The 144,179-nt window shown below is 34.9% G+C and overlaps 3 protein-coding genes across 4 annotated transcripts; all 3 read right to left on the bottom strand.

Annotated features, from left to right (window-relative positions):
• Positions 1 to 4,101: 4,101 nt before the first annotated feature.
• On the bottom strand, positions 4,102 to 28,003 carry LOC149780866 (uncharacterized). Its single transcript, XM_089937966.1, has 6 exons — positions 27,294 to 28,003; positions 20,391 to 20,517; positions 19,288 to 19,432; positions 13,635 to 13,933; positions 9,422 to 9,553; positions 4,102 to 5,547 (listed from the first exon to the last, which is right to left on the bottom strand). Exons 1-6 carry the CDS (start codon positions 28,001 to 28,003, stop codon positions 5,494 to 5,496), a joined length of 1,467 nt encoding a protein of 488 aa, XP_089794092.1. The 3' UTR covers positions 4,102 to 5,493.
• Positions 28,004 to 28,115: 112 nt separating this feature from the next.
• Positions 28,116 to 44,056, bottom strand: LOC149780865 (uncharacterized). Of its 2 annotated transcripts, XM_089937967.1 has the most exons (7): positions 43,912 to 44,056; positions 40,668 to 40,778; positions 38,564 to 38,769; positions 37,822 to 37,914; positions 35,891 to 36,103; positions 28,745 to 28,889; positions 28,116 to 28,247 (listed from the first exon to the last, which is right to left on the bottom strand). In XM_089937967.1, exons 2-7 carry the CDS (start codon positions 40,741 to 40,743, stop codon positions 28,228 to 28,230), a joined length of 753 nt encoding a protein of 250 aa, XP_089794093.1. In that variant the 5' UTR covers positions 40,744 to 40,778; positions 43,912 to 44,056; the 3' UTR covers positions 28,116 to 28,227. The 2 variants fall into 2 exon arrangements, with proteins under 2 accessions (XP_089794093.1, XP_089794094.1); XM_089937968.1 differs by lacking the exons at positions 28,116 to 28,247; positions 28,745 to 28,889 and adding an exon at positions 32,353 to 32,950.
• Positions 44,057 to 52,537: 8,481 nt separating this feature from the next.
• Positions 52,538 to 120,042, bottom strand: LOC149780864 (poly [ADP-ribose] polymerase 2-like). The gene is made up of 18 exons (XM_089937963.1): positions 119,959 to 120,042; positions 113,904 to 114,076; positions 111,450 to 111,573; positions 108,861 to 109,070; positions 101,553 to 101,786; positions 99,920 to 100,035; positions 97,650 to 97,822; positions 90,228 to 90,324; positions 82,483 to 82,581; positions 79,197 to 79,281; positions 77,378 to 77,516; positions 75,513 to 75,576; positions 72,467 to 72,598; positions 70,123 to 70,247; positions 64,774 to 64,873; positions 64,280 to 64,378; positions 61,097 to 61,221; positions 52,538 to 55,188 (listed from the first exon to the last, which is right to left on the bottom strand). The coding sequence occupies exons 1-18, from the start codon at positions 119,975 to 119,977 to the stop codon at positions 55,035 to 55,037; spliced, it is 2,268 nt and encodes a 755-aa protein (XP_089794089.1). The 5' UTR covers positions 119,978 to 120,042; the 3' UTR covers positions 52,538 to 55,034.
• Positions 120,043 to 144,179: the final 24,137 nt, after the last annotated feature.

Genomic DNA, 144,179 nt, shown 5'->3' with positions numbered 1-144,179 from the left:
ATTTTTAACGTAGCTTTAACAATTTTTCAGTCATATCGCTACGATGTCTGCAGTGTGAGTTTATAGTGATGTCTAGCACTGGGGCATCATGCCGCAGACATTTAGCATGATGTTCCACCCAGTCACATTATCCTGACACCAGGCTGACCAGTCCTAACACTAACCTCTTAATGCTGAGCACCAAGCAAGGCAGCAGTTAGTACCATTTTTGTGTCTTTGGTATGACTTGGCCAGAGATCGAACCCACGACCTACGCATCCAAGGCGGATGCTCTAACCACTAGGCCACCAGAGTGGTTCACTCAGAAATACTGTGGTACAAAATTATTTGAGGTACCCAGTTCTACAAAGATCCAATGCAAAACTTTACGCTCTAAGTCAACAAAAATGTGTTTCAAATGTTTGAAATAAAAAACTATCAAGTCATTTTTTTTTTGAATTTCATATGGATGAATGCAAATTCAGGCACTTAAATCTCCACATGAGCTGGGAGACAAAATTTGTCAAACATGAATAGGAAATAAAACAACAGAATTTCGTCTATTTTGGAAGCAATTTTGCCTGTTCCCAAACTGAATTTTAATGCATTTAATAATTCTTACTAATAATATGGTAGAACAGTAAGACTGAAAATGTTATTTTTGCCCATGAGAGATAAGAAAGATCCTGGAATTGGGCAGTTTCCACCGCAAAGATAAAAATCTCATCCACATTACACTGTGTAATGCAATGAAAATCTCTAAGTACTGTTTAGCATAACCTAACTAGAAATAAACAGATTTACTAGATGGCCACCATATTGGCACACTGTATGACCAAGGGGCATTGTTTTCATTTAAACCCTGTGATGAATGTGTTGGAGTAAAGTTTTATTGCAATCCTTCCAGTTAACAGACAACAAGCTATCACAAAAGCTCTAATAGTTTTTTTATCAGATGAGCTAAAATAGCAAAACCTTTGCATGATAGCTAAACACCACCAAACCAATGGTGACCAAATTTACCAGTAAACATGGTGGCATAGAAGGCCGTCAATGTGTAAAAATGATGCTGATCTACCATCAAATATTGCATATGTCCATCATTGCAAATATTTAAAACCTTTAAACAACTTCTCAAAAAGTGTATTTCCCATAATTTTTCCCATTCTTCAAACATAGCAAGGTTATGTAAAGTTTGCTGCAGTCTGAGTTACAGCTGTATCATTTGCAAGTAGTGGTGTTTTTTTAATGATTCCACCTACTTACCGGATCGTCTGAGAAATTCTTCACTTCAGATGCTTCAAATTTGTCAAAAAGTGAAAAACTGGAAATTGCTAATTTAATTAAGAATTGTCTTTGCTTGTGCCATATAGTTTTTATGGAATCTCCAAGAAATGAAGATAAAATATCACTGAAGGCTGTTTTAGAAGTACCATATTTAAGAATTCTGGATGCTCGAATTTCTAGGAAAGCAGTAATTACATACCTGTATACATTTTAGTTGGAATCAAGATCTATTACAAGACTAAGTCTCCTCCTTGACCTACTGGTTAAATTCTGAACTAAGTATTACTTAGTATCCTGTTTGGATGATTCAAGTCTAATTTATATAACTTTCAAGGACAGTGAACATTTGCTTGGTGGTGTTTAATCCACTATGCTGCTAAGCCAGCCCAGGTTGGGCTGTGTTTTTGGACAAGGCCATAAGTTCCCTTTTCTCAGCACCATACTGCCAAAATAAAGCATTGAAAGGGGCTTTAAACACAAGCAAACATTATTCCAGTTAAGATTATCTGCCCTATAGTCATAACACTATAATCTGGATAAGTAAAAACTTACAAATAAGCACCAGTATAAGGCAGTCCCTTTCTTAAAGCAGGTATGGTTATACATTCCATTTCACCATTAGTTGTTGTTGTAGGGTTTAACGCCATTTTTCAGCACACAATAGGCTATACATGGCGGCCAATATTAATGGCGGAGGAAGAACCTGGGAAAGCCCCGGAAAGAACCACCGACCCACGAGAAGCTACTGGCGAACTTTCTCACATACCCACATTAGCCGAATCTGAGACTCGAACCCATGCAGACAGAGGTGAAATGGCAGTGATCTGTAATGGAGAGTGCTTTAGACCATTCGGCCACTCGAGGCCCCTTCACCATTAGTAATATGATGTATAAAATACCTCAATATAAGGTTACCTCACCTATATGGCACTCCTTCTGTATTGCTACCAATAACAGTAGTGTAGTGAGGGAGTATTATGTATAGAACAAAAGCATATGGCCTACAGGCAATTTGGTAGCAGTATAACACTTGTGTAAAAACAAAAGTATTTTAAAAAAATGCCAGCTCTACTCACTGGACAATTAATCTGTGTCTAAATTAAGTGATGAGAAGAGTTCAAATCTATTTTGTTTTAATTTTACCTTTTCTTCTTTCTTGTTACTTTTCCATTGTATAATAAACTATCAGCAGCATGAAGTTGAACATAAAGAAACCTTACATACAGTTGTGGCATGATATATTTTACTATCAGTCAGAACCAATAAAGACATATGACTACCACTACTTTTTTAATCTAATTATTAGGAATACTAACCATAAAATCAGATGAAAGAACAGGACTCCAGATATATTGCTATTCAGAGTCCTTTTTATTGCCATAAAAGTACAGCTCTAAATAACATTTTTTTCTTTTTTTTATACATTATTAGGGAATTTATTTTAATGTCTGACCCATTATTGGAGGAATCCTAGTAATGATTTCCTTTTAAAGGCATTTTCTGTCAGTGGAACAATATCCAAGTGAGATAACTACTATTAAACCTAATAATTCCAATATGTCAATCACCAGCTGGTATGTGGAAGCAGAATGTATTCATGTTTGATTTCTTACTGAGGAGATTATTTGTGAGACATCTTTCCATAGAAATGTCAATGATTGTAAAGGTCCTTAAGAGTCAGAAAACGAATATTATATTATCTTTGGTTGATAACCTAAGATATAAAATTCTTTCCTACAAATCTTTTCTTGCTCTTACATTAAAGTTTCCTATTTTGATGAAATTTTCCTATTTTGATGAAAGTAAAGAAGCATATAAAAAGTAACAATTACATTATTAGTGACTAGGATTATTATAATAAAGAAGCCTTTGTGTATACAAAATGATGACCATATTCATGGTCTACTCGTTTACCTCGAACAGTGACAAAAAAAGGGCTTCCAATTTTACAAGAGTGTTTGCATTTGATATTGCTGAGATTACCATACTTCAGCAAGCCTCCTGCTATTTTACTTAATGTTCAGTTTTTTGAACTAATGTCAAATGTGCTGATTTTGTCAGACCCTGATTGTCAGGCACACACTTAATGCTGGCTTAAATATTTATAATTCAATACAAAACCTGCTATACTAAACCACCATTTCTCTACTACTTTCGAACACTTTAAAGTACAAAATGACCAGAATTCAACCATTTTCATCATTTTTTTTGTCTACTGCATACCGTTGATTTATTTAAGAATTGTGACATATGCAATCTTTGGAAATCCCACTTAGGCAACCTCTGTTACTCTGATTGTAGGAAAATTAGGCTGTGTCCATACAACTCGGATGGACCTCATTCAAAATTTGATTTCATTCCATGTAGTCTTTCAAAACCTAATGAGTGGAAACTTAAAGGCAATATTGCTAAGTCAAACAGGGGCCATAACTCTGTTAAATGGGGGGGGTGAAAATCAATCTTGACCAAGAATTTCTTAACATAACGCCTAAGACTAAATTTCTTACAATCCATTAAGTCATTCTAAAGTGGAAACTAAAATGTGTGATTGAGGCTAAATGACACAACGAATGTGCATGGGTAACTATATATGCTACCTCATATGGTAGCAATGGCATAAAAATGTTGTCAAATGCATTTGTGATGGTTACTGGGCTAAAATAAATAAATACCATTAAACCTCAAATGTCACAACACCTACATCTGGCAACATTGCTGAAATGTGACCATAGTTTGTAGGTTCCCATGATTAGAAAAAATAAAACAGGACCTCAGCAGTACAAGATGACATATGAGAGAGAGTGCATTTAAAGTATATGCAAAAGACAGAATCAATTATGTATTTGTCTTCATGGTTAAAAGTATTTAATCAAACAGACTAGAACATAACATAAAAATGCATGTATGCATTCATGCAAACTGATAAAAATCTACTCTGTAAACATTGTGATATAACATAAAAGTAATGAGTTCATGTACATACACTTGTAATAGGATAATATATTTTTTTAAGGTGAAAACTGATAAACTGGATACTGAATAAAACACTGATAAAGCAAAATATTTAAATTTAAAATAAGAATAGACAAATGTGAGCCATAATCATGAAAGCATTGACCCATCATTATACCATATAAAATATTTGTGGTTATAAAATAACTGATCTTTTAAAAACAAGAGTCTCTAGAGATGACATTCCCCAAATCTCCAGCTTATGTAAAGACCGTACTAAAAGTATCCTCTTGTACTTCACTCTCAAGCCATATACCACTTATGCCAGTAAAGAACTCTCAATTTATACACTTTTATGACTACTTTATGGTACAGAACTCAATTTATTTACTACTTTTGATGGTTCTCTAAGGTACAGGACTCAAAATTCATATACTACTTATGATGTACCCTATGGTACTGGCGGTCATTACAGCAGGATTGTTAGCCTTTGTCATCAAATACCATTCACTGGCAGCCTGTACAATTAGACTGTTAGCTTCTGTCACCAAATGACACTCACTGGCAGTCCCTACAGTAGGATTGTTAGCTTCTGTCACCAAATGACACTCATTGGCAGCCCTTACAGTAGGATTCTTAGCTTCTGTCACCAAATGACACTCACTGGCAGCCCTTACAGTAGGATTCTTAGCTTCTGTCACCAAATGACACTCACTGGCAGCCCTTACAATAGGATTCTTAGCTTCTGTCACCAAATGCTATTCACTGGCAGTCCCTACAGAAATAACTTAACTTTTGACACCAAATGCCACTGTATAACTATCAGCCTAGGGCTAGCTAATGCTAGCATTACTGAACACAGTCCTGGTATCTGGAATGGGAATTTGTCTTTGATTAGTGCTAGCTCATGCTAGCGTTAATGAACACAGTCCTTTTATCTGGAATGAGAATCTGTCCTGAAATAGTGCTAGCTAATGCTAACATTACTGAACACAACTCTTGTAGCTGTAATGAGAATCTGCCCAGAAATAGTGCAAGCTAATGTTAGAATTAATGAACACAGTCCTTACATGTGGAATGAGAATCTGTCCTGAAATAGCACTAGCTAGTGATAGCATTAATGAACAAAATCCTGGTATCTGGAATGATATGCTCTCCTGAAATTCTGGTATTTAGAAAGAACATTATCTTGGGAATTCTGGAGTTCTCTTTCTGATGCCTGTCGAAGATCTCAAAATAGTTCTCTCTAGCATTTTCTAAAACTTAAAAAAGATGTCACACATATATGTCAAGCTGTTGGCCTGTAACTGAGTCAGTACACACCAGATCCTGAAAAGATAGAGTACAAGAGGTGTAATCAAGAACTACTTCACAGCCATCTGACTGGTCATTGAGATGCACAAATGGTGGACAGGAAGCACATGGAAATAATGAGTCTTAAAGGTGAAAATATTTACAAATGACATTAAACATGATATTGATCCAACAATTTACATGTATTGAATTTTTAGTTCATCATGTGTTTTTACCTGTTATTTAGGTGAAACTGTAAGTGACATGTTTAACATGTCAGTCATCACTAATACCATTTGTATATTGTATCAATTAGTGTTCAATTGAAAAAGATATTGAGCCAAAAAAAAGTTCTCACTGTAAACAAAACAAGAGAGGAATGCAGTTGTAGAAATGATAAATTTTGTTGACATTTCATAAAAAAAATTTCAATTATAATTCATACCCCTGGAATGGGGTGGAGGGGGAAATGATCTTCGGTTCATGGGTTCCATCCTATTAATAAGCAGTGAAATTATCAAGCATCATATTGATATAGAACTTTAATATGTTCTTAGTTTTATGAATTAAATGAATACTCTTAATTACCAAGCAAATTAAAAAAATATATTCAAAATGTACTGGAAAAGAACCACCATAAAATGAAGTGGGCAGGTGTCAGATGGAAAATAAGGAAAATAGGCAATCTGAGTTCTTATAATACATTCACTAAAATCAAGAAAATAAATTACATAAAATTAAGAATATGATGTATTGTGGTGTGGGCAAAGCCCTGGGCAGAAGAACCTGTATGCCTATTTTATATTACAGTATATATGCTGATACTTACAAATTATAAATATATTACAGCTTTCAATGAATTGTAACATGTAGACTCACAATCAATAAATGTTTAATATATATTACAACATTTGTGTTGTATTCAAGCTGTATGTTCTTCATGTCCTTTTATGTTGTATTTAGGTCAAATCATAACCAAAATTGTATGACATGTTGATTGTCACTGGCAATGTTCATATATTGTATTAACAACCATTCACTAGCCATTCTTATTATGTGCTTCATGAAGTTCCCTCCTACACATAATTTATACAGGTCTGTGATAATTTATTGCAGGCCACTTTCTGAATTTTTGTATACCCAAAAGTCTTGTGTGTGCCCTCCGCACTTCATTATTGATGACTACCACTCCTGACAGTGGTCAACTGGACTTGGCAGAGACTAAACATTTATGGATCTTTTTGATATACATATAACTGAGTGCTTTCAATGATTCTGAATCAGAACAAAAACACCTCCAGATTCTGACCAATCGGTATCAAATGGAAAATGCTAATTTTAACTGGATAAATTGTCTCTGACTTATTTCAACTATAAAGCAATTTTGCTTAACTTGGAATTGTAGACAGTGGTTCCTGTCTACAAATATATCATGAAAAATCTCTATCAGTTTCTATTAAAACCCCAGCAAATTTAATAGAGCATTATACAATGAAAATAAAATCACAAAAGTGCACTTGTCTTCATCTACCGGTATATACAATAACATGAACATCACACTTGATTTTACTGATATACGTAAGTATATTGTATATTGACTAAAACTAGCAAATTCAATGAATTTGCAACCTCAACCACCTTTAGTGAGATCACCAAAAGTATACAGTGATAAAGCCACAATCTGAGCTTTGTGACAAAGTTACAGCGATAGCATGCAGACATGGAAAGTATGCAGTGATGATGAAGCCACACTTTGAGCTTTGTGACAAAGTTACAGAGATAGCATGCAGACATGGAAAGTAACAAAGTTTCATGGCTCTAGCATGTATTGAAAAGTAACAATATACTTTATATGTGTAAATAAATTGACCAAATAGAAAGAAATTAAAAGGCTGCAAGTGCAAAAAAATTTTCATGGTTTTGTATCCAAAGGCATTAGAATAAAGATGCAGAAAAGGAGGAAAATTCATCAGTGTGACTCTGAAGATAAAACCTTGACTGAGATACATGCAATGTTAAATTAATAAACATTAGTTTTTTATGGTTCATTCCTCTACCTCAAACATCTTTTTAGATATAAAGCAGAACAAAAGAAATGCATCACATATTGGCATACGACCTTGACATTGAAGCTGGAACCCTCAATGTGTGGTATGTGACATACCTTATACTGATTATATATACCAAATAAAAGCCAAAAATACACACAAATAGCATTTACATTGTTATTTTCTTACCAACATTGCATAAAACAAATCAAGTACAACTGTACTTATTAAGTATATCAGTAAAATCGAGCGTAATGTTTATGTCCAGTATATTGTTCAAGGTATAGGCATGTAAATAAATTTAGGAAGCAAGAAAGCCATACATATTAAAGAAGTGTGTGATCCTTTAGTCCTTGTCCAGTCAGTGTATTTCTAGTTTGGTTGGGAATATAAGACCAAGTTTCATCCCAAAATCTCAAAAGGCTCTAAAATTGTAAAGTGGCAAGGAAAATGCAGGCAATGATAAACTCAGTGAAGATGATGATGAGGAGGATATTACCTTAGCTCGACAAGCTTGTGAATTACAACTGGACACCAGCCCTGAGCACCTATATAATTTTAACAATGATGTTCCTGTTGAGGACAATTCTGATGACTGTGAGAGTAAATGTGTGCTGTGGTTTCATAAAAACAAGCAGGCCAATGATGAAAGCAATAAATATGATGAGAATGTATGTTCAAAGCAACTTGACAATGATATGACAAACCCTTAAGTTTTTGATCTTATAAATAAACTAAAAAAACATTGTGATCGCTGAGGATGACTGACACAAGAAATGGGGTCATTAACACCAGCCACATTATTTAAGGAGCATGTAAGAAAAAAAAGACAAAGCTCCATGCCTTCTTCTAGCCAGACACCGGAAAAGTGAGTTTTATGAATTATAGTGAGTTTTTAAACATTATGGAATATTATTCATAATTCCAATAGATCTGTAGTAAAGTTATATATATAATTCCTCAGATGTTTCTGGTGATGAAGACTCTTTTTCTATGTGGAGCAGCTGTATTTATTCATGCGACAGGAGATAATTTTTGGCTGAACATATATTGTTCAACCATTTTTCATTAAATGTACATATTTAAAACAAAATTTTAAAAAAATAACAGCTTTCTTAATGTATGCACTCTTACACACACAGACACTAATGTTCTCATGACTGCATTCCCTCTCTCATCACATAAGCACTCAGAAAGACTTTTCTTCACATCTGTGTAAACCTCAAAAAACTTAAAACTTTTCAAAACTGAAAGAAAATTTGGATCCCAAGGGTTTTCAGTTTTGAGGGGTTTCATTGTTTATAATTGGGCAAAGTTTCATTAAAATATCTTCGAAAGTTCAAAATGTATCATCCAGACAAGGATTCAAATCTCACAATTACATTTTCTCCTGCCATGACCTTCACGCAGTGGGTATGGCCACAGTACAAGATATACCAGCTTGTCATGACAAATATTCAGGAAAAGTTTCTTTAAAATATCTTCAATAGTCTAATTACTATGCGCCTACAAGGATACTAATGGAAGAAATGCAATTTCTCTTGCTAGGACCTTGACCTTGACATCCTGGTTATGATGCACAACACACTGTTTAATGCTATCTGCATAGACAAGTTTCATGAAATTCTCTCCAATCATTACAAAATTATGGGCCAGACAAGCAAATCTTAACAGATGGAAAATAAGTCTGGCTTGAGAGGAGCATAGCAAAATTATCAGGCAGGCCCCTGGTATTTTAATTGGAGAAACCATGTATGCATCAAGAAGGAAAATAATGACATTTTATTTAGATGACCTGAATATTTTAACTTAAAAAATAATGCCATAACCAGAAACCTTCTATTACAATGATAAATACTGACCTGCTTTTTGTACAGTTTAACCAAACATAACTTCATTCTCTCATTCTTCAAATGCATCCTGAGCTCAGGCAAATTCTCCCCCTCAGGCCTTGTGTAATGTTCATTAAAAATTGGCTCACCTAAATCCCACAGCTGCAGGTAAATAAACATACAACTAAATTAAAAAAAAGATAAATCAACTAAAAAATTAACAAGGGTAAATTATGCCACTGACCCCTCCATGTCATATCGACAAGTGCAACATGAAGGTAACTAAAGATGCAGTTCATCATAGACTTCACTAATTCCTTAAATTGCCCCATAACGCTTAGAAGAAAACTTAAATGATAATGGAACACACTGCGATTCTGGCATTTTTCCTTTCCTGATGCAGGCACTTCAAAATGTTCCATATGGAATAAATACTAAATACACAAATGAGAGCACTGGAGGTATCCCCATCCAAATGAATACCGATCAACTGGCACTAGTTGACAAAATTGTGTGCATAAGCACAGATTTTATTTAGACAAGACTGCACTCATTAAAATTGATGACATCAGCTTGAGCCTAAAAGTGTATTAAAACATTGTGAGAGAGAATGAGTGAGACTTTTGTCATACCTTGTCTCATATTGCAGTTCATTTGTTTGCTGGCACCTTCCACCTGCCATGTGCTCACTAAAGTCCATGTTTTAGGTAACCATTTTTACTGACTGAACCATTTTATTCCCGCAATAATGACCATTAATGTCAATTCAATTGTCATATACATGCCCCTCTCTCTGTATGAGGCAGTTCTATCATCTACCTACTGTTGCAATTTCAATAAAACTAAACTTGCAATGTTGTAAAATTAGTCAACAACTACTGAAATGAAGAAGCCAGTGCAAAACTTCTTCAGCATGAATAGATCCTTGTCTTGCATGCTTGTGAATACTGCTTGGGTCAAGTTGTTTCAGCAGCACTGAAGACCCCAATGGAATATAACTACGACACCACTCCCTCAATAACTTGTGCACAACAGGGTCCAAAACCAATGATGCACTGTAAGTGAAGGGCAAGTTACCAAAGGACCTAAAAAAGCTAACAAAAAGACAGAAAAAAGAGAGAGACAAAAGTATGAATGGTGGTGGCAGGTTTCACTGCTGAATACTTGTTTTAAAATCATGTTGAAATTAACTGTGAATAAAGGTGATTTGTTTTTCTTCATAAATTTAATTTCAGGAAAAACTATGCTGAAGAAACTATTACAAACATTATTTAACATGGTTTCCATACACTTAACATGTGTACTGCTAAACACATTTTGTACCATTTCAGTTCTTTTTGTGCTGAATTGGATACATTCTAACTTTATTGCTTGTTCAAAATTAAATGAGATTTCTTATTTCTTTCGACAGAAAAGATTGATATTCATTTCAACAATGTCAAAAAGTATTTCTTTCATTAATTGATTCTTGTCACTAGATAAACAGATTGATATGTATATGTACATTATGTGTGTTAATTTTTGTGAATCTAGAATTAAAGGGTCATATAGGAAATAACATATTAGATACTAATATTCTTTAAAGTTGTAGTTTTGTACTGTAAGATTAATCATTCTTGTAAAGGCATTCACAGTTTCAAAGTTAGTGAGATTTGCTTTTATTGAAGTAAACATGACGAGTTCAGTACAGGTAATGGTATTCCCTTTAGGGAAATCCAACTGACCTAATTTCTGATTCACTTGCAACTAAAGTATTTGACCTTGTTTGCAATTAGAGTGATTTTGAAATGTTTAGTTAAGCCTCATTCTGCTTTCTGTATTGTCTCAGTTTTCGATCTGAAGAATGATTGACTTAAAAGATTTTTTTCATAGCATGAACATAAGTCTTAGAAGAAACAATTATTGTGATCATTTGAGTGGATATATTTATTTCAATTATTCATTGGAATTACAAAGTGCTCAAGTCTTTCAGATTTTGTAGCTGCAATGAATTACTGTGAATTCATTTAAAGACATTTTGGATTATATCATTGCTAGATCAAAACTATTGTGACATCAGCAAAATGGAGTGAACTTCATTTGGATTAACAGTGGAACACATCTGGAATACTCTAATTCTGAAGTTGTAATGGAACTTTTAGGAATATTTAGATTTCATTCACGATACTGTAAGTTATTTTAATTTTCCACTTTCTATTTTAGTTACAGCAGAAAGCACAAAAGTAAACTGACAAAAATTAATCATAGCCAAAAATGAATTCATTAAGTCTAAAAAACAATAATATATGCAGTTTATGATATACTTCACAAATATCACTTCACATTTCATTGCCTGATTTGCAGAGCACATCTCTCCCATGAACAATATATATTTTATTCCTTGTCAGTGCTGGAATATCCAAAGCCAGCCATCCATGCCTTGCCATGGAAACAGTCATTATAAATACTTCTGCCATTTTCTATGCCTGGCCATGAGATGGGAACACCTTGTTTACACTGCTTTGTGAACCTGTTGTACACAGAATAACTGAAGTCCTTACCATTTGCAGCCTGTGCCAATTTTCATTTTAATCCATCATTAGAAGCAACATCATGCATGTAGTCCCAAATTTCTGCTCATCCTTAAGCCAACCTCTGAGTGTGGACTTGGCAATTTCAAGTTAACTACAAATGTTTTCACTTAACCATTATGAACCCTATCTATGATACAAAGCTTTTCATTCACCAAGTATACCTTTCGCTAGATTCCTTTACTCTCCATCATCATAGTTAAAAATGTTTGATTGGTCAAATAAAATTTGTTGATTTTTAGACAGGACAGTGACCACAAGAGCTCAGGCAGGTAGCATTTGCATGCCTTTGAACTATTTTATTGTATCTCCTTTACTTGCTTTGATAAAATAGACATACTTAACATGACAAATCAACACAGATCTCTTTCAATTAAGTTCTGCAATGCAACAAGCACTTCCCCAAGTTGTAGATCAAAGCCAGCACTTAATAAGGTTCTCACTTAAGTGTTTGCAGGTATCTATATGACGGCCAATTTACTCTTTTCATGCTTTAACAGAAGAGAACATGCCAAGATTATAAAGTTTACAATGAAAAAGAATAAAAATGTTAAAACATGAACTTCACCTGTCAAGACATATTTAATTAGTGGTTACTTCTTTCACTGTTGCCACCATTACCAGAATTTTTCTTTGATCATCATTTCACCCATATATATTCCAATAAAATCTAACAAAATATGATTTCTCATTAAAACTTCTGAATTTCAAGATGTTGATTCTAACATTTCAGGCACTAACTGTCATTTTCGAGACATATAACAATGTTTCATTTACCAATTTTGATCCAGATTTTCTTCGCATTCAAAACATAATGGCAATTTTTATATTTTCTTTAAAAAAAGACAAAGATGGGATCCATGCCAGATACTGCAATAGCTGGTTTGTAAGTTACCAAGGGAGCGGTGTAATTTGTATGTGTGGACTGGACCTTGACCTGATTACAGCTATAATGAATGTGGTATTACTTCTTTCACTACTATCCTTAAGCTGAAATGATGTCACTATTATTCATGTATTAAATGTTCAATCAAGAAAAAATTTGTGGATCAAATATAAGAATGATGTGGGGAAAAAATGGAATAATTATGTTTAAACTGTTTGTTGCTCCACTTATTACAATGGACCTTGCACTAATTTCCAAGTCTATACATATTATATTTCTATACATGTAATCATTTCAGCAAGCTATTTACAATTTAATCCTCTTCTTTTTTTGTGCTGTCCTGTCAACGCAAATTTTATTAGCATAATAATATAACTGGGATTTCTATGTGCAGGAACTGACTTTTTCCTAAGTTTTATAAGTAAATGCCTTTTTTAAAAATGCATTTTTGTATATAGCATAATTTACCATTAAACTTATCAAATTTATCCAAATTTTCACTACTCGTTCCATCCATGATTGCAGTTGAACTTGTTATTGCAGAATGGATTTTAAAATATCATTGACAGAACTATGGTGAATCTTTTATTAAACTATGTATGACAGATTAATTTATTAAGCTTGTTTCAGTTTGCACTGTTTCTCATTCTAATCATTGAAAAGGATCAATTTTCATATCCAAATGAAAAAATTTCTAGTTAGTGGAAATAAATGTTGGAAAATATTTTCTTCAGTTTATACTTTGTGAAATTTTCAAAATAATTTTGACCACATATGGGAAAACTACCTCTACATCTTCTATATCTTCTAAAGTGGATGGTGGCACAACAGATGAGGAACCTGAGTAACCATTGTCATCATCATCATCACTGTCAATCTGATACACATGAAAGACACTGCACAAATTTCCCCTTGATGAATAAGTCTGGTTATCTTGCCTATCTTCTTCCAATTCTGACTGACTTTCTGATTTGTCAATATCTGAAAATGATCTGTCATTCAGTCCATCATAAAACCAAAGATCTGTATCCTCCTTGACCAGGGATGCATCTGTTTGGTATTTGTGGGTACTTGTCCCCACTGAATCTGAAAAAATGGGGGGCCAACACAGTGACAAGGGGGCCTCCCAGTATGGTGTAAAAAAAAGGCACAAAATAAAAACAATAGAAGCCCCAACTTCGACAGTTACTAGAAACACCAAAGTATGATTAAAAACTGAAATACACAATTACTTACATCTTTTGGGTGTATATACTGTTGTACATCCTCATATCATGATTTGTAATTGTTTTTATAATAATAATAATCATCATCAGAAGCAAACCGAACTTTGATGTAAGTGATTTTGATTCAAATTATTTACTTTTTACCAATTTTAGGCCCAATCCATGTAATGACATCACACGGTCATACTTTATTTTACTTGACTGGACAGGTATTATAAATAGCAAATTGGTCAGAACTTAAAAGATAAGAGTGAGATTGTGATTGATAGAATGTATATTTACATATTTTCAGTGGAAATATCACATACTTATGTGTTTTAGTGTAAATAAATAGGTAACTGACATACTAAATAAGGTAAACGTTGTCCAATCAAGTATGACCAAGTGACTTCATTACACAAATGGAGCTATAAATAGAAAAATGAAAATAATTCCTATAAAAATCACTACAATAAAATAATATTTTGCTTTTTATCATTATTCAAACACATACAAATCATAATACATTTATCCTCATGAGTATTATCGTACAAATTGTGTATTTGGGTGTTTCTAGTAATCCAACTTCAGCATATATAAAAAAGCAATAGCAAACTATGAAGTGTATTAAATGCATATCATGTATTCTGTATATCATAGTATAACACCAAATACATATCATCTGTTCTGTGTATTACAGTATAATGCTAAATACATATATGTTGTGTATAGTATATTAAAGTATAACACAAAATACATACCATGTGTTTTGTATATTACAGTATAACACTTGAGTTTTCTCATAGTACTGTCATTACCCACTTGCCATCAAAGAATCAAAACATGGCAGCAATTCATGTCCCTCTCCTGTCCATTCTTATATCTTAAATAAAGCATAATGTATTTCCTGCATGTCACAAGATAGCTGTCATGAATGAAGTTTAAAGATTTTCACTTAGTTATAAAATTCTGAACTGCCTGCTTGTTAGTTGGTAATTTCATATGTCTGTCAAGGGCTGATATCCTGAAATTAGTATTTCTAAGTGTGAAGGAATTTTCTTTGCCAGATTTAACACAGGAACTGATTAAATATCTCTTTTGTTTTCATTTGTTTCCAGCCATAGTTGATTTATTGCCATTCAGTGCACTGTCCTGCCAAGATAGCCTCAGCATCAAACACACTTTCCTGACCTTCCTCAGTAACCAATCAGAATCAAACAAATGACACACACAGGAAATATCACAGGCAATTAACAACTGCACAAGGACAACATATCTGCTGAGAGTGACAAGGATTTTTATACAAATATAAATGTGTGTGTCTGTATGTTTGTTTATATTGTGCCAAAGTGCAAAATACAGAGAATTATTTGCAAAATAAAATATTTTTTCATTCCTGTATTTTCAATTATGAGAACTATATCCTTATATTTTCACATGTGAATATACTAGATTTCTCATCATGCCATTTAACGGTTGATCTATGTGCCTACATGTTATACCTGCAGCAGGAAAAAGGAGCACTTTCTGAGATAGAACAAATAAATGAAAATCGCATTACCTTTCAGACAAGGAAATTATTTGTAGCAGAAGTTATTTCCCCTTACTACTTTGACAACAACCATAAACTAGCTTTGATGCAAATGCCAAATCAGGTTTGCTTTGTAGTCAGATTGAGTAAAAAAATAATAAGTTGTTATTATGGGTTTAACACCATTTTTCAGTACACAATAGACTATAACATGGCAGCCAGTAAAACAAATGGAGAAAAAAACCAGGGAAACCCTGGTAAGAACCACAATCCCTCAGGAAACTACTGACAAGCTTTTTCACATATCACATTGGCCAAGCCCAAGACCCAAACCAACATGGACAGAAGTGAGAGGTCAGTGATCCGTAAAGGTGAGAGCCTTAGACCACTCAGCCACCTAAATAAAATTTACTGCAAGAGGTTAGGTCATCCCAACCCTACCCCTCTCTTATAATATGATCAGCCAATGAAAGTGAGATAAATTTATGAAAGTGGAAGGGAGGTGTACTGAAGAGTTCATTTAATCATTTAAGCTTCAATCCAGGAGCAAGTTTTGTACATAATAAAAAGAAAATTTTCTTGCATATATACCAGAGAGATTTCATATTGTGGTACAAAAATAACCTCCCCATTTTAACTTTTACAGGAAAAGAACAACAGTAACTCTCTTAATAACCCCTGTGCATTAAGAGGGTTGGCCAGCAAATGTATTTTTCTGTATTCCAGCCAAAAAAAGATAGTATACATATGGAGCAATGAAATTCTGATGAGAACACCATCATTCAAAACTTCAGCCAACAGTTCAAATAGAATGGAAATATGCAATATTGTTCTTGATTTATTTTTTCTTCATTTACCATTTTATCCTGCTTTAGCTGGTAAAATCTTTATGGGATACTATGGTTACAACATAAAACTTGCCTTCTTACAGTAAGTTCATTCTTTTTCTGACTGATAATGTCTTTTGTTAAATACACGCAGAACAACATGCAGATAGCGTACTTCAGCAACAGCAACATCACACATAAAAGGATATGGTGCTTTAAATTGAGGGTCACCTTAAGAATTAATAATAATGACCCAACTAAAAGCTGAAATGGCACAGTAATCTTATATAACTCTTAAGTAAAGCTTCAATGACAGAAAACTGAAATCATGTGACTTTGCATGCTTGGACTATTCATACACAAATGTATTACCACTTTATAAAATGGATAGCATCAGGACCATGTAATGTACCAGAGTTTATGCAGTTATCCCTTCCCCATTTTATCTTGAAATTACTGACATCACATGCATTTTTGGTGTTCCTGGTTTTTCAGTGTTGAAAGAGACAACTGTCTACGCATATGCCTGAGAGTACATTTACGCATCTTTCAAAACATCTGTGACTGAGTTGACTGGACAAGGTACTAACTGAGACTTGCATAGAGTTAAGTGACCTATATGCAGCAAATGTACATCTTCTGAAATTCCAGCAATTTCAGTCAATAAATTAAACTCACAACAAGCTAAATTATGATATTCTGAAGTTTATAAAATTTCTTCTGCACTGATCTATCTAATATGGCTGATAAATTCCTGATATTTCTACCAACTTTGACCAATTGTTTGCAAAAGAAATACAGGCTTTTCCTAGCCAGGAACAAAGTTATTCTTATTTCCAACTTTGTCCTGTTTTCCCAGTAGTGTGGGAACCTTGACAGTTTAAGCACTTGAATGGTCTGAGGTAGTCAATTTCACATGGTTTATATTATGACAATGATTCATATTCTCCTCAGAAATACTTGCAAAATGTGTTAAATACTGGGTGGTAGCTTACACACCATACCATACAACAATTAAAGAAAAATACTTAATCAGTCCGAGTCTATTCCAGAACTGAAAATATTGGCTGGAAAGTCAAAGAAAGGAAGGAATATTCTAAACATAGGATGAATTTAACAAGAAAGATAGAGCCTGCAAACTTGATGCACAATTTCTGACCATTCTGTTGACTTTATGGAGCTTTTTCTAAACAGAAATCAACTTGAATCTGGCAATTATATATTGTAGAACATACCCCGATCAGTACACATGTGATCTGCAGAGATAAATTATTCAACATATTAGTATCATGCAGAGATGAAACAAAACAAAAAATAAGCATATAAAACTTCATTAGGGTGTAAAAACAGCATAGTGTTAGCAAAAGAAGTTCTGCACAACAGAATGATTAGAAATATTATATTAAAAATTAAGCAAAGCAAAACATTGAACAACTGCAACATAAATATGAACAAATTACAATGAATTAATTTTTGTAGGGGTATCAATTTTTATGACAGCTGTTTGAAACTATAGATCCTGGAAACAATGATCCCTTTATGTGCTGAGTACCAATGAAAATGGCTTTTATTTCTTTTTACAAAACCATTAATTTGATCCCAAAGAAAGAAAAAAATTCGAACTAGTTGCAAGCTTGACATTAAATTCATCAACAAACAAAAGATATATTAAGGCTGCAACATTTATTAAAAAAAAGTAGAAACTCAATTGTTTCCATTATCTACTCATCATGCTTACTGAAGAGCTGACTGCTATTAAAATGTGCATGCCACACCTGACTCAACCAGTCATTGTTTTATTGCCTGACAGTGATTACTGCTTACTGTGACGGGATTCAGTTTGAAAGTTATGTCTATGAATATGTCTAATAACTAAGGTAGAATAGTGATCATAATGATATTGTTTCCTTCTGCAACACACATCTACAGTATTAACAAATTTGATAATGCAGTTGGACTTACTGTGTAGGCATGGGCATAGGATTCTTTGTAGGATAACACCTTCAGACCACCTTTGCTATTTCTGCATGTTAAAAATGTCTCGAATGTATGCTGGTGAAATAATTTGCAGAACATTCATATGTTTTGGTTGCTGGAAGTTTTTTTACAATGAATGAACCCACAATCTGTTTGGATCACCTCCATTATTTCAATGATGGGATTGACACTATGACTGACTGAGAAGTTGAAAATGAAAAAAAAAAACAGTTGCACTGACAAGTACTTGATCAATCCTTGTTTCACAGATAGCCAAAATTTTCAAAATGGTGGCTACTTGCAAACATTCAAAATCTGATCCATAGGATAAACCCTGAAGTTGTGAATGGGATCAACAATGACCAAAGAACAACACTGATGGTGGCTTGAAAACTTGAAAGTGTTTCTTTAAATAAAATGGTACTAGCTGAAGATTCTGTTAACAAATTAAAATTTAAAAGGTAATTTAAACTTAAAATTTAAAAGGAATTTAATGTAGTTTAAGTAAAACTTTATCAGCTTTATCAGTAAATCAACCTGATGTGCAATATGCACTACAAATGATTCTTGTAAACATTGACTTCTTCCTTCAAATTCCACATTTGATATGAAAACCATTAATAATTTGCAACAAGAAATAATAGAAAAATCCCACTAAATAGTTGTCTTGAACACTGCAGCCTTAAGATATGAACTTGCTAGTTTAAATAACTATTCTAGACATTGACAATGGGAGTTGAAGGCAAGGTCTTCAAAGACTAACAAGGCAAAGCGATGCACACAAGCACAGGTGGGTTTAGAATAGACAAGTTTATACCTGATCGCATCTAAGTATATAAATCTAGGTGGACTGGGATACTCATAAGTTTTTTAATCATGCTGGTTCAGTTGTTTCTTCACCTGATTCTAAATCCCTTGGACCAACATTGGAAGTAGTTGCTTTATAATTGTACACATCTGGTGAAGGAGGGACAATGGAATCAGAAGAGTTGATTGTGTGAGTTCCGATGGGTGCCATGCAGTCTTCTTCCTGTTTTTCTTCATCCTGAAACCAAGAACGCAAAATTAGTCTTTTGTGAATTTACAAAGTTATAATGAATTATCACAAGAAAAAAATATTTAATAAAATTCCAGGAAACTGTTAACTTAATTTTTTTATATAAAAATCTGCACTATAAATAACTGAATTATCACATGTTTTCTGTTCTAATAATTCATTATATTACCAGTCCATCCTTACCCATCCTATTATTCTAACACTCACAATGGATAGATCCAATTCTAACTTTCCCTTATCACAGTAAAAGCTGGTAACTGGTGGAGGAAGGATTTTATGGTCTTAAGCCTCAAAAAGGGAGGAGCCTGGAGGAAGTTGTTGGTTGGTTTTGGCTTAAGAGTACCAGATGAGGAGGAAATGAAGCAAGTGATCATACAAATGTCCCAAAGGACTAAAGTCTCCATCTTGGACAGTCTATTAAGCAACAAGTCACCTCCCTTACAAAAGCCAGTTCTAATATCCAGCCAAATGAAATGTTTGTGAAGAAATCATTGTTCTTATTTCAATCATAGTGACTTTGAACCCCATATTGACAGGCTTCTTTCTTACCCCAAAGGCAAGCTATAAACAACATTTGCTCCAGTCTATGATGTTGAACGTTAAGCATTTCTCTTTCTTCAGTCAGTGATCCTGACCACTGTCCTCTTTACCTTGAAATCAATAGGCTTCTTTCTTGACTCAAGTACAAGTCATTCACAAGGTCTGGTAATTGTAAAATGAAGTCATCATGTAAAAAAGAAAAAGGTTAATGGACTGAAAGACAGAATCATTGGACAGTTTGCTCCACCAAATGGTGAACATGTAAAACTTAAGGGACTGAATGAATGTAACCCTTATCACCCAATGGAGGCTGGATGGACTATATTTGGAATCATTTCTGGGAACAAGATCAAATGTCTCAAACCAGCTGCTAGTTTATTTATCACTGCATATGTATCCACTTTACCTGCTGTTCATCAAGGAGAACTAGATGACTCAAACCACTGTCAGGATGTGAATCGCTGCTACTAGAAATTATATAAACTTGTTCCTGAGTGTTCTCTGAACTCTGTGGTCCCACAACCATTTCTCTCCTGTAATGCACAATAATAAAACATGCGTTAGATTCTTATTTTAAATTGAAAGGGCTCTTATCAAGCATTCATTTTTCTATAGATAATGTCAATGTTTTGAAAAAAATAAACTAGTCAAACCGGTCCTAATGGTCACCAGAGTTCAGCAGTCACCTGATCACAATGGTCATTCTAACCCCCACCCCCCTGGCATATTTCCTATATAAATGTCATGCAATCAGTGGTCACCTGTATTCCATGACTTTTGGGTGTGTGTTTCGTAATCAACCAGTGGTTTCACCCTGCCTTCAGCAGTCACTATAGCATATCAGTAGTGACTGCTCTAAGTATGCAAATTAATCTTCTTTTGTCTGATGAGCAAGGCATGGTGTGTATATAGGTATATTACATGAATCGATGTTTAAATATTTCACATTTCAATTGACAAAGCTATATTCATCATACAGAGAGCACATATCAATGCTTTAGTAATGTGATACAATAAAACCATCACTGACACATGCTCCATTCCTGATGAACTGGATTTTCAAGTTGCTGCGACAGGTTTTTGGTTGTTTTTCTCAAATTATGTTGAGAATTACGTGTCATTTCATTCTTTTACAAGCAGTTTGACTTTAATATTTCCAAATATTTTGTACAACAATATTGGAATGGATAGGAGTTTATTGTGATGTCAAATGAGTATTGGATTTCTCAAGGCACTGACATGTAAGTTGCGAGATTTGTGTAGTCATGTGATTAGAAATGCAAATGGTGAACACCAGGTCAATTTTATCAATGCTGTAGTTTTGTCTTGTCTGTCAGCAGATTAAACACATTCAAATTATAATACTTGCAACTTCTCAGAAAATAAATCATCTTCCTATTGCTTTTCATCTATGCTGTAGTTTGGTTTTGTGTGTCAGTGGATTAATGCACAACAATTATAATACTCACAATTTCTTAGAAAATAAATCATTTTCCTATCAATTTCATGCAGGTATGACTCAATGTAACATCATTTATATTTCCTAGGCCTGCTAGTAAGCAGCTACTCTATGCTGCACATTGATGGCAAAGTCCAACTTTTAATTAGGCAACTGACTCAGTCCCTACACTCCAATATAAATGTCGAAATGTCAAAAATGGAGTGGGAGGGGACAGAGGATACTCAGAATAACAGTGTAGGTGCTCCTAACAATAGCCCCAGCAAGTTTCTTTTCATTACCTAATCATCAAAGGTTGCAAACAAAAGCCAACTGTCTTTTGATCTCGGTGAGTGTGAGCAACTGCTTAATCCATCAAATGTTTAAATTGTGAACACCTGTTTTTGTGCTTAATTATATTATCTGCCTGACAAAAAGTCAGTCATGTATTTCACAATTATAGGAAAGCTGTCAATTAGTCATTTCATTTAAAATCTGATTCTACCGATAATGAGATAAAAGTGTTTGCTTTTGTATGAGAGAGAGAGAGAGGTATGAAAATGTTAATGTACACAGCTGTGGTTTTTCTTGATTTGATGATAATGTATTTAAATTATCAGATTTGTTTTATGAGACATTAAACGACAAGCAGAGTCAAGGACTGATAAACGCACAGTGATTTCTTTACAGAAAATGTAACACCTCTTGTCATTGGCAAGAACAAAAAATCCAAATGAGGATACAGTAGTGTTGTGCGGAACTTACTTTATTAAATTTTGTTATTTTCTTTTTGCTACATAGCTAAACTAATTGCATGCATCTTAGTATCATACTATTGCTGTTACTGTGGTAATACAAATTACACAAATGATCTTAAGCAGCAACACCATCATCTATACCAATCTCTATAGAAAGTTTATGATTCAAACATCTTAATCGAAAGAACTTTGCAGGCATAAATAGGAAATCCTATGTAAAGATACTTCTCAACATTTATTGTTTTATAATTTGATAATACCTACATTTTGATAACTTTCATTTTTCCAAGAGAAATGATCCACAAAAATGTTGGAGATTGCTTTGATCCTGTGGTAATATGGCTTATTTTAGCAAATCTAACATCTCTGTCTCAGATTGAAACTACTATATTCAGAAAAAGTTGATGAGACGAATGAGGAGGAACCTTATGCGGGTTGATGGTAATAATGAGGAGACCCTCATGCTGGTTGATGAGACTAATGAGGAACCTCATGCAGGTTGAAGAGAGTAATGAGGAGGAACCTCATGCTGGTTGATGAGAGTAATGAGGAGGAACCTCATGCATGTTGATGAGAGCAATGAGGAGGAACCTCATGCAGGTTGATGAGAGTAATGAGAAGGAACCTCATGCAGGTTGATGAGTAATGAGGAGGAACCTCATGCAGGTTGATGAGAGTAATGAGGAGGAACCTCATGTAGGTTGATACACTAAATGAATCTATATCTAAAGAGGAAGTTGCACACTGTGTACTTGGATTCAATCTGGAAAGACTCATGGTCCTGATGGGATAGGAATTATTGTTGCAGGTTTAATGCCATAAAACCACTGACCCACAGGAACCTACTGGCAAGCTTTCTCACATATACACACTGGCTGAGCCAGAGACTCAAACCAACATAGAGAGAGGTGATATGGTAGTGACTGGAAAAAGCAAGTATTAAGACAACTTGACTACCTGGGGCCCTGGGATAGGAACTGACTTTTTTAAGTGTACTATGCTGCTTATCAGAACACTGTTAACACCATTTTTAAACAAAGCTTTTAATACCTGTATTTTTCCTAATGCATGGAGAGATATAAAAAAAGCTCTTTATTATTTTATTTGTTTATTAATGATTTTATTCAGTTACTGAGAGAAAACTGCAGTAGAGGTATTTTTATTTTGGAAAATGTCCAGGTCTTTTAGCACTCTTATTTGTTGACTATGTAGCTAACTGCACCAATACACAATAGCATTACAACAACAGATACACATAGCATTACAACAACAGATACACATAGCAGAATGCTTTTTTTATTACCAGTGGAATGGTAGTTAACTCTGAAGAGGCAAAAATAACTTGTCTAATTGAGGATCTTAAAGGAATTATGAGATTCATGGTTTTTAAATCGGGTACAAACTTGTACAGTTTCATATTAAATATATACAAATCTTGTTTACACCCAAATTATCCAAGATAAGGGCTAAAGAAACATGAGTAGCTTGAAGAATCAAATCTGTTATGGTGATCTTTTATTACAAAAGAGATTTGGGTACTTTAGTTGTGTCGATGCCTTTAAAATATTTGCGTCTATGGTTGTTGTTGTTGTTGTTGTTGTGGGGTTTAATGTCATTTTTCAGTACACAATAGGCTATGCATGGCGGCCAGTATTAATGATGGAGGAAGAACCCAGGAAAACCACGAGAAGAACCACCAACCGACGACCCACAAGAAGCTACTGGCAAGCTTTCTCACATACCCACATTGGCCAAATCCTAGACTCGAACCCACACAGACTGAGGTGACATGGCAATGATCCATAACAGAGAGCGCTTTAGACCACTCGGCCACTCGGGGCACCTTTGCGACTATGGTAAAACCTGTATCATGTTATGGTTCTGAAATTTGAGGACAACATATTTAGAACATATTAAAGTGTCCAAAGCCACTTCTGCAAACATCATCTATGTATCTCACATAATGTAAATAGTCATAATGCCCTTGGATGATGTGGCAGACTACTGTTGTGTGTTACATATTCTGGGGTCATGCTACCAGGCAAAATGGGCGACTGTTGCCTAAAAAGTTAAGCTTCGCCTTTCTGTTAGAAAAGCAAAAATGGCTTCGCCTTGTGATTTTTCAGCTGTACATGTGTGACCATTGTTTATGACTTTTGAGATACTCACCTGACATATCCTGGTTCAGTATATATCCAGAGTTTTGTTGTAGCCCAAGTGAAATGTATTGCATACATCAAAATAACTGGTGTTAATATCATACTGCACTGACCATTGAACTCTGGCACATTCACAGGCATGCATTCCCAAGTGAGTTATCACTGCCCGGTTTCCACAAATTTGATGATGAAAACATATCAACTTGTGTTTAAACATCAATATGTAAAAAACAATTTGCAGTTTAAGAATTTATTTAAAAAAACTGTCTACTTTTGGGGTGATTTCACCTGCTGAGTTTGTGTAGTTTCCACTGAAACCGTAACTGAACGTGTCATGAGGGAATAATGGCAGGCATCTCTGTGTCAAGGAATTAATTCATTAAATTGTCAGGGTTCTTAATCAATACATAAATAAATTAAGGAAAATATACAATTCAGAGAAAGCAACTGTCAAAATATTATGTCACAGAAGAGTCAGCCTAAAATATAATTATGTAGGTTCAAAAACTATGGGGCAATGCTGTTGTGGAATTCGAGATTGCTCTAATTTCAATTTTGTTCCCTGACATCATAAACATACCACACAAAAAAAGCAGTAAAGCAAATAATACCTAATACACTATGCTAATACAAGCATGTAAAAAAATACTAAGACAATACATTTTGTATTCATGTCAATGACTGTTGTAATAAAGCTAGAAAGTGAGTACTTATATTAAGAAAGTACCTCTACCTAAAAATAGACATTTCCACATGTCATGCGAAGCATCATATTTGTTCTTGGTTGTGTTGATTCAGTTAGAAAGAAGGGTCTAGTTCATTCATAGTTTTATGCTTTAGTATGCTGTCGATGAATAATTACAGTAATGTTTTATCAGCAAAAATAATTTAGGACAAACACTATGGTATGAATCCTTGTGCATATACTCTCATGTGCATGTTATAGGCCATGGGTATTTTCAAACTACAGTTTAGTAATCTTCTCAAATGCTATTTTATAGTGAAATTTTTTAAAGTAAAAGTGGTAGCTAATTAAGCATTGTAACTAACTTGCAAATACAAGTCTGTGATTTTGATCTCCTAATTAAAAAGGATTGATTCTGTTAATGTCAGGCTGCACTCGCCTGAAGAACATCCTTAACTGAATCTTTTTTTCTCAAATGATTTTATCATTTTTAATCACTTTAAATCTGATGCAGCTCTATAGAGAAATTATAGCTGGCAAGTATATTTGTTAAAATGAGGTATATTTTGAATAATATGTAAGACAATATGGGTTAAAAGCAATATAAAGCCTCATATATTGTTATTTACTTTATAAAATATTATTATCAGACAAAATAAAATTTATAAATACAATGCTGTAAAAAAAATCCCACATAACCTAACAGTATTACAATGTATCTGATTGACGTTCCTCCCACTCTCCAAGTGCACTCAACATTTTTGGTCCTTTTTGCTACACTGCTATTTTATACATAACGTGGTCGCAGTTATGGACCCTCACTACCATATTATAACAGGGGAGAGCTGTATTCGAGGATTCTGTATAAATCTGGGCAATTAGGCTTTTACTTTATCAAGCGACAAGCCTTGTGGGTTGCATAACATGATGAACCAGTTCAAACAAGGTCATGGAACTGAGCCCGTAATTTTAATTTGTTGGTTTAGTAAGTCCCAGTTAATGTCACCAAGGAGGAATAATTATATTGCTTCATGCATAACTTTTAAAAAAATCTGATCTTCAAATATTTAATTCCATTTTACAGTCAAAGTCAAATTACTACAGAGGTAGCACACAGGACATGATATGCTATTCTTAGGTGAGGCTTATAATCGTTATATTTTCAAAATCATTAATTTCCAAATATTCCTCATGTTTATATATAATATCCTCATACACACAGACTACCAAATCACCTGATCCATCTATTTGTTTCTTTTCTAAAAAAACTAAAGTTTTCAGTCTGAAAATCACTGTATGGCTGATCAGTCCCAAGTTTTCTTTCACTCCGACCAAGCATTGAGATAGTAACACAAGTTCAATTTGATATCTGTTCTTATTCTTCTAACATAAAGGTGACCATTATTTATAATGTAAAGGTGACCATTATTCATAATGTAAAGGTGACCATTATTCATAATGTAAAGGTGACCATTATTCACAAATTTATGTATTAACCCTAGGTGTAACACATTACATGTATCTCGGGTCCACAGCCCAATACTGTTATGACCATCTATTTAAGAGGAGTACCAGTAGGAAGATTAGCAACATAATTGCCATGGCAGCAATACTGGATGTCATATTGGCACCATATATACTCAGGACCAACTAGGCCCCACAAGGAATCTTTTAAGATGGCTACTGTGACGTCTATATGGACATCACATTGACACTATTTTCATTTTGGACCAACTAAACATCACAAGAAGTGTTTTTGTGTTAACTCCATATTAACAGCAGCATCCATTCAGGAGGATTACAGTAAGACATTTTTCAAGATGGTTGCTGAAATGAATGTATGTGTTAAGTTTCATGGCAATCCACCAGTTAGTTTAGGAGTAGCAATAACAAATGTGCTAACTGATGGATGAATGGATGATAGATGAAATACCATTCCATAAATTCTTGTGGTCTATGACCAGCATAGCTAATAATGACACAAATGCTAATGATAAGCAATGTTAATGGTATCCAGTGCATAGTATTCGTCATGAAACAAGTCTGAGAGCTGAAGCTGTCTCCAGAGGTCACCTGTGTACAAAGGCTACTTTGGGCTTTTCCCACCGGTGGCTGCTGTAAACAGGTTTGACTAACTTTTATGCCTCCCTTCTCACTGCCAAATGTATCTAATAAAGTCACTGCAGACTGACAGATAATTTCACTTACTAGTAACTTGTGCAACATTAAATTTGTACACATGCAATACCATTTATTTTTTATGTCATACCTCAGTGACTGGGACTCAGAATCGCTGGATTCCAATGTACCGCTAGAAACAATCACTTCCTCAGGATAAGAGGTTGATTTTTCATCAGCTGTAGCACACTGATCCAAATCAATACTTTCATTTTCAGCAAACGTTTGAAATTTTCCATTATTTGGTTGCCTTGAGACCAATGTTGCTTCACTCTTTGGGTTCTCTACATCGAATGTGCCATCAATTTTTCTGTTCATGGAAATAAATGTTTCATTATTGCTTGACTTATTGTTGTTTCCCTTTCTCCCTGCACATGCTCCTTCATGACTACTCTGCAGTCTGCTTTTTGATGTATCTTCATTTGCTCTCTTCCTTAAACTATATGAACCTGTCACATTGGTCTTACTTACTCTAGCTCTGGTACTGTAAGACTCACTATGATTGGTTTGAGATGCAACTTGCTGCTCCAATATGATATGTTTCTTACACCTTTTCTTTTTGGGCTCATTTTGGTCTGAAGAAATAAGACTGATCCTTTTGCAGGTATTCTCATCTCTCATCTCCCTCTTTTTGGATTCTATCTGGTTTTCACTTTCTGATTGAGAAGAAATATTTATTTCTTTGTTTCTAATATCAGTACCTTGAGATTCTGTCAATTTCTGTTTCATGTGAGATAATCCTGGTGCATCAGACAATGTTGTCTTGTGCAATGACTCTGCAGTGGTTGATAGTGTTGTCATCTTACGTTGATGTAAACTATGTGTTGCAGTCAAATTATCCTTGCATCCAGATGTCACTTCTTGATCTGTAAAACCTTCACTGCTGCTGCTTCTTCTTCGTGACTGACGTATGTCAATGACATTGTAAACAATGTTAGATTTACTAGAACATGGAATACTCTTTGTAACTTGATTTCTTTTACTGAGATTTCTGATACTTTGCAGATCTTCATCATCCAAACTTTCTACGTCATTGACTCTACTGCTGTAAAAGAAATATACATGATTCCATAATTTGCATAATGCAAATAATATCATCTTAAAATTATAATATTGGCTGAGCCCAAGGGCTGAGGAAAATTGTAGCCCTTCAACTGGATTCCCTTCTTTCTGTACCAACTACAACACTTGTTGTCTTGTTATTTTCAAAACTGCTTTAAAAAATTTCTTTAAAATAGAGCTTTCTGATGCAATTAGAAAGGTTATTATTCTCCACAATTCAACCTTGTCTTGATCTGTAAATTACCAAGATGGAAACAATGGAACTATATTGCCAGTTGCAGATTTGTTAAAAAGATATTTTAGAAATTAAAGAAATTTTTGTCTTTCCTTACCCTCTCTGTGACAAAATCTTTTTGAAACCAGACCTAAATTCAACATATTCCTACAAATATTTTAAAATTTTGGTAAAGAATGGTAAAATATGAAGAAAGAATTCATGCCTTTTGATAACACAAGTTTTTGATTTGCCCTTGACATTACCCTTGATAGGGTCAGGGTTAAGTAAATGCCAACAGTCATAAAGTTCACAAACTGATAGGCTGGTCTTGCCATGCATACAGTCCAGGAGGATCTCTAAGGCAACACTTGTAGGATGATCTTTCATCAGATCTCTTTTATCAAAAATCTGAAATGGAATAAATTGTATGTATAACCAAGAAAAGATTGTTTCACTTCAGTTATGCATGATTGCTTATTTGGAGCTTTATCCTTGTTTAGATGTCAATCATGCTTAAGTTTAAATAAACTGTACTCAATTTTGTAAAACAATTTATCAATTAGCCCTACTAACATCTTCATAAATACTTGAATTTTGAGTGAACTCTCAGATGAAGAAACTGACTTAATGACATACAACTGTTTAGCAGAATATGGAATCTCGCCTCTGAATGACCATTAATTTTATGTAGCTTTTTTGCTTTCAGCTTCAATAGGTTAGAAAAGAACTACATGTACTAACCTATCTGGGTACAAAATCTAGACCAGATATCCTAATATAATGTAATTTAATGGACATGACCAACAGATGAGCTCAAATAACCATGTCAAACATAGGACATGACTATAATTATACCATGCAACTGTTTGTTCTTTGGCCATTATGTTTCTAACTTGTTCAAATACTTTACAGTGGGCATGGGCAATGTCCTTCAGGACACAGGCTTTTAAAGTTGTAAAGCCACACACTATTAAGGGTGAAATTATTCTTGATACAACAATACTTCTGTCATACTGATATTGACACAAGATATGGGAAATCGATTTAAAATTATACTTACCCTATATATGTTACTTCAATATTCAGCAGTCATGAATAATTATCAGTCACTTACCTTTATATTCTTTAAATTGAGAATTCATCTGAGAAAGATGTCACAGGCACAGATAATCACTTTTGAAAGAAAAAAATAATCCTACTGACAACATCTGCTTACCTTCTACAAACCAACACAAGGTTCATTATCTCCCCCTCCACTGGCAGTTTTTAAGCTATGGTAATTATCTTATCCCAACTGCATGTTCAGCATACAGGAGACATTCTCCATGTATGAATTATTTTACTCATCATTTAAAACCCACTTTTAAAGAGAGTTACTCTGTTGATTTGTACCTTGTCTACTTTGATATCTACACTTCTGGTGTGACATGCAGTGAAATATCTTACAATGAATTCTGAGTGGTGGTTATTCTTTGTTCTGAGTGGTGGTTATTCTTTGTTCCAGCCCAGGATAAATAACATCCACTAATCAAACCTTAATGTAGCTAACTCTGTTTCTGACAAACAAGAAGCATTGGCAAACAACAAAAACACTTTGTACGAAATGGTTTTTAAACAATTTTTAAAGTACTTAAATCATGCATCTAGAGCAAATGTGGAACATCTCTATGACATAATATGTAATCAGTGATTGAATGTGCCGATAGGATAAATAAAATTAGCACAGAATCAGGGTAGATTTCAAACAGCATGAGTTTGTCACCTTTCATAAATTTTTATTTTTTTTCTTCTTCACTAACAAAGTCTTGTGCCTCTGGCTGTGGCAGTTGCAACTGCAGGAAGTACAATATGATAAATTTTGTTGATATTCATCATCACTCTCCCAAACATGTTCAAGATGAGATTTTCCTTCCATTAGGAAACTGCACTATTTTCTGTTCTGAAGATGACACTGAAATGTCTTCCAAGTTTAAGTGAAGACAAGAAATTGTTAACAAGATGGGTTTAAAGAATTCATGCAGTACAAAAAAAAAGGTTTGTTGGCCAAGACAAATCATGCTTCTGATCAAATGAGACAACCTGAAATGATCTAAAAGATTTAATTAAAATCATAGACTGGTAGTCCATTTGAAAGTATTTCTGTTATCTTATCATGGATGAGAAAGGCTATTATATAAAGAAACGTCTGTAAAATTCATACTGGAAATACATCCAATATGTCAAAACATATATAAGTACACCACCTCCCATTGACAGACTTTTTAAAGACTGAAAAACCATCAAGCTGATATATGGATCAATAATGTATTGTATCACAGGTTGTGTTTCATGAATTGAGTTGATACGCAACATGTTTATAATTTCATCCGTACACCCTATGATGTAAATTAAAAGAAAGAAACTTGATATGGGCCAAATCTGGACAGCGGGCAGTATTTTGCCCAATCCTGCTCTACAACCATAAAATCACATGACAAAAGAAGCAAGTATGGATTTGTCAGAACCCTGTAACTGAACAAACGTCACAGGGTCTATACTCAGACCTGTCAATGCAAACAAGACCTCAGTGTGGCAATCGACATTTTCTACAAGTCAGACCTCATGTCTGCTTTTGTTGACCTGGAAAACTTGCATTTGAAAAGTTCATTATATTCAACTAAAACGTTTGTAAAATATTGTAATACCTTTACAGTATAATGAGTGGAATTTCACATACATAAATATTGTGCATTCAATATGTCAAGATTATTTATGTGAAATGTTGGGAGGTGAAATGATACTTTATCCACAGGACCATAGCACTGATGATCTCATTTTATTTATCACTGATAATGACCAGTGTGTGAAGTCCTTTTTCCATTCCTAAATCTATGATCCTACCCCACCATTCACCAACCATCGTTTTGATCGCTGTGGATGTGTACTCTGTGCTTTATACTAAGTATTAGAAAGAAAACTTGTATTTTTGTAATCTCATCAAGAGTATCAAGGAATTCGTCTAATGGCATCAACTTTATAAGTCCAATTAGGTCGATAATAAGTGGAAAGAAGTTTGCATGCTGTTATTGTGCTCTACTGATTTCCAAATTAGACCATATGCATATCATGATGAAATTTCTCATGAAATGTTTCGGAAACAAATTATCTTACTTTGTGAAATATGCTATATCAAAACCAGAAATATAGGAGTAAATATGCACACCATGCACACTGAGAGAACAACTTAATTCTGTCTACATTTTGTGTTCAAAGGCATTTTTCCATGTAACTTAAACAGCTGACTTCACTACCACCATAAATAACCCTGAGACAAGCTTCAATTAGCTAGCTAAGGTCATGAGGAAGTTAGCTGTCGGAGGGCAAAATATGAAAGAGAGTAAAATCATGCACAACAACAACAACAACAAAATCACATTTAGACTGATTATTTACAATAATATTATACATTTTGATCATTTTTCTGAATAGCATGTAGATATAAAAAGAAAACTGAAAATTTTACACAGTTAAGCCCATCTCCTAACATGAAAAAGGGAAACAGACAACAATGCAATCACAAATGCACAACACCAAGGAGACAAATTACCAGACTTCTGGGCAAAAGTCATGAATCCAAACTTTAATATGAAGAGGACTCAAAGGCAAGGAAACTAGCCCAAGAGGATTATATGCCTGAAGGGAGATGAGTACAAGCCCAAATTAGATACCTAATGGGAATAAAGAAACCACAAAAGAATTAAGTTAGAATACAAACAAGAGTAACTGCAATCCAAATTATAATTTCAAAATTCATTTACTTCATATTTATTATTCTTCACAAGAAAAAATGCTGAGAACAGAGGATAAGGGAAACAACACTTTACTATAGGTATTTTTCATTTCACTTTTGACAAAACAAAAAAATTTCCATCCTGCAAATCCAGTGGAAGCATGAAATCATGTCCCTTATGAAGCACTGTCAAACAACCTGGGAATGTGACATGTTGTGCCATGGCTATAGACCCCATGAGATCAAGCTGAGTATTTTAGGATGAAAGATCTCTAGACACAAAAGCTGGAGACTGTAGTTGGATCTCCATCCCACAGCATGGATAATCACAGTTAGTAACAGTTTTGCTCATATGCATTGATGGTGGTGACTGTCCTAACTTCACGAGCCAAGACATAAATCAAAATTCTTTTGGTGTGGAGTTTTATTTCCAATATGTTGAATGAATAACCCAATTTATCTAGAACCAAAATGTCACTGCTGATATATCGTCCTGTTTCTCTGGTAAGGTTAAAAAGAGGCATGTAGAGAAATGCCAGCGAAAATGATTGTCCACTTTAGTTTCGAAGAACTGTGGTTTTCCATGGGTGTACATTCAGTAGGACTTTGTTGATTGCCTTGAAAAATCCTCCTCTATAGCTGAGACCATGATGGGGAGAAAGAAGGTATTCTCAGTGACTTGTTTGGAGATTCTGTCAACCTGATCATTAAAGAGATTAGATTATTCAAGTTGTGAGCATAGCTTGACCTTAGGATGCGATAAAGAGCACTGCATCTCACTCCACCAGTTGTAAGTTGTTGTTATGACCTTGGCTTAAGTATGTTGGGCAGCTATGTGTATGACATGAGCCATTCTATAAAATACATTAATAGTTCTTATTTAAATCTTGTTACATACACTGCCTGGCATTTAAAATAATTCTCTTTCCATTTTCTCCATCTTATCAATGTTGCAGAATATTCTCCTTATCTGTTACGATGTTGCTTATTTTAATCTTCTCAACATAAAAATTTTCAGCAAGAACTCTTGAACTCTCCCAATTGTCAAGTCGACTAACTTTTACTTTTTCTTCTAAAGTTAATTCTACATTTACGTGATGACATGTTAAAGTTTTGAATCAGTTTATTCCTATGTTGTGAATTATACAGTACTGCAATTTAATTATACAGATGAAACTTTTGTACAGTAGACAAAATAGTTTGTTTATAAAGAAGTCATACATGTACTGTCACAAGATTTTTTTGGTCTTTGTCTGGTACCCTGTTTTGTTCAAGGTTAATCCTCAAAATCTATATATAGCCTATGCTGACCACATTATGATCTCGACACCTATCTCTGGTTGTAATCATCAAAGAAAAAAACTGAAGCCCAAAACTATCACATTGTTTACCACATTTAATGTAAACATTGACGTTAATGACATAATATTAACCTTAGTGGTAAATATACTTTAGCCAACACTTCTTTCAGTAATGAAAACCTGAAATCAGGAAACAGGCATTGGTAAAGATAATTGGACTTTTTACTTAAATGTATGAATTAGATACTGATTCTGGATACATTTAAAATAAAATGTGGCCACTTGTAAGGAGTAAATTTTACAGTATGGCATTAATATGCTGGACACTGGTCACATTAGAGGGGTGGCATTTCTTGAGGGGTACTTTTGAACACAAACTCGTCAGTGCCAAGGAATTCTGGTCATAAAAAGTGGTAGGATACTGGTCAGAGAATGACCACTTATATCTGGTGATGTGGTCAGTAGTGCAAACATAGCATCCCACACTATACTGATGAAGGAAAGTGATTCTGAGTGAAGAAAACATGTTGCACTCCAGAAAAATCATATCATGCTTAACTTTTGTCTTCCTCTCTTTCATCTTAACATTCTATTTTGAGTATGGAAGATCATGTTAACTCTTAACAAGGCTTGCAATTGTTACTTGGTCTTGTGGCAATAAATTTTGTACTGGTGAAGCAAGATTTATAATTATCCTCATTGACCTTATACCAGGAACAAGTAATAATTATTACATTTTCTGTCATGACTTCTGCAAACACAAGAAAGCCAAAGAAATAGCCAGGAATTAATAATCTGAAATATGATAATTCAAGAATGCCCATAATATCACAAAATATAAAATTAAACTGTGACTGCAATTTGAAAATATAGCATGCATGTATGTGATGCTATCGTCTTCAACTTCCCGAGTCAGAAAAAAGTCCACAAATTAAAAAGTTACCAATCCTTTGTGGTCACAAGAACACATAAAATGTCAACACACTTATGTATGGATTTTTTAAAATCATAAAATGGTTGACAAGTCAATATGGGATGATGTTACTCGTGTAGCAGAGAAAGCTTAAACTAGGGCCAATAAGAAGAGGTAAAAGTGAGGTACTAGGTAAATTTGTAAGACTTAATTTCCTTTGCCTCTATGATGTATAGACATGAAAGTCGTTTCTGAATTGGTGGATTCAAGAGGAAGTGAAGCTTATATTCCTAATATTAATGTATCTGGGAATGTATTAAAAGGAGAAATAAAGATTTATATGGTGTCAGTGCTAACAAATTTTTTAACAGCTATAAGAAAGTACAAAACAAGTATATTTTTTTCCATTTTCAAAAATAAAAACTGTGCAGCAAATGATACACTAGCTTTTTTCCTTAAATCCGAGCAATGGCTGCACAGATAATAATTGGATTTATTGAGTCTGCATTGTCCATATTCAAGCAAGCCACATTTACACATCCTGCTACATAAACTAAATACTTAACTTATAATTACTTAGGCATGAATAATTATTCTTTTATTTTTAAAGCATAGTACCATCAGGCTAAATAGTTACTCCGAACCACCCATTTGTATTGTACAAATGTGCTGACTTTCACACCAATCCACCCACTCACCCACTTGTATTGTGCAACTGCACTGATCAACAAAACCAAATTAAAGCATGCCTGCTACATAGAATATTTCACATCTATTACTGATGCAATAATTATGTCTTTATTTCTGGAAAGATATTCCTCTTTGTGGTAACTGAAATGCCTCACCTTAATGCAGAGATGAGATGAGTATCCTCATGTCAGTCACAATCACATGACATGATAAGATGCACATAAATACCCTATGAGATATGTCACAGTCTTAAACAATCACACAACACAGTAATATTAATAGTAACCAGGATTTCTCAATATGGCTTTACAACTCTAAAATACATGTATTGAAGATTATTTAAACACTATCTTAGGAATTAAGGTATATTCTCTTCATATCTCATATCATTTTTTGGGAATCTTTCATTGTCACATAAAAGCTAGTACATTTACAAGCAAAATCTCACATAAGAAATCCAGATTAGTTATCCTAAAATATCAAGATTACACTGATACGCACAATTAGTCGGAAATGAATTTTTGTTGTATACCAAAAATCTATAGTTGCTGTCACCTGATCCCAAAAAAATTCCCAGTATTCAATAAATATTTTTGTCTCAAATTTACTATTACAGTACCAATGAACACTTCCTCCATAAAACAGCCAAACCTATAAGTCATAACAGAGACCAGTTTAGGGAATTTTGTTTGTATTTCGTTGACCTGAATAAGCATGCTTAGTACAAGAATGGTACCTGTTCTAACATGGTCTTTGGAAGATGACTGTTGATTTTGTCCATGAAAATATGTATGAACTGTTTCAATCTGATCATGAAATCCTCACCAAATTCATTCTCATATTCATCTGCAAAATAGCTTTGTTTTGTCGCCTCACTGGCAACAAGGGTCAAAAAGAACTTTCGGAAACTGGATATTCTCTCATTCAATTTCTTTAATTCTTTCATATTCTGAAAATTAAAGCAAAATAATCAATTTTTATTTTTCAATACGTGGATTAGAACTTTCTTTATAATTTAATGCACATTTCTGAACCAGAATATAAGTTAAAATAAATCAAGGCAAATGTCAGAGGTCAATTGTAAAATTTGCCAAACGTATTTTTTTAAAAAGTAAATTTAACTACATGTATCTTTTAATATTGTTTAAACAAATAATTAGAATCAGTTCAAGTTGTAAACAACACGCTCAAGAAAATGTGATCAGGTGGTAATCAGTAAGCAAACTTGCTTACAGGGTGTTTTTGACCAAGATTAAATTACAATTGTCTGTAAGATAACTAGTACTTCTGATTACTTAGAAAATTAGTAAACAATTACTGTAGCAGTATGCTGTAGATGGAATAGCAGTCTAGCCCCCACCACCACCACCACCAACAAACACACTTAAATCAATGGCAATTTCAGGTACTGAGGCAACAGGAGATTTTTGGCAGATTCATCTATTATGGTGTGTCCCTGTACAATGTATTTGACATGTTTCTTTGCATAAGAAATATTGACACAGTACAGTAGGTTACACAGCTACAAATCTTTCCTATTAAAAGGTAAACTAAATAAGTTAGATATGGACCTTACACGAGTGAGAGAGACAGACAGACAGACAGACCGAGGGAGAGAGAGAGACACAGAGAGTAGATACAGATATGTGGTAATTTCAAATATTGTATAATTTATGCCAAAACAAGAAAATGCAAGCAAGGAAACCATAATTGATTACGAGTTTCTCCTTCATTGGAAAATAAAATCTAAAAATCTCTGATTTTTTTATAACCTAATTATCAGAGATAGAGAGAGAGATGAATTAGTTTTTTAATCATTATAATTTTCAAACAGCATTATTCATTTCAGCAATACTTTTTAATTCTGTTTATCTGTAATCCAGTTAATAAATTTCTACTGTTAAAATGACTAGTTATAACTGGTGCTACTAAATACAATGCTCAATGTCAAATAGCTTTGTGTAATATCAACGATATCTTTCCAAATCTGAAATTTACATCATTGTTAGAGGCTAAATTTTTTTACATAATTTATAAAACTGCTCACAACAGCTAAAGCTTTGATTTATGTAGATCATCCACTGAAGTCAAGTCTCTCTTAGGGACACAGCATTTAATTTTTTAAACGTGGAATGGATTGAGATTCAATAAGAAAAGCTTGGAAACAGTCTGATCTTAATAGCAGAAAAAAAGACTTTACTCTTGATTCACTTTACAAAAACATCTTGTCATGAAAGAAAAAATATTCAGAATAAAATTCAATATTGAAAGACCTCTATGCCAGAATGTCTTGCGATAAAGATGTGTAAATATTTTTTACTTTTAGTATTGGACTGGCATCATTTGCACAAATTTAAAATCCAAGATGCAGGGACACAATATAAATTTAGTTGAGACAAGTGTTTTAAATGTTTCTCTAGAATAACAGTGGCCATATTTTGATGACAATCTGTCATGTGTATAAATTGAAAGGTTATCATGCAATGATGATTTCAATCAAGACTGGTCAAATTAAGCTGTTTAACTATTTTTACATCTTTATTAACAGCAGTCATATTTGATGATAGATCAGCATAATTTTAACAGGCTTGAAAGGTCTTCATGCCAGGATTTACTCCATCATTAAACTGAGTAGTTGTAGTATCACTCTAATCCGAATTGTCTTACCACATTGTCAAACTGCATCCCACATCTAGGCAAATTCTTGTTCAGGAGCACAAGTACATAGAGAGTGTCCTTCTGTAAATGTTGCAGCAGCATCTGAAGAGACAAATATTAGCCTACTTTGATAGCTGCTACATCTTGTTACAATGCAACAGTATGCCAATACTGGGCATTTTGGGGTGAGAGAGGAAAAGATTACAGTACACTTTCCTCAATATAGATTTTTGATAATGAAAGAGCACATCTACTAAGACAACTTTAACTGTACCCGAGGCAAAGGTAAAGAAATTTTGGGACTAATAAGGTGTACCATTGGAGAACTGTTTTTGATTGACTGTTTAGTCTTGCAGGGATGTTGCTTAGCGATTATATGCTGTCAACTGGTGGAAAAGTACTAATTACATTTAAACTCCCTCATTATACTGTTGTCCATTGAAATACTGTGTCATAGCCAGACTGAGTTATAAAGATGCACATTATACAATACTCCCTCATTATAATGCAGTTCATAAGTCACAAAGTATACAGCATGATAGTGAGACAACCTTGTAATTAAGTATGATGTATTTAACTGTGACCCCCACCCCCAAAATGAGATCCATGAACATTATTGATGTAAACAAAAATCATGGTATAATGAAGTACCTTATAGTTAGGTTGTGTTGTACCATGTTATACTCAGAATTATCATGTAAAAAGCATGTAAAAAAAAACAATAATGTTGCCCTTATTATCAATTTCATACCTTCATTCTAAGCATGTAGATTATTTTCCCAAAGAGTTTAAAAGAACAAAATTTGCCCACTGATCGGCTAATGAAGTCCACAATATTTGCTGCCAAACTGAACTGAGAGGTATCCTCTTGAGATATAATTTTATTAAGTGTGCACATCATGAGACGAATCTCCATATTTGGTGCATGGACTGCCTCATGGTTTTGTTGAAGTAATGCTGAAATATTAAAATAAGATGAGAATATTTACGTCAATACAGAAAAAAGCAAACAGAGGACTTAACATTTGTGAGCCTTTAATCTTTTGAGGGTTAAAAATTTCACAAAAAAGCTAAATTGACAAAAAATATTTCTGTTAAAGATGGTTACTGTTAACTATATGATGATGTCTGTCCATTAATATGTCTGTGTTATTAAAGTTACTCATTTTAATGTCTAGGCAGCATAGCACTAGAAACTTAGGGAAATGTGCTTTGTTTGTGATACAGTAGTAACACAAATTTGTTTGTAAATAATGAAATTTACATACATTCATTAAAAAAGACCCAAATGAATAAGAATTTGCATATTTAGCAACACTGTCAAAACAAGACCTGAACCTCAGTGTCAAGTCCATGCCTAAGTATTGCTTCAAAACATTGTGAACTTGACCATGAAGCGAATCAGCCGAACCCTAACAAAACCTTATCAATAAGGCAGTCAATATTTTTCCAAAACTTACACAATTATTTAATAAGGTGAAATTAAATATCATGTATTGTCATTATTGATAAGGAAAACAAGCATTTGAAATTCAAGAAGTGTGATCTGATTCATAAAAAACAGCTTCATATTCAAGTAAAAAAGTTAATAAAATACACTTTGACCTTAATAACCTCCAATTCTGTTTCAGAAACTGCAGTTCAAAGATTACAGAAATCAATGGCTCCTTGACTGACCTCTGTACTTCATGTAATTTATGGGATTCTTTTAAATTTCAAGTAACAGTGGCTTCATCCCTCATGCTGTGGATAATACTCAAAATGACATGATTCATAATAAATATTATTATGGCCTTCCTTGCATTTTCTTTTTCCATTCATGGCAAAGAATCTGAATATTCCTTTCTATATTTCTGTGCTGATTGTTTGAACCTTTTAAGAGGCTAACTGTCCATGTCACATTCAACATGTTTGTGCTCGTTTGATGACATTTAATTATAATGCTACAGTGTAATGTAAAAGCAAAAGCTTGATCATGCAAGTGTTTTGCATGAAAAACATGGACGGATTATAGTGTCTGAGGTATTTCTCTTGACATAGTCTGGACAAGCCAATGCTGGATTTTACTACAGTGATTGTACTGTTATATTTTCTGCTATTTTTCCACAAGTTTGAAATGTAAGGTCATTTCATTAAACCTTATAGTAAAACTGTAAGGGATGACAGTTCTGACATGATCCAGTAAAGCTTACAGTAAAATTGTAAGGGTCAACAGGTGTGACATGATTTAGTGAGGCTTACAGTAAAATTGAAAGGGATGATAGGTGTGACATGATCCTGTAAGGCTTACAGTAAAATTGTATGGGTTGACAGGTGTGACATGATTTAGTAAGGCTTACAGTCAAATTGTAAGGAATGACAGGTCTAACAAGACACATGATCCTGTAAGGCTTACAGTAAAAATCTAAGAGATGACAAATCAGACATGATCCAGTAAGGCTTACAGTAAAATTGTATGGGTTGATAGGTTTGACAAGTAAGATTTACAGAAAAATTGTAAGAGTTGACAAATGTGACATGATTAAGTAAGGCTTAGAGTAAAACTGTAGGGTTGATAGATCTGACATAATCAAAAGTATGAATATATGTTCCACAGAATGGAATCTCTATGCATCATAATGCTTAATTTCAAATATGAACAAAATCCATTAAGGGTTTAGACAATACAAAAATGGAAAACTTTAATCAAAACCTCGACACAAATTTTATATAAAATAATGATGATGCCAGTGGAGAAGTGACTGCCACATCTTGCTATTTAACTACTTAGAGCAAACAAGATGGCACAAGGAAAATGTGAAGATTACATGTGATGGAGAACCATCTCAGTTAACAGTTAAATACCATGTACTCACCTTTAACTATGCCATGGTAATTCTTCCTCAAAGCATACTCTATAATCCAGTTCTCAACCTGCTCCTTGGTTGCCATCCTAACGTCTCTGATGCAATTTTTCTCAGCTAATCCTGCAAATGTTGGCAACAATAATTAAAATACTGGCAATACACCAAAATGCTATCATCAATATATAATTTTAAGCTTGCAAGAGGATGAAGAAACTGTAAATAAGATACTTGCATGACAAACCTTCTTGGGTTATTTCACCTATTTGTTGTCATGCTCATCCACCCTCCAACAGTGAATAAAAATCAGTAGACTGACTGTTTTTCCCTGCACACAAAACAGATGTTCCAAAAGGCTTACCATAGGCAGACATACATTCACTACACCTCTGCTAATAATAATAATAATGGAGATACCATGGGATGCCTTATCTATACCTCTACTACTAATAATAATAATAATGGAGATACCATGGGATGCCTTATCTATACCTCTACTAATAATAATAATAATAATGGAGATACCATGGGATACCTTATCCATACCTCTACTAATAATAATAATAATAATGGAGATACCATGGGATGCCTTATCTATACCTCTACTAATAATAATAATAATAATGGAGATACCATGGGATACATTATCTATACCTCTACTTTTAAAAATGTACCCCATGGCAAACTATACATTACTGTTTAGCACTTCTGATATTCAATCTGATGGAACTCAATTAAAACAGTCATGCAATTCACAGACTTGTCAATGCAATATAGCAAAGAAACTGATTTCTGGAAAATACAGTTAATACAATAATGAGAGAAAATGTACAATTTTAGCTGATCACAGATTCATAAGAAATGTTTTTGAAAATGTTATGAATATGTTTCTGTGATCATCCAGTCCAATTTTGGGCCCTTGTGTAGATGAAGGTGAAAAATAAAGTTTAAAATCATCAAGATTTCTTAAGTTTTACAATTTACTCCTGAAATAAATGATTCTTAATTTATACTTATTTTCCTAAAAGAAGAACAAAGCCATCTGCCAATCACCCAAAGAAATATTACCAAAAGCTGAATGTACTTGGATATATATTATGCTGCCCAGATCCATAACCTGCCACAACCCGTGATGCATACAGGTTTATAGTAAGTTTGTCTACAATGCTATAATTGTTAACAACCAAATGCATTACTGCCATAAACAATTTAGACCAAACACTGAAGGATAAATTAATACATAAAACTTGCAGTACATGGCATTATACAGTTGTATCTAAACATAAATGTGGTTTATGGTGGTAAAACTAATTATAACTATGTACTGTCACTGACTTACATATTCTGACATGAAAAATTAATTGCTTTTACCTCCCTATGGATATTCTTTGCACTAATAAAAGTTATAAATCTATTGGCTGATAGCCCAGAGTGCTATGGTATCACAAGTCTTAAAGTTAGCAATCAGCCAACAGGTAAACAAAAACACTTAACTTCAAGATAGTACATATAACTATTTTGTTCATCATTGCTATTTTTAAAATCCATTTAATTTACAGTTCAAATCTGATCATAAACAGATGCCATGTAGATTCCAGGCTATGCATGGGGAATTACTCTGAAATCATGGTAATATAAACAAATATTATTTGTACCATGCCATATACTTGTTACTTATATCATACAAAGTGTAAATCAGCTTCAAACATAGATGCTACTTCCACGGCCCTCATTCTGACACCTGTGCCCTCAAACAACAGAAACCTATCTAGGATAATTAAAGCAATGCATCTGTAACCACTTTGAAATGGGGGAGCAGCACCGGGATTGTAGTTAGAATAGGTCCAACAAAAATAATAAATCATATACAACAAAGTTATAAACTCAACTGCAAAAGCCACCAGAAAACAATATTAACATACTTCATATTTTGACTCTTATTAGCTACCACCGATTCAATCTAAAGTTTCTTGACAAATATGGTTATCATGTGATCTGTCACTCTTGTATATTTCATTAGACATTATCAGACAACAAAACTGGTTTTGTAACAGTGGTATCGATATTAAGAATATATAGATTCTATTTGAGAACATCGGGTATGGCCATGTTTGGAAACAGTGATATTCATGGGTGCATTTGTTAAATAGTGTAATCGCCAGCAATCCAAACATTTTCCTGAAATCAACTGATGATGCAGAACTATAGTATTCGCATACATGCCCATTTGTTTGTACCTCCTATTTTAAAAACAAAAAGCATCAAAGACAATTATAAAAATGTACAAAACATAGTCAATTCATTCAATGATTTATAATTTCTAACCTGATTATCGTCATGGGGTCCCTAACACTGTCAAATTATTCGCACTTCAACACAAATGAGAGGTCCTGAAACAAGCAAACAGACTGCTTGTGGTCCATTTCTTGTTTCTAGAATAGTCTATTCAGTAAAAACTGTGTCAACTGCATACAATATTTGCAATGTCTAGTTTTAATATTTCTAAAACAAATCAAACAAATAGATATGATGAACTCATGTGTATGTGTGTTCAAAGAGATGTAAATCCAATTTTTTTTAGAATTATTGAGATTTTCAAAGATGAACTACATCACATATGTTGCTTGAAAACAGAGACTGGCCCAAGCAAATATGTTGACCGTATTGATAGAGAAACTCCCTTTAATTGAAACACATATAAGTTGACAAGTTTGGGACTTCCTGGCGACAATCTGATTAGAAATTACAAATCAATCAATGAGATGACTTAAGTTTTGTGCATTTTTTATATCCTTGATACTGTTTTTAAAATCAGTAGGTGGGATATACAAACGGGATGGTGTGAGATCCAGTTTATATGAGATAAGCACACGGTAGGTGGTGCTATGCAGAAAAATACCGAAAATTTCAAATACCGCGATACGATAGAACCCGCGATATGGCAAGAAGCTAATACAGTCTTAATTTTCTTTGTAAAGACATCAAACACGTTTAGAGTTATTCCCCCTATGTATAAGCCGGTAACTGCTAATTGGAGTTGTATATATATTCTGACCCTGATCGATGAAAGTTAAAAACAAACTTTCATCTGCATGAAGAAAACTGACCTCGAAAGATTAGCTACAAACGGAAACGTAGACAAAATACAACACAAATCATACTGACTGTAAATGGCCTCTACCAGTAACAGAATACTGATTTTTTTAAATAAAAAAAACGAAAACATGTGACCTCACATATAAAATAGATTACTTACATTGACTTTTCATGCAACACGCAGGATGAATAAATTGTTTGACACAAATAATAGTGATGCTACTTATACAAGTTATATGATTGTTAAAAAAAAAAAAACACTAAACTACCAGGACAAAATATTTCACATTCAGGCTCGAATAAAAGGGAAATGAATAATTTCTCACTAAATAGTGCTTAGAACTGGAATAAATTTTTAATTCCGGAATGGGACCAGATTGTACATAGTCAAATAATAATAATAATAATAATAATAATAATAATATAATAATAATAATAACAACAACAACAACAACAACAGTTTACGAATGTAATGAATATTTTTTGCAAAAAGAAAATATACCTGTCAAATGACTCATTTGTGATGAGAGCCATTATAAACTGATGATGTTGACAGGTGAAGGTAGTCAAAGTAACAACAAAATAGAAATTGAAAGAGGCAAAGAAAAAGAATGTGGACCAAAATTTCAAAGCTTTCTTGAAAAAACAACTGTAAAAGTTAATTGAAAATCATTAAATTAATTTACACTATCTTTGTGCATTTAAGTTTCAATTTTTTTATTTTTTTGTAGAGAAAAATTTACATCATCCAAATAGATTCTTGCACCGAGCTGTTCAAAAGAAAAGAAATTTATTATTATATCCTTTATATTAAAATATTCTGATTGGTGAGAAAATCTCAAACACTGTGCTAAAAAGTAAATAAAAATAGTCCCTGAAGTGAATCAGCATGCTAATATTACAGCTACAGTGATGATAATAAGAAAAAGGATGTGACGATAACAAAGATACTAGGACAAGCCGGCACATGTTGCTATTAAGCTCAGCATCCAATAAATTTGTAAAAATTGTGAAATGTTAATTCATTTGTCTTTGACATAAGCAAGGACTACATGAATAATATGTATTTCGATTTTCTTAATTATTAGATTGATATATTGTTTTTGTTCTATTTTCCTGTTTATAATAGTAGTTTTATTTTTTTAAATGACTGTATACCCAGGTCCAGTTTGTTGTAGATATTATTTTCTATTTCAGGGTATGAAGAGTTTTAAAACTTGATGAAATAATTTTGTTTTAAAACACAAAACACTGATAACATCATAACAACACAAAACCCATAAATCACTACCACAGAGCAGTCTTGAGATGCTTTCCTTCCTTGTCAGAGGTTCATACAACATAGAGGTTCCTCCTCCCCCTCCAACACAAATCCCTCCCATTATGACCCAATTCCCCATGGTTTTATCATTAACTCCCCTCTGTCTCATGACTATTACAGAGATAACTCCATGTGGAGTATGGGTTATTTACCACTTTCATTAATGACCATGGCCTTTGGCATCACTTTTGTTATCTATCTCATTGTATCCAATCTAATTCAGTCAATTACCTTTTCTCTTTATCCTCTCCAATCAAAGCTTTAGGTCTAAGACATAAAAAGAGGTTTCATCTAGCCAAAACTTAATCAAACAGGGACCATAGTATGAAACATATCTTGTGCTGAGAAATGGCATTAAACCCAGAACAACAATTACAACATATACTAAAATCACATCCTATAAACTTTTGTTACAGTACACAATTGCAAAAAGCCCAGTCTATGCAACACTCTCTTCCTCTATACTGTAATCAGATCAGGTTTATATTCAATCAAAAGATTTAGGTGGATTAACTTATATTTATCTATTGGTTGATGTATTCATGTATAGGGCTCAATGTGTACAATATATGGGTACAACATATTTTGTTGCTTCAAAGATTGCAATTGTGGTGGCTATATTGAATATCACATCAACACAATTTTCATGTAAGACCAAAATGACACCATAAGACATCTTACTATAAAAATACCACACTGAAAAGACTTTCCATTCTGGATAACTAGCAATAACAAGATTTTAAAGATGGTTAGAGTGGTGACCATATTAAATGTCAGATAAATGGCACTATTTTATTTTTGGATCAACAAGACATCTTGAGAAGTCTTAAGGTGAAAAACCCATGCTGATACGATTTTCTCTTCCAGGGAATAGCAATGATATTCAAGCTTGATATACTTGATAAAATGGATGTCAGATCACTACCATTTTCATTTAGACCAAAGAGACATCACAAGAAGTCTTTTAGTAAAACTCCTATGTTGATATGACCATCCATACAACAGGACTAACAATAAAATGATATTCAAGATGGCCACTGTGGCAGCCATATTGGATGTCCAAAGAAGAACCATTTTAATTTCAGAATAACAAGACATTATAAGAAATCCATGGCATTCCATTCTGGAGGAATAACAGTAAGATTTTTAAGATCACTGCTGTAGTAGCTATATTGGATGTCTGAGCAGCAACATTTCCATTTAGATCCAGCTAGATCTTTGGATGCATGTGTGTGAGAAGTTTCATGACAATCATCTAAGTAATTTAGGAGGAGTAAAGATAACAAACTTGTACTAACAAATGGATGAATGTTGGTCAGCCATCAGACTACAAGATGATGGACAATGTACAATAGGATAATCCTATGACCATGAGAATTATTTAAATGACATCATTCAAGGTCAGATATACTGCATGTGATAAAGTTCCATATCATTATGTTCACAAGCCAGTAAAGCTATACAAAAAAAAAGCAACTCAAGTCTTGACCTTTGACCTTAAAATAAATGTCAGAGTGCTGACTCTCAACTTGTATTTTTCTAATGCAACCAGTAGTATGGTTAAAATAGATTAAATATATGTGCAAGCTCAATGAAGTACAACAAGAAGCCCAAGTGGGCCTGGTATGACTCACCTGGCTTACATAACTTAACAGTTGACCATTTTACTAAACTGGCCAATATAGTAATTTATGAACAAAACCTAAGCAAACATAATTCCAAACTTTATATCATGTTGACTTTAACAATTTATTATATCCTGATTAAAATAAAAATTATTTCCAAAGATAATTGATGCGCATATTCTCTTTCAAAGGCATCCAAGATCATGATTAAATAAACCCTATAAGAAATATAGTTCCTAAATCTGGAATTAACAAGCTCTGCCAGTCTGCTATCACATTAGTATGTGCTGATCAGACTTACTATATAACCTATCTACTGCATTATTAATGTACATTAATTTACCAATTTTGAATAAAAATCTGATAGGAATCTGGTTTCCAGAATGGTAACAAGCTCAACCAATCAGGTAAAATATTACCTAATTAATAATGCATGGATACAAGCTCAACCAATCAGATAAAAGATTACCTCATTAATAATGCATGGTTACAAGCTCAACCAATCAGATAAAAGATTACCTCATTAATAATGCATATGCATTGCTCATATTCAGACTCATCCAATATCTTCATAACATAAGACTAATGATCAGTTTGGGTCAAAGTCTGAAAGAAATATAGTCCCTAGTGTTGACAAGACCTGACAGTCAAATGCAAGGTCAAATAATTAATATGAATAATTCATAATTATACTCAGCCAAGATCTTGATGACAAATGCCTATCAGCCAAGTTTTGATCAAAAGCCAATTTAAAAAAAAAACATTTACAAGAATAGCAAAATCATCAGCAAATTGGATATGAGACAATCTTTTTAACGGTCCTGTTCGTCATAAAAATCATCCAGCGTCTTGATAATATTAGCCCATTTACCAGCTTTGATTAAAATTAGGTCAGAATGTGTCTTTAAAGTGGTAAGAGCTCGTTATATTTATGCATGAATCCTGTTACATGACCTTGATGATTTAAGCCTAGTTACTAAGTATGTTCAGAATAATAGATCAGATATAGTTTTCAGAGTATTAGCAAGCTCAGCTAATTACATGCACGACTGCCTCATTAATATGCATGGCTCCTATGCATTGCTGAACTCATGTGAGATCTTTGTCATATAAACCTATATTCATAGTTTGATCAGAATTAAATAAAATATGTGGCTAAAGTGTGGTAGCAAGTTCAGCCAATAAGTTGGAAGGTTACCTCATTAATATGCATTCCTCTTCCTCATTATTGAATCAGTCCAAGATTTTGATGATACAAGCCCATGTTTTAAGTCTTATGAAAATCATATTACAGATATGGCTTCCATAGAGGTAACAAGCTCAGCCATTGAGATGCAAGATCTCCTTATTAATAGGCATGCACCTCACTCATAATATAAGCAGTGGTGTAAATAAAGAAGTGAGGGAACACATGTTACTCAGATGCGGGGGGGGGGGGGGGATAATGACAAGTGCAAAAAATTAAGGGAACATGCAGTTTCCACATGTTCCTACAGCACTACAACCCCAAATATAAGCATTTATTCAAAGTTTTATCAAAATTAGATCTGAAGTATTGCCATAAGAGTGGTAACAAGCTGAGCCAATCAGTTGCAAGATTACCATACTTATATGCAGAGATCTTCCCCATTTCCTGACCCACCCAAAATCTTGATGACATGAGCCCATATTTCAAGTCTGATCAAATTCAGATAAAAATATGACTTCTAAAACAGAAACAAGCTTTGCAAATCAGATGTGAGATCAACTTATTATTAGTGCTTTATCAAACTTATCAAACTGCTGAATGATGTAAGCAATTATTCCAAGTTTGATCAAAGTCAGATCAGAAATACAGCCTCAGCAAGCTCAACCAATCGGAAGCAAGGTAAGCTAATTAATATGCATGGATCTCACTCATTATAAAATTCATCCAAGATCTTAATGATATAATAAATCAATATGATTTAGAGCCAAATAAATATTTTTTTAGGTTAGATAGCAGGAACATTTTACATAAGACATTGAAAGATGTTTTTTTTTATGTTGGCATGGTCATCAATTTAGGAAAAATAGCTTTTATAAGAGTTTTCAAACTTTTAGGAAGGTCTTACTGGCATTATTTTCATTTAGGACCAGCTAAACATAGTGATAAGTATTGCAGTGAAAATCCTATGATGGCCAAAATGATCACCATTTGTATTTAGGACCAACTAGATGTTAGGAGTCTTTCACTGGAAACCCCACTGTCTATACAAAACCATTTTCATTGTGTTCATATTTGGGACTGATTTGCACCATTTTCATTTAGGATCAACAAGATATCAAAAATAGTCTCTTAGTGAAAACTCCATATTGCTATAACTTTCAATTCTAAAGATTTTCAAGATTGCCACCACTGCCATGAAACAAGATCTAATGAGGGATTGTAGCCAGTTATCTTTCCAATAGGTGGAGACACAGATAAACCTGATTCTGATGTCCAGTTACCCTTGGAATTTATCGTTTGCTAGAACAATTTACTGTAGATCATAAAGTGATACACAACTGTCAAAACTTCAATAATACATGTATCATTGAAAACAAGTAGTCTTATTTCATTCTTCAGTGAATCAAAATTTATACAACATTAGCACTACAAGACACTAACATTGCCATTTGTTTTCTTTTTCAGGTTAAATAAAATTGTATAGCTTACTAATATTTTTTATTCCTTCTGTTCCAAACTTTAGTGCCAACCTGTTATATATCGAACTAATTAGTGTGACTTTTAGTGTGGCTTTATGAAAATCTCCTAAACAAAAGTTGCAAATCACATGCTGCATTTTTTCATTAAGTACATGAAAGAAAGATCTTGATTTGTGAAGCAGGAAGTAAATTGTAAATAATCTTGGACAGCCAGCTATCTATTTAAAGAGAAGATAACTGGCTACAATTAGGACCAACAAGATATTATAAGAAGTCTTGCTGGTTGTCTGTAGAGCAACATTTTTATTTAGGTCCAGCTAGAAATAAGAAGTCTTTTAGTGAAAACCTTGTGTCAATACCTTCATCCAATCAGAAAGAGTAGCAATGATAAGAATGAATGAATGAATAAAATAAAGTCGCTTGTGCAAACCAAGTGCTTTTGCAACTTGTTAATTCCTGATGGCCAGGATATTTAATTAATCGGGATTGTAGGAATAGAGCCACCACAAATCCCGCGTTTATGTGCAATGCTCGCACTATTTAATTAATGTCTGGAGTTGGCAAAGCAGGAAAGGTATCCAGGAAAAAGTGCACAAACCCAAACAATAATTTGTCTGCCAATTAATAAGAGCATTGTGTTTCAATTAGTTTTACCAAATTTATTACTGAGTGTAATACCAAGTTAGAAAACCAGCCAAATGACCCAACTACCAATCAGAATCAAATTTACATACCTGGTTCTCCCGCGTAAAGTGCGAGCCAAGGTTTACCAATTTTGAATCAGTTTAGTTTTCAGCAAGTTAAAAAATCAACTAGGGGTTCAACTGCCAATCAGATTCGGTTTTACAAACCAGGTTCTCCCATGTAAAGGTGCGAGTTGAGTTTTTCTATTTCAATCTGTTTTACCTAGTGAAGCTGCAAAATTTACCAAGGGAATGAAATGCAGGGGAGTCAACAGCCAATCAGATTTGAGTTATCAAAGGAATCAACGGTCTTAATTTGAGTCCAATTGTTGTACAGCCGAGCACAGCACTCTTGAAGCCCTTAAACGCCTTGTGTTTATTTCAAATTAAGTCCAGTTGTGCTAGTGGACAATAAATAAGTCCAATAATGTGTAAGGTGGCACTCTACAGTTTCGTATTTAGAATTTTAAAGGAAAAGAATTTCCCTGGCTTTCCTCACTGGTTATACTGGCTATTTAAAAAAGACCCTGTATATCTTAGGTATAATTCAAAGAACCTTTAATTCCCTTTATTTTGGTGTATGATCGATGGGTGTAATTTTAGGTTATAGAGTATACAGCTTGGCCTTACTCCTGATGTGCACCTTTCAAATAATGCTAGCTCCACTTGGTCATTTTCACTTCCTGAACTTCAGAAGTAAATTGTATAAAAAGAAGCCGATAACATTTTTTAATTTTATATATTTGGTAATTCATTCATTGCGCTTTCAGAAGTTGGTATTGTCTAGTCTGGCAAAATTCATTTTCCCTATTTTAATAGCTGCTATGGATAGTGTACTTTAGACTAATTCAGGCCGATTTTTTAGCACAAGGGAGCAGTCATTTTAGTTAGCAGTGTGTTTAGATCATGTACAATTTCCAAAAGTACAATATCCAAAAGAAATATCATCCACATTACATGAATGTAGCACAGAGGTATACCAACATTCTCTCCATTGTGCATGTTTTAAATGCAAACAACTTCACCTTACATACATCACTCTCTCAAAAGTACATAATAATCGTAACTGAATCAATTTGTTCGAGTTTCAAAATTTTCCTACAGCTTAACTGTTCTAAAGAAATCTAGTACATGGTGTACATTGTAATTTCCTTAACTGTTATTTTACTAATTATTATGCCTTAGCGACTTAAGATTTTATATTGAACCTGTATCAGTAAATACCATCTGCTATTATCTAAAGACAGTCTTGTATACAATGTGCAAAACATAAAGAGTTTGTTATCCTACGTGTCAAATCTGATGACATTATTATCCATTGGCCAAGTCTGAGGATAGTCTGTTATCCCATTTGCTAAGCTTGATGAAACCAAAGTATCTAATATGACAATTCTAATGATGGTCTATCTAACCAAGTTGAATATGAACATTTCATTACAACCTTCCACTATGGATATGAGCATTTAGGGCAGGCAGCATATTAGCACAATATCTTGTTACTTCAAGATCTTGCTTATTCATCATATCAATCACTGATATAAATAAATATTTATGTGGAAAGTGGAGATTACTCATGTATCAAATTCAGTATTCGTTGTTTCTGGTACGTGCTGCATACAGTCATGCAATTTTTAAAAATACAAATTAGGCCAGGGCCTGCATGTCAGACCCACAATCAAAGCATTGCTGCACAAACTTTAACCCAAACCATAACATCTAAATAAATTGATGACACAGCCACCAATGTGAAAGTGACTGCTATGTCTCACTGCAAACTAATGTGTGCAGGTAACACTTACACCTCAACTTAAAATCCAATCGTTTTTAGAGACCAACTGCAAATTTTCAGATATAAATGGCATGGATATATTAATTTGATTTGTACTGAAAGATCATTTGTATTGAAAGACCATTCCTTGTTGGCAGAGGAAGCCATCTTCCAGGCTGAGCTGCCTTCAGTAATGATAGCCTTATGCACTGTTTGTTTTGATCTTCTCAAAGGAATTTTTCAATATGGTGGAAAAATACTAGTGTACATAGCGTTAAATGTGTCAAATTTGTAAACTTCTTTCTTCATAGATCAATAAAATCAACATTACTCAACTGTAGAGATATATATTTAGTCAATACTCTTAAATATGATTAAATCTGTTAAACAGAGTATGTTAACTGCCTATGTACAATCTAGATTCTCCTAGCCAACTTACAAGTTTCACTTGACATGCTTTTGTGTAAATTTTAAGTGAAAGTAAAATTTACAAGAACTGCATGAAGATAGCTATTCATGCTGACTGTTAGCTTTATTGCCTACTCTACTGAGTTGAACCATTAGTTTAGTGTTACCTCAACGTTGAGTTACTATGTACAGCCATTGTTTTACCATATTATTTTGACCTTATTATTTCCTTTTCACTGCCCTTCAGTCTATTGGGATATAAGTTGGTATGAGAGAGAGAGAGATGCACTGTGAAAAAAATGAGACAACAGATATAAAACTCAATTCTTTAATGAAAATACATGGCTTGAAAAAATTATTTACAACAATGTGAATACAATGCTGCATGAATAAGATTCAATTTTTTTCTTTTAAAAAAATCTATTTCAATAACAGTGAAAATAGAGCTATTTGCAATGGGTGCATCACAAAGGATTCCACGCACAATTCATTCTACAGTACCTTAAGAATGGAACTTGTATTTGGAAACCAAAGTTAGGAAATGAGCATTCAGGATCTATGACTGCTCTAAATGATGACATGGAATGCTTGAAATGTAACTTCTTTAAGGTTTCATAAATATATGCAACATCCATTGTAAAAATAGTCAGCTGACCATCAAGGGCTACAACACTGTCCCAATGTAGCAGACACAACCCATACAAGGCACATCCAAATCTAAGAAACTGTGTTCATACCAAACTGTGTTCATACCAAAAGGTTCTTGGCCTGTGTTCATTACAAGCAACAACATATGAAACCATCAAAGCTACAAGTTAATCATAAAGGGCCATAACTCTGTCCCAAAAAATGGAGTTGACCATTAAAAAAAACACAACCCATATGATGCATATCTAAAAGAAAATGTTGATACAAAAATACATCAGAATCTATAAAATGGTTTTTCAGCACTCTTTTTTGCAAGGAACATCACACTTCTATTGTCAAGGACCATAACTCAATCAAAACTGTTGTGGTTCTGACAATACAAATCCATTTAAGGTTAATCTAGGTCTATGAAACAATGTACACAAAAGATCTGGATGGTTCTGATTGGGAAATGGGCAAATACCACAGTAAAAAATTGGACCCCCAAAAAAACACATCTGTGTCATGGTTCCTCAAACAAAAATGACATTCATTTATGTGCAAGTGCTCTAGAGATTTGGTGATTACAAGAAGCATGAAAGAAGGATGGATGGAAAAGGTGATTACCATTGGTGCTCCCACATCTTGATAGTGTCCCTAAAGAGATTACTATGAATCAACTGTACCCTGTATGCTTACCCTGTGTTAACAGTAATGAATGATGGCACTGGTGTGGCATGCCTTAGTGGCTAAGATTAGTTTACATGTTTACTGTAAACCCTTTAAGCACAAAAGTATTTGCATCTCTTAAGCTTAAAAGCAAGCATGTTCTTTTAATCCACAATTAAACAATTAAAATGTTTGTAAGTTTTTACATGTGATACGATACTCACTTTGTGATAATTTTAATATACTGTGCAGACTCTAAAGTCAAAATGGTGGAATTTGCTACTCTTTTGTGTATGTCTTTGATTCTGACTGTACGTATCCCACATGAATATAGCGCACAAGGTGTTTTTGTCACTGACAACACTAGATTTCAAAGAGTGCTGTGAATGGCACATTATCTGCCCACCCCAAAGAGTGCTGTGAATGGCACATTATATGCCCACCCCAAAGAGTGATGATGCTCTTCTATGTAGGTACTAGTAGGACATGGTTGACTCTGAAAATATTGACCAATGAATCTCAATGACCTGAACTGTTGGTCATTGGTATGCCATCTTATGTTAGACCTATGGTGAAGAAATTCTTATTTTCTTATTAGACTTAATATTACATGATCCTTGAATTTTATACCCAGATTCTATAGATTTCTATATTTTCTTTCAATGCAAACCATCCATAGGCCAAAAAACTTACTCAAGAACAAATGTTATTCTCCAAAATCCATTTTACATTGAGCTAAAATAACCCTGACCTCTCTTCCATAACTGAAGTGCAAATTTTCCAAAAACTTTGGTCAAAGGTGTCATTAGCTGAACTGAAAAAAAAAATTCCTTCTTTCAGCCAGTGACTTTGAACCTTTGATGCCAAAGCCAATGGACTTGTTCCTTTCTTCAAAAGCAAGCAATCCACAAAGTTTCTCCAGGTCTAGCATGTAGAAGTAACGTTATTGTGCAGCAACCATTGTTCTTGTTTTCAGTCATAATGGCCTTGACCTCTGAACTCAAAATCTATTGGAATTATTCTTAATCCAGATACAAAAAGACCACAAAGTTGGTCCAGGTATATGACGAATAACTAATATTCTTCTGCAGAAAACAGTTATATTCTTTATGAGTGATCATGACCTTTGACCTTTTGATCATGAAACCTATAGAATTTGGATTTTTCCTTATCCAAAATGCAAGTCATTAACAAAGATTGGTAACTGTAGATGGTGTAGAACTAGAGTTATTGTGCATCAACAAAATTGGTTACATATGGACAAATAGCATGAAAACATACTGACAGGTGTATAACAATGGCTACTGTGACAACAACACATTTTGTAGATAAAATATATAAGTATGCTCCTGTCATTCTGCACATGTCATCTGCATTATATTGGATCCGGTGGGGAAAAACTATAGAAATGTCCTCAAAACTCACTGTTAAAACCAATCACATATTTGGCAATAAGTAAATTTCATGATAATGATAAGGAATGCTATTTCTGAAATTTTTACAGGTGAATCGTCTTTATTTGAAGTCAAACTGCACTTGCACAAGGTATTTCATCTTGACCTGGTCCGTATTGTACACAATGTACTCATTGTAGTTGAGAGAGTAGCCTTTGGGATTGCTTACACTTGTCTTAACTTCCTTTCCAAGTGGGACTACACATCCATCAGACCTGCAATCAGAAAACACTATTTATTAATTAAAATCTACAGGAATAAGTCAGAGTAAGAAAATTATGCTTAAGTTAAAGATTCATACTTTAAAACTTTTCAGCTGGTTGTACATTTAACTAATTCCCAAAATATCATGACAGAAGTTTAGTGTCGAAAAGAGTTGTGTATCATTACTACTATCACAATATCATATTAAACATGTTAAGAAGGTGCCATATAAATTTGTAACAAGAGCCATTTATCATAATATGATTCATATCAAAATACATAGATGGTATCAATTTTCACTTGTAAAATTTATAATCAGCATAATTCTATTATTACAACATATCTAGTTTTGCAACTGCTTTCTCAACTACTGAAAAGATGATATACCATGTTGCATCGTGGGTATCTGATATTAGTAGTCAACACTATAATGTGCCTACTACTGAATAGATGACATTCATGTTGCATCATGGGTATTTGATATCAGTAGTCAATCACTATAAAGTGCCAACTACTGAATAGATGACATACCAAGTTGCATCATGGGTATTTGATATCAGTAGTCAATCACTATAAAGTTCCTATGGAGAGTGCAGTCTCTTATAACAATGGATTCCCTTTTTTAATTACTTTTTTAAAAAAACTACTTCTGTATCAGGTGACTAAACTTACAACAACGTTCTATTTTATGGCTCCCCTGAATAGCATTACAGAGACAGACAGGCAGACAAGTGTATTAGACTACATCACCATATAAAATACAATATAGAACAACAGATCTGGGTCTATGATGTTTTATATTAGTAATATCACAATATGAAACAGACATGATTTACAACAGCCAGATCTGGGTCTATGTGTTTGCATATAGGTAACATCACAATATGGAATAAATACAACATACAACAGCAGATGTAGTTCTGTCATTGGTGACAGCAAAATAAGTTGTTCACACTAGGGTTCATGTTATAACTGAGCAAATACAGTGCAACCACAACTGACTATCCTGATGTTGTTTTGGGTTTAACACTATTTCTCAGCACAAGAAATGCTATACATGGCAGCCAATGTAACTGGTGGAGAAATAAATGGGAAAAACCCCATTAAGAACCACCAACCCACAGAAAGCTAGCAGCAGCTTTCTCACGTACCCACATTGGCCGAGCCTGAGATTCAAACCCATGCAGACATATGTAAGATAGCAGCAATTAGTAAAGGTGAGTGCTTTAGACCACTGAATTCCAAGTATATATCTGAAACAGTATCAAAGGAGTCATGTGACAGTCCATATATGCACAATAAACAAGGCTTAAAAATGAACAGGCTGGTTCATGGCATGCACATTTTCTATTTAAAAAAAACACCTGGGACAAATTTTAATTTACAGGCCCTACTACAATGCTCAGCAAGCAGGGTCAGTTGGAAACTATAAATCTGGATGTAACACAAAAGTTTTCTTAAAGTTGCCATATATACTTGCTTATAAATCGAGTCAAACTGAAATTAACATGTACCATGATCTGCCATTGAATAATGCACCAGCAGATCAGGGTCTAAGTTGTTTGTTCTACTCATTACTCCTAACAATTTGCAAAGACCCAAATCTGCCTTCACATAATGCACTAGTAGATCTGGGTCTGTGCAGCAAGTAAATATGGTCAGAGTGGATGAGCAGTAAAACATTAACAGACAAAGGCATCAGTAACGATTTGTTTACTTATAATACATAGTGTTGTGTGTACCAACAAGAAAGTCTCACCACCTCAACAGGAATGAAGAGATGGGGGTATTCAACACAAGAAACCATATCTTTATGTCAATGCCTTGAAATTTGTAAAATTGTGTAAAATATGTTTCATAGCAGAAGAGCAGGTTTAAATCTAAAAATGGTAAGAATTTTCAAGAAAATGTTTGATGTACATAACAGAGACAGACATACTTTTAAGTGATTTCCGAGAAGTTTTATTTGAATCCTTTCAGACTGTGTACGGAATACCTATCATTCTCCTAAAGAGGTACAGGCAGATGATGGGAAGTCAGTCAGAGGTTAATTCTGACTGATAATTTATTACTGGATAATATGCACATAATTGGATAATTATGTACATACTGGTAAAGCGGCCCCGAGTGGCTGAGTGGTCTAAAGCTCTCACCATTCTGGATCATTGCCGTCTCATTTCTGTCTGCGTGGGTTCGAGTCTAAGGCTCGGCTAGCGTGGGTACATGGGAAACCCTGCTAGTAGCTTTTTGTGGGTCAGTGGTTCTTCCCTGGGTTTTCCAGGGTTCTTCCTCCACCAGTTATACTAGCCACCATGTATGGTCTATCTTGTGCTGAAAAATGGCATTAAACCCTAGAACAACAACAACAACATACTGGTAGCATTTATCCAACAGAATTCTTCAGTTATGATCCCTCCATGATTGTAATAACCTATCAGCTGTGTGTTCCTCTTTGCTTCTTTAACATCAGATTTTATGAGTCAACAACAAGTAAACTGAAGTTTCAGGACATGAAAAATCTATGGTTTCCAGAGGGTTTATTTGCATTGCAGCATTCAATAATGAAGGATTTCCAAGAAAAGTAAGCAAAATTGCTAGGAGTTTGCTTAAAAGTCAGTTTGCTAAGTGAAAACTGTTGTCTTGAAAGTTCATACCATTCTTTAAATAAATAGACTATCTTCCACCATGGTGCATACTTTATACAATTCAAGTCATAAAAACAAAGTAAAATGTTCCTTCTTGAGACAGATTGCTTGATTTGGGACCCTGATGTGTTTAATTCTACTCAGGTGGTGACAATAAAACCTAGTCAAATCTGTTCTTGGTAGGAGTTGCACATTTTGTCTTTATAAATACTCTATACATATAATAAATAATAAAAGCAGTGAAATTATAGGATTACGGTGATCACCACAGATCTTACTCCAAATCAAATTCATCCATTTTGACCTGATATATATAAACACCCACATTTGTCTTTCTATGTGTTATGGCTGCCAAACAAGAGGTCATGGGTTTAAAACGCACGGTGGCATCCCAATTTTTTAAAATACTTTTTTGTATTTTTATGTTCAATTTTTCTTTCTAACTCACTCATCCCATTTTTTTTAAATTTTAGTTTAACTTTTACTTGTTTTTATTTTTATCTTGAAATTTTTTTTGATCACTCCTGTCTTAGGATGAGCTATAGATAGTAATATGTCTATTTAACAAGACAGATCAAAATCTGATCAGAATATAGTTGCTAGATTGTTGACAAGCAACCAAGATGTTGATGACATAAGCCTATTTAACAAGTCTGATCATAATCCTATCTAAATTACAGTCTCAAAAGTGGAGAAAAAAATCTCTACCTCATATATAAGACCACGTCATAAATATATGCATCAGTCTCAGTCATAATAAAACATTCCAACATTCTGATGATATTAAGACTATTTACCAAGCATGATTCAACTGGGGTCATAAGTAACAATCTCTCAAGTGACAAGATGCTCAGTCAGACATATTGCAAAATCACCTCATTAATGTGCAGATCTTGATCATAAGAAAGTTTCATGATAAAATCTAAAACCTGGATCTGTTTCATGGCTTTCATAGTGGCATCAGACTCAAGCAAATGGATGTCGGATCATCTCATTAATAGGCATGGATCAAAGCTGTCCTGATCCTGATTATACCAGCACACATTCCAAGTTTGCTCAAAATTAGATTGCAAATATTGTTTACAGAGTGGTATCAAGCTCAGTCAATTAAATACAGGATTACCTCATTAACATGTATTAAAGCACATCACTCATTATTAAACCTATTTAAGATATCACAATTTTATCAAACTGGATGAGAAATATGGTATCCACGGTGGTAACAAGGTTAGCCAGTCAATACAAGATCTACTAATAAGTATGTATGGATTTGCTCAATAATGAACTCATGTAAGATTTTGAAGATATATATTCTGAGTATAGTAAAATTTGGATTACAAATGTGGCCTCCAGAGTGGTAACAAGGTTAATCAATCCAATGCAAGATCGCCTCATTAATGTGCATGCATTTTGCCCATTACTGAACTCATTGAAGATTTTTATGACATAAACACATCATTAGATTATATCAAATCATAAATATGGCCTCCTGAGTGGTAACAAACAATTGCTGATAAGGAGCCAACACATAACACATGAAAAACACAGAGCAGTACCAAAGCCCACTTGTCTTTCTTACAGCTAAATTTTTTTAAAAGGGAAACTATTACAAGCATAGTATGCTGCACTCCAAATAAGACACTTAGTTTTCCTGATGGGAGTGAATGGCAGGACATCTGGTAAAAATAAAAATGTTTATCCCTGTTTATAAATTTTAGGGTTGTGAAAGTTAAAAAAAAGTTGTGAATGGGAGCTGTGGAACTTATCTGTAGATGAGAAATATTACTGTATAAAATTGTCCCAAGTTTTTTAAAAAATAATATGAATCATGCTTGTTTGTCTGAGCCTCAAGTTACTGTGCTCGAACGGCCCTACAACTTGTCCTACACTGTTTTTGAGAGAGACTTCAAAATATAATCAGGTGTGGTTGAAGTTGTCTAGCTGCATCAATCCACCTTTGTTTTTATCCCTTTTCTCTCCCACCCAAGAAGGGATGGTTGTGATGGGCAAGGTACTTTACTCTCTGTACCGAATAACATACCCATATTGCTGTGCCATAAACACCAAACTAAACCAATTAAGAATCAAGAATGTAAGATGTTATACACATGTGAATATCACCACAAAATAATAGAAAAGTTTTCAAGTCCACGATACTGCAGGAGGAGCTGAATAACATTAAATGTTACAATTCATACAAACCCACACATGCAAATGAATAGACAGACAGGAAAATAGTCACCAATTTTCTTTGGCAAATTGAAGATCATTTTAATCTAGGTTTCTGCAAACTATCCCATCATGTATGTTTTATGGTTCTCTTGTGAAATTCTGGTGTATTTAACTTTCCTAGCAAAGCAAGATCTCTTGTGAAATGTAGGTGTCTTTAACTTTTCTTAGCATCAAGTCCAAGCAAAGCAAAAATCACTTAATAATGCTTAGGCTGGTGAGCTCTTTCTCATACTACTTTAAGTCAAATATATGCCTCAACTAAAAAGTATTTAGTATCGAATAGAAAAGTATGCAATAATTACCCTGTCACTAATTGTCCATTGAATAATTGCTGAATAAGTATTTAATAATTCATCAAATTTGTACATGTTGAAGAGCAAAGACTTCTCTTATCCAATACATAAAAAGGGGTATGTGGGTGGATGATTTTTTCTCTCTCAGAACAACACAATTAATGAGATCCCTAAAGATTTCATAGGTCTTCTGTGCTTTTCAGTGACTTTATTTTCATTCACTTGACTGATACAATGATTATAGAAATTGTATAAAATATTTGCCATTATTTGGTAACTCAAAAAAGTTACAACCATGTCATGTCCAATCTCACCCACAGTTCACAGGAAGCCATGATAGCTCAGTTGGTTGATTGTTGGACTTGTAATCCTAGGGTTGCTGGGTTTGATACCTGCCCAACCTGCCTTTACTGACTGCCTTGGTGTGTCACTGAGGAAGGCATTTCCATTTCCTTATCATAATACAGTAAATAATAAGTGCCATTAAAATCTAAAACAGCCAAATCAGAGTTCACTGCAAGATAATATGCCTCAGTAAAAAGTGATGTCACATCAATGGAATGATCACATCATTTTGAGCTGTTCTGTAAACATTACTGTACAACAGCAGACAACTTTAACACAAAACTAAAGTTCCAAATTTTTTATCCATAAAGACAGTGATATCTGTATCTGTCTGTCTGTCTGCTAATTCAATGTTGACAAAAGTTATTATATGTGTCCTTAGTATATATAGGTTCTATACTCACATTTTGTGTGCAGATGCTGGATTAGGAATATTGGATCCCAGTCCCTTCACACTGTGTTTCCCAGCTGGCAGCTTGTGAGCACTGTAGTCAGCACTCAGCAACTCATTACAGTTGCCAAGGGCAACCTGAAATATACAAGCAAAGTAAATGAATGTCCTATGATAATACTAATGCTCAACTGGTCCATTAAAATGTCAGACTTAGCTATGAAATTCAATTAGTTTCTTTTCTTAAGAACAATCCTAACATAACTCGGCTCATTTTTAAAATATTTTTTAAATATTACTTTAAATAACACAAAATTCATAGGTTCAGTATAAACTTTACTGTAAATATAAATAATCTTTGGCATAATGGGGACAAATCCTGTTACAGCACACTGTACCAGCCGAGCTCTGAATTTGTTCTATACGAATACCTCAGGAAGAGAGACTTGGGGGAGTATGTAGGGTTGTGAAGAGTGACACCTGTATCAGCTGCATGAGGCTGATACAAGGTAGACTTGGGGGAGTATGTAGGGTTGTGAAGAGTGACACCTGTATCAGCTGCATGAGGCTGATACAAGGTATATAGGGACACTGATAACCAAAACTCAATAAGTCTGATCCTGAGGATTGCTATGATAACAAACATCAGCCGATACTCCATACATGCACTGTAGGAAGTGGGTATGAAGTATAGGGGCATAATAGTTGAGTACATTTACATACTGACAAACTGGGGTCAAAAGCAAAATTGTCATTGCACGAAACTTGGCAATGGCCCAGCTTGGCAATTTTTCTATAGGAATACCTCAGGAAGAGAGATTGGGGAGTTTGTAGGGTTGTGAAGAATGTCCAGCAAGGGGCTGCTATGAGGTATATAGGCACACTGATAACCGAAACATCAATAAGTCTGATCTTGAGGATTGCCATGATAATAAACAGCCACCAATTTGACAGAGGCCCCCCAGAATAGAGCTGGAACAGTAAGCTATGCAAGAAATGTCCCAAATAAACAACATGGTGGAAGGAGGGGAGGCAGGTGATTCTTTCTGCAAATAATATTCAAGATTAAATACTGAAACGAATGCATCTCTACAGGTTAATCATTTGCTGTATGAATGACGCGCTGACACAATGTTTGATCACGTGCTCCAACTCAGTCATCTGATTGGTTCAACGTGACAACGTATCTAAATTTAGTTACTAGCTTATTAACATATTGGCTGCAATGACATCATGTCTGGGCAGAAAACTCATAATAGACAAAGAGGGGCCCAGCAAGGGGGCAGAGAAGGATGCACTGTGTATTACTTAAACAAAAATTAATCAATTAAATTATAATTTGCAAAAACAGCAGTTGAGTCTCACAGCAACCAATAATCAAGGTAACATTGGTTATTACAGTATCTTGTTAACTAAAAGTAATTCTTAGTGCATACAACCCATGTTTAAGCAGTGAAGACAAGGGTGGTCCATCATAGCTAAAGAACTTTTGACCTGTTATAAAACATGAATTGTTGTGAATGAAGAAAACCAAAACATGGCTGAATGAATGAAATTTTTTTTTTACAAACCCACAAATACAAGTCATATGAGCAATACATTCTAACTGCAATATATTATCATACTCGCAAAGTGAACAACCTGAGTGAGCATTATCACAACAAATGTGCTAAACTATTTGGATTTCATATAAGTAAATTACAATGACAGTTACATCATATGGATGCTAATTAGGTACATGAAAATATGTGAATAGCTGCATATCCTAAAACTGAAATCGCATTTGGAATAATTATTATTATACTTGGAATAATTACTATTATTAATAAAATTATAAGTAAATTAAAAATTAAAACATTTTTAATGCAAAACAAAGAGTTGCTTGGTGGGGAGGGGGGAAGACCTTAGTTGTATGGAACAACTTTACAGACAAACACATTTTTAACAAAAGAAAAAATAACACTTTAACATCAGTTGTCTATCATTCAAAAATAATGCATTCCAAAAAAGAACCCATAATGTGTCCCACTATGATGTGAATTCTTTGAGTCACACTTATATCATACAGTGGTTTTACACCTTTTTCCTCAATCTCTAAATGCTTCCAGTACAAGAGATAATCCTTATAGGTGAATCTAAAAAAGGGTCAGTTCAACAGCTGTGTGAACCACGAAACTCCATCACAACATTGTTGAGCCTATTTCCTGTAAACATCTGTGTTTGCGATAATGATAGAATATTAACCATTGTGGTTATAACACACAACTTAAGCCAACACGTTTCTTTCAGTAATGAAAATCTGACAACAGTAAACAGACATCAGTAGTGATAATTGGATAACTTGCCTTGCCATACTTATTCAATATTGGTTTGGGGTACATATTAAATGCTACTGCTTGTGAGGGTACTAATGGACCATGGTTGACTTGGAGATCAATGACCAAAAGGGTCTCAGATACTTTCATATTTGGTCAAGGCATGTAATCTTAACCAAATTTACTAAGCAGAAACCATTAATTAATTACCCCTGCCAACCACAAAGTTTGGTTAAGGAATTAACTTAAGAATACAAATTATTCCTCGGATTCAGCCAATGTGGGTATGTGAAACAGCTTGCCAGTAGCTTCTCGTGGGTCGGTGGTTCTTTCCGGGGTTTTCCCGGGTTCTTCCTCCACCATTAATGCTGGCCACCATGTATAGCCTATCGTGTGCTGAAAAATGGCATTAAACCCTACAATAACAACAACAAATTATTCTGCAAAACTATTTTTTCTTTAAGCCACAATAATCTTTGACCTTTAAGCACAAAATCTGTAGAACTCTTCCAAGCCGTAACTTGATCTTTGACCTTTTTTTTAAACTTCAATTTTGATAGACTTAATAATGCTTACCTCAAGTGCAAACAATCCACAACAGTTTGGCAAGAACTGAAACTACTGTGTGGAAAAGGATAACTTAATGGACAGATAAAGAGATAGATGGAAAGACATACCGGGTCATAGCATATGCTCTGCCAAATGGCAGATAAATAAAAAGAAAAGTATACTATCCTTGCACATAACTTTTAAAAACTTTAACTGAAAATCTTAAAACTATGAAAAGATACATGTGACATTGAATGCCAACACTTGTAAGTAAAATAAATAAATATTTGTTGGTCCCTGGCAATTTACACTAGCCGAATACTGTAACTTACATCACACAGCACTAATATTCCAACATCTTTAGTTTTGGATGGAAAGCAGTAATTAGCACTCTTGCTTGACATGTCTGCAAAGTAGATCCCCTTTCCAAACTAAAAAATACAGACAGTGAATGGCAATAAAAGTTTACATCCCTGATGATTAAAAAATAAATAACTAAGACGTAAAAGAGCGAAAAGCTAAGACTGTTACAAAAGAGTTAATAATTATTTTCGAACAAAAATATGTGATAAATTTTCCAAGAGATGATAACATTTCCAGTGAAGAGATCTATTATATTATTAAGATTTTTTGCTAAAGTTCAGTTTTGCACAATTTCTAATAAATGTTTTGGATTTCAGGCTATTTGAAATTTTTTACTAGTTTTGATACAACATTATGTAAACCAATTAAGAGTTTATTATCTCTAACTAATTAGCTAGCATAAACTGTTCAGTGATAATAAAACTGTATCCAATTCCCATCACTAATAAACACCAATACTAACCATATATCCTGTTACTGGAGCCTCAGGGGGAGCTATCCTGAGACCCTGACTGAGTATCCCAACCCAGTTAGTTAGCCGAGAACCATGCCACAGCAACATCCTGGAGAAGAATGAGAAATGGAACATATTTATTTTTTAAATAATAATGATCACATAAAAAAATCTACAAAATTAAGTACGGTAATGGTAAGTAATTTGCTCATTTAAATACACTCTGATCTGTCTCATATCCCACCCCACACCAACAAAGGTAAATTGAGTGTATAACTCTTCTGAAAATAGTGTGAGAATAATTATTTGTTAGCATGTTGATGATTACAATAATACATATAAAGTTTCATAGTAATCAACTACAAATTGCAAGGAGAGCTGCATTCACATAATTCTTTCATCCATGTCATACAATGCACTGAGCTATAAGTCAAAAAGGGCAAAAATCATGAAAGCATACAGTTTTATAAAAACAGGTACATCTTTATATGACTGTAATATGTACCAAAAGTCACAGCAATCCATTACAAAAAGGTACAAGACAAAGAGGCACTCACAGGATTTTGTTTTACCATCATTGTCCCAAATATCAAGACACTGAAAATGATTTCTGTTCTGTCCAGATAATTCATATACAGTAAAATCTCTCTTAAGCAACCTCTTCTATGCGCAACCACTTGTCATTTACTATTACAATCATGATGCACTGATTGATTTTATTATATAAGATGCAGTGTCATCAGCAACCACCTGCAGAATGCGACCAGTGACCACAATTTTCTGGCCACAAAAAAGTATTCTGACACTGCTATGAAGAACCATTCTACAAAACAAATGAACACTGGTAATGCTTATTTAGGAGTGTTGGCAGACAAAATGCAGATTGTTCTAAAATGACAATGCTATGCATGACCATATCGCAAAAACAGATAAATACCCCCGACCTTTATGACTGTTTATGAGAATGTATGCATATAAAAAAAAAGAAAACAGTTTTGACTGGCTATCGGTTCCAAACGTCTGAGGTGCAGTTAACTGTTGCATGTTATAAACTATAAACCAGTATAAAGTACATGTCACTAACTACTATGGTAGTACCAAAGTCATGTAAATCCCCACTGGGATTAACCATTACTTTTTCAAAAAGGAGCAGTCACAAGTCACAGATGTACAAAGTCAATTAAAAAAATTGTGTTGTTTATTTATCGCAAAGCCCCTGATAATGCCTAATAAGGCTTGAAACATAGATCTGGGGAAGCAGGCAATAAATCTCATTGACCACCTTATCAAAAGCCTACATCTCTTCCACCTCCATCATCTGACCCAGTGGGAAAAGAAAATCTGATGAGACGATCCAGATATAGCAGATATTTTCAGGGAACTCAACTGAGTCTATACAGATTGTCAGAATGGCATAGTGTCTTTGGCTCTTGGGGTAAGAAATAACTAAATCATCTCCCTCCTGATAGACAGGGGCTTCCTGACCTGGGGTACGATGTCCAAACTCCATTCATGGGAAGAGACAGAACTAGATCTTCGAACCTCTCCCTCTTGGCAATTCCCTCTCCCCCTCCATTGATCAGGCTGCAGAAAGCAGGAATGATCTTGGATGTGTCTGGTCCATCAATCCATGAAGCCACAACAAAGCCTTGCATGGTGACATGGTCAGAAAAAGAGACATTGCTGACCAACCACTGGATGGTGGGAACCCCAAGTTCCTTAGGGATTGATTGAAAGAGTATATCAGAAAGGGAGGGGTATCAATATGACTCTAGTTCCATCAGTCTAGTTCTCAGGATTCAAAGGCTGTTCCCCATTTAATACCAGGCACTTGGTGACTGGTAAAAAATCTATCACTGTCATGAGACACATAACCTGGTGACTGGCACCTGTTACAGATCTTCACTCACAGTTATCTGACACACTACCCAGTGACCTATGCCTGGTCACCAGGTAATGACCAGTCCAATGATGGAGACTTTAACAGTGAGTCTCAATTCACAGAACCAAACACAGATGAATGTAATCTTGCTGTAATTCAAAGTCTACTAGCACAAGATAAAGACCACATTTCCTTTGCATTGGGAAGGCATGACTTGCTATTTGAGGCTGGCAACTTCCCTCTGCCAGGAAGTGCCAAACATCACTCTCTCAAAGACCTCACTTTAGTGGAAGCAAGCAACTTCTTAACTCCAGACATCTATCTCAATGAACTCATGTGACTTCCACACACTGATAAGTGCTGTAACTGAAGCTGGCAACTCCCATACACTGACAAGTGCCATAACTGCAGGTGACGTCCATACACCAAGAAATGCCATAACAAACTCTCATTGAGTCTGATGACATCCATACACTAAAACTGCTGTCATCAAAGCAGGAATTGTCTGTACACCAGAAAGCTCTATCACTCAATGAGGTTACTTCAGTATGCCAGAAAGTACTGTCATTAAAGCTGGTGACTTCTGCACAAAGGGAGATCAGTAGTTCCTTTCCGGGATTGACTCAGTTTCTTTCCATCAAGTCCCAAACTTCACCTGGCTACTAGCAACAAACAGGGAAACTGTCAGTGCATCTGTGCACACAAGACAGGTGGTGCAAGTGTCCTATGCTGCCTTTTAATGTGTTTATATACAAACTATAATGAGCTTGAAAAACAAAGGGATAGGAAATATCCTGACACCAATCACTATTTGAAGGATAAAACACTGCTTTGCTAGTGATGTACTCAAAACTCCCAAATCCAAGAAAGTGGACATGATACACGAAAATAAATCAAGGACTGAGGAGATAAAACCTAACAGATACAACACCAAAATGGATACAATTTACACTGGCAATGCCAACCGATGCCTAAATAGATGGTGTGTTGAGAGCTCAAAAGACACAGTATAATGCACTAAGACATGGGTATAAATGCACTAAGCCCAAAGAATGGAAGGACAATATTGTGATTTTTGGACTAAGGTATCTGACTGGGATCATGCTTACTTATTATTGACTTCCAAGTCTATTTAAAAATACAAGAATAGCTGCACTACTGAATGGAAAGACAGATGAACATGTAGATTACTATAAAAATATTCAAACAATATCTGGCTTAAATCAGATTACAGAGAACAGTTTATAAGATGAATAGAACTACCTGTATTTCATGTATTTTTTCGTATCCTTTAATTTTTCGTACACAATCCAGTTATCAAAATAATAGTCATTTAAATGTATCATATTTTTTCATACATATCACTTTGTATTTTTTTTAAAATCCATTAAATTATCGGAAATAAAATTTCTACTAAGAAGATTTACATTTGCCAAAAAGATCAAAAATACCATTTTGCCATTTTGTTTTTATAAAAATGAATAATTAACTGTTGGTGAGAAAATGCAATGATTGATGCATAAGCTCTCTCATTCTCATTACAATATCTACTGGTGTTTAGTAACAAATGGACAAAGGCCTTCACAGAACATATCTTCTCATATTATCATTAATTAGTTCTCCTTAGTAAGTCCATCACTGTAACAAAATACCAAGTGCATTTTAAAATGAGTTGAGATGCCCTTTGATGTTTTATTATCCAACAAAAATTATATCTCAGTGCATGCTAAAGTTAAGACCACTGATCAACTAGTCTCATTGTTTCATTATAGTCATACAAATGTAAAATATAAAATCCAAGTCATTTTCTATCGTAAATATGAAAGTCACAGACTCTGTTAAATCGATCTGTATATGTACAGATACTATCTTTTAAGTGCTTGTACTGTTGTAACTTGGATATAATTAACATTTTATTGCAAATCTATTCTACAATATACCCCTCTATTGTTATCTTCATTGGCAAGTTTGAATAACAAGTAATGCGTATGATTGCTTGTCCTTACATCTGCTGTATGGACAATGGCTTCAAATACAAATTGACAGATTTTCATTTCCCTAAAGAGAGCCTCATTTCCCTACTGGCACCTCATTGATTTGACCTCTTCTGTCGATTCTTGCCCTCTATCTGGTTTCAACTGGAATAACCAAAGCGCTAAGTATGTTTAATTACCATGTAAATAACACTGCATAGCCATGTGGTTGTTGTGACAACATATATTGTAATTAAAACAAGAATGAATTGTTGATTTAGAGGTGTCAATTGATAATGGAATATAGTATGGTCGTAATATATGAGGATTATCACAATCATCAAGTAACTGAAAATAGCCTTTTTTCTCTTTGCAAAAGCTACAAATAAAAACCGCCCTGAAAAAATTTTGTTTGTATCTCTCTCTCTCACACACAGACACACATGCTTGCGCACATTAACTAAAACATGATTTCAAGTTCTTTATTTTTTTTAATGTGATTTCATAATGAGGTTACTGTTGCTGTGAGAATGCAAGTTACACTTAATTTCTTTACAATGTGAACTCGTATCATTGCATACAATTTACCAATAAATAATACCCATAACCAATACATGTTCAAACCATCTCTCTCTCTCTTTCAGTAATAACAACAAAAATCTTTTTGAGTATTTTATTTATACTGTAGTTAGATTCTTGAGTTGAGAGTAGAATGGGACAGGAAATATACTTTTACTTTGAACGTTTGTACTATTAGGTTGTTGAGTAGTGTGTGTTCTGTAGAACTTGTTCAGGTTTGATCCCTTTATTTTTCGTACACGATCAGTAACACAAAATGATAATTATTTATTTTACATATAACTTTTTGTACACTGAAATTAATAATTATTTTTTCGTGTACAAAATTACATGACTTAAAGTAAAGTAAATCTGCTGACAGGTTCATATAACTCTGATGCAAATTAAAGTATGTGTGTGTGACACTTGGATTTTTAACGTAGCTTTAACAGTTTTTCAGTCATATTGCTATGATGTCTGTAGTGTGGCAATTTATAGTGATACCTAGCACTGGGGCATCATGCCACAGACATGTGGCATAATGTCCCACCCAGTCACATTATCCTGACACCAGGCCAACCAGTCCTAACTAACACTAACCTCTTAATGCTGAGTACCAAGCGAGGCAGCTGTTAGTACCATTTTTGTAAGCATTGGTATGACTTGGCCGGGGATCAAACCCACGACCTCCCGCATCCGAGGCAGACGCTCTAAAAGTCTATTCATAAAATTTCTAGAGCTCTCTGAAATCAATTTTACTTATGGATCTCAAATTCTAGGACTTTATGTATATTATATGTAAAGTATTTGAATATGCAATGAAAACTATAGCAACTCTTTGCCAGTTGCATATTTATGAATTACTGCCAAAAACAAAGAAACCACTAAAAAATGATAATTATAAAAATAAATTCACTACTGTCTATATGGACAATGCTGACTGACCTATTACCACAGTCATTAAATTTGGTCGCTTCTCCTTCTTTGTCAACCTCAAATACGTCTAACATCTTCATCTTGTACTGGTTGTGTGTACGTGCATGTGTAGTCTGCAGGTACTTGTCAATCAACTGTTCAAAGGAAAGAAAAAAAATGAGACTATGATATCTATGTATTTGCTATTTTCTAATGCTGATACAATCATCAAGTGCAAAGACATATATCTGTCAGTGCATGGTCTGCATGCAGACAAGTTCTATGCTGCACATTATATTCATCATTTCAAGCAAACAGATGTAAATTATCTCATGATTTCAGCAAACAGCTGTTCACTTTATTGATGATTTCAGCAAACAGTTGGTTATTCTTTCAGAATTTAATGCTAACATCTGTGGCAGGAATATTAGATATCCTACTAGATATCACAAAAAGTCTTTTAAAAACCTCAGGTCAATATCACATTTTGTTCAGGTGGAGTAATATTTTCCAAATGGCTGCTGTAGAAGCCATATTGGATCATTACCATTTTCATTTAGGACTATCTAAGCAATACAAGTCTTCAGTGAAATTCATGTTCTGATATGACCATCCACTGAGGAGCTGTGGTAACAAGATTTTCAAAATGGTTGGTGTGGTGCATGTCTTAGCAGCACCCGTTTCATTTAAGAGCAACTAGACCTTAGATTGAATGTGTGTGTCAAGTTTCATGGCAATCATCCAAGTGGTTTTGGAGAAGTACTTATAACAAACTAATGGACATGTGGATGTCAGACAATGGAGAACGGGCCATGCTATGTGCTCCTCTGGTCGATGACCAGCAGATCTAAAAATCACATTTTATGCATGAAATATTGTGACCTGGGAGCTATGCAAATGCAGTTCCCTCCTCAAACAGCAGAGCCTAATATTCTGACACAGAGCAGATTCAAGTCCATGATATTTGCAGTTGTGTAGACATTCTGCATGGCTGTATATAATATCAAACTTTAAACTTTGCCAAATCCTAACAAAATGTTCAGCTATGGAATGAATGTACAACCAGTTTATTATTCTATTAATCAAAATGAAACTTTTACTAAACATTGTGTGTGTGTCTGACAATTCCAATTTTGACCTACTAACCTAATGTAAAACTAGTTTACTATTCTATTAATCAAAATGAAACTTTACTAAGAGTTGTGTGTGTCTCTGTGTGTGACAATTCTAATCTTGACCTATTCGCCTTGAATAGAGGATGATGGTCTTGAAACCGGAATTTTCAATCTTTTCTATTTAACAATTTGGCTTCTTACATGAAATTTCATTAATCCAACAATGATTTTTACTTGTCTGCAATGACAGTTTAGCTTATAGACATGTCTAACACTGGGGCATCATGCCACAGACATGTTGCATCATGTCCCACCCAGTCACATTATCCTGACATCAAACTGGTCAGTCCTAATACTAACCTCTTAATGCTGAGCATCAAGCACAGCAGCTGTTTGTACCAATTTTATAAATCTTTGGTACAACTTGGCTAGGTTTCTAACACGTGACTTCCCACATCCAAGGCAGATGCTCTAACTACTTCGATAACAGGAGTGGTCTCACAGAAGATAAATAAATAATACAATCCTCTGACTTGACTATGTACTTCTGTGGCATCTTCTTTTAAAGAAGCAATGTTAATCATAATGAGGATTGGTAGGACTTCGGTACTACAATGATGGCTACTGAGATTTACTTTAGTTTAGTTTACAGCCTGCAGCATCGAACAGCTACCTGCATAACAGATTTTGGAATGGGTAGCCAGACTTGACTTGTTTTTCCATAGCACACTCTCAAAAAAGGTCATGGCTTCAAAGGATTAAATAAAGGTCAGTGATATCTGTTTTTGAGATGCAGTCATTCACAGCAGTGTTGTTTTAAAACAATCTGCACTTTGTCTGCTGACACTCCCAAGCAGTAATGGCTACAATGGAATAAACAAATGTCAGCAGTGCTCATATGATTTTACCGAACTGTCATTCATAGCACTGTCAAGATGCATTACCTGACTGCTGGTTGCATTCTGCACATTGCTGTGGTCAACGTGCATTTATATAATAAAAATGATTTGTGCATAACGATGGTTGTAAATGACAGGTGGTTACTCACAGAAGATGTTGCTCAAGACAAGTTTTAGAGTATCCTGCATGAAATTTATGAAACTCAATAAATGATATAATTTTTTCTTTCCTTGCTATGACCTGGAAAACAAATTAGAAAAAGGAGAACTTGCATGATCCTAGTTTTGTTTATTAAAATATAAGACATTTTCAAAATAATGAGTAATGTGTAACAAAGACAAAGCCACTAGACTTTCTACCTTAAATGTTTCACATTCATGGTCCAATGGTTTTAGGTCACATTTTAATGAATGGTAATGTCTATCCACAGGGTTTTCAGACATGTCTCCTTTCTTCAAGATGTTCAGGGCAATCTCAATGTCTCCAAGTGCCTGGAAAAAAAAAGGAAGTACATAAACATCAAATGCAGAGTTCTCTTTGGACTTGGAGATGTGGCATACCATATTTTCTGCGTGTTTTTGGATGAAGAAAAATAATTACTTTCTTGTCATCAGAAGACATTAAATTCCTTAATGTTATGTAAAAAAAACAAAAAAACAAATGAGAAGAAATCATCCCCCCCCCCCCCCCCCGTGTAACAGGATTACCATTAGCTCATACGATGATGAACTGCCATGAAGTGAAACAATTATTTTTCTAAAAATACAGGTAGGATAATGAATGAAAAATGCATTACTTGCTTACTTTTGTCTTTTACAAACATCCATCCACCAAGAATTTGAGTACAGGTCACGTGTTAGAAAATTCATATATCAGTCACATCCCATTAGAAAACACATACAGCGTGATCCCGCTATAACACGATAGTTGGGAGCCATAGAACCCGACCACACTATATACCGAACAGTGTTATATGCAACCAAGTCAGTTAGCTGAAGAAAATGTACCCCTCAAAAATGTGGGGTGTGTGGATGTGGATAATAAATGTGGGTGGTAAAATATGTACTTCGTCGGCACATTTACCATCTTAAATTGATGTATATTAAATGAGAAATACACCTGTAGTGAAAACAGAGAAGACATAATATAATAGTTTACTTTATTTAGAGAACCATGAATTGGTACATATACGTGAATCTTGTTTATATATAAATGTCTAATGTATAGCATGAATAGAGTATCAACACTGTGTACTCACCTGCGAACCTCATCATATACATTGAATCCACAAAACAAGTGATTAAATCGAAAATATGCACACACACACACAGAGCTTTAAAATATTCATTAATTTTGTAACAGGTCATAAAAGTCTGAATTCAGTGGAAAAACATAGCACAATCACGTAACGAATGACGAAACGCATTTAATTTAAAGTACGTTCCAAGTCAGTAAAGTTAGTTTGTGTTTTAAGCCGCCATTGGTAGCGTTCGTAAGCATAAACTTTTTCCCTACAAAAAGGAGACTTTCAAAGCACAGTTAATGCGTTCCAGTCACGTTGAAAAATGCAAAAATCCATCAGATTCCATCACTTTTATTTAAGTTTGGTACTCACTTCCTCTGAAGAAAAGTTCTTTGCTGTTATTGAAAGACTGTAGTTGGCTTTCTTTGATGAAGGGTGCATGCGCTATTGAAGTCACCACTAAAGGACAGCTTTGGAGAACCAAACGAATGCCCATTTCTTATTGTGGCGGCAACATCAAATAATTGTACTGCTTGATTAAGACTGGTATTTTTCCATTTGCTGAGTACGTTTTCGTAACAGTCGGTGCTTCAAAGGTAATCTGTTTCCTTTGAAATTTCAGCAAACTATTTTATCTGGGTACATTTTTAAAAAAGAATTGGCCGTCGTTTAGACTATTCTAGTTACTGTCTCTCCATGCCTACTGAATAAACCAATAAATAAGATGTATTTCTTCTTTTTTTTTATATCTGTGGTAGCAGCATGATGCTGCCTTCCATGCATGCGTCTGAAAATTAACAAAGGGTCAACGGATGATAGAGACACAGGTGTTCTGATGACAGAGATTATTACAGAAAACGTGATTGTTCTGAAGGATTTAATTCTGAGTGAAAAGAAGAGGAACTTTACTTACCATCCAATACAAATGTCAGTCTTTGTAAATATATTATTTGCTAGTGAGCGGCCGAAAATCCGATGAAAGATAGATTACGAGACAATGCCTTCTCCAGTTGATCTCCGTTACCAGAAATGTCAACAACAAAAAAGGGGATATTTCACAACATACAGAACTCATGCTAGATGTCAAGATAAGCGGATTATGATATAACAATGCACTGTTTAGATGGTTTGTCACTATGGACAAAGAATTTGATTATGTAACAGTAGATAAATTTCAGTGCATTTTATATCCAGTTTGTGGCTTCCTTTCATGGGGCCTCTGAATTTCTGCACTCCAAACCATTAGTTGTATATAAAAGTTTAAACAGCCAACAATGTCACCAATAAATAAAAAAGCCACATCGTATGTTTTGTAGCCAATAAGGAAAAACAATCCAAGTTTGCGACATTGTCGAAGGTCTACGCGATCCCAGAATAAACATTTTATGCGTTTTTTTCCAAATTACTTTTAAGAAGAAAAAAATACTTTTTCATGTATGAGAAAAATACATATAAAATTTCAGGAGCCAAGCCACGTTCGTCTTATATTATTCATACAAGTTCTCTTCCTCAAAATGATAAGCAACTTTTTACAGTTTTTTTCGTACTTTTTAAGAATTTTTTTGTGCACAAGAAAAATACATGTATGTGAAATTTCAGGAGCCACAACACGACCGCGTTATATTCGAATTCACGTTATAACGGAGCGCGTCATAGCGGGGTCACACTGTATGTATGTGTATATATATATATATATATATATATATATATATATATATATATATATATATATGCACACACATATATACATACATACATATATATCACTATTGAATTCAACATAAAATGAGTACAAATTTAAGATGACTATCAAATAGATTTCTTTGACAAACTGCATAAAAGTTTTTTTTCCCAGTGTTATTTGAGTTTTAGTCATGTTTATGTAATATGTGATGTAATGATGATGTGAATATATGTATACAACAAAAAATATGCAGTTGCATTATGATATATAATATGATTTATGTCATGTTTGAGGTATCTAGATGGATATATTACATACAACTGAAATTATCTGAGCTGGAACCTTAAAAGGGTATTCTTTTAAAAGAATATGCGATCCATGTATGGACAATTTTCTTATGTTCCATTGTACTGGGTTGAAAATTGACAGAAATTATTAACATTTTATGTATTAAGACACCAACTGCTATTTTGCTTACCTCTAAAAGTTGTATCTTTGATTTCACTTCCTTCTTTGTTCGAATAATGCTTGGTGGTCTCATTCTGAAAAGTAGACAAGATTACCATTATAAACGCATTTAAATGCTTTCTATGAAGAAAGGTGCAATTAATACCTTTGCTTAAGGAATATCAAGACAAAGCATAGTAACATATAATGCAGAAACCCAAGTCATTCTGAGATAATCATCACTACCTTCCATTTGGTTCACTTGTATAAGAAAAAATATATCTACAATTACTAACAGATTCTAGTCTTTTGCTGTTTATAGGTGACACATTCACCAAGGAAGGAGGGGACAATTCCATCATACTGATGACACATTCCCATATAATCAACTCTGAACTTTATCATTAAGCAAAATGCAGTTCCTTAACAAAGAACCATTGGACGCAAGTAAAATAAATTTTACTACATTTAGAAAAATTATTCCGATTTTAGAACAATTCTGACTTAAATCAATATTTCTTTAAGTTTGCAATTTCCTGAATTGATTTTAACTAAAAAATAGATTATTTGTTTTTCTAGCTCTAAACATTTCTGCAGTAGAAAACATAGTAAAATAAGAAGATGCTAATGTACCCAGGATGATCGCCTTTATTTTTTAATGCAATTCTCAGGTCTATGTAGATATTAGAAGATATTAGAAATCAATGACAAGAACATCCTATCAGGTCTCTCAGATGTTTAAGTTGTCTAGGCTCTATGAGTGAGAGGGAGAGAGAACATTCAGACACTGAAATCCAAGGGTGAAAGTGGTTTGTATATGGGACTGCATGAATTAGTGATGCCAATGTGATAATAATATGAAATATAAGCAAAACATGCTCATCACTAAATCTGTTGAAGCTTTTGCCAAGTTGAAGTTTCAAAGAAAATTTGGTTGAAATCTTTCAATAAATGTAGAAGCAAAAGTGTTCCCAAAGCTGAGCAATGAATAGTGCCTATTCTACAATGATCAAGAGCCATAACTCTCAAGAAACATAAGCAAAGACATGTTTATCATCAAACTCTTTTGAATTCTTGTTAAGGTGAGACTTGACAATCAGTCTGAATTAAATCTAATACCAAAAAAAAAAAAGCTGATCAAGGGCCATAACTCTAAGAAATATCTGCAAAATGTGCTCATCACTGAACTGATCTGTACTCTTGTTAAGATAAAGCTTTACAGCAAATTTGGTTAAATTCTAAATACCTGTGTCAAAGCTGGAGTATTCACACAGTTGTGTATTAGCAACACCAATGCCAGGTTGATGAATGGCCATAACTCTTAGAAATATGTGGAGAACAAGCTGAATCTTCAAGGCATGCATAACAGAAATCTAATCATGCATATCCAAGACCATCAGGGGCCATAACTCAAGGATATCTGCAGAACATACCAATCATCAGACTCATCCAAACTGATGGTGAGAAGACTTTTGACACATCAAATCTGGTTCAAATGTAACAATAAATGAGGATGCTACTTTCTACAAGGTGGACATAAGTATTAAGGGAGACCATATATCACCACAACTTACACAATTGTTACATTCCTAAGAGTGATCATCTAACTTGAAATCTTTGGTTTCACTGCCTTTAATTTTCACTGAAAAATCTGTAATTTAATTAATTTTAATTTCAATCATTTTAGCCTTTCTTAAATCATAATCTCTTTTTGTATAAGACAAATAATTCCATTATGTTTTACCTTTCACTTAAAAAAAATTACATTTAAAAAATTTTGTTACATGAAATCATGTAATGCAAAATTCACTTCAGTTGAAATCGCCTACGTCAGCTGATACCTGTATGTCACCTTGCTTTAGCTGTGGGGAACAAAAAGGATAAACATGTTTTTACCCAAAATCATGAGGTATTCTTGTGTAGAATTCATCACATGCCTCCTTCAAACTATTGCCAAAGTCCTCATTTTCAATACAGGCATCGATCTTCTTTAATGCTGCATATCCTGCCTTTATCTGATCCTTAGTCAGTTTACCTGGTCAGCAAAACATAATAAAATCCATCATATGCATTGTGTGGGAAATCACATGGAGGGTTAGAATATTCAGGTAAAAACGAGGCTTTGCTAAGTTCTTGCCCACAATTTCTTATCCTGAGCATAGATTTCTGATCATCCTCAAGCAAATATGTGAGTGCTAATTCATGAATTATAAGTTAACTATAAACTTTGCAACTTGTTTCTCCATAAGAACCCTATCAGTGAAACTAAGCATTTCATGCACATAGTATGCTATTTGCTTGATTTGCTTGGTTCTTTAACTATCATTGATCACATTTGCTAATTATTATGATAAACCAGTGAATAAAGTTAGACACTTTAATTACTTTCAACTGATATAAGTTGACTTAACACACTATGATGACTATTAGCTCTTACATAGGTAGGAGCTGCATGCCTTTTAACTGTCGCCTGTGCTAATTTGATACAAAAGACTAATTAATGTGGTAATACAGTATAAGTCAACTTTTAATTGATTGTAACAATGAAACATCACTTCCACAAGCAGGAAATCAAAACACATTTGGTACCTAAATTAGCCTCCTGAAATGCTCATGAGCATTGCTGTGATGGTTGATTTAAACTTTTAATATCTGAATACAAGAGGGCATTTATGATGATTACACTACAAGTGAATTAAAAGATAAAAAACTGAAACACAAATTTCACTTGACAAAACTTATTTGATTAGTATTTTTTTTTTTAAATATTGTCTGGCAATGCCACCATTAGGCATTACAGAGATTTTAACTGACATATATTCATCACATAGTTATTTACTGTGTACTGAGAAAATATTTTTTCTCAAGAAACTCTAGTAAAATATGTGATTTCTTCTTAAAAGTTGCAAATTCTAAATTTCAAGGCACTAAATGCTGTTTTCAAGCATTAAAATAGCAAGATATCAAGGTTTCATTTGCCAAGTTTTTATTGTGATTTTTCTCACTTTCAACAAATAGAAGCAGGTTTGCTAGTTATCTTGGTATGAGTCATTGAGGAAGAAGTTTACAAATGTCAAAGTACATACATCTGTAATAAATCCATAATATCCCTTGAAACATAATAAACACATTAACAAAAAATTGCCCCATACATCAATTAGCAAAGAGTTAGTAACCATCAGGTATACTAGTTTTGCATTTCTGACATACCTCACAGACCTACAAAACTGAACAAGTTTGCATCTTAGGAATTATCTCCACATTTAAAGTGAGGAAATATGTAAATGTGTTAACCCAAACTTTTAAATATTTACATGAAGGACAACATTCTATAATACTTATAGATCAAGGACTTAACTTGCTCAAAACTTTAGATGGTCAATTGGAAGTAACTTTACAATAAGAAAAACATGGATTTTTATTTGTTTAGGGCAAAAAGGTATGAGTGACTAAACAATTGTACAAAGATAGGTAAGTGGAACTGACTTCATAGAAACATGGATACAACTGATTTATAGTTACTGCAAAGTTTGTTTGCATACATGTACATGTGCATGCATGTGTTAATGTATGTCAAATCCCCCATCTTCCAGTACAAAATAGTGTACTTTTCAGTATAAAGAAATTTGCCCATTTTATGCAAAAACCCACCACTTTTACACCTGAACTCTGTATGAAAAATTCCCTGTAATATGAAGTATATACAACTTTTTACCTAGAGGTGCCTTCTTTGCATCATATTTCATTTCCATAACAGCTTCCTCCATATTCTTGACATCACAGATAAGATTTATGAGATCCTGTAAAAAAAAAAAATCAAACATTACTGCAAATTGAACAGTTAAAAAGCATTTACTGAAAGATTCACTCAAATTATTGAATTTCAAAATGGGGCCCATGTAAAAAAAAATTATGCTTCCTAATACTTAAAAAAAAGTAGTTAAATATTGAATTAATCTTAGTTTCCATTTAAATAAACCAAGACGATTCAAAAGAAAATAATCGCTGAAAGATGTCCTATATTCTGTCCAAGACATTATGAATAGATTTCTTGGTTTGCTTTTCCCCCTCCATAATAATTTTTTAGACGTTCATAGGAAAGTAGGATTTTTCCTGACTGATGCATGATTTTGAGAAATTTCAAACAATCACCATCACCACTAATATAAAGCTTCCTGGAGTTGTGACTACAGAGCACTGGTAATTTTGATGGGTTAGTTAAAGGAGAAAAATGTTGGAGGTTAAGCACTTCCTGTGCTTATGATAAAGACAGTAGAATACATCTTTATCTATATTTATATCTATAATTCTACTATATTTAATATGTCATTGGCTTTCAACCAATGAGAAAATGTGACTCATTTGGAGATATGACTTTTATTTGTTAAAACTTCTGACTTTGTTAGTGATTCAAATCCTTTAAGATGCCCATTTCTGTTGAAAGACAAAATAGTAATTAAAAACATTATTCTGACATTTATTCACAATATTTTCCAAGACTGAATTGAGAATGTTCTCACCTGATGCAAACTGGAGTCTAACCCATTTGCTACAGTAATGGATCTAGTAAAACCTTTAAAAATTGGACCTTGTAAAACTTCAAACACAGGAATATTTTGTGAAAAATATTTTCTTGGTACTGCATGCATAAATACTAATTATCTGTCACAACCAGAATTTCAAAAATTCTAATCATTTAGTAAATTATGTTTCTTCTATAAATATTTACCCAACCACATTAAAGTTAGGAAAGAAGCTCTCCTACCTCTCAAACTGAGGAATCACAGAAAGATGACATCTGTATGTGTGTGTATATATATATATATATATATATATATATATATATATATATATATATATATATATATATATACAGTGGTCCCCCTCACGAACAGCCCCCTGACCAGCGTCCACCCACTTTTTATGGCCAAAATCCCTTGGCACAGATAAGTTTGTGTTCAAAAGTACCCCTCAAGAAAGGCCACCCCTTTAATACTACCAGCAGACAACATATCATTGCAAAAATGTAAACTTTACCCCTCACAAGCTGCCATGTTATTATTGATATGTGTCCAGAAACAATAATTCATTCAAAAGGTAAGGTAAGTAATCCAATTATCTTTCCTGATGTCAGGTTTTGTTGCTCAAAGAAGTGCTGGCTCAAGCACATGTACCACTAAGGGGTTAGTATTATTAATGCCGATGTTTAGAGGAAATGGGGTCAGCAGTGTTTTGAGGCTTCTCACAATCGTTTGGTTTGGGGGGGGTAACATTAAGACTGGACATAATTGTCAAGATCATAACATGGGCAGTATAGGCTAAATATAGATTTTGTGGATTAACACACAGAGTAATAAATCTTCAACAAAACAGGGTAACAGACAAAGACTGTAAAATCATGTACATATGTACACGTATCAAAGCACCCAGAGATACCATACAACCACACTGAGTCCAAAGAAAAGACAGTTGATAATCCAAATGATGAAGTGATTCACATATCTGACTGGGACTGTTTCTTTTTGTTCCAGGCCACCAACTACTAATTGGAAGAGGGAACTCACTTGGACAGGTCATTAGTCCCAGGAACAGTTTCAATGAGGATTCTAGTACATTTGTGTTTCAAGTCATGTGACTCAAATTGCAATAGTATTTGAATAAATGACCCAAACGCAAAACCAGTGTAGATGCCAGATGGGGATAAACTGACAGATGCTGGATGGATGGGATAGACATTAATCCATAACCCAGAATTGTTTTTCAATCTGGCCAGAAATGTTAAGATCCCTCCAAGCCAACTTGCAACACCTAAATCTAAACATATATTTTCTGAGGTAGTTTAACAGCAAATCATACAACACCACTTTTCGTTAATGTGTGTTTGATTATAGTGCACAAGATTTTTCATCAATAAAACAACATCAAAGAAATAATCTGAATTAATTTACTGCAAAGCAGACAATATTAGCAAGCATTAAATGTTCGAGAATTTAGTGAACAGACGAATTTCTACAAAGATGATATGGACTTTTGGAAATCTAACTTGTTTAAGGTCCCACCACTATAAAGTTGCATGACCAATTTGGTTGAAATCAAACATTCCTACATTATGCTGCAGAATCCAAAGAAGGATACGCATTCAAGGGACATAATTGTTCTAAATCATAATATGGAATGCCAGAAATTACAATCATTCAAGGCCTCATTACAATGAAGCTACATGGTTGAAATTCAACAATCCTTGGTACAGCGATGCTGCAGAATCCAAAGTCAGGAGGATTTGCAATTAGGGGTCATAATTAATACAAATGATAAACAAAAATGTTGGAAATCAAACTCATTCATGGTCTTATAAACAGAAATCCACACAATGAATTTGACTGAATTCCAATAATCCTTGCTTAAGTTACGATGAAAGATGGACAGCTCAACGGATGGAGTAACAGAATGAGACTAACAAGGTTTGGCCAACTTCTGAGATTGGGGCCCAATCAGTGACTAGATGGACTTGCTGTAATGCTATTACTGATATTACTTATAAGTTTATTGTAACATCCCTCGATTTTCATACAAAATCATGTTTTGTGCAGTCTGACATTGCCCTGTTGGAATGAAATGACCAAACTTCAATTTGTTTGTGTTGACTTACCTTAGCACACAAGTATATAATTCATCTCATTGGTAGGATAAAACTAAAACCAAAAATGTATCCTTTGCCCATCAGTAATTTCTTTAAAGGTTATGCCACTAAAGTGCTAAAATTTAAAGATCTGATAAATATCTTCTGATGCTAAATATTGTGACTGACAATAAATGAACAGTTTTCAAAAGATATGTCAGTCTCGAAGCCTTTTCTAAATTTAAAATTATAGGGTCTTTCAACGTAAGATCTGATTAATATCTGCAAATAAAACCTGAATTTTATAAACACATCTTAGGATAATTAAAACTGAAGAAATTTTATTTTGTTATGGTTAACATTTTCAGAATTTATGCTTTACCTGTAATTTCTTCTCTAACTTTGAGTCAGGAATCTTAACATCTGACTTTTCTTTCTTTAATTTTTTAGAAGAAGGACCAGCATCTGGTTCATCAGTGTCCTGGAAAAGATTTGGAAGATAAATAATAACTGTCTTTATGAACACTTTCATATATAAGACACCTGTTCATAAAGAACGCATGGAAATTCCTTTCCCCTCAATTTCAACCTATATATAAAGTATAATGTCCAACAGGGGCAAATATTTATAGTCACCTGATTGTTGTTTATTGACATTTTTCAATATACCATGGAAACATTACCATTTAAAATCACAACAAAACGTGTTTAGGCTCTAATAAACTGTAACAAAGAAAGAGTGAAAACAACAAGCTTTGAAAAATTTAACAAATAATTTATTTTCCTGGAAAAACAATGTAAAAATAAAAACATAAAAAATAACTTATGGTTTTAAGAATCAAATCCAAAAATAATCCAAGAATAATCCATGAATTAAATTTAAAGTCCTAGTAATGAAATGTTCAAGTGAATTCAAGTCCCAACAAAAATAAAACAAAATGGAAGGCAATGATGTAAACTGTAGCCTTTATATTACGGATGTGTCTACAGTTCTTTGTTGATCCACAAACAATATTCCGGTGTTTGAATTTCTGAATAAAATTTAAATAAATGTCTTTGTCCAAGAATTCTGTAAAGCACTTAAATATTCCCAGAGAAACGATTTAATCATTTAGAATCCAAGTAGTTTGAAGAAAATTTAAAGTAAAACTCAACTGGTCACAGCAGAAAAAAGCAAAACACCTTATGTCCCACTGCTTAGAATCCCAACTGACTAATTTATCTATAGACAAAGGTTATACAGCAACTTGAGATGCAAAACACTTTCCTGGATGAGGGTCAACCCTCCAGAATTTTGAGAACAACGTAGAAGTATTTACATCTAAAGTCACATAGTCCCAGTCAGCCTCGATTTCACTATTATCATTCACACATTAAGAATGAATTTAAAAAAAGAAGTTGTTTACTTGATTCTCAATCAAGGTCAGCAACTAGGTCAGCAAAAAGATACAAAGTTCTATTTTTAGGTGTTTTCAACTAAACAGTTGGGTCAAACTAACTTCTGGAAAATATCAAATTCCTAGTAAACAAAATTACATTGCTTTGACATGTAATGAATTTTTATAAAAAAATTAAAACTTACAAACAGACAATTAAATTAAATCAAATATACATAACAATAGCAATGACCCAATTTGCTAAAGAGCATATAGGGATGGATCCAAAGTTGGCTGAACTATATGAAACATTCCACTTCTTCAAGTACAAACGAATTCAATCACCAAAAACAGAAACACTGCAGGATAACTGTAATAAACAGATGTTCAGATCATTTGGACTAAGATGTCAAAGCGATTAACATTAGTCAAGCTGTTTATCTGGAGTGGACATTGCATTGAGATACAGGTGGTAGGTGTAAAATTTCAAAATATTTTTTAAAAAATATTAAGTTTCATGCAAATTTTAGCAATATTGTTATTTTTTAGTCAGTTGTAGATAGTGATATAAGCCACATAGAGTCCTAGAGAAAAATACAATGTACTGTGGTTCAAGAGGGCTCAATTCTACGCACTCAGTGAATGAAGTATTGAGGTAGGGTGAAACCATATTTGTCCCTGTAGACAAGGAGATTTAAGATGGAATTGTGCAATACATAAATTCACTGATAAATGAGACTAAACTAGATGATAATGTTAAGATTTCACAAATGAACATTACAATTTTACTGAATTCAGGAAGAGAAATACAAGATGCAAATTACAACACTGAACAGGTTACTACTGAATGGAGGTTTAATTTGCTCTTTTTTATTAAACCACACGATAAATTTTTTATCTTCTTAGCTGATGACTAATTTACTGGTTACTACATTTTCTTTGAGAAATTTTGTATACACTGATATAAGCAAAGCAGTTCACAGAACATAAGTGTGTAGTTTAGTGTAAGCATCACCTTGTGTAAACTCCAATGTTGTTCTGTTTTTCCGAAAGCAATATGCCAGGTATTGTGGGTGAATTACATTAAATTATATTTACAGCAACAAGCTGCATTCATAACCTGTCCTACTAAAGTGGAGCCAAAATAAGAGTGGAAAATATAGGAGTTGTATTTTATTGCACAAACCTCAGTAACGATGGGGTGAGACTACCGTATTTACTGCATATGTTGGGACACGATAAAATAATTATTTTTTTTCCTGTCCCAGAACTTATGGTGAAACATTTTTTCATTTTGGTCATATGTCCCAAGACTTAAGAAATGAAATAAAATTGTATTGCATTTGTGCTTCCCCCCACCCCACTGCACATTGCAATAAAATTGATAAATAAAACGTTGAATTGATAATAAAAAGAAAGAAACTAACCTTGTGTTGTTATCATTTATTCCTTTTTTCAACATGAGCATTTAAGAATAAAATATTTCCACGAAATCCGTAAGCATAGGATTCCATACTGTAGCATGTATCAATTATGTCCGATACCACACACCACGTTGTTCACATGAACATTGAGAAGCAATTGTGTGGTTGTGCTCCAAAGTTTGAACATGTTATCCGACTGAAAACTGGAGCCAACAAAATCGCAAACAAGAGGGAAATAGTCAACTGATATCTCGAAGATGCCATTCACGCATGACATGGTGTTGGGTGCAAAATAATCAAGACTGAATTATATCCAGGTCTACTGTATGACAGTATGTCGCAAATAAAAACAATCATTTGAAAACACATTCACTTAAGTGTAATTGACAATCTTTTCACCAGCTTGGGTTACAAAATTATCCTTACTATTTACCCGCAGACGTCAATGATACTTTGTATTAATTGTAACCACAGATGCCAAACACAAAGAACATAGAAGCCCTGGTGGTGAATAAACACGACTGGCAGCAATCAGTTAACTCCTTCTTTGAACCTACCGACAGGACATCAAAGACAAAAGGTGATTTTTATTACAAAGCAAGCCAATCTCAGAAGCTGACTTTGGTTACTTTTTTTTTTTTTTTGGTAAAGGATATTAATACAAAGGTTATTTTATTGCAAAGCAAGCTAACATCGGAAGCTGACTGGATTTTGTAAAGTGAGACGATTTTTTTATATTTTGTTTTGTTTAATATACAAAGACGGCCGAGATATGGAAGCAAACTTGGGTTCCTTTACAATTGCATTCACGGGAATTTTGAAAATAAATTGAAACATTGGAACAAATTTTGACGCAATATAGTGCTTTGTGCACAGATGTCGATGAATTAGCAAACGAGAGGGAAATAATCAACCGACACATTGAAGACAACTGCCATTCACGCATGGCATGGTGTTAGGTTCAAAATAGTCAAGAATAATTTTATCCAGGTCTACTGTATGACAGTATCTTGCAAAAAAAATCATTATTTAAAAACACATTCACTTGAGTGCAAGTGAAAATCTTTTCACCGGCGCGGGTTACAAAAGTATCATTACTATTTATCCGCAGACATCAGTGCACCTTTGTAATAATTACTACAAAAAATGCCAAGCACATAGAAGCCCTGGTGGTAAATAAACACAGGTGGCAGCCAACAGTAAACTTCTTCTTTGAACTTACCGACAGGACATCAAAGACAAAGGTTATTTTTATCACAAAGCAAGCCGACTTTGGACTCGGAAGCCGATTTTTTTTAAAGGATATCAATACAAAGATTATTTTATTGCAAAGCAAGCTGACCTTAGAAGCCGACTTGGATTTTTTTACGTGTGCCGATTTTTTATATTTTAGCTTCGAATAAACAAAGACAGCCGAGATATGGAAGCTAACTTGGGTTTCTTTTCACCAGTATTCACGACATTTTTTTAAAATAAAGTGAAACAATGGAACAGTTTTTAAAGTTTACAATAGAATGCTTCATGCGCGAACATCGATGACCCAGCATCATCCAGAAGATTTGGAGCAAAATAAAATCATGTGATGAATAGACCATTTCACCAACAATATGATCATTAACATGGATAAAAATCTAGTGTACTTTGATCGCATTCCTGGATGGACTGACTATAAGATGGGTGTAAAAGTGTGAGAATTAGCAAGACTAGTGCAGATTTGGAAATATCTGACTTTTGTCCTTGCAGTTTCCGCTTCAGGTGGTGTGTTGTCTCTAACATTTTTTCACGGCATGAGAAAACTCAACATATATTCATGTACCAAAAGAATAGATCGTACATGTGCAGGAGATGGGTTGTGTTGATGAGATGCAGCTGCAGTGGATTGAAGAGTTTTATGTCATGTATACAGTTTTATATTTTTTAAAATAAAATTTCAGTTGGAGTGCAATTTCCGACATGTAATTTTCGAATGATTTAAATGGTGTCCCACAACTTACGATTCGAAAAAAAACGATGTGTCCCAGAACATACAGTGCACAAAAAAATTACTTTTAAAATTAATTTATGGTGTCCCAACAAATACAGTGTCCCAACATATATGGTAAATACGGTACTCTTGACTGACCTCTTCTAGGTAATCACTGATACTAACCAAGTTGGTGTTAACATCATTTTTAAAGGGTTGGGACTGGATTTGCAAGGTCCCAAAATATTACTGAGTAGTATATTTAAAGAAGCAGCTGTCTGAAGATCTCTGCAGAGTAGTATGAGGATTGTGTGACAGTAAATATTATAGGCACACATGAGTAACACGAATGGAGTTGACTGTAAGCTTGAAAAAGACGGTTGTGATGCCCATGTGAGAAAGTCATTTGGAATATGTTTATTCCATAAGAGTGCACTTACTGACACTGATGATGACATCAATGTCATGATGTTTAAGATGTCTGCAATTTGTCTAGTATCTTTTATAATTGAAAAGACAAATTTTGCATGCCTATACACAATAATCCTTCTTTACAACAGATTATTTATTGTAAACTAAACTTTTATTTCTAATGATGTAAAATCTTTCAGAAAATTTGACTGTTTAACGTTTTCTCAGTTAGTATCCCTATACAACTTTCTAATTACTACGTATTCCAAAGACTTTTTATTATGTTCCTTTCTTAAAATATTTTTAATTAGTTATGGTGTTTGATTTGCGTGGTCCACCTGAGAAAATTAGCTCACTGGATGTGCCAAAGAGAGATAAATACTGGTGGTCATTTAAATAACAACAGTGCTGGGTTAGAAAAGTGTGTTGACAGTCACACATCATTCATAATCAATAAATAACAAAGGCCCAACATAGATGCCACATAAAAAAGCTTGATAATCATGCCTCATTCATAATTGGTACTTTAGAATCACGGGTTGCAATGTTCAATGACATTAAAGCAAAGAAATATTTCTGTTTTTTACGTTTATGAATAACTAGTTTAGAAATATCCTCTATCTTTCCACACCTGTATGCTGACTACATGAGTACAGCTTGAACTAAATCTCTCATGTTCATTTTGAATTTTCAATGTTTTGAAAAGGACTGATAATTCACCAATCAGAAGAAGAAAAAAATGTCTCTTTCAATACAAAGTACCAGCATGCTCTAATCCAAAGATACCTCATGAGCCTTGACAACAAAAAAAGTTGCAAATAAATGTACTATTTGCAATCAATATGACAGGCATGATGTATGTTTTTACAGACTGTGTTTCAAACTGTTTTGTTAAGGCAGGGTTTGGTCATGAAGCATGTCATTACCAGTACTAGCAATGTTTATGATTATGTTCCCCTTACTATGATGTGTGATACCTAATTTGGTTTGGTAACAAGGATGTTGATATTTCATAATTATGATAATTCTGACAATTTCATACCTGTAATACCAATAACTGAAATATACATATTTTGTATCATGTGGTTATTGTTTGTGAAATTATTGATAGCCAGGAAACAACAGTCATTGAACAAAGATGATTCCAGATAGAAGTGACTTTTATGATTCACTAGCTGGTTTCTTCAGATGGTAAAATATACTGGTTTCTCATTTAATTTTTCTTCATGTATTTATAGAAATGTATGTTGTTTGAAAATTTTATAACCATTATGCACAAGTTCTGAAAATACTCATACTAGTAGAAATTGTTTACTAGAGTATGCCCAATATCACTGACATAGGCAAGTACAATGAAACTCCTCAAAACTGAACCATCGGGATATAGGAAACCCCTTAAGACTTAATTTTTTTTGTTAGTTCCAAAATTTTCCTTTTTTAATATCATTCCCCCCCCTCAGTAAACCAGAACCCTCAACTCTGAACACAAGAACAAGAATAATTTTTTATCTCAAATTTCTATTTTACGCTTAATGTTATCCCATAAACTGAAACTTGGAAATATACTTTGGCTGCTAAATTCCCAACAGATTAATTATGGTTAATAGGTGCTTTAGTAATCTGATCTACAAGACAAAGACCCGAAAATGACACCAAGGGCAGACATGGTTAAAACAATACATGACAAGCATGCCGACACAGATTACGGCTGACAAGCATGCTGACACAGATTAGGGCTGACAAGCATGCTGACAAAGATTAGGGCTTACAAGCATGCTGACAAGCATGCTGACACAGATTAGGGCTTACAATAGGCTAATCTGAATCTGCACCATACAAAAGAGTAAACTTTTAAAGCTTCACTTTTGATGACCAGAGACCGACAATGCAGTATTAAAAATGTCAGACTCACTCAAACAATTTTCTGAAAAGGAACGTTGTCAGTGAAAGGGGAGGTTTCAAAAGGCCATCCTCCGAGGTGAGGATAACAGTGATGTCTGCATGTAGTCCTACGGGTGAGAAATTGAAACCACTTGTAATCAGCAAGGCTCTGAAACCCGCTGCTTTGAGGACATTAATGTAACAAACTTGCTAGTGACATACACATCTAAATGGAAATCGTGGACGACTACACAGATATTGACTAAATGGATAAATGATGTAAAAAAACAGATGAGTCGGCATGAGAGACAAATCATGATGTTCTTGGACAATGCCACAAAATAATGAACCCAATCAACGTTTAAATTACAACCAGCTAACAAGACATCATATTTTTTGTGAGGATGACTGCATGTGAAGCAATTGTATTTATTCATGTGGAATGATACAATTTTTAGTAAGAACGTATATTGTTCAGCTAATTCTTCATTAAATGTGATAAAAATAAAATTTTAAAAAATAACATCCTTCTTAAATTTGTGGACTTTTACACATAGACACTCGTAGTTTCATAACTGCATTCTCTCTCTCTCTCTTCATCACATAAGTGCTCAGAAAGAGGTTTCTTTACATCTTCAAAAGCCTCAGTAAACTGGAAACTTCTCAAAACCAGAAATAGTGTCATATGGGTGTTCAGTTTTTAGGAGTTTCACTGAACATAAATGTAAACAAACCAGTAAAACAATGAATTTTGGATATAATGTTTCTCGTTATAACGTTCTAAAAATTCCAGTCCCTTATGAAATATTTTGAATAATCATTAGTCTATTTCTAACACTGTATCAATGACAAGCCTTCTTCTTCTTCCCCACCCCCCAACACTATGTCCTAGCTAGAAGTTAGAAAAGTTGTTTATTATATGCCTTGGTGTGGGATGGGGAAATTCCACCCTCAGAATCGGAATTTGTGGGCAGGAAATCGGTCAAAAATCATTCCTGCATACAAATTCAGACACTTAGATGGGAATTTCCTATCCAACACCAACCCGTATCATGGATTCTATTAAGTTTACCTGCAAACTGTAGTCCATCTGTAATAAATCATACTTTCCTTGGACTTTCTCAAATTCATTTCGTTGGGACCATTCATTTTTAGTTTTGTCATAAAATCTAAAACAGAAAGACAAAAACATGGTGGTAAGTTTACAAATTACATACACCCTTTGCCAATTTTTAATAAACCATCAACAAGTGAGCTCAAGGCAGCTGTAGATGACATCATTGATAGTGTAAAGTGAAGTGTTTTTACTAAGAAAATAGGTGAGGCTAACTTTCTTTCTTAGGGAGTACCAATGAATAAGAGATGTCAGGTGGGTATAATGGGTCTCTCTCTCTCTCTCTCTCTCAGCAAAGGAACATGTGTGTCAGGGATTGATTAAAATAACTGCAATAAATTGACAACGAACTGTGCAAAACTAGTTTCTAACTAGCCTAAGTGCATTCGACTCTAAATGAGTCTTTTTAAAAGGCAAACACAAAACAGAAACAAGACAAACAACAACAAAAAATCGTTGAGGTTACCAGATTGTACCTATTTCTACTGGAATGAAAGCTTGAAATTTTGTATGTTTCAACTAGTTTACTTCAACTTGATGCAGATGCTGAAAAATATTTTATAGTGACCTAGAAATCAATGAGCCAAATTGCCATGTTATTTTATGTAAATTTCTGTAAGCTCAAATTATATTCCAGATACTTCATTGTTATAGTGTAATTATAGGTTACTGAGTGACTAATAAGAAAATTTAGAGGAAGCTGATGCAAATAGATAGTCAAGCAGAAAAGAGGTACCATCAGACCTTAACGGCCACCTGCAAAGGGCAAATATAAAGGCACAAAAAGATAGCCAAATGGAGAATAAAATCTTCTGCTACATTGAACAAGCTTATGGGCTGCTCTTGCTGCAACACACTCCCTATTGGAAACAAACACCAACAGCTTGATAATCTGCACTACATGTATGTGTGGTAGATGGATAAGATTCATGTTGGTCAAAAATTCCATGCATACGTGGAATATTTGCTGAGAAGGGCTGAGATATTACTTTTTCCAGTACACTAAAAGGCTTTGATGACCTACTTTACCAGATAATGCATCTTGCAAGTAATGCTGGGAATGATGAACATGCACTTCATGCAATAAAGACATGTTTCATGTTTGTTTTTATTAGTTTTAAATTCCTTGCACTTTCTGCATTTTGTCGCCAATGCTAAATTGAAATGACAATAACTACAAAAAACTCAGAAAACAATCACAAAGTGTTCACAAATCAGTGACACTCAATAATTAAACAAGCAAATGGAGCACAAGGTCAGACTAAAATAAAGCCCACAGATGCAAAAAAAATTTGCACAAAGATGAAAATTAAAATAAAATGATAACCTGATGTAGCAAACTCCTTAATACACTAACTAACAAAAATATTAAACTATTTCATGACATCTTTTACTATAATATTAACAGTGCTGAGCAAACGCTTAAAACTGGAAAGAGGGAGGAAAGAGTTTCTTCTCTTGCAAAAGACAACATTTTTGTCGTTTGGGGAGGGTTGAATCTTCCTTGCAATAATGTGGTTAGGGATTCAACCATGAAAAAGAGGTGACAGTTTCAGCTTTTGGTATGACTGAGTTACTCTTGGTAAGATGAAACAACATATACATTTTAATGGGTATAGGTGGGTGAAATAGTGTCCAGATAAGGAGAGTGTCATGAATACCAATTTTTTTTATAGTAAAATAAGTTTCTTTGAAAATACTTACCCAATCATAATACCTTAGGAGAACTACCACTACCTTGAAAATCCAGCCCTCCCAGATACTACTTTTAGCTCAAGTGAGCTTCTAAGTAGCCCGACTGGAGAAGACTCCATCTGTCAGGGCACAGCTTGAAAAAGAAAAAGAAAACTTCCCCACGCAGTCTAGTGAAGTCGTGAAGCTGCAGGTAATTGGGGTCTGAGGATAGAGCATGCATTTAACTAATTCTGCCTGCCACTGCGAAGGCCATGAGGAAGCAGGGCTTGTAGGAAAGATGCACCAGAGATGCCCATGCAATTGATTCAAAAGTGTCCTTGTTCAACCTGAGGCAGAGAGTTAACTTCTGCACTAGTCAATTGTTCCATGACAAAGAGATGATCATGAGTAGAGGAGTCCCAGAATATGATGAACTTGAAATTCTTGTTGATGACAACACCACTTCAACAAGTCGCTCACCATGATGCAAAGGTCTGGCGACTGGGATCCTTGTTATTGAAGATAATTACCATTGTAGGACTGAGTTCCTCTACGTTGTTTGAGAAAAGTCCCACACCATAAAGCAAAGGTCTGGGGACTGGAATCTTCCTTGTTGCTGGAGATAAACCAACATTGTAGTATAGATATAATCCTTGTTGTTGAGAAAAGTCACCACTGTAGATATGTCAGACTCCCTTGGCCTCTTAAGTTTTCTTGCCCCCAATGAAACGCTTTCACATTGTCTGTCCTCACCTGAACTATTGATATGTAGATGTCATTCCTGGGGCGACCATGCAACACCGGTGTCCTGAAATGATGGCAGTGGGTGGGCTGCCCTACCTTTCATCAGTACGGCCTGTAATCTTGAGTGGATGGATGATCCCTTTATTTTTCGTACACGGTCAGTAACACAAAATGATAATTATTTATTTTACATATAACTTTTTGTACATTGAAATTAATAATTATTTTTTCATGTATGAAATTACATGAATTACGGTACAGCAAATCTGCATTCATGATAGTGCTGACAGATTGATGCAAATTAATGTGTGCTTGTGTGTGTGTGTGAGAGACTTGGATTTTTAACGTAGCTTTAAAAAAAATGCAGTCATATCGCTACGATGTCTGCAGTGTGGCAGTTTATAGTGATGCCTAGCACTGGGGCATCACACCACAGACATGTAGCATGATGTCCCACCCAGTCATATTATCCTGACACCAGGCCGACCAGTCCTAACACTAACCTCTTAATGCTGAGCGTTTGCAAGGCAGCAGCTGTTAGCACCATTTTTGTAAGTCTTTGGTATGACTCGACTGGAGATTAAACCCATGACCACCTGCATCTGAGGTGGACACTCTAACCACTAGGCCACTGGAGCGATCGCTGATGGTGTCTCGAATAGGTGCAGATATTGAGAGGATGGTCCAGTGGGCCAGCTTAAGGACTCCATTTATGCAGATAAAGAGAACAAAGCAGTAGAAGGCAACTGAGGATCATGATGTCTGCCACAGTGTTAGGCAATCCCATGTGGAGAGAATTCCTTGAAAGAAAGGTGCTTCCATGGGTCATTCAATGCCCCATCCTGAGGGAGACAAAGTATGGTGCCTGTGTTCTGAAGTCCATACCTAAGTGAATGAATTGTTGAGATGCCACTAGGTCAGATTTTTCCTCATTAACGAGAAGTCCAGAGTGGTAACAAGGGCCATAATGACTGGTTAGAGCTCGCTGATGTTGCTGCAGGATGTTGTCCGGGTAACCTGAGGTTACCACCACAGAAATAGTCCATGTATATGCCAGTACTCGATTCTTCAGCTGAGGAAAGACACGAAGGTATGAGCTTTTTAAGCCCAGAGTGAAGACAAAGTCTCCCTCGTGGATATCGTTCAAAATGTGCTGTAGGGTTCCTAAAGGGAACCAAGGGGTGTGGAAAAATGATTGATGGTGTTTCAACCAATAACCAGAAGTAGAGAGTCGTTTGCCATTGGGACCAAGAAAAAGGTGTTGAACGAATGATCTTGGTGCTATATCCACATGGTATTTGACTGGTGGAGCTATGATAGGACGGCTTTCAGAGGTTCGTGTCCTATGAGTGACCCTTGGGTCCTTTTGCTGAATCCCTGTACTATCCCTGTATTGACATTGTGGTTGTGGAGGGAGGGAAACATTTCTTCCTGATGGCTTGTTAGCATACTCATCCATCGAGACATTAAGCAGAGTGATCGAGGATGGAGGTCATGTTCTTAGCTTGAGATTTACTCCATGAATGACTCAGGTGTTTTGCTAGGAGTTCCAAGATAAGGTATGTTATGTCAGTTTGAACATAACCTGGGAAAATAAAAGTCCCACAGCAAATTACATTAACGATATTGTGCACTAAATCTGAAGTGTAAAGAAAGGCCATCTGATCCATGCATAGAGAGTGTGTTATCCCCAACACGGCGAGATCAATGTCAATGCTGGGGTGCCAAATGATTAGCTGGTGGGAGTGTACATGTAGAACCACCAAAAAACTGATGATAAAGGTGGGTCAGAAAGTCCATGATTCAGAAAAGACTATGAACGTAACTAAGTCAGAACCGTCTGTTTGTTTTAAGCTCAACAGATGCTGGAGCACTGGTGTATGTTGATGATGGAGCTGGAAGAGGATATAGCTCCAGGAGTGGAAACACGTCCTCAATGGAGGTTGGAATAAAGTAACTTTCCGTGCCTTTGTGTAGGACAGAATCAATGATACTGGTAGAATGATCAACATCATCCAGTTGTGTGGACAGGGCTACAGTCCATGTAACACATTAAGACTTACCTGGTAACAGTGATGTGGTCTGTCACTCACTAAAGCCATAGAACACCCTGAATTAGAAACCATGACTTCAAGAAAGTCACTGAGGAAAAGGGCTCCTCTCGTGGCAAAGTGTAGATAAATTGCAAGGCAACATCTATTAAGGTATGAGGATCTACTCATAGTATCATGCAGAAAACATGTTATGAGGTGGGAGATAGACTGGTCCCTGCACGTCTGTAATGTTTGACGTACTGCAAACTCAGGCTGTTATTGATTGAGCCACAAATATTGATGATTGGTTATTCGTGGCCCCTAGTATATGGCCTAGGCCATAAGAGTGAGGAAGATGTAATTAGGATCATCAGTTGGAACAGTTTATGGTATATTTGATCCACGTAACCTGTCTGTATGTCTGTCGAATAACATGGGAATTGGCTGTCTGTTAGCTGTCCCACTCTATAGGAAGAATTATGTTGGACTCCAAGGAGGCAAGGTAAGGGAGAGTTCCAAAACAGACAAGGCCTGTGGTGGTGACTTGGGTGATGGAGCTGTTTCCAAGCATGTCCATATCTGGCGATTTGTGGTTAAAGGATCAGTTGAATTATCTCCCTTTCTCCCAGAAAGGTACACTGCATAAATCAGCATGGAGTGTGTGTGTGTGATTTTGATCTTTTACGTAGCTTTGACAATGTTTCAGTCATATTACTATGATGTCTGCAATGTGGCAGTTTACAGTGATGTCTAGCACTGGGACATCATGCCGCAGACATGTAGCATGTAAATGAACACGGAGTATTGATGCCTTTGGTCAGAGCCGTATGTTGTTTGTGCTTTGCCCATAGTTCTAATCTGTAAGATAAAACAGCAAAAAGAATGAAGTTGTAGCCCTGTACCTGTTCTAGAAAGTGACCCAGAAATTAATGTCTAATAAGGTAAGGAAGCATACAGGTAAGCTATAATGATAATATCATTTGTTTACGAACATGTGTGTCTGCATATGTTATGTTGTATACCATGTGACAATACCACCTGTTTACGGGTGCAGAGCTATATAAATAATACCTGGAAATAATTACTAGCATATGATTTCAATGACCATGCTTACCTGTAGGGAGGTCAAGGATGGCCTATACAGGTAGAATCATTGAAGCATGGTGTTCCAAAGCTAAAAATACCATGTTAAAAGAACTCACCTTGATATACATAATGAATGGAATTATACAAATATAAGGGCTTCTTCCGAGCATAAAGACATGCACACATGTAAAAAATGCAGCCCAGGCCTAACTATGAAGACATGGGCTACACATGAACACAACTAAGTGTTCAATCAACATGATATAAAGTTATGCAGATAAACATAACCCAAGGGTCGCCTACATAAACATTCATGCACAGGAGGTGACTGAATGAACCATGTATAGAACGCTGAACTGTGCTTGTCCGACTAGAACAGTATAAATACAGAATGTACCAGTATCTACATTACATATAAACCTACACTAAGAATGGAATAAAGGCACCATTATTAAGATACACCTGGTAGGTGTGACAAAATCCATTATGAGGCAAGACTCATGGGGAAAAAGGTCCAAAGACCGCCTGTACAAGTAATTACACTAAATGGTGCCCAGACGCTATGAAAGCATTGGATAAAAAACTCGTTAATATGTACCCATTAGTAAGGAAATTACACATGTCGGAATCACATGAGCACTAGATACGTGCAAGTAAAATTAAGCATAGCACGAATGGACTGTGAAGTCACTTAGGCTCATCATGCAAGTACCCAATGTGTGATGAAGACAAAGTGTGACTAATTTGTAAAGGCAGAACTTTGTCATGGGAGAAAGAGAGAAAAAGGTGGAAACATAGATGGAGTATACTTTTCTTAGAAGTGAAAAAACTCCTCCAGCTTTAAGTGACATATCTTACACGTAGCTTTGGTTCTGCAAGGTCTCTCATGACGAGAGCTTGCTTCTTGGCACAAGCGAAAGTAATAACTAATATATTCTTACATCATGCCACCAAGTCTTATATGTAAGGGGAGATTACTCTACCTGACTGACAAAGGGTCGGCAGACAACTTTTAGCTCCCTAAACTAGTAGTAGTTCTCCTAAGGTGTTATGATTGGATAATGTATTTGAAGAAAAACATCTGATAATACAAAGTCACTCAAGCATGAACAAAATAGACCACAAGTTTTGTTTTCTTGGACATTGCAGAATTACCATACCTAAAAGGTAAATACATATTAATTATGCTGAGTGTTGATGAAATAAGGTCCAAGATAATGGAGGATGTCACAAGCAAGCACCTAGAAATATAGAAATCACTGTCATGTGAAAAATAGATCATAATTATCTTTCTTTTAAAATAGCTGAGATGTGTCCACATACCAATTTTCATAGGTGTAGATGAGACTGTGTCAAAGTTAAAACAGATAAAAATATAAGTTCTTTAAGTGTAAGAAGTAAGTCACAGTAACCTACTTCTGGTACAGATAAGTGACTTACTGAGATATACCACACATAAATTTTGAAGTGTATGGTAAAAATACAGACCAAGATATGATGGATATTATGAATATATAATGAAAATTACAAAAATGAATCAATAAACGACTAACTAATACAGTCCCTCACAACTCTGCTGACAAGGGGATAAAACTGCTTCAAACTTGAAGGCAGAATTGCAAATTTGATTTGTCTATTATTTCTATTCTTACCTCTTCATTTGTACCCAGTGCAAACATGTCTCCTATAAGGAGTTAAGAAAATACTTGGAAGTCTTATATGATTGTACTTATAACACCTATTCAAAATGAATGAACAACTTTGATACAACTGGGAGAATTTTTTTGACTAAAGCATGTAATTTTCATGACAAAAATTTGCATCTCGACATTGAGTCACTTACTTTTTTGTAAAGGTCTTTTTTGCTTTCTCAAGGTCAGACCCACATGGGACCAGGCTGTTTTGCCCTTTGTATCCTACTCTGCCCCATCGGAACCACACATAGAACTTTTTCTTTTCATCTTCTTCCAGGAGTTGGATGATAAAATACTTGTTGTTGTTATTTGAAACGTTTGTCTAACAAAAGGAAAATACCAGCAGTTATATTGAGGATTTTTTTACCCAAAAAAATTGATAATACTATATTTATTTCCACTGTAAATCTTTAGCAAACACATCTTGTGTGCTGTTGATGGAAGTTACTGAAAAACCAAAAGGACTGATTTAAAAAAAAACACAAAAACAGTGGTGAATGGTTTTTGATGATGACCTTGCATAAGATTTTTTTTAGCAGGTAAACACTAGAGGTGATTCAGACAAAAGTAACCAACACAGGGACAGTATTTTGTCAAAATGTACAGAGCAGACAAAGCTGACCTTGCTTTTTCTGAAGTCAATGCCACCACTTCCTTTGTTCAGTGACAGTTTTTTTCTCACAAGTACAGTATCAACTTGTGCCCCTTTTTATGTAAACAAAGTATTTTCATGATTTTAATTCTAAGAGTAATGTAAACATTGTATTTTCATGCATTTTTATTTACTTTTGTTTATTGATTATTTATATTTATCTCCATAATGACAATGATGAATCAATCAGATTCCTACATCAAAACATACAAGAGACCTGAAGTGACATTCCAAGCATCTATATCATCATAAGCAAATTATTACTCTATGAATACGGGTACTACTCCTCTGATAAAATTTTGCCTTGATAACATGCAAACCCACTCATAATGCAGGGTCAGGCAGGGATAACGCCTTTGAAACTTGAAAATACCCAGAACACTGGCCCCAAGTTGTTCAACATGAAGAAAATTGTGATCTAAATTGGTAAATGAAACCTAGATATATCACTCATTATATCACTGAAAATAGTGGGTAATACCCAGAAATTTTAATAAAGATCATGAAATTCTCCACTTTTAAGAAATCATATATTTTGTAACATTTAATTTCCGAACTTTCTCTTTATGTGGCAATATTCAACCAAATTTCCATTAATAAAAATGTTATTATGCCTACCAAAAAATAAATAAGTCAAGCGAAATTCATGTTTTAGTTCTATCTTTCAATTTGGTATTGGTGTGATCATATAAAAGTTGAAAGTGAAATAATACCTCAGTATTGGTACTCATTTTTTATAGTCACCTATTTTTTAGGTTTGCAAGTCAAACAAATAAATATTTTATAATCACATAAAGTTAGAGTTTGCTTTTATAATACTGTATCTAAAGAATTAATAAAACAGCTGTTGTATGTGTATGTTTTGAACACTCTAAATTTTGTCTTCTCCACAAACTTCTCCTTATTTTGCCACAACCTTGCCTATTGAGTATTCTAGCAGTTAAAGGTCACTTTGCCATGAAATTTTAGTCCACAGTGACTTGTTTTTGTATTGGATATTATGCACATAATATTAAGTGTATGCATTATATATGAAGGAATGATGAAATTTCTAGATAGGTCCATACAATTTCACATGACATACTGTTAACAATGATAGGAATTCCATGATTATCATGCAACATGTACAGTATTCAATGATTATCATGCACAGTATTTTGTGATTATCATGTAACATGTACAGTATTCAATGATTATCATGCACAGTATTTTGTGATTATCATACAACATATACAGTTTAACTACCACATATATTCAAATGTAAGCTAAATCCAACCACAAACAAAACAGGTTCTCCATTGTTTGTTCTCCTGATTACTCCAAACAAGCTGCATAGATCCAGATGTGCCAGTGCATTACACGATGGCAAATCTGGGTCTGTGCATATTTCAGTTGGAATTGACTTGTAAGAAAATATATATGGTAGTAACAGTCACTGAACTTGTGTTGGTGGTTTTCCTGGAGATTTCTCTGAGATGACTAATTCATAAACTACCTCTAAGACACCTATCTTAACTGTTAGATTCTGAAATCCTTTTTTGTGAAAGTACAATAAAATTTTCACTTTAATTTTAACATCAAGCTGTAAAATATTGATATTTTGAAATTCACTTTAATAAGGCATTCAGCTCATCTAAAGTAATAAGATGACATTTCCTAATTCTGCAAATTATTATCAATTTTAGGACTAGCAATAAATTTATCAAAATATGTCTCCAAAATTTTTTATTAAATAATGTCTAGAGCTCTTGAAGACGTCTTGCCAACCTGATTCAGCATGCTGTCCCAGATATCACTTCCTTGATAGTAGACATGGGCCTTTCCAACCATAGTGGTGCATTCAGGGTCAACTGGAGCCTTTCCTTTTAAGATAACTGTCTTCACTGCAAGAAACAGAGGATGCATTTCTCAGTTATGCCAATATCCCTGCCAACTAACCCATCCTCCACAGCTTAAGCCTATCAACAAAATCCAACTCCATAGAGTGGCCTACTCCCCTCACCAACCTCCATAGGGTGGCAGACCCAATCATCTCAACCTCCATATGGGTGCCCCACCCACATTGAGTGGCCCATCTCTATTGTGGCCAACCCTCAAATCCTAATTCAATTCACCCCATCTTTTTAAGGTGGAATACTCACTCACATCACCTCCTCTTAGTGGCCTCCCAACTAACTCCACCTTTAGAGTGTGGACTAACATATGACCCTGGTCAATAGGATAATCAAAGTACCATGACAATTGGGCAGTTTACAAATCATTATAACACTGTCCAGATATGTTTAGGGAATACCAATAACCTTGCACACACTTGCAACACCATCACAGCAACATTACATGCAATGACAAATGCTAAAGGGCGGAGATGGCATCATGATATTTATTGAATCCTCACTCATTTATCACATTATGTATTGTATGGCTGGCTAACCGTATCATATACATTATGGTATGTATTGTGTCACCAGCCATGTATCATGTGTATCACATAGCGACCAAGAAGTGATGCATAGTTCTAAAGAATGTAAGCGTATGCAAAGTCTGTACGTGTATCCAATCCAACGAAAATACACTGCATATAAATGCTACAAAGTAATTAAGACCTTTTAGGGGGCTTTAATAGGAAGTCAATTTATCAAGCCATTAATCATAAATACACTAACTGTAACTGGTTAGTAAATTCCTTAATCTATTACCCATAATACACAAACTGAACCATGGCTGGTTAATCAGTCAGAAATACCTCATTTACAAAGATGAACAGACAATAATTATGGCATAAGCAAAATTTCCAGTTTCTAAAATCTAGTGAAACATTGATTTTATAATTGCTGAAACAAATATTTCTAAGTTGCTTTTGCACAAACACTATAAAAATTCCATCTTTACTTCTTTTATCATATTCCTTACCATTTTATGCAGCAGTCAGTACCAATCAGTCCAACTAAAATGGCTCATTCAAATGCTAAATGTTGTGTGTTGCTAATGTTAAAATTACTTGGACCCAAACACTTTAAGACACCCAAACTGTTGAAAGAATAAAACAGGGTTTTTATGACTGCAAAACTACATGTGCTTAAAGTTTGATATATGATGCTATCAGAATTGTTCTGTATCATACAAATATCTTAGAATAGCAGATTATAATACATGTTACAATATTTCAATTCATGTTTTAAACTTGTTTTTGAAACAAAGATTTGAAGTAATAAATGTTTTATTCACATTTTCAATTTGTTGTTCATTTCTTCAACCCACTAAAAAAGCTTGTTGTTACAATGGGATGGAGTACACTGGTTAACTGGTTACTAAATATTGTAACCTGTTATTTCTAATACCCAAACCATCAATAGTCAACAGTGAGATAGATAATCATTACAGTGCTACTTTCGTTAATAACCTTTTGGCTCATCATTGTTTCCTTCTAAACCACGCTTTCCAGACTTTTTCCCACTTTTAGCAATAGGCTTCTTCACTTCCTCATCCTCTTCCTGCTCTTCAGGTTCAACCTTGACCTTTGCCCTTGATGACCTTGCCTTCCTTCCAGCTGCTGCAGAACCATTAGAGACATCTTTGGAAGAGGCAGAAGTTGAAGCAACTGGAGTTGGTGTAGTTGCTTCTGGCTCTTCAGCTTCTATAGTAGAAGATAACAAGAAATTAACAATATTTAATTCATATTAACAGCATTACATGAAATAAAATAGTGCTAACCTACAGATTCCTACAATGTAAATTAAATGTCTGCAGTACAATTTATTATCACTGAATAAAGACATTTCATGCCAACATTAATATAGAGTAACCTAGTCAAAGATACCAACTGCCTTGCCTCCTTTGAGTAATGTTCTGTTTACTGCCATGTGTGACATCACCACAGAATAAGCTGCCACTGACATGACAAGATGTTTCTATTGCATATCTGCTGAAAATGTCTTTTATGTTAACAAAACGAGTTATCAACTGCAATTTATTTGCATGATTATGTAGACATGGTGGCAAATTGATATGTCCACATTGTCTTACTGATATGTAACCACAATAGCATCCTAAATAAATAGGCTTATCATGTCTACATCATCGTGTCAATAATATGTAATCAGTAATTTGTTTCATTGTTGTAAACAAGTGTTTTGATCACACATGCAATAGTTCATGCTGATGGTAGCTGAATACATCAATAGTACTTAAGTATGTGCTGCCAGTTGTTGTTGTCATGGGTTAACACCAGTTTTCAACACAACATAGGCTATATATGGTGGTCAGTATAACTGGTGGAGGAAGAACCAGGAAAACTCTGATGAGAAACACCAACTTATAGTAGGAAGCTACTAGCAAGCTTTCTCACATACCCACATTGGCCAAGGCCAAGACTTGAGCCCAGGCAGACAGAGGTGAGATGGCAGTGATCAGTAAAGGAGAGTCCCTTAGACCACTCATCTCCCCCACCTTGCACAGTAATAAATTATTAAAATTATCAATTAAATACCGCATGTGCTTGTGTGTAAGCCAAATAATTTAAGAAAAATAAAAAGGCCTGGAAGGGGGGGGGCATATCCATGGGCCAATGTCTAAACTTGATAGTTTTTAGAACTTTTTGTTCATTACTGTAATGGCTGTAAATCTTTGGACACGAAACAATAATTTATTCTGTGTCCTAAAACATAGGCATTTTAAAAAATTAACTTTCAGTGACCCGACAATTAGTAAAATGTTACTATGATTGATTTTATTATTTTGAACGTGCATATTTTCTGATTTCTCCAACATGAAATTAAATAAAGGTAAATACAGACTTCATAATTTGCAGGCTGTTTGAGTTTACCTGGGAGACCAGGCTGAACTATAATGTATAGTACTTACAAGGTGCAAAGTGTCACTTAAATCCTTATTTATTCCCAAACATATTAAATGCAGATTTTGATTTATTCATTATTTCGACCAAATTGCATTCTTCCAGATAACATTTTAGGTAGTCCTTAATAGCTGTTTGATTTACGTTGAATCACGTGCTCACAAGTTACTCATTTTCAATGATATAAGTGATCCTACAAATGGAGGTAATATTTTTAAAAAGGTATGCAGGTTTAATTCTATAAAGTATATAACCAGCATAATTTACATGTTCACGAAGAGTGGTTGTTGTTGTTGTTGTAGGGTTTAACACATTTTTCAGCACACGATAGGCTATACATGGTGGCCAGTATTAATGGTGGAGGAAGAACCCAGGAAAACCCCAGAAAGAACCACCGCCCCACGAGAAGATACTGGCAAGCTTTCTCACATACCTACATTAGCTGAATCTGAGACTCGAACCCATGCAGACAGAGGTGAGATGGCAGTGATCCATAACAAAGAGCACTTTATACCACTCGGCCATTTGGGGCCCCTGAAGAGTGGTAATAATAAAGGCTCAAATTCTCATATAGATCAACTAAGATCAATATCAATCAATTTTAGTTTTGTGTTTTGGCTGAACAAACATCACAGCTTCCCATACAATGTAAAGCATGATGTTTTGGCTTCTCCTGTGTTGACAGTCGGTGAATTTGTCTTTTGTTTTGCGACAGCAGTACAGGCCAGTTAATCATTAAAACCCTGAAACTGGCTTGTGTTAAGAGGGAATTTTGACCAGCAACTATACCAGTACAATGATGTGTAACTGCCTTTTATTCCATGATATTAGCATGATTACTTTAGTTTTGTATAACAGGGTGTAATGCATACCCATGAACTTTTCAAAAGCCAAGTAAGGAAAGTGAATAAAAAGAAATAGAGACTGGGACCTAAAATCAGGAGGTTTTCCGTGGCATTTTTAAAGCTTTGTTTTCACTAAATATTGATTGATCTTCCTGATCCAATATGCATGAAATTTGCAGAAACACTCATAGTTTCTCCCTGTGACGAGCCCTATTTTCCCCCAGGACATGCCCTATTTTCATAATTTGGTCAGCTGTGGTCAAACAGCACAATAGCTAAAGATTAGTCTTAAAATAAACAAGCAAGAAAGACAATATGACCAATTAAAAGTTAACCCTTATCAATGCAACTATTTTGTGAAAATGACTGGCCCTCCTTTGTAATTCAAAGAAACCACATTTTACACTATTATGTGTTATGCAAGCACCATCACCTGCTTGGCAAACAAAGGATTCCCAATTTTGTTGAACTAAAGGTACCTAAATAGGCAGTCTTGTGGTATTTTCCCCTCGTCATATATCTGACCTTGTTCCTTTATTGTCAACTCGTAAAGCATTTAGTATTGTTTACTATAAAACATGTATTCTGAATTAGTTTTTTGAGGACACATTTGCTGCGTGGTATGTATTTTCATTCCTTCTTTTAATTTAACAATGGTAATTAACTATTATGTATGGTATAAATGCCAGGTGTTCACTCATGTAAATTCCTTTTGTGGGAATGGTGCAATACATATGGAGTTACAGCAATCATTGTGATCATTCTTGGGATTGACATTAATTGTGGATAATTTTATTGTTGTGGTTTATATTTTATTTTTTGTATTTTGTAGAGGTAAAAAAAATCATTAATTTACGTGAATAATGATTAAACTTAACATTCTATTTAGTGAAGAAGCGAATTCTTTCTAATAAAGTAATTATTATGTCACAACAATAATTAACAGGTGATGCAACAGAACATGTAGGACTTTTCTTGTTTAGAAGAAATGAAAATTGAAGTCATAATGTAATAATTGGGAGTTATCTGCAAAAATCAGAAGATATGGAATCGGGAGGTAGGCTTGGAGCACCCCCAAAGTCAGGAGTTTTTTTTTTCTCCTTCTAGGCATGAAAACTGACAGGTATGGTGTAAGATCGCTTACATCAAAGCAAGCTACAACTCAGCTTTCATGGTATTAGCATAATTTCTGAAGCATTATTTCTGAAACTTCATTATTGTAATTTGGTGATATCATTAAAGCTTAGTGCAATGGTGCCCATGATTCAACTCTAAGGGATGTACTTAATTCAGCACATAATCAAACCTACAATGTACATGCAGTGGTGCCATTATGTAAATACATTCAGTATCCTAACTGCAAGTGTTGAATCTAACCCTATTGTTGTTTGCTGCTTTGTCACATTGGGATTACATTTTAATGAGTTAGGTATGTACAATTTCAAAGCAAAACGTAATTACCAGCACACTGATATAAAATGTGCAATGCAATAATACATAAACAATCAAGCCTTGCCATCATTTGATCAAATTATACACAAATAAAAAATTAGGCAGAAACAATAAGAAAACTTTTCAAACAAGTTTATACCACTTCTTTTTAATACTCATGCACGCCAACCTTGAGATAAGGACACAAGTATTTGTTTTTTAAAATATTAAGTTTGCCTAAATAAATGCATTTAGAACTTATCTCGTGCATCTTGAGATGTCTCGGAGTCGTGGGTCAGCTTATACGCAAATCATGGACTTTTTAGTGTTTATACCTGTTTTGTCTGGGGGTCAGCTTATAAAAAAGTATATACGGTAAGTGATTACTTGAAATATAAAACTGTAATTGTAATCAATTCCTGCATAAACACAAAAAATATCAGCAATTGTAACTGATTATAAATTCTGGAAAAGTAATGCGAAATTTCTACTTTTCAATTGCAATTACTATTTGTCATGGTTACTGTCCATGTGGGTTCCAGTCTCAGACTCGGCCAATGTAGGTATGTGACAAAGCTTTCAGTATCTTCCCATAGGTTGGTGGTTCTTACCAGAGTTTTCCCCCTTTGAGTTCTTCCTCCAGAAATTACACAGGCTGCCATGTACAGCCTATCTGCACTAAGAAATAGTGTTAAACCCAAAACATTTGTCATAGTTAGAATTAGCCACCACAAGTTGTTTTAGAAACTGTTCTATTGTGAGAAAAAGAACTGCTAACAATTTTGTTGAAAATTAGTTCTGTAATACTGTATCCAATGTGTAATGTTGAACTCTTGGTGTGAAAAACTTTGTTCTGTGCAAAATGTGAATTAACCAATGAGAACTGAGTTGTGACAGACTGAAAAGATAGAACTATAACTGTACTCTGGACTTTAAAAAAATTGTATTTGATTACTTCAGTATGACATAGTAATTATAATTGTAATCAAGTACAACAATTTTTACAGCAACTGTAATTTTAATTAAACACCTTAATAAAAGTAAATTTTCTTTCTATTTCATAATTTCGTTTAAAGTATAGGCATAGAACAAATGGACTTGCTATATCATCTTGCATAAAAGTCATATTCAACTGGAAACAACATGGACCCTGATCTGCCATCACATACTGTGCCAGCAGATCAGGGTCTGTTTGTTTGACTGATACTCATTGACCCAGATCTGCCAGCACATTATGCAATGGCAGATATGGATCTGTGCAGTTTGTAGTTTGACTTGACTTATGAGGAAGTAATCATGAGGTCTGTACACAGTAAATTTAGTTTCCTTGTAAATTTTAAATAGGATTTTAGAAATAGATTCAGACAACTGAAATCTGACTTAACTTGAGATGAAACTACAAAGGAAAATGAAAAAGAAAAAAGAAAACAATAAAGCATATCATGTCCAGGGATCGTCCTGGGCTTCGCCAATGTCGCAAATTGCAATTTTTTTTTCCTTACTGGCGACAAAAATATCCCATCTGGCGCTTTTTTTGGCGACATACTTTTTGGTTATTTAATTTGTACATACAATCATGGATTTGGACTGGATAAATTAAAAAGCAGAACGAAAGGAAGCCAAAACTTGACTAAGCAATGCATTGGAATCAATCTGTTACACAAACGATCCTTTGTTCTTATTGACAACCCCATCTTTACAGTGCATTGTTATATCATAATCTGCTTATGCTGACATCTGGGCTGAGGACTGTATGCTGAGATACAGTCAATCATGCTACCGCACTATACCTACAACTGACCGACTTCTGAAGACGCGAATAGAACAGATACAATTAATTGTATGGCTAATCCTTCTGGGTTTTTTTTATACATATACCAATACAATAGTTTTGCTGAACCTTCATAGAAAACTGATAACCTTTGAAGTACCGACTACTGTGTATAAATACAAAGCAAATGGAAAAAATCTCAATCACAATTACATCTGTCGCCAGTGCAGCATTTTACTCATTGATCTTTTCCTTTTGCCATCAGTCCCATGTTACGGCTGCAGAGACTTAAACTCCGCAACAAGAAATAGCAAAAAAAAAAACAGTTTTGCATAATTAATAATAATTATTTATTTCTCAAAATACAGGTGTGAAAGAATCCCTAAATTGGGTGTGAAGTTATGCTTATATATACGGTCCAGTATTGCCAGGTGTTGACGCGTGTATGTTTCATTCGTGGGAATGGAGATCCTATTTTTCTTGTCGAGAAAATGTATACAGCATTCAGTGATCATTCTTGGGAGTTAGGAAGCAATTCGCTACAAGCTTTGTGAAGCTAGCCATTGGGGGGGGGGGCTGCTGAGAGACTACTGGTGTCACCTGTCAGCACTGTAGACTGTGCACATCGATTCCGTATGATGAACCTCATAAAAACTGACATCAGAAATAAGCTCTGCATCTCATCTCTCGAGAATTTAATGAGAATCAGCATGTACAGATGTGAAAAATTAGACTTTGAAACTGCATTCAACAAGTGGGCAGCCCTAAAATCGCGACTGATCTTCATGTAACACTTTGTAACATTTTGTTAATGCTTGTTGTAATTAAAGTATTAACTAACCCATCTTTTGTAATTTTCATTGCCTGTTACATTAATAGACTAAATTAACACTTAGAAAAATGTACACTACTTGTTTTGGCGACACTTTTTGAAAATTGGCGACAAAATATTGAGGTTGGCGATTTTTTTTGCGACAGCTTTTTAAAAGCCAGGACCATCCCTGCATGTCCATCCAAAAGGGTAAAGAATTTAAAATCAAAAACATATTTCTTGTTTCTTGCTCCTGCCTTACAATATCTATTAACTAAGGAGAAACATAAAAGCAGCAAAAAATTTCTAAAGAATTGTACTTATGTCAGAATTATATTTTATAGGGTCCTTCATTTACTAACTCAATTTCTTCAAAAAGAATTATGGTCAAATTTTTTTACAACTTCTGTGAGGTTAACTTCCCCACCATAAATAATTTGCGTGTTGTGCTGATAGAATTGTGTTTGTGTGGGGTCAACACATGCTGAATATCTGAAAACAAGTTTAAACAGAATAAATAACTTTAACCTGATGGAAGACATACAGACAAAAGCATGTACATATGAATAGTAGACCAACATTCTGACCTACTGTTGCCTTCAGCCATTCTCATTACATGTGACTGTGCGAAAAGAAAGGGAAAATAAAGTAAATAAGAAGGCAAAAGTAAAAGTTCTCAGAAGGAAGGATAGGCATACATGCAAAATAATGTATCTTGTTTAACAATTTTGCTATAAGAACATATACAGTACTCCCTCTTTATAATGCTGCCTTTGGGGGCCATAAAGTATACTGCCTTATAGTAAAACTATCTTATAATGTAGCATTAATACATAAATTTTAATGAAATGGAATCCATGATAATGATGGGCCTTCTAATGAGACAACCAGAAATGTGATATACAGGTGACAATGACTTGCAAATCAAAGTGTACATTACTACATAATTAATTAAAATTAAAATATATCTCATAAATTAAAGGTAATATATATTTGACCTGACTTATTCCTGCAAACTTTCTTCTTCAAATCAGTAACTGTATTTCTTTGTTCCATCTTACTAATATCAATGGAATAGGATCTCTGACTGGCAACAATGTCAACAGTTGTCTCCCCTGACTCTCTAGCCTTCTCCAGAGCTAATGAGGCTTTAACATCATATGGTTTCCATTTGCCCTTTTCATCTTCCCATTGCCAGACATAGAATTCTGAAAACAAAACGAGTTCAACAATGTTATCTTGAATCAACATAAACAGTGTGATCAAGTTAAATAATTTGCACAATTCACTCAAACTGGCGTAGTTTGCAGTGGGGGAGGGGGGAAGGGACATCACAATCCAGTTGTTGTTGTTGTTGTTGTAGGGTTTAATGCCATTTTTCAGCACATGATAGGCTATACATGGCAGCCAGTATTAATGGTGGAGGAAAAACCAGGGAAAATCCCAGAAAGAACCACCAACCCACGAGAAGCTACTGGCATGCTTTCTCACATACCCACAATGGCCGAATCGGAGACTCAAACTCACTCAGACAGAGGTAAGATGGCAGTGATACGTAACCGAGAGTGCTTTAGACCACTCGGGGCCCCCTCAGAATCCGGAGAAAACTACGAACACACAATACTTAACACTGTTGTATCCAAATAAACATCAGAAAACTTTATACCAAGAATAGGAAAATCTAACATAATTACGCATTAGCAAAAATATTTGCTTATGATTTAAGATTACTCTTCATTACCATGAAATAAACTGTTTAGCATGTGGCCTAATATGTACCTACTGGTGATAACTGTGCAGACTGTGGGACAACCATTACGTTTTCAAGGGGATGCAGGATATTTCTTTAGTGCTGAACCATTTTATTTATAAATACAGAAATATATTTGCATTGAACAGTAACCTGTGTTTAATAGACCTCTACCTGGGAATTGGAGCATGGAGCATAGTAGACTCTGGAGATTATATACCAATGGGTCTCAGTTACCTCAATCTTTCATCAGAATATCTGGTCTTCAAAAAAACTCAATGTGCAGAAACCATTATTTCGTGTACACTTGCCAAGACCATGTCTGCTGACCTCTGGACCCCCAAATCTATTAGTTTATTTATTACCCCAAGTGCAAGCCATCTGCAAAGTTTGACCAGGGAACTTACTCTAGAACAGAAAAACATATTTTTCCTTATTCCTAATGGTCTTTACCATACCCCCAAATCAACCAGCTTCTTCCAAACCTGAAGTTCAAGGCCTCTATAACATTTGGCAAGGTATGTAGTCAAGATGTAAAGTTATTATGCAAAGTCACAGTTACCTTGATGTTTGACCGTTTGATGCCAAATCAATAGAATTCTTTCTTACCCAACGTTTAAGTAATCCAAATGTTTTGGTGAAGGTGCGGGGATGTGAACTGAAGATTTTCTTGTAGAAATCATTTTTATTATTATTTTAACCAATCACCTTGAAATCTGACAGGGTTCTTCCTTACCTCAAATGAATAAAATCCACAAAGTTTGATCCAGGTCTGTGAAGTATAACTAATGCTGCTTCGCTGAAACCATTTTTCATCTCTGAGTCAGAGACTTTGACCTTAGACCTTTTGACTTTGAAATCAACAGGCTTGTTCTGTACCCTATATCCAAACTGAACTATTGTGAGGGATTTATTTATATTTTTAGTGACCTTGACCTTTGACCTCAAATTCAATTGAGATTTTCCTTACCCAAATTTAAACCACCCACAACGTTCAGTAACTGCAGATGGTGAAGAACTTTAGTAATTGTTTGAAACCATTTTTTCAGTCACAGTGTCTTTGACCTAAGATATGGTTCTTCCCTTTTGTCAACTTTTATAAATATCTGTTCAGCACATTTTTTAAAAAGAAAATGTTGTTTAAAGGTATTTCTATTTTAAGAATGTGGCCATATTTGATGATGGACCTGCTATCATTTGTTACAAAAAATTGAAAGGCCTTTGTGCAATAATGCTTTTATTAAATAAACTACATGATACCACAAGTTGACTACATGGCTACAAGATACCACAAGATCACAACATGCCTTCAAGATACCACAAGATCACTACATGATACCTGAAGAACACAAATTCTTATTTGGGTTTTATGAAGAAAACAAAAAATTTAACCTGAATTCAGTTGCATCTTTTTTCAATACCAATTCTAACCTAGGGTGGACTGGCATCTTTTGTACAAATTTGGCATGTAGCATGATGTCCCACCCAGTCACAAATTTGGCATGTAGCATGATGTCCCACCCAGTCACATTATCCTGACACCAGGCCAACTAGTCCTAACACTATGCTGTTAATGCTGAGTGCCTAGCAAGGTAGCTGTTAGCACCATTATTACAAGTCTTTGGTATGACATGGCCTGGGTTTGAATCCACAATCTCCCGCATCCAAGGTGGATGCTCTAACCACAAGACCACCCAAGCGATCTATAAATTTACACAGACTTAAGTTCTGTTGGTAAAATTCTTGCAATGAATGTCCAATTCTGAAATTGTGCCCTGACTTTAAGTTCTTGCTAAAAAATTTTAATAACCTCCAGACTAGGTCTAGTTTTGCATACCATCATCAACATTATCTTTTACAGCAGCTCTGATGACCCTCTCCCACCCTGTTTTTTTGTTCTTCTGCACCATAGTGTCAAGTTTGATCGTTATCTTGATTCCACCTGCAACTTCAAAGTCCACCTGAAAGAAATAGGTAAGATACTGCAGAACACCTTCAACATGGATTTACAAACAATGGAATATAATTCCTGTCAATTCAAAATTCTTGTCATTGTACAAATATTTGTAGCAGGGTACCAAATTTGGTGGATTTTGTGATTACTATCATGACATATGAAGATATAACAAACAATTATCCTTCCATGGAAACAATAAGACCCTCTCCACCATTCATGAATTTAAACACTGGTGAATACACTATTTATTTTAAAACCAAATAAATTGCTAACTGCAAAAACAGATAAATTTACAATATTGAGATCTAAGTTAATATAAATTTGTCATTAATCTACTCACTAAAGGATTCTTTGACATTCCACCCTTTCTAACCATTTCCTATTCTTTTACTAGTGTTCTCCCCGTACCAACAACCTGTATCAATCCCACTTCACATTCTTCTCAAAACTGAAGTTTGCTGTTACAGCTTCCAAGCCCTGCTATACCGTTTAAGTTAATTACAAATACATATGACGAATAGTTTTACTCAAAATATGAGATACACAATTTGGATGTGTATGCTACATCACTGCGTACGATTTCTGAGTGGATACATTTCTTTGGCACATATATTGCTTATGAAGGAAAAAATAAAAACAGTACAAGGTTAGTTTCTTTCAGTGTGCTATCAAAAAAGCATTCTATTTACCGACTTTATTGTAACATGTGGGGACGAGGAGTGGCAAATTCAACACATTTTGTTTGTGTCCGTAAGTTCTGGGATGTATGATCTAGGTAACAAAAAGTTTAACCATAAGTTATGGGACAGGCAAAAAGTTGTTTAGTTTACCTTGTCCCAAGATATACGGTAAATAAAGAATCTGATTTTCAATGTGGCTACATGGTGGCCATACTGATTGTCAGACTGGCACCATTTTCATTTTGGATCAATCTGACATCTGGAAGAAGCAGCAGTAACAAGATTTCCAACACAGATGTCAAGTCTGTATAATTTCATCTAAAATTATGTCAGTATAAATTTCATTAAAAACCAACTACATGTATACAGCACAAGAGGTCTTCCAGTGAAAACCCATGCTGACATGACTTTTTGTTAAGGAGTAGCAATAACAAAATTTTCAAGATGGTTGCTGTGGTGTCAGACCAGTATCATTTTCTTTTAGCAAAAACATACATCCTTAAGCAAAAACTCTATGTTGATATAATCAGTCATTAAACTGGAGTAGCAATGAGACATTCAATATAGCCGCTGCAGCCACCATATAGCATTTCATGACAGCATGATTTTCATTTAGGCCAACCAGACATCACAAAAGGTCTTCTGACAAAAACCACATGTCGAAATTACATTCTATTCAGGAGCAGCAATAATATTTTCTGGATGGCTGCTTTCGGGGCCATGTTGGGCATCAAACTGGTAATTTTTCATTTAGGAACAACTAAGAAATCTTTAAACAAAAGCCCCACATTGATATGACCATTCAGGTGGAGTATCTTTCAAGACAGCTACTATGGTGACCATAATCATCTGCAGCAATAACAAATATATGACAACAGACAGACTGTTGACAGATAGGCCATCACATAAACATCTCTGGTCTATGAGCAATAGAGCTAAAAACCACAAGTCCTCTTTCAGTCGCAGAAACCTTCATCTTCATTCTTTTGACCCCAAAATCAATAGCTTTTCCTTACTCTTAAGTGCATGCCATAAACAAAGTTTGGTCCAGGTCTGTGAAGCAAAACTACTGTTTATGGTGCAGACACGAAGTTTCTTCTGTTTTACTTTTGACCCTAAAATCAATAGGTTTTGTCCTTAACCATGTGAAAGCCATCTACAAAGTTTGGTTTGAGGTATGTCATGAAGAACTAATTTCATTGTTTGGAAACCAGTTTTATACTTTCAGTAACAGCAACCACGACCTTCAAAATGTTGCCATTGGTAAAAACAGATAATGGTGGTCTCGAGTCATTCTGCAGAAACATGTTTTTTTTTCTTCTTCATACTGACCTTCACCTTTGACTGGTTAACTATGAAGTTTTTCATTGCAGATGTTGGACAAATAGCATTATTCTGTAGAAATGAAAGTGCAGAGACACATCATTACATCATAACTTATTATGTATTGTCTTATTGGTGGGTATATAAAAACTTCATAATTATAACCTGCTTTATTATTTGAATTACAATCACCCATATTGTTGCTGTGCTCAAGAAGAAACATACCATGAACTCACACGGTTATCAGCAATGTATGCATACATATTAACAAGCTTTTGGTTCATGTTTTTATTTATAACTCACATGCTGTAAGCAAGTGCAGGAAACAAACCTGTGTCTTTTTATTGTTGTATGCTTCTGTGATATCGGCACAAAGTTGATCTGAGTATATCATCCATTTCTCTTTGTCCCCCTCCCACTCCCATCTGACTTGTTGCCCATCTATCTCACAAGATGACTTTTCCTTTTTGATTTTGCTGCCAGCATCTCCACCTTCATTAGCAACTGCAAAGACAAATTACCTCAGTTCAAAACTGTTATATGGAAGTAATTTTATTCAACAGTCACAAGAGTTGATCTATTACAGTTAACCATATAAACTGTCCAGGAGGAATAGTATTCCATTAGCATTAAGCACAAAGCAAAGTGAATCCCAACTGTTTACTGATTATTATTTGCATGATCTGAAAATCATTTTTAAAAACATGACCATCCTTGGACTTCTGGGTACAAAATGATTTTCATGTGACATGTCATGATTTAGCTGTATAGGAAGCACAGATAGTTTGGGTCAAATGATGGGGCATGATTTTCTTCTGCCTGCTAAATTAGGCCGACTTGGAAGCAGGTCTTATATGAAAGATGTGTTGGCAATGCTCCAGGCATGGAGCTGGTCAAAAGAGCCAAGATTTTCAGTTTAGACAAATTGAAACTAGCTGGAACACATAAGTTTGCAAATATTTCAAACAATAGGAAGTAGTGAAAAACAAAAGGTGAAATGCATGTCCCATGTAATTAGCTCACTCTGGTGGTATTACAGGCCCAGCAGCAGATAATCATAATTACAAAACATAAATAGAGGGCCCCAAGTGGTCTAAAGTTTTCACTGTTATAGATCACTGTAGTCTCACCTCTGTCTGCATGGGTTTGAGCCATGGACTCTGCCAATGTGGGTACATGAATGAGAAAGCTTGCCAGAAGCTTCTTGTGGGTGTGTGGTTCTTTCCAGGGTTTTCCCGGGTTCTTCCTCCACCATTTATACTGGCCACCATGTAAAGCCTATCTTGTGCTGAAAAATGGCATTAAACCCTACAACAACAACAAACATAAATACTGGTAGTGAACCTGGTTGAAAAAAAACACCAATTACACCTTCTAAAACTTTCATAATTTTTTTTCAGTGTTGAAAGTAAAATAGCTCAAGTACACTGAAAAACTAGCCATGTGTGTGTGGCCTGAGACATTTCTGCATAGTAAAATGCAAGGGTTAAAAATAATCTGTGCTGAGCTAAATCAATCACATTTTCTTTGTCAAATTCTTATTCTGAAAATTCATGTTGATATATAATAAACCGATATAAGCTTAATATACTGAATCTCAGCTTTGCTGGTTGAAGTTTGTGTGCCAATTTTAATAGCATATTTTTAAACAACCCCTGCTTGTTGTAAGTGGCTACCTGAACTAACCTATTTGTGCCATGTGGCATTACAATGAAACCCCATAAAACCAAAACCATTATACTGAAATCCCCTCCCAATTAAAATTTGTATCTGGTCCCAAAACTTCCCTTCTGTATCATTTTTTTCATAGCAAGCTGAAAACCTTCTACCCTAAAAATTTAAACAAATTTTCTGTCCCAAATGGTCCAGAGCTTCTATTTCCTGCTGAAGAATTTGTCTTTCATGGTGGTCTTGGGGCAACATATTAATGGATGGAACCCTTAAAACATTGCAGAAGGGTTGGGCAATGTGATTTGGAGGCCCTACAACAAGATGTAGCTCAATTGTTTCCCCACCCCCAAGCATAATCCTTACTATTTCATACTAAAGTGCCATTTCATGGTCAAGCTCTACCCAACCACAAGTGGGACGTCTGAAAATGGCAGCATGAGCACAACATTATTTTCTCCAAGAAGGAAGATGTCAGGCAGAAAATGGAACTTAACCCATCTTTCTCCATGCACTGTTGTCATTTACACTAAGAAACTATGCCCTCATTGAGGAGTACAATTCGAAAGAGGGATATCCTGTAGAGTGTGCCTAATAAGGGTCATTCCTTTTTCTTAGGTCCTTCATGGCAAATTAAATCTGGGATCTGGGTGTTTGGTTGTGCACAATGTATGCACCTCTGTTGTCCTATTCCTCTAATGTGGCTAAGGATTATAAGGTTGAAGGCTGATTTGTTGAGAATGTTGACCAGTGAGGACATGAATACAAAGGCATGTGAGTAGGTTAATAGAAGTAGTTATGAAACAAAAGACTGATTTTTGAGTTGTCCTGTTTAGTAAACCAGACATGCACAAGACTGACTACTTGGCAAGCATGCCAGCTATTAAGAAAAATTGTAATAGGATTTGTTATTTGATAAATAAACAATTTTACATTTAACAATAAATTTTTAACCAGCCTTTAAGAGCATCTTGATATTCAACTTATTTTGACCAATTTATTATTTACAAATTGGTTTGAAAATGGCAAGAAATACAATAAATGAAAATAAAGCCTTCTCCTGTAAATTATATCTTCTGTCTCTGATTCTTTGCACTTTAAGAGACACAAATTATGAAGGATGCAAACCAGTTTTCGAGTTCCAAAAACAGCACAAAGATTGATGTTCTGTATATTCACCACGCTAGTTAAGTATGGAAAAACTGTCGTACACTTAATGTAATTCTTTAAAATCATAATATGTACAAGATTTTCCTCAATTTTAATATTTTAACTGTTGCAACAAAATCTGTTCCCCAAACGAAGATTTTGATAAATATAAGAAAAACTAGGAATGTTAAATTATTTTTTTAATGTAATTTTTCCTATAAACTTAAGTATTGTATGTGCCATTGATTTTACCCTGCAATATATTATTTTCTCTATAGTACAATGTTGTCACAGGAAGGAACAGACTTAAATGAAGTGCGTCAAAATGGGTGACATAATAAATGATCCTTACAACAAGGGGTCATCTGGATAAAAACTCGCAGAGAAGAGTATGAGGAAATATATCATTGTCATTTGTTATCCATACTTTGCTAAAATAACTAATGTTTCTAAAGTAATGAGAGATATGCGAATCAAAACATAGGAGTCTAGGATAATATATATTATTATCAATATATCAGTCTATCTAGAGACCCCAAAGACAGCTGAAGATACTCCAAGACTGTCCCAAAACACCTTAAGCTATACAGGACACATGTATAAAATTAAATAAAATCATACAAAATACACAGTGATTAGTTTAAAGTTATTATTGACAAAATCCGTAAAATTCTGCATTGTATAATTTTCAAGTAAGATCAGCAGAAATAAGGGAATAATAAATCTTCCATGCTTAACACAGGCTAGGCAAGAGATAAGAAAGTTAAAAAAAATAATGCTTTTAAAAAAGATCACAGAAATATGATTAATGTTCAGGTCTGAAATTCATGATAACTTTACAAAACATGTGAGTTTCACGATATTCTCTTTCTCTCTTATAGTAGATAATGACACAAATATTCTAGAAAAATAAAACTGAAGACAAATTCCATGTGAACCCCTTTAATATGATAAACAGCAGTACACAATCCAGAATCATGGTGCGCTACAGTAATATTTCTAAAATTCTTTAAAAAGCAAATTAAAATATTCACTATGGAAAGTGTTGGTTTTATCTGTTTTGAACACGTCAAGTTCCTAATTATCATGATGCCATTGATGTAACGCAAATCAAAAATAAAAAGCATTTGTAACAGAACACTCTTGTTCAGCCTAGCATGAACAATATTTCTTTACTCGTTGTGTAGGTCTATAGTAACACTGAATGATCTGCACCTTAAATGTCACAAAGAAACTTCCAGATGAAAATTATCTATCACTATGGACTTTTACAATGGTGGCAATGTACTAAACTTGGGTCAAAGTAAGAACGCATTGAGTGGAATCGTCACAATCGAGGGTAGTACAAATTTGTTGATCAATATGTGTAGCTTTTATTTTGTGACACAACAGCATGCAACATTCAATCTGGATTGTATTGGATCACACCTTTAGGTTCATTTCGTACAAAAATGTAGCAATAACTTAACTAGACAGTGCTTCAGTCAGACTGAGTGCCACCATCTTACTATTTTTGTACAGAGAGGGTACCCCTCTTTACCGGGCTCCCATTCTTTTAACTTTGATTGGATAATTTCATGAATAGCAGGAACATTTTACATGATAACCCGCACAAAGAAAACCATTTGGCTTTTCTTTTAAACTATACATTATTGGCAAGAATTTGATACCACTCAGGGAATATTTTCATGAAAAATCCACAAAATGTGTGGATCATGGAGGGTTTTATGCGGAGAGGTTTTATTTATGTATCTACATATAGAATGTGCCAAGAATATTGTGGTATATCTTCGTTTTGTGGGAATAGCGTTGTCTTATGACATACCATCCATCTCATCTTTAACCGGAAATATACTCAATGAATATAAATAGTGTTGCTACTGCTACAGTGTAACCAGCAGTTTGTTTTTATTATTACTGCTACAAACTAGTATAAAACATGCTTGATACCTTTGGATATGAAATTATTGTCGTAGCAAAATTTTTTAATACAAATTGATACTTGTATCTACAAAGATGAGGTGTGATTGTTTTCTGTTTGAAGAATATGACCCCCCCCCACCTGTAATAATTTAAAAGAAACTTTTTGAAGTTTTTAAGGTTACTCACAGCACAGGCTGTTGTACCATCCATACCCCCCCCCCCCACGTAAACATCTTCATTTGTCTGTGATTTTATTGTTATTTTACACTGTTTAATTATAAGTTAATATTGTTATGACAAAAAAATGCCAGCACAATCCAACTATGTAATAAAGCAAATGCAAAATAAATAAATGAATAAAAATAGAAAGTATATACAGTACTGTATTTAACTTTTCACAGGAAATATTAGAGAAAAATAAATATTTTATGTAAACTTTCAGTCATAAAAACAATATTTTTAGATGAATTAGTCAAAACAAATTCTAAGACAGGTAGGCATTTAAAAGGAATAAATACCTGGATTGTATTGTTACATTTCCTTATAGATTTCTTTTGAAAAGTAAGGAGGCAGATGTTACCAATCCCTTTTGCTTTTCACTTTCACATGAATAAAAACAAGCTTTAAAAATAACATGGCTTTTGGATTGGACATACACTCATAACTGTAAATTCTGAGTAGTTAAAGCTGCAAATTCTGGATTGGCCAAGGCCCATTTCCCTAAAATTTCCTTTCATGTACCACATACGTTTGTAAATTATCCTCAAGAACAGTCTGGTTATATTATCTAGTGACTGCTTCATTAATTAACCCAAACAAAACTTCCCATTACTGGATTTGTTTTCAATATTTACACTGTACAAAAAATGCTTACTTTTTGGAGAATTCTTTTTCTTTTGCAGGCAATAAAATAAGTTGTTTGTACTTGCTATGAGCATAAACCATGAAAAGGAGTAAACTTTATTGGCTAATTTTTTTATTTCTGATGCTTCGACCTTCTCAAAAACACCATCTATATTAACCTGAGATGAAATTTTAAATTTGGCCTGTTATCCCTAAAACATATCTACGAACTTTAACATTGATTATGCCGTATGCACCTCTCAGGGCGTCTAAATAATTACCTTCCAAAGGAATATGGATGTAGATCCAAATGAAGTGAATACTTGCCAATTAAAGGTATGTAGAATCAAATTCTAAAAAAATGACACCCATTACTGAAATAGTTGGTGTTAAATGCCTACACGACCCACGTGCCTTGTACGATAGGTAATCAGCATAAATGATAAAAACAATTCTTGGAATTTAAATTGTCAGTTTTGGAGTATTCAATATGAAATTGACGATTTCTGTTCATTTGAGAAAATAATTTCAACTGTAAAAACATAATCTGGAGTGTCTTGAGGTATTTTAAAGAGTGCTGGAATGATATAGTCGCTCTAATCAATATATATCATATGACCGCATTGATGTTGGGGTATTGATAATCGAGCGACTGCCTTTGCTCTCGGCCTCAACACAGCAGTACTTTGACGTAATAAAGATGACTAAGAGATAAGAAAATATCCTCAAAATATAAAACTACTAACTATGAATATTACTGATAATAACTTATACTAGGCCAAAAGACCTGTCACCCTACCTACCAGTTCTTTTTTTCCCCATCTCGCAAGTAACACCGGTTCTGAATTTACCGCTATTGTCAGCAATTCCCGTTTAAACCGGTGAACGGATAATTTTCTGCTGTGCCTAAACTTGCTCGAGCTATTATTAATGGGTGCGCTCTACAGAGGGTCCATGTATTTAATACAAACCACCGCAAACCAACACAAACCTACCAAAAACCACCTTTACAATGCATAACAATGCTAATTTATAAGTGAAAATAGAATATGTTTTAAGTTAAGAAAATGTAAAATTTGTCATACAGGTCTAACAGGTGAAGAAATTTAGAGATGAGACTTAATTTTACACAGTCCGATTTGTAGCTGTAAATAGTGTCGTTACGATATGTGCATTTTTATAAAAAAATAATCATTAACACATCCATTACATTCATTAGATAACTGAAATAAGCAAATTTTTAAAACTATATTTGAGTATATCTGAGCGTACTTTATCAAATTTCAGTGCATTTTAGTAACTAGCAACGAAGTCGTATCCATGAAGTTAGGGTATTAATATTATTAACCATTACTCGATTTCCCCAAAAAATGATTGTATTCATGATTGCTGTCCAGCTCATTTTTGTATTAAAAATGATGAAAGCAGAACAACACTTTTTAATTTTATAAAAGATTTATTTGTTTTTTTGTTTGAACAAGAACTATGAGAGGCCCGGGTGTTTCTTAACCAAGGGAACCTGTGATAGCTCTCTACGGCCCTGGCCGTATCAAACGACCAAATAGAACCAATCTTGATTTTAAAATCTGAATTTAATTCAAATGATTTTAATTTTCCGTTCTGCGTTCTTGTCTAGTAGTATAGTACTTCAAAAACGTTAAAAGGGAACTAAATCTTTGTATCTACCATTTCATTATATCATTTCAGCTCATCTGCCCAGAAGTTGTATGTTATTTTTATTTTGATGTATAAACAAGAGGAGACAATATTTTTAACAAGGCAGATTTGCCATAACTAGTCTTTACATAAGATAAAAAACTTTACACACACACACACAATTACACTGCCTTTCTTATAAACTTGTAAACAAAATAAATGAATGCCTTTCTATAATGATTTATAATTTTTGGTAAAAATCATTATAAATGATTTAAGGAGGAGCTACATCTATACTGACTGAGAAGAATAGAAATTATTAAACATCCTTTATATACATATGGCAGCAGCCGTCCTCCTTTTAAAATATTACAGTTCAGAATTGCAAAAAGCAAAAAAAATCAAACGAAGGAACAGATTACAGAATAAAGATGCATTGAATTTAAAAGTCAAAGCCACTCCCCTGTAAATTCATTCAAATTGCTTTTGCTTTTTCACTTCTCTGCCTTTTCCGTTAGTTTGGCTTTCTAGCAATGCTCATAGCACCATTTGAATCATTATTTTCCGTTGGTTGAAACTATCTTTGTTATGTCTTGCTTTCTTTTTTTTCGAATTCATAAGGAATTTCGGAAAATGTCTTTGCATTTCTCTTCAGTGTTGCAAAGCCATATTACGCTGTTGACGCAGTATGAGGCATACTTTCGGTATAAACGATAATTGCTTTCACCATGAAGTGCACATCTGAAATCTACGGACTGGAGGTCTTCTGCTTGAAATAATAACTGAACCAACTCCTGGGTATGCCGTGACTTCGAGTCAATTCAGTGTTGTTTTTAGTATGTTATTCAACGATTCTTCATTATTGTTTGTCGATGAGTTCTCTATGAGATTATTTATTCTTGGTTCATTTACATGGTGACGCAATTTTTCTTTTACAGGACTGTCAAAATATTTAACAAAGAGAGGATGGTCACGAAGAAGTTGCCTAATTTCTGTGGATCTATCCTCAAAGACGATGAATCTGTGTGCATTAACTAACCTGTCGTCGTCCAAAAAAGTATCTCTGTTCTCTTCCGATTCCCATTCACACCAAAGTTTCTTTACAGTTGGAGTTTAATGTTTTACTTCATGTGCCTTATACGTTGCACCCGAGACATCTCCACAGCTCTGGTCATGGCAAGTTCTTCGTCTGTACCAAATGACACGTGCTTGTGTTGTATTGTTTCAATACTTCAGATGCTGTTCTCGGGTTTCTCTACAGTGTGGGATAGTATTGTTATGTATGTCTCATAGCTTGCGTCTTTATGCAAAAGTACGGGACCGAACCAAAATGGGATGCTCATTGGTATCTTTCATGGTGACACTCTGGATTGGTATACTATTGTTGTGAGATGCAATCTTCCCAAATTAAAAGTCCGGCCCATTCAAATTGTTTGTCCAGTGCTTTTTTTCTCTCTCCAAAAATGTAAGTCTGTCGTTTGTTTGTAGGTATATTATATGATGGATAGAACATTCTCTCTGTCGTGTATTATGCACTTTGCAAACGAATGTTTTACACACATACCAATTATCTCTAACAGCTCATCGGAAATATTTTCTTAGTAACTGTTTTGGTTTTGCTATTTTCTTTTACAATCTTCTCGATTTGTATTGTTCCTTATTTATTGGAAGTTTCCTGGTCTATTTAAAGAGTCGTCTCTTTTTAATTCATGATAAACTTTCCCAGGTTTTGAGTACAGCAGTCTGTCTGATATCTTATCCATCGTTTTGAGATTTGTTCTTACATACAGCCGATTGACATATGGTTGAAACAAACACCATCCAACTGTTGTGAAGAAACAACTACCAACTAGTAGTAGAACGAAATAGCGCGTCTGGCTCACTTTTGTGTTTCTGGCTCACTTGTCCCTAAGGAAATGTATTTCTGGCTCAATGTGTGAGTGTGTGGACCCTCGTGCAATTTTACTACTGGCTCAGATGCAGGGTGTCAGAAGAAAAAAATTATAGAGAGAAATATGGTTTTTTGGCTCACTTTTGTGTTTCTGGCTCACTTTAAAAAAATGTCGTATCACATCGTTATCTTGAAATTAAGTGAGGAGGATTCTCAGGCGTGGTTGAAGCGTGTGAAGGAGTTGATAGCGTACGCGAATAAGGATCTGACTTATGTGCCAGATATGATGTATTGTGATGAGATTGCAAAGGGGGATATGGAGTGGATGGAGCGTGGTCTTCAGCGTCCAGTTCAGCGTTACAATCATCGGTATTACATCGGGAATACATTGCAGCATTTTCACTTGTCACAGCCCCAGCCAAAAGAGCTTGATTACTGGTTAAATGGGGTGACTCGATTGCAGTTGGCGGATCGTTCAAAATTTATCAAATCTGAGTGTGTTTAAGCGTATTTTTGAGAAGATGGGTCTTCATGAGCATGCAATGAATGTTAAAGATGTATCTGGGAAAAGCTTGATGGAACATTACGATACGATTATTTCGGAGGTGCTAACGTAGCCAAGTTATAAAATCGTACCAAACAAATCATGCTGGCCTACCAGGAAATGATCAACAAGATCCCACCGTATCTACACGGGGCTCCCTTTGACATGGCCTTGTTGATCAGAGAAACGAGAACATTGGACGACCTCATCGTGGACATGGTAGCTAATCAGTGCACGACTCTTAGTCGATTCGAAAACAATCTACGATAAGAAATATGAAGAGAATGTCTGACGATCAGGTCTTGGTTACTGACATAATCTTGCATCACCATGAAGCGCTCTACGAAGCCATCGCCATGGTCTTACGAAATAATGTGCCCATGCACATCGAACTGATGTTGACAAAAGCGCAAGAAGCATCGCGTGAACAGGTCTTACTGACGAGAGAAAAACGAATGGACCTGGCTCAGGATGGTATCATCAAAATCTACTACGATGAGAATTTGATCCCTCAGCACTTCATCCGATGTCTGAGAGAAAAAACGTTCTTAATATATCATCATGGAGGATGTAGTGATGGCAGAGCGCATCAGATCATACACGATACATGATTTATGTCATCGTAGAAAACAAGGAAGATCTCGAGGAGGCCATCGTCATTGCGTTCCATTTCAACATCGACATTAACGTTAATTTTACACTGACCAAAGTCGTGGGCATAGATGAAAGACGGAATAGCCGATTGGAATGATTCCCCGATGAGTTTCAACACAAAACGATGACGGTACATCGTCGCTCTCACTCTGTTGACAAACATGTACTCGATGGATTAGCCAGTCGTGCTAAATCTCACCACGTGTATGATTTTCGTGCGTACACTCCTCACATCTCCTTCCTCGTTTGATTCGTAACTAGTAAAACACGGGATGTACTTTCCACCGGTTTTCCTGCTCCATTTTTAATCTTAGCCAAAAACTCGTTGAAGATCTTGGAATGATTTTTGGGTGCCTGAGTCATTCTTGCAGTTTCGTAGTTATTTTTAATCGATCAGATGTTTCTTCCGCCACAGCGTTGACACATTTGGATTTGACTTTGAACTTCTTCCTGACACCCCTGGACTTGCACTCTTGAAAAGAGCATAATGCTGAGTGCAGTACTCTCTCGTGCAAGACCTGTTGAACTTCAGCGTGATACCCTGAGGCAACCATGCATACATTTGTGTCCCACGCATAGGCAATGTGCTGTATCATAAACATTACATTTTTATGTTAAAAGTTAACAAGCAATTAATGAAATGATAATATATATATATATATATATATATATATATATATATATATATATATATATATATATATATATATATATATATATATATATATATATATATAATTCTCTATTACTGCAAGGATAGACTAAAATCTTGTCCTAAGTAACAATGAGAAGCAGAATTCTACATCATTTTGGTGCTGAACCAGGAAGAGATTCTATTCTTCGTCATGATCTCGCTCAGAGATTTAGGAGCATCGTTCAGTCGATCTCAGGGTCTCCATTACCATATCCACGATCCAATGCCACTCATCATGAGCTTCCGGAACGCGTCACAAGAGATATCAAAGTGATGCCACGCCGTACGCTTGTTAACGAGTACAAGGCGATCGCAGAAGGAGAGGTCATCACAACTCAGCAGTACATGAAGCAGCTGAGAAACAAATACAAGCGCTCACGGGGAAAAGCTGCTAAGCCTTCCAAGCTCCTTCGACTTTAGCATGAAATCTGCAGTCAATCCCGTCGAGATGATATCGAGAAAAAAATACCCGAAATCGATCCACAATCCCTTAAGCGACAACGTGATCAGGTCACACGTCTTTCACTCCCACCCCCCAGACGTGTTGAAAAGCGTACGGAGGAATTGCCAAATGATATATTTACAATCATTCTCATATTCTTCAGCGTGGAGTCGACAAAAAATGCCTTCAGTGCACTATGCACCCTAAGATCCAAACAGAGCTAAGTACACACCCAGTTGTCAAAATAGGAGTTGCCTTCAGTTTCCATCTAGTCAATGAACATAAGAGTATCGATCCGTGTATCAGATAAAAATCAGTGAGTGTGTATAGCAGTGATGATTTTAGTCATATCATTGATACAGTCTGGTGGTTTATCCAACGCCGCATTGAAAACTAACAAAAGTTAGGATCCGCTTAGATTCTCGCCAGAGTCAATTCCATCTCGTTTCAAACTTCCAAATTTATACCATTACGTGGAAGTAAGGATGTACCTCTTACAAAATCTGTCTTGGCCACTAAAGCCTGCATGAATGTAAAAGAAAGAAAAAACGATGATTACTGTCTCGTGTGGGCTATCCTATCCACAACACATCCCGCTGAAGACAATGCAGACCATGTCTCCAAGTACAAGCCATATTTCGATACACTTAAAATCACTGGAATCAACTTTCCGTAATCATTCAAAGACGTTCCTAAACTAGAGTTGCTCAGTGAGGAACTCTCCATCGATGTATTCGGACTCGATGATAAATGGGTAGGCGATAAAGCATTTCGTGGTCTATCTGATGATGGTCTCCAAAACAGCCTCACAACAAAATACCAATTTACTACATTACCAAAACCGCTTTGTGTACATCAAAAACTTCAGCAGGTTATGCCGATTACAGTACACAAAGAGTGTAAATAATGGCTATTTCTGTAATCACTGTTTGCAATGCTTTTCTCAACCAACTCCACTTCACAAACACATGTCGTCTGGTTACTGACAAGAATTACAGATCACGCAGATGCCACGTGATGAGACGCTCAAGTTTGAACATCACCACAAAAAATACACTCACACATTTTACATTGTCTTTGACTCGGAAACTTTCTTGGGAAAAGCAGAAGCACCCTCGCCAGATCTCAGTCATTCTTTTACTCAGTTGGAGCATAAACATGTCCCATGCTCGATTGGCTATAAAACATGCTGCTCCGTCGATGAATCCTTGTTGTCGGAGTATCATCAGAATCGTGGGGAAGATTGTATTTCATCATAAGTCAGCTCAGCAGTGCCACATCTGTGAAGAGTACTTAAAACCACGTGATACAAAAGTAAGAGACCATGCCACATCACGAGTTAGTATCGAAGAGTTGCTCATGGGAACTGCAACTTACACTTCAAATATCCAGACTTCCTTCAAGTCATTGCTCATGATGGGCTTTTCATCGTAGCAGCTCTCAATCAACCACACATCAAGCAGATTCTCACCAAAGTGAGAACTCAGATCAAATGTATCGCCAACAATTTCTAAAAGTACATGTCGATCACCATTGGACCTTTCCGAGTCATCGACTCATTCCAGTTTATGTCTACATCACTGGAAGAATTCACTAAAAAATGTCTCAAGTTTGAACAGATTGACAAGGAATTTGGACACCAAGCCGAACTTCTCAAGAAAAAGGAGTCTAATCCTTACAAATACATCGAACGATGCCTCCTCACGCTTCGACGACACCTCATTACCCCCTCAAAAAGATGTTTATTCTCATCTTAGCCTAACAGGAGTCACGACTGAGGAATATCAGTACGCATGTAAGATATGGAAAGAATTCAACTGTCACACTCTAGAAGACTATCACGATGTTTGTCTCAAAACGGATGTGCTCTTACTCGCAGATGTCTTTGAAAATATCAGGTGCACATGCTTGAGTCATTGCCAACTATAATCCCTCTCGTATTTCTCCTCACCTTGACTCTCATGGGACTCTATGCTCAAACACACCAACATGGACTTAGAACTCTTCACCGATCCAGACAAATTAGGTATCTCTGTCGTCAGCAAAATAAAACACGCTAAGGCCAATAACAAATACACGAAAAACTATGATCCCATCGAACCCTCCCATATACATCCTATACCTAGATATAAACAATCTCTATGGCTGTGGCATGTCACAACCCTTTCCTGAGGGAGATTTTCACTGGGTCAGCGAGGAACAATTTCTAAAGGAAAGGCAGGCATGATATCTAGATGACTATGGCTATTTCGTCGAAGCAGATCTTATGTATCCAGAAAACTTCCACGAACTTCACAATGATTATCCCTTCTGCACTGAACAAATTTTCGTTTACAACTCCATGCTCTCACCGGAACAGCTACTACAAAAGAAATAGTTTGAAGTAGGAGACGCTAAAGTAAAAAAAAAAATTCATGCCCAACTTCAACCATAAACCACACTACAAAATGCATTATCGACTTATCGAACAAGTCTCCAGCACGGACTCGTTCTCGAAAAAGTGCATCGATTACTCAAGTTCAAGCAATTTCCGTTAATAAACCTTATGTCGATCTCAACACTACACAGCGTGCTAAAGCCATCACCACCATCGACAAAAACGTCTTCAAGCTCATGAACAGCAGCATCTTTGGAAAAACAATGGAAAATATTAGACGTTGCAAGAACATCGAAATCGTTAATAACAAAACGTTGACAAGACAAGCTCGTAGCTAACAATGCCTTTGTCAACATGAAAATCTTTGCCGAAGAACACGTCGCCATCGAATCCAGAAAAACACACATATTGCTAGACAAACTTATCTACGTAGTTTTTGCAGTTTTACTACGACTTTATCAAACGTTAAGTATGGTGATAGAGCCACGCTTCTCGTGACCGAATCAGACTCTCTCATGTACGAGATTAACACCGACGACGACTACGCAGACCTACATCGACATCAATAACTCTTCGATCTTAACGATTATCCACGAGACCATTACATCCACTGCAACGAAAATATAAAAAAAAGTGCTAGGAAAGTTTAAGGATGAAATTTGAGGACTGCCCATCAGGGAATTCATTGGACTTTGATCCAAAATGTACTGCGTCACACGCGATGATGACATCTTCATGAAAAAGTCCAGAGGAGTAAAAAAAATTCAAGCCACCGCCGAAACAACCACAAACCAACATTATACACAATCACTACATGGACACCTCCAGTACTATTCCGTGAGAACATTCCAATCCTAACGACATCAGATCTCAACCACAATAAACAAAAATGGATTATGCCCATTCGATGATAGGCGATACTCCACCGATGGCACTCATACCCTCGCCCATGGACGCAAGGACATAAGAAAAGCACAGTGACAAAGATAACAAGTGATACCACCTTAAAAAGTGAACCAGAAACATATTTCTGTCCATAATTGTTTTGATACCCTCAAGTGAGCCAGCAATACAATTACATGAGGGTACACACACACACAATGAGTCAGAAACCCATTTCAAGTGAGCCAGAAACACAAAAGTGGATGGTGGAGCGTTGTTTCCTTAATCATGTCCACTCTCTCTCTAAAAAATATGATTTTCAGTAATCCTTGAAAATAGAAAAAGAAATACTACTTAAAATTAGTATAGACTATTTACATGTGGCATGCATAAATGGTAAACATACCGGATTGGAGCTGATATATAACTATCCTTTGGGCATTTTAAATAGCGGTAATTAAAAGGCAAAGAGGTCAGATATAAACCACCATTGCACAATAGCTAGAGTGATGTGTTAAGTACTTTGAGGGCTGCATTGGGTGAGCCCATTATACTAATTTGCATAGGTAAACATCACAAAGTGGAACAACCCAATATAGGTAAATCAAATAGATGCCAGATATGAGAACAAAGGTTATAACCTAGTATTGCCTTAATGAGAATATTTGAGCCATCTGTATTAAAGATCAGCAGCAATATTATCTTTTAAGCCAGGTTTTACTTCATATGTAAAACACAAAGCATGATTATGTCAGTTCAAGTTTTTAAGGCGATTTAGGAAGCAATTAGCGCTCAGCAAAGAAAGCAAAGTTCCACAAACATAAATTTCAGAACTCTGGGCTGACAAGAGATTTTTTGTGAAGCGTGACAGCAAAGAAAATAATAGGGTTGGTAATTCTTTGCACATACTGCAAACAACACATCAGTACCACCCGTATGTAATATTTGACATGCTGAATTCAACATTCATATTAGTTTTCTTTATTATGATTCATCATCTTATTCTTGTTATAATATGAACAATTAATTGACATATTATTTTCATCATGATTTTAGTCATGAAGTAGACTGATTGAAAGACAGTAATTAGCACACGCTCGTGTTTGCATGGTAGATTTGTGTTGATAAAGTTGTAACGCCCCATTAACATTAAAATGTTATGAACCCTCCACAATGAAAGGGTAAGTCCCAAGTGTGATGTGTATTCATTTTTCTATAAAGACAAGCATTATGGCCATCCAAAACAACCCCATTCAGACCAGGATTCATTCAGAGACTCCAGGAGGAAAGTTTGGAACACCAGTACCATCCAGTCTCACACCAGTACCATCCAGTCTCAAAACGGATGAACCGCTCTGGTGGCCTATGTGGTTAGAGTGTACGCCTTGGATGTGGTAGGTCGCAGGTTTGAACCCCTACCATGTCATACCAAAGACTTTTAAAAAAGGGTACATGCAGCTGCTTGCCTCGGCGCTCAGCATTATGAGGTTAGAGTTAGGACTGATTGTTCTGGTGTGAGGATAATATGACTGAGTGGGACATGATGCTTATTGTCTGTGTAAAAGTCAAACTATATATGAAGGATTTACTAATTAAAATAAATTGGCACTATATGTATTAGCTTTATGCCAGAAAGTTTTCAACCACATTTTTTGTTCCAGTTGGTACAGTAGTTTTGGAGAACAAGTTTACAATAACCAAGATACATGATGAAAGACTGATGCATGGCCATGCAATAAGCTTATTAAGTCTTACAACAGGATGCCTTGAAATTAAAGCCATATGAAATACCTCCTTTCCAGTCCTTAGCACCGGACATACCTACCTGCCAGACCCTAGCACCGGAAATTTCTGCTTATCTACTCTTAACATACGAATTATTTACATGCCAGACTTTAGTAATGAACATTTCTGTTCAAGTCCAGGCTGATGAAAGTAGATCGTTTTTGTAAGCAGCAAACTACACTAGTGTACCTGATCCTGTGAGAGTTCAGAATACAATTCAAAAACTCCCTTTAGTCAAGTGGCTAGTACTTGTGGGGTTTGTTTTGCATTCCTGGCTTCAGAATTAGGAATGGTTCTTTACAGTTGATGCGGATATAGTCTGTGCATCTCAGATAACATCTGAGAGTATGCACGGGATCCAACAGATTCTTTTCGAAAATTGATCGGGGAGGGGGCGAATTAGCTATTGTTGGTTGACTAGTGATAGCAGCCTGTTCTTAGTAAAGAAACAAGTTGCATCATTAGAATGACTGAACCATTAGAACAGAACTGCATCAAGCCTGGATCAATGGATATCACTCACTCAGCATGCTGAAGATAGCATTATCATAAATTGCAAGTACAATAGTCGCTTCAGTGTTAGTGGAGGAGCATGACATTAGCTCAGACTTAGACGAGTTTGCCTATGGGTAGATTCCATTTGGGAATAATGTGAGTGAGAGTGGTTTCGGTATGTCAGAATTGGATAGCGAGTCGGATACTACCTTGTTGTGGCTCACTTCCATGAAGTTTAAATGTGTCTGAGATCATCGAACATTATCCCATGGTTCGTCACAGGTGCTAACTTCTCATCTTCAGAAAGAGAATAAAGGCTGTGGTTGGGAAATGGGTGCTGAGAGTGATGTGATGTCATGGATGTGACACCAGCCATTGACAAAAATGATATCCCCTTGTATGCCTTCAGTTTTAACCTGTTTGAGTTGATTCCCTTGTCCATATAATATATTGACAGAAAGACGTTTTGTGTGTGTATGTTTGTGTGTTTTCTGGGAGGGCTGGATTCAGAGATAGCAGATGTTCATCTGCCAAGACAGATACATTGTTAACTATAGTAACAGTGCTGCTTTTTGCATTTGAGGAATGTATATGTTCATTGCATCGTATATGGTTGACATAGGCTGACATTCAAAAGTTTAAAACACTTGGACAGACACAGTTGTTCTTTACTGGTACTTTTGACACGAATCACAAAATAATAGAGTTAATGTTTTGTCATATCTTGGCCATAAGAACTGGTCCAATTACTTGATGTTGAAACATTTTTCTCCTGGTCATCTCACTTTCTCTTAATCTAGATGATTATGGGGTGGGTGGGGTGATAAGATCGTGTTTCCTATGATCAGAATAAATCTTAAGTTCTTAATCAGTAGTGATATATGCCAACAGACTTTTTTGATTGGCTGTTGTTACTATGAACAACCAATTAAGTAAACTTTGAAAGGTGTTTTTTGTGGGTTTTTTGGTTGTTCTTTTGTTTATATATATATATGGGATCACTTGGGCATGGCAGTGTATACCTTCATCTGCTTTGTTGGTAAAAGTGTGAAACCAGGAGCAATTATGGCCAACACTTCAGTCAGTTTGATGCCTAACAGACGAAGATTTGTAATTCTATGCTTGTTTTATCAGATAAAGAGTTTGAAATTGTTTGATTTTATAGTTGTGAAGTTATAAGTACAAATGATTACCGCAAATACTCAAATAAAAGTATGATCCAACTATAATCTGCACAGACCCAGATCTACCATTGTATAATGCACCAGTAGATCTGGGTTTATTCCGTTTGTTAGGACTAATCAGTAGAACAGCTATATAGGCCATGATCTGCTGGCATATTATGTGATGAGAAAAGAGGACCATTGTTGTTGGACCTGCCTTATATGCAAATACATACAGTACTTTTGTTTATAATGGTGATAATACTCCAGTTAAATATTTATTCAAATCTGAAGACCCTTTATTATCCCCACACTTCAGTTCCGTGACACCCACTGTTTATTTCTTCTTCTTGCGTATATCCTACAACTCACATTCTTGATACACAGATTGCCCATGTGGTAACCATGTACACGAAGAAAGGGTGTATGTTTTATGCATTCCCCATCCCCTGTAGTTGCTGTGGAGGCTAGAAGTCAAATCTACTATTACAGTGAAATTTTTAGATATTTTATGACAAGATTCCATATACTAAGTCAAATTCTATGTTCCAACTGATGAGTCATCATCTGGAAATTTGTTTGGGTTGGGTTGGGATGGGTGGGTGGGTGGATTATTGGAATGTGTTATTAAAAATATGGTGATATGCATTATTCAGCCATTGAATTATGCTAGTTGTTTGATATTTTTTTCCGCTGGCGATAAGATGATTTTGTTAAGTCTTTACTAATGAGTTTATTTATAGCTTTTCATTACATTTTCTTGATTGTATGTAATCTTTATTTATTATATAGTTGCAGATGCCTTTTGATCACATACAATTTTTATTAACCTTTTCAAATATTTGTGAGTTAAACAGCATAGAGACCAAATATTTCCACCAAGATTAATGTGCTAATTACCTTGTTGAAGAGATGATTTATAATCAAAGCACTGAGGTGGTCACATCTGTTGAGCAAGCTCTTGTGTATGAAGGTCAATTACAAAAAATCTCATATTTACTTGTTTCCTGCTTTCCATCAGAAAAAGAGAACAAATGCATTTAATTGATCCTGGCTATATATTATTTTGTCATTCCATCCATCCTTCCTTCTTTCTAATCATCCATCACAGTTTCATTTTTGCACAGTAATTCAGTTATTATTGAATTTCAACCAAATTTGGTATGCAGCTAGATTAGTCCTCCTCTGAGATTGATTGTCTGACTGATGGACCACCCACCCACTTACTTCATGATAACTCCCTTAATTAAGATTTTATTTGTTCTGTGTCTTTAATTGAGAGTTATCCCCCCTGATTGTCAAACGTGCAGTTTTCTTTCTGCACAGTTAGTCCCTTCTATGTTTTTGGATTTCAGTCAAATTTGAGATGTAGCTTGATTGTTATGAGATATTGACTAAGTTGAGTATTAATGTTCTGTCTTTAGTTGAGAGTTATCACCCCTGATTGTTAGACATGCAGTTTTGTTTCTCCCCTATATGTTTTGGGATTTATAAATTATTAAATGATTATGGACTGGTTTGACCATTAGCCACGTAAAAATATGCATTTAAAAACAATTTAAATGCTCCAACATTTCACACAAGATCATCCTTGTATTATGTTCGAGTCCATCTTATTTTTAAGTTCAAACCTTCATCTCATATCTAAATGAAATATAATATTTATATCTTCACTTGATGATTTGATCATAAGTTTCCCCTAAAGAGTTGGAAATTACAAGAAATATAGGATTCTTATATAATTCTTCAGGAGGTTATTTCTTCCAACTGCTACACATGTATGATAGCCATATTCCAATTATAATGTATTCTAATAAATTTGTTTCCTGATTTTATAAAGTTTGTAAGTTTTAAAGAAACACAAATCTATTAAACATTATGATACTTAAAATGGATGAAATAAAAACACGATTTACAAAATGATTTATATGTGAAGCCTTGATATATAAAAGGTCAAAATTAAGGAATAGCCTTGGGTACTTAAAACAGGTTTATCGAAGCACATTATTTTATTTTCTGTGAGTGACCAATGCCATAAAGAGAACGATCACCACAATCACCGCGGCATGCACATTTCTGAATAAAACTAGATCATGCTATTATTCTGTTTATCTAGTTTAACATGGAACAAGAACGCTACATTGTAAACATGAAGAGACCAAACTGCTGTATTGTATCTACTCCGATATCAGATGTTTCATATTGTTTCTGGTTTTGTACGGCTGCTATTTGTATCTATAATCTAGTATACTTTTTGGTAAATTAAAACCTGAACTGTTTACTTGCTAATGTTTGAAACTGTACACAATAATACAGATGCAAATAGCGACCCGATGAAAAGAGAAAAATTATCAAATACTGGGAGTCAAAATAAATACAACTGAGTGTACATAATTTTGTGAAATTCAAAACAATAGCCTTGCATACTCAAATGTAGACAGTATTTGTTTATGAGGCCAGTTTTCGATATTTTCTGATTTTTTTTTAGTTTGATTACTATAAAAAAATATTAAAACTAGAACAGATATATATTAAATGTATATCATTGAGGATATATATATAGAGTCCATATTTGCAAAAGTATAAAAACAATAAAATACCAGGATTATGAGTTGGTATCTGAGGCTCATCGATACAAGTTTAAGAAAGATAAAAAAAGAAGCTACCCCCTGTCAAATTTGCAAGAGAAAAACTCTTATTAGTTGAAGAGTTCAAGAGTTGCATCCAAAGTGGCGTTAAGACTTACTTTGATTAACACACAGTCGAAACTTTAGAAAATGCTGCTCAAACAGATGATATATATATATATATATATATATATATATATATATATATATATATATATATATATATATATACAAAATAAACAGAAAAATTTGTAAGAACTTGCTCAAATTATGTGTTTTTAATTTAGTACATTGTCATTTAACTATATATTGGAATTTATTTGTCCCTAAATAAAGTATTATTATTAGCAGTATTATTATTATATCTAATTGCTGCACCAATGATCAAACATCACCATCCCCACCATGCCTTGAACTTTAAAATATCTAATGTACTATGTTAGCTGTTTAGCCTATAATTGGCTAAAGATGCATCTGATAAGCATACTTGTGGAAATCTTGTTTACTTTGGAGAGGAATATAATCTGTTGCTGCACATTTCTGAGTTTCACTATGTTAAGTTCAATGATTTTCATTAGTGCTTGTGCACTTAATGTCATTCTAAAATCTTCCTACCTAACACATTTTTATTTACCTGACCTACATCTTACTGATCTATAAGTACAACATGTTGTACCTATTTAAGCCTAGCCTGGCATTTGGAACAAATGGAAAGAGTTTAGCTTGTAAGATCTTCAGCAGTCAGGTGGTGATATCAAATTCTCATTAAGACACATCCAGTGTACCTGCCAAAAGTTATCAGGATTAGTTCATATTGCAATGATATCACAGTGTACCTGCCAAGAGTTATCAGGATTAGTTAATATTGCTGCACTGATATCACAATGAACCTGCCAAAGTTATCAGGATTAGTTCATATTGCTGCACTGATATCACAGTGTACCTGCCAAAAGTTATCAGGATTAGTTCATACTGCTGCACTGATATCACAGTGTACCTGCTGAAAGTTATCAGGATTAGTTCATATTGCTGCACTGATATCACAGTGTACCTGCCAAAAGTTATCAGGATTAGTTCATATTGCTGCCATGGTTTTGGTCTTTGTGAGAGACATCAGCACCACTGTTTAACAAGGTAGAGCCTCCTTAGAACTGTAATTTCCTATTACATTGTTGTCTTTGATGATTATTTAGACTGAAACCCACAGTATTTTTCTATATACTAACAGCTGGCAATGTACCTGAAATCGAATATGAAATCTGAAAGCAAATCTGGAACATTTCATTTGTTAGTGTTTCTTAGTATGTACACCTAAATACATTAGGTATATTGCAAATTTGCTTAAAATATCTTTGAGAGCTATCTTGTTGATTGTTGCAAGTTGCACGGACCCAAGCTACCACTTGTCTTAAACAACATTCACTGGTCAACTTTGTTGTCTAAACGCTGTCAGCTTCATTTTTAAAAATTACTTCATCAATATTATATATATTTCAAACATATTTTCAGATAAAATTATCTTGTATTACAGTTAAGTTTTTATTGCATTGAAAAATTCCTGTAATTAAGATACAGCAAAGTTAGTTTGGGGTCTTAAAAACATTTAATCCAAAACCTTGCATCATGCAGAACACCAACACTACACAGAGTGACACTTGCTGACTGCTGTTAAACACTTTATTTGCCATGAAATTCAAAAAGACTTCACAAGTCAAGTTATTAGTTCTAGGTCAATACTCACATGTAGTTCAGTCCATTTTTAGAACATTATTTCCCTCTAATTTTGGTGATGATAGAAGAGTTAGATTTAGGCATTCTTGGTATATAAAGGTAATTGTTTATTCAATGATACAGTGTGCATTATATATAAACACTGAAAGTTGAGAAGTCAACAGATTTCCCGAATTTAACTCTATGTTATCTATATTTATAAAAAATTATACAAATATATTTTTCATTTGGATGATTGTTTTATGTGAAACCAAATAAGCTTCATTGCAGCCTTTGTGCCAAAGCATAAACATGTTTGTTTACAAACACTGTAAAACCTTTGTAAATTCACAACACTGGGGAGAAGAAGAAAAACACTGTGATCACCAACAATCAACATAGACTTTGTGTCAATCTTCCCTTCAAACAGGAAGGTGGAAAGTTAGGAAAATGGAGTTTTATGTTTTGTAGTCCATTTAAGTGCTAATTTGATGATCACAAATATAAGAAATTGCATTGCTTTCAATAGATCAAATTCCAGTTTAAAAAGTTCACACATGATCCATGCAAACTTGAATTTATGTAGCCCAATAGGATGCAAATTATTACACTATGGATGCATCTTGATCCATTACTTAAAGATTTTTAATTTTATCCAATGATGCTTCGTACAGATATATGAAACTATGATTTCTTTTATGGAACAGGGTACGATATTAATGCATGTCCACAGGCCCGAGCTTCAGGCCACCTGTTTTTGAGAAGGAACACCACTTTCCTAAAACTGGGTGGTTCATCGGGTCTGCTATTTTAAATTGTGGATATTAAATATATATATATATATATATATATATATATATATATATATATATATATATATATATATATATATATATATATATATATATATATATATATCCATGACATGAGCACAGGTACTTGACAATAGCTTGATGTTGAAGAATGCTATAATCTGAAGGAAAAAAGTCATACCGAGTGACAAAATTACTTCAGACTACCCCATGACCCATTTTTACAAAGAACTCTGTCTATGATAATATAAAAGAGACTCTTTATGATTTTTTATCCTTCAGATTCTTTTTTCTTCTTCAGCTTAAGCTCGTGTCGGGCACCTGTGGTTATATGATTGCATAAATTTACTTTTAATAATAAACATGTAAAATACGGCGAATTTCGAAAGCGTAATGAAGTTAAAACAAGACCATGTCTTCTCCACAGGTGCTCGACCCGAGCTTGATGTCGAAAAAAAATACACAATAATCTATAGGAAAAATAAAGTCATACCGAGTGACAAAATTTACTGTCAAATTTATGATATGAATGAGGTGATTTTGTGTTATCAGAGATTTCATTGTACTCTATTGACAAAACGCCAGAGTCATGTATTCAGATTTACCATCATTACCCGTTCTAACATAGGACCCTGTCTATCATAATATAAAAGAGTATGATAGACAGGGTCCAATGTCAGAACGATTCATGGGGGCAATCTGAGATAATTTTGTAAATCGGTGTGATTTCTTTCTTTCTTTAAGATTATTCTTTTTTTTTAATCATCAAGCTCGCATGGAACACCTGTGTCCCAGTCCATTTACCACACACCACCAGAAACCTACCACAAACCACCTTTATAAATGTATTAACTCAATCGTATCTCATAAAATGTGGGTGGAGGAATATATATATATATGTTAAATGAATCTGAATATGTGCATATTTTTACACCAGTTTCCAGTATCAGTAACATACATGGGTCATCGGGTTGTAGTTTATTCACAACAGTTAGTGGGTTTTTTTCAACCTTATGTCAATCGGCCATACGTGAGAACAAATCCCAAAATGATGGATAAAATACCAGATAGACTGCTCTTATAAAAAGCTTGGAAAGTTTATTACGAATTAAAACGAGACGACTCTTTAAATGTACCACTGTACTTCCAACAAGCATGAACAAACCTATCAAGAAGACTGTTAAAGATAATAGAAAAACCAAACTCAGAAAATATTGCCTATGAGATGTTAGAGATAACTGGAATGTGTGGGAAACGTAAGTTTGTGAAGTGAATAATGCAATACAGATAAAGTGCCATCAATCATATTATATACCGACCACCAAATAACTGACTTACATTATTTGGAGAAAAACAGGAAACAAATAATTTCACAACAATTGTATGCAGAAACCAGAGTATCATGAGGAAAGACACCAATGAACATCCAGTTATTCAGCCCATTCTTTTGCACAAAAACGCAGGTTTGGAGATAATGCAGAACATTACTATCCTATATTGCAGCCAAACTCAAGAACAATATCAGAAGTGTCGAAATAAGACAACACAAGCATGTGTCATTTTGTAAAGATGAAGAACCTCCCTTGACCAGAGCTGTGGAGATATCCTTCCCAAGTGTGTCTCGGGTGCAGTGTATAGAGCACATGAAAACAAACAAACAAACAAAAACCTACAATAAAACATTACATTCCAACTCGAAAGAAAAGTTGGTGTAACTAGGAATCTGAAGAGAACAGTCCTATACAAAATGTTTGGCGACGCCGGGCTGGTTAACACGGACAGTTCGGACGTCTTGGGGGGGGGGGGGGTCATCGGATATGAAGCAGCTTCTTTGTGACCACCTCTTCATTAAATGTTGTGACAGCCACATAAAAGGGAAACTCTAATGCCATGTAAATGAACAAAGAAGACAAAATCTGAACGAGGACTTATGGACAAACAATAATGCTGAATCATTGAACAACATACTAAAACAAAAGTGTCTGGAAGCCACGGCATACCGCTGAGCTGATTTCATGCAATAGACATTTTCAGATATGCACTACATGGTGAAAGCACTTAGGCCTACTGTTTGCACCGAAATTATGCCGCATATTGTGTTAACAGCATAATATGGCGTTGCTAAACTGAGGAGAAATGCAAAGAAATTTTCCTGGAATTCCTTAACAATTCGAAAAACAAAATGCAAGACATAATAGATACAGTTTCAACCAACAAAAAATTCTGTTTCAAGTGGCGCTAAGAACATCGCTTGAAAGCCAAACCAACGGAAAAGACAGAGAAGTGAAAAAACAAAAGGAATTAGAATGAATTGACAGGGTAGTGGCTTTGACTATTAAATTTAATGTATCTTTATTCTGTAATCTGTTCCTTAATTTGATTTTCGTGCTTTTTGCAATGCTGGACTTTAATATTTTAAAGAGGGAGGGTTACTGCCATGTGTATTTGTATGTATATAAAAGACGTTTGATTAATTTCTATTCTTCTCAGTCCAGTGTCGGTCAGTATAGTTGTAGCTCCTCCTTAAATCATTCCTAATGATTCATTTATTATTGTAAATCAATACAGAAAGGAACGTGTATTTGTGTGTTTTAATTGAGGATCAACTCTGACATGCAATTATTGTGTGTGTGTGTGTGTGTGTGTGTGTGTGTGCGTGCGTGCGTGCGCGCTCACGCAAAGTTTTTAATCTTATGTAAGTACTAGTTATTACAAATCTGTCTTTTTAAAAATATTGTCTTCTCTGGTTTTTACATCAATAAAAATTACATACAAATCTTTGGCAGATGATCTGAAATGGTAGATTGAGTTGGTAGATACAAGGATTTAGTTCCCTTTGAACACTTCTGTGCTATTTATATACAACTAGACAAGAACGCAAAAACAAGCTAACAATCATTTGAATTAAACATAGATATAAAAATGAAAATTGATTCTAATTGGTCCTTTGATATGGTGTAATTTTCGGAAGTCTATCATATGACGCATTGTAATCAATATCACACCTCATAAGCTTTATGTTGAATGAATTTGTCCACATGATTTAAATTTAATTGCTAAATATCAAGGGAAGGAGGCGAGCTCTTTTTTCAACTCTTAGAAGTTCGATTACATTTGTTTAGAAAAGAACAGAAAATAGTATATGTTGTGAAATATTGTTTGAATAACCTCTCCTTCCTACAGGCCAGCAAGGTATGGGATTGCTAGGATGACTTGTAGACACTTAAATTAATATGTAAGGATAAGACACACAGAAATCCAATAAACATTGAAGTAGTAAGGTGGGATACATTAGGGACAATGGGACTTAGCATTAAAAAGACCCCTGGGACACTTTAGGGACAATGGAAATTTAACATGGAGAAAAATCGTGGGTCACTTTAGGGACAATGGGAATTTAACATAGAGTTTGGGTCTGTCTAGGGACAAGGGAAATTAACATGGGAATAGAGTTTGGGCTTGTCTAGGGACAAGGGGAATTGAATATGGGATTTTTTTTTTTTTTTAAAGTTTTTTTTAAATTTAAATTTAAATTTAAATTTAAAAAAGGGTAGGCAATTGAAAGGCTATCTCTTTTCGAGAAATATGGCTGGCCCTGAAAAGGGCCTTTGGGTTTATGTTAATGTATTCATTAACATAAATGGCACCGCATTGGTCTTCTTCTTGTCCTTAGGCTACGTCTCACTGTTGGTCCGTAAATCAGCACTCTTTTCAGGCATCTTTGTCTTTCAACGTAGATCCTACGTATCCACAGGCTGGTGTTTGTCCTGTGGACAACGGTCCACTTGGATCGGACATACATGAGCATGTCCGTCCTAAACATCATGGAAGACACAAGGGTGGATGACTCAACTGTGGTCCACATCTTGAAGCGACGAGAACAGGTGAATCAATGCGGTGAACTGCGCTTATTTATAGGTACAGGTAGGATTGAAACGGATTGAGTTCATTCACCAATCCAAACACGCGTTACAAAATTCAGTCAGCTCGCATCCAATCCGAAGAGAACAGTCTGTGACGTCACGTGGTCTATATAGATTCGTTAGCGCTTGTGTGCAGTCAATCTATGCGACAGTGATTCAACATGACGGAAACTCAGAAAACGATCCATTGGGGTACACCAACAGGGGAGACTGTCCAAGGGAACCCGGACTTACTTTCAGAAGAGGTACATTGGGATTTTGTGGATTTTCTTACCTCGCAAGAATTTGTTCCGGAACCTTCGTCTCATTCTTCATTACCGCAAGTGGAGAATTTTAGACAGAGACAGAAAGAAGAATTGGAGAAATTTATGCAACGACAAAAGGAAGCGGAACAAGCTTTTCTCCTACAGCAACAGCAACAGCAACAAGAAGAGGTAAGAAATAAACAAGAAGAAGAAGAAGTAGCAGCAAAGAAACAAGAGGGTGAAAATCAAACGGTCATGGTACTGTTGGACATTTTAGCGGAGTTAAGAAGTCTGAAACAAATGTATCAGACTTCTTTATCACGACCGAAGAGAATACGACCTTCCCGAGCTAAGCACGTTAACCCTGTGACTAAGCCTACCGTATCACCCTTAGTGATTTCAACCCAATCATCATCATCAACATTACGCAGTCCAGAAGTAGGCCTTGGCCGTGGCAAAGGCTTAAGGCAGTTAAAGGTGATTGCTTAAACTCACCCCTACACCATAAAGAAAAAAAGGCCCTTTTCAGGGCCACCCACATTTCTCGAAAAGAAATACAATTTCAATTTGCCAATAACTCAAAAAAAAAACCCACCCATCTTACCCTTATAGTACGTTTCTGTGTATGAGTGCGTGAGTGTACGTTCTTATTTTAAAATCAAAACTCAAAGACACTTACCTTATATCATTAATTTATTCTTTTATCCATTTTTTTACAATCCAATTCACAATTCACAACACAACACTTTAATAAAAAGTTCATTCACGTCTTCTTTCTCCTTGTTTAGTCTCTCTGTTTTTTTAATTTCTTCACCGTCTTTTCCTCTTCTTTCTCCTCATTTTCTTCCCTTCTTCTTTTCTTCTCCTGTTTCTTTGCCTCTTGTAAATAGTCTTCTTTCTTCCTCTTCTTCCTCTGAAGAATCCCTCTCTTCCTCTGAAGAATCCCTCTCTTCTTCTGAAGAATTCCTCTTTTTTTCTGATTCCTCTTGTTTCATTTTTGGGCATTCTGGAGACCAATGTCCTTTTTCTTTACAATAATAACAGGTATCTTTACTTTTGTCTTTTTTAGCCCCTGTTTTTTTTTTTCTTTTTTGACGGTCTGGACACTCTGAAGACCAATGCCCTTTCTTCTGACAGATATAGCAAGTATCTTGACTTTTATCTCGAAAGGAAGGAGAGTAGTCCGTCGGCTGGTCTGAAGAGAATTTTCTAATGACCCCTCGCAAAGCTCTGACGAAACGTTCGATTTGGTTAGTCTCTTCCATCGTTGTGCTCGGCTTGAGAGTGAAATGAATAGTGAAAGGACAAGACACGCACACTTTTATATACGCTGGTCTGCCATGACTATAAATTAGTTTATGGTGTTTACACTTGAGTCATTTGACGTTTTGCACTCAAGATGAAACGATCCTATTCATTCGAGAAGAAAGAAGAAGAAAGTAAGAGACAGAAACGTGATCTATCGCCTCGTACCAGAGCTGAAATCTTGGCACAAATTCATGCCAGTGATTTTGAAGAGGACATGAGTGAACCAGAATTTGAAACCTCTAAACCAAGTTCGTCACCCTTAGTCAACCCTGAAAAATACTATTCCATTCGAGAGACAGAAAAGCGCTCCTCTAGAAAATTTAGAATCACGGCTTACACCTACACAGTGAAGTTTAAAGATTTCAAGGCCGACGTACCATTGGAGAAAGCAGAAGGGTTTATCACCGAGATGTGGGATTCTTTGCTCACCGCACTCAAGCGACAATGTCAACCCAAAGAAGACGATTGCTTGACACTATCCATAGATCACGACGGTTTGAAATCCCCTGTTTGGATCGAGTTTAGCAGACCCTCAGAACTAACCACTTCCAAAATCATGGACAAGATTCAACACGTACAACAATCTAATGACCAGTTTGACATCACCGATGGTAAAGCCACACTGAAAATGGCTCACGTCTCTCTTCCTCAAGGGACTGGACGCAAAAAGGTTTTATTGGTGGACGACCTTCGCAACACCAAAAAGAGTCTCGTCCGAATTAACAACCCTCAAGACCAGATGTGCTTAGCCCGTGCCATCGTGGTGGGACGAACCTATGCCAACAAGAACGACACGGTAGAATGGAAAAGAACCTGGGAGAACATTCGAAAATCGAACCGAACCAAACAACGAAACGAAGCAGAACTCCTGTTGCAACAAGCTGGCCTGTCCAAAGACACACCCTGTGGCATTCCTGAGATGCAAAAATTGCAAGATGCCCTAGCTCCACGCTACACCTTGAAAGTGCACCCTCAAGAAATGTGCGGGCCTCTGTTGTTTCGAGGCCAAAATTTTAAGGACGGAAAATACATTCATGTTTATTATCACGATGACCATTTCGATACCATTACCAGTATCACCGGATACCTGGGATATGGTTATTATTGTGAGAAATGTGATTATGGTTATAACAATCGAGAGCAACACAAGCATTGTGGATGGAAATGCCCAGGATGTTTGGCCTCTCCACCCTGTCTGAGCGAAGAACCAGTGCCTTGTTCGACTTGTCTGTGCACGTTTGTCAGCCCTACCTGTTACCAACAACATTTGAAAACACAAGGTTCACAGAAGAAATGTGCTTGTCAACTCCTGAGATTGTGCCCTACCTGTGGACAAGGCATACTTACCAATAATGCCAAGGCACACGTATGTCGAGGAAAGAAAAAATGTCACATTTGTCACCACATCGTGGACTTGGAACACCAATGCTACGTGCAAAAATACCAACCCCCACCAGAGAAAGAGGACGGTCACAAGAAGAAAGGCAATTTCATCTTTTTCGATTTCGAATGCATGCAAGAGACCGGCATTCACATTCCTAATTTCTGCGTGGCTCATCGAGCGTGCGAGAAGTGCATTCAAGAACCTATCTTCAGTCATTGCCCTCACTGCAGCAAGATTCCTGGAGGGCGTGAAAAAATCTTTCGAGGACCGAACACGTTAGCCGATTTTGCCCAATGGGTCTTAGACCCCATCGACAAGACGTGGAGCCAAGAGGACATCGAACGTTACGGAGATTGTCATCGTCATGCCACGGTGATGGCTCACAATTTCTCCGGATACGATGGACAGTTTCTTTTGAGGTACTATACGGAA

The sequence above is a fragment of the Sinohyriopsis cumingii genome, chromosome 16 (assembly GCF_028554795.1).
Source record: "Sinohyriopsis cumingii isolate HCF-2022 chromosome 16, ASM2855479v2, whole genome shotgun sequence".
Lineage (NCBI taxonomy): Eukaryota > Metazoa > Mollusca > Bivalvia > Unionida > Unionidae > Sinohyriopsis > Sinohyriopsis cumingii.
The sequence above is the reverse complement of the archived record's forward strand: the minus strand, read 5'-3'. Positions and strand labels throughout refer to the sequence as shown.

What these genes read in the sequence shown, in the direction of transcription:
- LOC149780866 (XM_089937966.1), bottom strand. Translation starts at nt 28,003, where the DNA reads ATGACAACACTATCAACCACTGCAGAGTCATTGCACAAGACAACATTG. An exon ending in TCCAAGGGATTTAGAATCAG is followed by an intron (nt 13,934 to 19,287) that starts GTGAAGAAACAA and finishes CCATTTTTTCAG; the next exon opens with ATTCAGTGGGGACAAGTACC. An exon ending in TTAAACTGTACAAAAAGCAG is followed by an intron (nt 5,548 to 9,421) that starts GTCAGTATTTAT and finishes CTATCTTTTCAG; the next exon opens with GATCTGGTGTGTACTGACTC.
- LOC149780865 (XM_089937967.1), bottom strand. Translation starts at nt 40,743, where the DNA reads ATGGCAACCAAGGAGCAGGTTGAGAACTGGATTATAGAGTATGCTTTG. An exon ending in TTACCATGGCATAGTTAAAG is followed by an intron (nt 38,770 to 40,667) that starts GTGAGTACATGG and finishes TTAATATTTCAG; the next exon opens with CATTACTTCAACAAAACCAT. An exon ending in CAAAGACCATGTTAGAACAG is followed by an intron (nt 28,890 to 35,890) that starts GTACCATTCTTG and finishes ATTCCATTTCAG; the next exon opens with ATTTTTGATAAAAGAGATCT.
- LOC149780864 (XM_089937963.1), bottom strand. An exon ending in AAAAAGACCTTTACAAAAAA is followed by an intron (nt 90,325 to 97,649) that starts GTAAGTGACTCA and finishes TTTCTGTTTTAG; the next exon opens with ATTTTATGACAAAACTAAAA. An exon ending in TTTAATGACTGTGGTAATAG is followed by an intron (nt 64,874 to 70,122) that starts GTCAGTCAGCAT and finishes ATTCTTCTCCAG; the next exon opens with GATGTTGCTGTGGCATGGTT.